Source organism: Betta splendens, chromosome 10 (genome assembly GCF_900634795.4).
Source record: "Betta splendens chromosome 10, fBetSpl5.4, whole genome shotgun sequence".
NCBI classification, from domain to species: Eukaryota; Metazoa; Chordata; class Actinopteri; order Anabantiformes; family Osphronemidae; genus Betta; species Betta splendens.
Window position 1 is genome coordinate 17,323,573 of NC_040890.2, and position 130,692 is coordinate 17,454,264.

General features: G+C 46.1%; 5 protein-coding genes and 3 long non-coding RNA genes across 27 annotated transcripts in view; 5 read left to right on the plus strand and 3 right to left on the minus strand.

Annotated features, from left to right (window-relative positions):
- Positions 1-15,702: 15,702 nt before the first annotated feature.
- On the plus strand, positions 15,703-25,436 carry aga (aspartylglucosaminidase). The gene is made up of 9 exons (XM_029165346.2): positions 15,703-15,989; positions 17,799-17,952; positions 19,075-19,187; positions 20,438-20,550; positions 21,949-22,051; positions 22,333-22,408; positions 22,825-22,932; positions 24,113-24,246; positions 25,291-25,436. Exons 1-9 carry the CDS (start codon positions 15,869-15,871, stop codon positions 25,389-25,391), a joined length of 1,023 nt encoding a protein of 340 aa, XP_029021179.1. The 5' UTR covers positions 15,703-15,868; the 3' UTR covers positions 25,392-25,436.
- On the plus strand, positions 22,939-23,597 carry LOC114864483 (uncharacterized). Its single transcript, XR_003787318.1, has 2 exons — positions 22,939-23,338; positions 23,452-23,597. It is a non-coding gene; the product is annotated as an uncharacterized LOC114864483 (long non-coding RNA).
- neil3 (nei-like DNA glycosylase 3) lies at positions 25,433-32,348 on the minus strand. Its single transcript, XM_029165345.3, has 10 exons — positions 32,112-32,348; positions 31,925-32,031; positions 31,308-31,442; positions 30,748-30,961; positions 29,922-29,996; positions 29,456-29,622; positions 28,007-28,170; positions 26,599-27,013; positions 26,113-26,293; positions 25,433-25,949 (listed from the first exon to the last, which is right to left on the minus strand). The coding sequence occupies exons 1-10, from the start codon at positions 32,214-32,216 to the stop codon at positions 25,767-25,769; spliced, it is 1,746 nt and encodes a 581-aa protein (XP_029021178.1). The 5' UTR covers positions 32,217-32,348; the 3' UTR covers positions 25,433-25,766.
- A 2,263-nt stretch (positions 32,349-34,611) lies between these two features.
- Positions 34,612-35,306, minus strand: LOC121202538 (uncharacterized). Its single transcript, XR_005898233.2, has 3 exons — positions 35,193-35,306; positions 35,017-35,081; positions 34,612-34,922 (listed from the first exon to the last, which is right to left on the minus strand). It is a non-coding gene; the product is annotated as an uncharacterized LOC121202538 (long non-coding RNA).
- Positions 35,307-46,746: 11,440 nt separating this feature from the next.
- On the minus strand, positions 46,747-82,073 carry pdgfc (platelet derived growth factor c). The gene is made up of 6 exons (XM_029165741.3): positions 81,260-82,073; positions 57,722-57,914; positions 54,233-54,413; positions 48,498-48,705; positions 48,190-48,407; positions 46,747-47,738 (listed from the first exon to the last, which is right to left on the minus strand). The coding sequence occupies exons 1-6, from the start codon at positions 81,369-81,371 to the stop codon at positions 47,625-47,627; spliced, it is 1,026 nt and encodes a 341-aa protein (XP_029021574.1). The 5' UTR covers positions 81,372-82,073; the 3' UTR covers positions 46,747-47,624.
- Positions 82,074-86,416: 4,343 nt separating this feature from the next.
- Positions 86,417-100,334, plus strand: glrbb (glycine receptor, beta b). Of its 5 annotated transcripts, none has more exons than XM_029165498.2 (10): positions 86,441-86,723; positions 88,750-88,891; positions 90,287-90,393; positions 91,400-91,467; positions 93,434-93,660; positions 93,887-93,969; positions 94,330-94,470; positions 95,814-95,966; positions 97,891-98,183; positions 99,313-100,334. In XM_029165498.2, exons 2-10 carry the CDS (start codon positions 88,770-88,772, stop codon positions 99,607-99,609), a joined length of 1,491 nt encoding a protein of 496 aa, XP_029021331.1. In that variant the 5' UTR covers positions 86,441-86,723; positions 88,750-88,769; the 3' UTR covers positions 99,610-100,334. The 5 variants fall into 5 exon arrangements, with proteins under 5 accessions (XP_029021334.2, XP_029021331.1, XP_029021332.1 ...); XM_029165499.2 differs by having other exon boundaries at positions 88,753-88,891; XM_029165497.2 differs by having other exon boundaries at positions 86,441-86,719.
- Positions 100,335-104,287: 3,953 nt separating this feature from the next.
- Positions 104,288-130,692, plus strand: part of gria2b (glutamate receptor, ionotropic, AMPA 2b) — a 49,842-nt gene continuing 23,437 nt past the window's right edge. For 7 of the 12 annotated variants that reach the window (XR_008695858.1, XM_055512329.1, XM_029164644.3 and 4 more), the window contains exons 1-13: positions 104,288-104,660; positions 104,785-104,925; positions 121,320-121,559; positions 125,332-125,528; positions 126,210-126,263; positions 126,383-126,541; positions 126,689-126,856; positions 128,020-128,124; positions 128,222-128,329; positions 128,524-128,730; positions 128,823-129,190; positions 129,815-130,013; positions 130,111-130,358. Coding sequence is in view for 10 of the 12 variants with exons in the window: in XM_055512329.1 (XP_055368304.1) it covers positions 104,576-104,660; positions 104,785-104,925; positions 121,320-121,559; positions 125,332-125,528; positions 126,210-126,263; positions 126,383-126,541; positions 126,689-126,856; positions 128,020-128,124; positions 128,222-128,329; positions 128,524-128,730; positions 128,823-129,190; positions 129,815-130,013; positions 130,111-130,358 (2,279 nt within the window). In the remaining 2 variants the exon portion in view is untranslated. Of the gene's footprint in view, positions 104,661-104,784; positions 104,926-120,073; positions 120,205-121,319; positions 121,560-125,331; positions 125,529-126,209; positions 126,264-126,382; positions 126,542-126,688; positions 126,857-128,019; positions 128,125-128,221; positions 128,330-128,523; positions 128,731-128,822; positions 129,191-129,814; positions 130,014-130,110; positions 130,359-130,692 lie in introns of those variants that run through there. The other 5 variants (XR_003787227.3, XM_029164650.3, XM_029164643.3 and 2 more) reach the window with 3 other exon arrangements.
- LOC114864044 (uncharacterized) lies at positions 114,832-117,021 on the plus strand. Of its 5 annotated transcripts, XR_003787231.3 has the most exons (7): positions 114,832-114,906; positions 115,362-115,425; positions 115,782-115,882; positions 115,967-116,064; positions 116,205-116,350; positions 116,479-116,569; positions 116,692-117,021. It is a non-coding gene; the product is annotated as an uncharacterized LOC114864044 (long non-coding RNA). The 5 variants fall into 5 exon arrangements; XR_003787233.3 differs by lacking the exon at positions 114,832-114,906 and having other exon boundaries at positions 115,062-115,425; positions 115,964-116,064; XR_008695859.1 differs by lacking the exon at positions 114,832-114,906 and having other exon boundaries at positions 115,063-115,425; positions 115,782-115,877; positions 115,964-116,064.

Genomic DNA, 130,692 nt, shown 5'->3' on the forward strand with positions numbered 1-130,692 from the left:
TAGGAGTAGAAAAAATATTCAGGGGTCTTTACCCACTCTCATTCAGGGCACCTGGCAATAATTAAAGAAACCTTTTGTTACCCAAAGGTCTTCCTCTAAAGAAAAAAAAAAAAAAGAACTGTGAACTTGAATGAGGACTATGGGAAACTTGATGATCGTGAGGTTCCCGCGTCACGGTCCTCAGAGCGTTAGACATTGATTTGTAAGTGATGAGTGCGAGGGTCCATCTACAGTATAGCTGGTCCGGCGCAACCCCCGGTACAACGGCCGCGCCGGAGCTCCGAGGCCGCGGCGCTTTGGGCCTGATACGAGACAGCTGGAAGGGTTGAATTATTGAGGAGCGCGGAGCAGCTCTGAAACAGGGCCGCGTCCTCCCAGCTGCTCCGTGCGCCGAAGCTGACACTTCAGCAGTCGTCAGGCGTGCGCAGTTAACGGAGTCCATCTGTTATTGAAGCGTAATGAACACAGTCAGAGACGCGGAGAAATGAATCACTGTCACTTTATTAGCGTACGACAATAACAATGATTGCGCCACGCGCACTGTCGCAATGGTAATAATTATGATATTTCTGATTGTGATGATGATTACGATGCAGCTGATGGAAGTGGAGACGATGGTGATGATAATGAAGGTGATGTATGTCCTCTACGGTGATGACGGTGCACAAAATGGAACCAAAAAAAGCTATGTTGTGACAACAGTCACATTTACGCTCATTATGCATTCATGAAACACAAAAATTATTTGCATATCTAGACCGGCTGGGAGGACCTGCAGGACAGGGCGAAACAGGCAGACGCTAAAATCACTGTAGCTGTAATTGTTGACAGGTTCGTGTAAACACCTGCCAAATTGAAAGCTCATCATTCTAATATGGAACAGGCCAGCGATGAAAGGAGTCTAACCTCCAAAATCAATACCCAGCCCGTCTTTCATTACATAAGTGAAATTTGTATTCATCTCAGAGATATATATTTATCCCACTTATATCTTTGGCTGAGGAGCAAATTCAATTAGTAATGATTACCTGACTCAGGTAAAACCAATTTCCATTCACTTGTTACCTGGAGTCGGTGACAAGGGCGCAGCCAGGGTCACTCTTCAGCAGGTTTTGGGTTGCAGGCGCACCATCAGCAGTTGATGTCATGTGTGTGTGAGACAGAGGGAGAGAGAGAGAGCTAGACGGAGAGGGAGAGGGCAGCCCACTCCTCTAAGGCCGTCAAAGTGGCTACTGTACACAGAGGAAGGAAGTGCATCTTGGTTTCAGTGCCATTGCTCGGTTTGAAAGCTGTCAGAGAGGCTGTGTGGGTGTTCAGTAGTCTCACTCCCCTCGAGAACCGCATTCAGATAAAAATAGTGTGAACCACTCATATGCTGAAGGGGTTGTGGTCTACATTCAATATGTTTCGACATGAAACTTGGAGAACTCTAGAAAAGTATCTTTTTTCTTAATAGTGCTTGATTTAAGAGCACTTGAACAGTCAGAAAGAGCTGAACGTATTTCTGTCAGCATGAATACCTTCAGCTCACGCTACCACTTGATATCATCTGAACAGGGTTTCTCCTTTTCTCTGCGATACCTGTCTATGAAGCATCTGAGTAACCAAGAGCTACCTTGTACATTTCAGTACAAGCTGACATATGCTGACTCCCGGCAAAAGCGCCCGCTTTCTATTTTTGCAAACATCAAACTAGTGATGCTGAGACACAATCAGCGCCACATCTTTTACATATGGACCTGTAACATGGCGAGCCGGCGCTTCCCATTAGCTCTGAGCGACGGCGCAGAGGATTTTTAGATTTGCATTTCGTCGCCACGTGTCCCGTGGATTATGAAACGTGCTTTTCTCTAAACAGCCTGTTCGGATCAGATGCCATTCAGTGTGACAGTTGCGAAGCAGAATACGACTCTAGAATAAAAGACATTAATCAACATACTGGCAACGTCGCCTGCTGAATAATGGAGGACTGCATGGCGCGATTTAAGTCTCAGAATCTGCAACACCTAATTAGAAATGTAACGCATGCAACCAAATGACCACACTGACACACATTAGCGAACAGACAACGCACCAGCAAATGGAAACAAAAGACAAAACCACTGCAAGGCTCGAAATTAGACTCTGACTATTATATCCTCATTTTATTCAAACATATTCTCAAGCTACTCAAACGCAGCTGAAATAGGCCGAAGGGAAAACACATTTTATTACAGATTCTGGGGTTTTAGTTTAACTAAGGAACTGATTTTATGATAGTGGAAAGTGTGCAGGGAGTAACTTTTCAGTCCTATTCAGCTCGAGCAGAAGTGAAAATATAAAAAAAAGGCTTAATGAAGTTTATTTAACTCCTCAGGCTTAGCGAGATAAAAACTGTTACCAGCTGCACCCCATGAGGCTACATTTGAAATTTCACAGATCATAAGGTTCGCTCGCAGTTTCATTTACACAGCTATTCAATTTGTTTCTCTCCCTTACAAACCGTGGAGATAACTATATCTGACGCCATCAGCTCTCATTTGGGCCGTCGTGAGACTGCATCTTTGTGATAGTAACACTCCTTTGCTCCACTATTCATGTAATTACCGTCTAAATGACTGTTGCATATGTGTCAGAATGAGGCATTCATAGGCAGTGAGGACACGCGAACGCTCATGTTACGTTCATGCACTGGAGGCAGACAGAGTCTACTCATTCCTCCTAAGCTAATTTACAGTAGCATCATATTTGTGATATCAATTTACCTCCATCAGGAGTTTTGTTGCCTAAACTTTGACACGTAAGTGATATTATTTGGGTAACATCAGCGGACGTTCCTTTAAGCGCATGCTGTTCTTGTATCTACTCAAAGCGGACACAATTTCCGCCTTTTTTTCCCAGCAACCACTTATTGCGATGGTATTGGTTCTCTCCAATCTTACCTCTTTCTCTAATTAGCTGCTGTGAGCATCTGACAAGAACAACAACATCTTTGTGGCTCTACGGGGGGTAAGCAGAGGGTCAAACAAGCTCCGAGCTGGGAGCGGCACAACGGCAACACACTCCAGATTAACTGCTATATTTAGCTTTACAGGAACCCGGAGGACTGCGGCTGCAAAGTGACACGCGGCACATGTGTGATAATCTAAAGGCGGACGCGTATGTCACAGTTAAAGGTAAAGCCGCCTGTCGTCATGTCACACGTGCACCTCACCTAACAAGGGTTTGTTATAAATAATGAACAGTTTGAGACAATTTGGGATATGGAACACTGCGGCGCATGAGGCACATTAGCCTTTGCTTTTGATTCCTGTCCTGCTTTAGGGAAAGATGTTCAAAGCTCCACCAAGGCAAAATGCCGCTCGCTTTGAAAGACCCCCTGCTGTGTGTGTCAGAGCTCCAGTTCTCTCTGTACTTTATAAGTATAAGTACTAATTAAAGTTATCCCAAATGTCTTGTGGCATAAATGGAGTCTTCACTCCTCTGCATGCATTAATTGGGCCTAGAACACAACCTCGTTATCCTCATAAACAGCGCTTTTTGTAACATTTTACTGCCCTTTCAAAGATATGTTAACTTTAGTTTATCTATAATGCAACGTGTGGAATCAGAGCAAATCGCCTGTTTATCAGTCTGCACTTAAAGCTACTGTACCAAATCGGTGTCTGTGCTACTGTGTATAATTGCCATTTTATTCCAAATTAACCTCAAACAGGTGGAATCCAAACACTTTCACGCAGATTCACTTCTAGTTATCTGTGGAGTTTCCAATAAGCAACTCCTATATGTACAATTACAAATGTCACCTGAGAATTTACATTATTGCATATTCCCACAATAGAAAGCCCAGAGGTGAACGCATTGATTACACTTTCCTGTCTTCTCTTGCCCTAATTAAAGATCTAAGGGATATCCCCTCGTGGGAGGACTAAGTCTGCCGTTTCATCCCAGCGCCACATTTCCTTTCACCTATGGACACACAGTATACTTAAGCTCATCTGTGTAGGTGAGTTATTGTGACTCCACTGTGACGAGAGTCTATATTTGGAAGGCTGATGTGAGCGCAGTCCCGCTGTGCATAAGTGAAAATAAGAAAGTGCACAGGGAGATTTAAAAACCCATGCTCTTCTCAGCACGACATTATCTATTACTGTATTTCACTGGCGATGGCGCCGTCCCACGGATTAAAACATGCACATCTGAGCTTCAGCAGCGACTCCCACAGAAGCGACAGAGGGGGGGAATTAGTGCGGCGTTTAAAAGCCCATCCTGCAAAACAGATGGCGGCCGGCGAACGCTGGGCGCTTCCATCGATCCGGCGACAGGTGCCAATCAAAGCGCCGGCGCCGACGGCTTTGATGATGACGGAGCGCAGAGTTAACATGCTCCATTATGCTTCCTCATTATCTGCGGCGACCAACACCGGTACGTTTCGACAAATGGACCTCTCACCTTCACAACGGCTTCATTTGAAGCCAGATCAATAATTCTCCTTCCAACCTGAAAGAAAACAAAGACCAAAACAGGGACTACAATACTCTCAGCACAGCAGCGGACCTTTTCATTTGCTTGGCAAGAAATTGGCCTTAAATTGAATTTGGAAATCAGCATCGCAAAAAAATCTTTACTAAGCAAATGAGTGTACATTGTCTTTTAGTATCTGAAGTCAGCAGGGAGAGGAGAGGTGTCCAACCCTGATTGGAAGCTCTGCTGCCAACAAAACAATTCAATTGCTGTGTACAGATTACTTGTTTGTCTCAATCGTCCCAATAATTCCTGCAACATTCTTTCTAATTACCTTCAATTGAACTACTTGTGTTCTAGAAGTGGTCAGTGCTCAAAAGGTACTAAGGCTCATTTGATTACTTTGCCCTAAATGATGTTACATTTTCCACCCACACACATTCAGACGTCCTTAGAAGTGACAAATGCCTTTGAAGCATAACATTTGAGCTGATTTTCAGATCTGCACATTAAAAAGAGCGAAGGGACATATTTTGTCACGGACAAGTGGCACCGACTTCAGGAACTGTTTTAAATCCAAGTTATTTTTTTATTAAAAGCGAATTCATAACAAAGGACAGAGCAAAGGCACGAAGCAGCAGCTCGCCTCCTCACACGGTGTAAATATAGTAAATAATGATAGACACTCAGTGTTTACAGTTCATCATCATCAATCAGCATTATCATCATAGCACAAAGAAACAGGTTTGAATAATTGTTTTTGATGAAGACTAACTTGTTTGTGTCTCTGTACTGGTCTCTGCCTGGTTACCAAAAAAGAATGAAGTGAATTAAGAGCTGATGAAATAATGTATTAACACACTTATTGTTCCAGCACTGGTACATTAATACGCTTCAACTGCATCCCACCTCCAAGCATCCGTGCTCCTACATGTCCATCACTCAGCATCACATTCACACAGCCGGCCCTTGAGGACAGATCTGAAATTTCTCCTTTAGCACCAAATCTCGACTCATTGCTCCCTGACTATGTTACAAACCCAGATTGACACTTCCATGTCATGGGACTTGACAAATTGCTTCTTAGCCAGCCAGTAAAAACCAGCTGTTGTCATAGATGTTCAGCCCCAGCATGAGAGCATCAGAGCTGTCCGCAGACACACTGCAGCTCAGTGTACCAGCAACCTTCCTGTCACATTATCGTCACTGGCTGTGCACTATTCTGGTCCCAGCTGTGCACACATTGTTCAGACCGTAACTTCACGTTCACTCTACAAAACAAATGTTTTCCTCTGTCTGACGTTAGATCAGAATCAACATTTCATGTCAAAATTATTTAAGTTAAACCTTCATATATTTTACTTTAACCCTAAAATTAATTTGATTATTTTCCTAAACATAAACTAAGAATAAAAATAAATGACTAAACTAAAGTAAGACATCTAGCAATTTGGTAAAAAGCCCAGTTATTAATGTCATGGCTTTGAACGCTTCTAATAACCTAATAGGAGAAACTAATAAGTTAATTATCAACAACGGAGTTGATTGAAGGATATTGGAAAGAAAATTGTGAAGTCTGGCTACGACTTCCAGATTCCTAACTGCTGGTTGTTTGTCTTCCTATACAGAGTATGTAAACATTCGGTTTCAATTGTTGATGAAATATAAATTGCAAATTTGCGTTTCAAATTCTAACTTACTTTTTCAAAGCATATTATACTGTTCTTTGCCACTTTTCAATGTGACACCAAGGTTCTTGGGAAAATAAGATGCTATCGCTGCACAGTGGAAAACGGCTGTGTATGAAAGCAAGTCATGTCAGAATGTAATTACTAAATATAATGATACAGCCCTTGTATTAGTGCAGCTATCTTTGCCCTTGTGTTTCCCAATATTTTGAGCAATTTCCATCCCCAAAAGATTAAAATGAATATTTCAGATACTTCCAAAATATTTCCCAACTGGTTTTCTCTGTTCCTGCTACACAGCTGAGTTGCATGCAGAAGGAACAGGGTCTACGGATGCATCGGCTGTAACGTTTCCTGGGAGTTCGCTGCATGTACACGCGCTACAATCGTGTTTAATGTAATGTTGAGCACTTATCTAGACTGCCATGCAGCGTGAATGTAAGCATACAATTAGAAGCCGTAATCAGGCACAAACATGAAAGAAAGGATTCTGTGAGGCTTACAATTTGTGGATTGACCAAGAAGTATTAGCGCCACGCGTTGAGCTGTAGACGACAAGGATTAGATGGTTTTACGTAGCCAGTCAAAGCATTGTTCCCGCTAATTAGCACATTTTGTAGTATAATTTCCTCTAAATAGGTTATTTACAAACCCATTGACGCTCATTACTTTACCAGCTAAATGAAGTGTAGCTCTTATGAGGCAGAAAGGTGATTGAAAGTGATTCACTAGCAATAACCTTTAGACCTTTTACCCATTATTAAGAGAGGAAGGTCAGCAAATCTTCGCTATGTGCTGGTAAAACAGTCAAGTAGAACGTTACAAGATAAAACTTGTGGCTCTCATCAAAAAACAGGTCAACTGCAGACACAATGTACCGATTTACTGCGTTTATTCCACCAACCAAAGTTCACACATGGTCAAACATTAAAGTTTGTCTGACTTCAAACGAACCTTAGGAACTAATCATTTTTAATATCTATGCTGCTGAGGGAGGCTTCACGCCATAGAACTATGTGATATCTACAGTAATGACCACTATGCGTCTGTGTGCTCTATATTTTCAACATTGTCCAAAGGTTAGACAGGTTTTCAGTTACTTGACCTGAACCTAAAACAACAGCGAAAGAACTAAAAGGACAACTTATGTTTCATTTATCTGTTTGTACAAGTTCAAGTAAGATATTTAAATTGGACGTACTTTTCCAATTATTTGATAGCAATCCCTTGACAAAATGTCTTTCGACAATTCAAAAAAATCCTTCAGGAATCAAATCAGAATTTATCTTATTTTGGAACAATCCATAAAGATTTATAGCTCAAAGAAGAATCTTTGGGCCACGTCCTCCCCTGTTCCAAATTCGTTTTTGCACTCCGAGGGTTCAACAGTAATTTTGAGATAATATTAATAAAAGACATGATGACATAAGACCTAAGAAGCAATTATTTACTCATTAAATGGGTTAGCAGGTTGGCCTAAAGCTGCAAAGGCTAATTAATAAGGTAGTTGGCTGAATCCCTAACGGAGGCACTATTCCCCCTGTGAACCAGGACTGAGGGCTTCTGAGTGTTACTTCTTTGGTCCAGAAACAACTGATACAAAGTCACTGACAAAGGCACTTGACCCCAAAGCCACCGAGCAGAACATTTTTAAACCCAAACAAAACCACTGCTCCGATTTAGTTGCTCGACCACAAAGCGCTTTCACAGAGGACCACAACCAGTTAGTGTGATATTGGAATATCGTGCTGGCAAACAATTCACATATGAAGCTGGTGGATAAACATCGCTTTCAAGGAGTTTTTACATCATTGTTGCCAAACAGAACATTACAGTGTCACACTGTTGTACTAACATTTAATGTTAAACCCTGAATGCACTTCAAACTAAAAATGCTAAAAAATTACAGTGTTCAACTGTATTATTAAATTACTGAGCCCTCAAAAATATAATGTATGTAATTGTGACTAATGGAAGCCAACGAGTGGTTTGAAATGGAAAACAGAAAGGATTAAGAAAAGGACGAACACATTAGGACTTTGTGTCTTTTCATACTGATGGATTTCTGGAGGAATTAAATTAAAAGCGTGTTTTTACAATTCTAAACTGTACTTTGACTTGGGAAACTGGCCAACTCATGTCACACTAGTCACATAATTCTCCATTGTGGAGAGCCCAACTTTTAAACCACTCACTAGGCTGGAAATGAGCAGGACACAAAAGAATAGTGACATTTAAGTCAAACATGAGAATGAACAGCTTTGATCTTCTGATCCCTTTATTGTATGTTCTGTATTATTGCTGCATTACCACACACGTTAAATCAATAATTTCCTGCAGACTTTCTGCAGCACAAGCATGCGCTGGGTATGGATTTGCCTCTGCATCCTGGAGAACGGCCGGCTGCCGCTGTGAGGGAAAATGACACGTCTGTCAGCGATGCGACCACAGGCATAATTTAATCCCGCATAGAGTGAATGGCAACGCCGTCACCGCTTCGCAGGCCGGCGAAGCACGGGGGGTTGAAAAAATCAGCCTCCATCAGACAATTTGAATCCCACCTCAGCGTGCGGAGGTTACTTCCCCCCCAGATCCTCGTGCATCTTATCGGCGCTTCTCAGGCAGCAGGGAACAGCAGTAGGAGAAGAAACACGGATGTGCCCCTGCAAACGCTGGAAAAATGCCCCCTGTTGCTCTCCTATGCGTGAAGAGGAACCTAAATCTCAAGAGTAATACCTGTGGTTTTGTGATACATTTACCCAGAGATATTTTTTCTCTAAAGACATCTCCAATCCCTCTTTAAAACATCCTTAAAGATGTTTTGGGATCAGGTTTTTTTTGCAGCATTTGGATCCAGTGTAATGAAAGAATTACAGAGCTTTCCATGTGGCAACACTGTATTTTCAAGAGAGACCAGGCCAACATCCACCTCATTTTCTCCTTGTATTACGCTTTCATAGTGGCTTTCCTATTATCCAAACAAGTCACACACATCAGTGCGCTGACAACTAGAGCTTAGCCACTTGGAAATCTGATTTAAGGTATCTAGTGGTCCTGATGTGAGCTGCAATTCAATTTACAATCAGCCTCGTCATGCGAGGAGTGACTGCAGCTTTATCATTAGACGTAGCGTGTCACAAACAGAATAACACAACAGCGCTGTGTGGTTAATGCTTCAGCCCCATCATCTGGATCAGAGGCACAATTACATTGTCATTGACTATGCTGGATCGCTACAGCTACTGATGAGCACGGTTCCGTCACTTCCCTGTGCCTAAACAGCATTCTCCACTCCCAGCGGAGGAACTTTAACAGACTCACGGTATGCGGAGTGCATCTAAATCCTTTACCAAGATGTTTGAATTTATCACTTGTGACATCAAAAAGAGCAGTGAAGAGCGATTTCAATAAACGGAAAGAGCAGCACTGAAATTCTCTTAATAGAATTAGGAAGCCTTGTCCCAGATGTAATGTTGCACGGCGGTTTTAATGCATTTTTTTAAGCTAATCCCCAAGTCCAATATTTTCGCATTGATGTGCTTGGGGGCCTTCTTTTGTTCAACTTCAAATTCAAATTGATTCCTGAGAGCTGAATCTCCTTTCAGTAAATGGAAAAATAAATAAGAGTAATGCTTAATTTCCTGTTGCCATTTTTCATATGCTCAGTAAACTAGCTACAACTTATTGTATCATTTATCATCAAACTACAGCAAACAGGAGAGTACATTAGACTTTACATTAAAAATATAACAGTGCAGTGTATAAAGGCTGCATGGGTGTGCAGCTTCAGACAGCACACTTTCATGTGTTGTGGTATGTTGGAGGAATTTAATATTCAGTTTTTATCAAAGTCAAAATAAAAAGCTGGACTGTACATATGTAGAATGTCTCTGAAGGACATTATTAGTAAAAACACATCTGGCTATTTTCTTTTTCCATTAAAGCCCACTGTATAATGAAAATACAAAATCATGGGATTCAAGGTTTGTAGCGAAGGAAATGAGAAAAGGAAAGCTTTTAAATATTTTGTGCTGCAATTATGTTCAATCAAACTTGAAAGCACATGCAACAGAGTACCCACTGTACACACAAAAAACTCTTTATTCTGCAAGAGCACCTGAATAGTTCTGGTGCAGAAGGAAGCGTGGTGTTGATTTATCCGCCCACCGACAGCGCCGACCTTTTTGTGATCCACGCTGTCTCCTTTGGAAAAGTTGTCTAATATCTCCCCGGAGCTGAAACACAGTGTGCATGACATCTAACTGGCCACTGTCTTTCCGCTATTAGAAGTCTGACTGTTAGAAGTCATGCATGGATTTCTCTTTAATCCGCCGTGTTTGACAGTCTGTTCGGCAAACGTCAACTAAATGAAAAAGCAAACATTGAGCGGGCTCCAGTCCTGGTTTGCGCGGGACTCAAACATTCAATCACAAATAATACAGCTGTATCTAAGCTGCTGAAGCCTCTGTAGATGGCTGAGTGACTATGCAGATTTGCCGGCATGATCTCAAGAGCTGACATGACATGTTTCATTTTCATGAAAAGGAAAATAAAAAAACACGGTCTTGTTATTAAACGACTGGCTTCTTCACATATTTGCATATTTGAAAGGAAATTCTGCATATTGTATCTGGTGGAGGGATTGTACATACAGTAAAATAGCATACAGGCGTTTTGAGCCGTGTGAAAAGGGCCAGCGGGTCGTTTTCTTTCTACTTGATCCGTTGGTGAAATAGTTAGTCAGTGCGACCAACATACAGACAGAGACTGAGTAAAATGACATTCAATGGTTTTTCATTTTCAAAGTTCCTTTAAAACTGCAACTTTGTGAATCAGATTAGGAATATGCAATACAAGAAAAACCTGTCCATAAAAACAAAGACAAATACTGATGTCAGTAGTAAATGTGTTTATTTCCGAAATAATCTTAAAGCTCACGGAAATAAAAACAATATACTTAATTCATAAAGATGAATTAAGTATAAGTTTGTAAATCCATGAAAACGGTAACGGTGAGCACACAACCTGCTCAACACACGTCTAGTAAAAAACAAACTTGGCCAGAAATCCTCAGAGAGAAGGTGAATAAAACATTAGCAATAGGTAATTGGAACTTCTTGGCTACGCTTTAGAGGGAGACGGATAATTACTCCTGCATATGTAGTTTTGGAACTTTTTCATAAACTTTTCTGCTGGGAATACTTTACAAACTGATGCTATTTGATAGATTTAGGCTGGGTTTCCTCTGAAGACAGATCTGTTCTGTGAGCTCGTCGTGTGCCAGCCATCGACTGGGCTCTTTTCCTTTATTGTGTCTGACAGTTGCTATTGCGGCAACTGTACCTAGCTGGCATTTTACCCCATCCGCCGCCTTCAGAAGTGCACTCGTCTTTCAACACACCGTTCATTGCTACCATCTGAACTTCTGCGGTTGCAAGTGTGTTACAAAGGCAGGTCTCTGGACAAACCTTCGCACCATCTGTGTTGGACGCCAGGGAACGACATAAAAAGAGCCAATTGACTGCGCCGGCAATTAAGATCATTACAAAGACTCTCGGCATCTGAATGAACTTTTTAAATGTTTCTCTTCATTAATGGCTGAGTGGATACAATGAAAATGTTGACTTGAGGAAACTCTGTTGTAGCAGTGAGGTGGTGGTCAGTGATTCACAAGCGTTCAATGCCAGAATTGAGTGGAGATGCTGGACGTCCATTCGAACCGCAAAATGCTGACATGGTGTCCAATTTGACAAAAATAACAGTTCAGCTGGTGACAAAAGGCTCGATTGCTTTATTTCAGCCCTCTCTGCTAAAACCAGCCACATCTAAAATCAGCTCAGTGGAGAAACCTGTAAAAGCCAACACGCTTCTTGTGTAACTAGATGGTTTTATGACACACATTTACCCAGTTTCTGAGTAAAGCACAGGAGCAAGAGGCAACAGGAAATATTGGTCAGCCCATGGATAGACTGCTAGGAACAGCAATTCACCAAGGTATGAATTAAAGCGTGTTCCACCAGTCATTTACCTGTCATCAACCTCCGTCACACGGCTCACATTCGCTACAGCCAAATAACACGCTTGCTGTTCACCTGCAGTTAAAATAAATGAATCAAAGTCAAAGTCAACACAAGTTAACCTCCGTGTTCAACCTGGAGGACAGAAAGACAACAGCACAGGCCTGATCCAAAATACATTAACGTCTGAATCAAATTTCAACAGAAGAGAAATCAAGATCTAGGTGTAAAGTGCAGGTTTGGTGACCTGCATTCAAACAAAGCAGCCATCAGCCTCTGTTGGACCTGGGATTTGCCCACATACGTGAATCCCCCGGCACAGCAAAACTTTTAATGTAGATGCACCAACATTAACAGGAGACTCTAAAATGCTCCATTTCTGCTTGATTAGTAAATTGTGCAGCTTGTTATTCAGGGCAATTTGATAATGACTAATACCTGAAGGGTTGTTCAGCATGATGGAGTGTAGCGGAGCGAGGAGATGGAGGACATAAATGCTGGAGCTTAAATAACAGATACATACAAATATAAAAGCCTTTGCTTGTGCATTTATTCATTTTTGTTACTTTTAGATGCAACAAAAAAAACTAAAATATTTATCTGCTTTTTAAAATAGCTGTATCTGTTGTATATATTTTGTCAGCAGCTGTTTGTCAGTACTTTACTTGCACTTTGGGTTTAGAGGTTGCATATCCATAAATCCATTTTAAGGTGTCATTTCTTTGACCCGTGTCTTTGTCAATGGCCCATGAGACTTTTAGGAAGGGCAATAAGAAACAGCTTTAAAGGGCATTGGTGATTGATGAAGTTATTATTAAAACGCTATTCTTTTAGCTGATGTTCTTTAATTTCGATCAATAACGCAGGTGAAAGTAATAATACTCTTCCTCTCTCATCCATTTCTCTCCATCAGACACCCCTGTCAAAATCACACTAGGACTTCCCATTGTTTAAGGAAAAACCAATGAATAAAATATAAGCGAAAATTGTATTTTTCATATGAATAATGTAAAAGAGGACACACTGTTGGTGTCCACATCTCAAGGTTAGATTATATTGTTAGCTTCGCCTGCGTGGCCCATGCTTTGTTCTTGTTTGGTACAAAATGAGAGGATCCAATTCTATCAAGTGTTGTTCCGAGGGACACTTTGCCTCTGTTGCCAGGATGTGTTATTCCAGGGACTTGAAGGAAAAACCCCAAGACCAGTGTCAAGGATGTGCCATATGTTAAGACTTGGAGGGAATGCCCAAACTTTACACCACAGCAACTGCTGGAGAACACGAGGACAAGAACTGATGGGACACTGGGATGAATTTATGTACTCACAGTAAAACGATAAAAGACGACACTTAACTGATGACTTCATGCCTAAACTGTCTTTTGAGGATATTTTAGTTTCATGGGTTTCATGTGTGTGAGCTATGATCAAAACTCAAACCATTAAATCTGGACATTTCCATTCATCATTGGTTTCATCCTCCCCCCTCTGAGCGGAAGGTACAGTCTGAGTGAATGGAGGTAGACGATGATGAAGCTACAGCAGGTAAAATAAGGAGTGGATCACGATGAACTGTCTGTGTATGATACATACACAGAGGACCAGTGAGCCAGTCTGACTTTTCTGGGCTTCCGTATCGATTGCTCGCTCTGTATTTATAGCATAAAGACAAATAAAGTAATCAATCATGATGCGTTTGGGCTACAGTACATTCCTGAAAAGGGGGCACGTTCTACTTCCTGCATTCCTTTAAAAAGGGAAACAAAACCTTTAACCATACAGAGCAATGGAGAAGATTATTTATGTCTGTCTGAGACTCTCTAAAACTTTACTGGTACTTTTATAGCAATGGTTTAACCAAAATGCCAGATGTCTTTTGTTGCTGTAGCAACTTGTTGCATTTTTCCCCAACGCGTCAAGGTGAAAATTCAATATTTCTGCAACGATGCTACGGCTACTCAGTCTGATCCATCTGAAATCAACTGTCAGATAATAAAACCACTTGGACTGTCTACATTCAGTTGTAATGTCTGTCTAGACCATCTTGTTTTTAGAAAGCTCCAGTTTGAGACTTGAGACAGATACGCGTGAACCTTGCTCTGCTTTCGTCAGTCGTTCCTGTGATTTGTTTAGATCTGTTGCGTTAGACATGCCAAAAAGCTGCCGCGCTCCTCTCCATCTTTAGATCTGGCTCACCAACATGCCGACTGCAGCGAAATCAGGCAAATATGTGCAAAATCAGCCCTCAGCTGTTTAGATGCTGCACGCGATGAGGAGTGAGTAATGAGTGAAAACAGCATATGTGGCGAGAGCAAAGAGAGACGCTGAGGCACCTAAACCAGTGGCCAGCGCTGCCAATAGCCACAAGATGCTCAGACGTGAGAATATGTCAAAGAGAAACCCAGCACCAGTACCGCAGGTGACCTGCAACAAGTGGCTCCAATCAGGTCTTTTAAAAACAACCACATACTGTACGGGAGCCGAGAGGCGCAGGCGGGAGGCGCGACGGCTGGACACAGATCTGCAGGACCAGCGCAGGCCGAACAAACAGCGACGCTGTGTGAGGTCCCCGGCAGCAACAAACCCAGCGGAAAAGCTGAAACCAGGCTGAGAAGCGTCCACGGGCAGCGCAGTTTAGTCAGCTTGCGGACAATTGTCAACATAAATAGCCTGGAAATCTTTAAAAGCACAAGTACTTACCTTGGTTTCCTGGCATTTCCACACTGAATGAACATGTTGATAAAAGTCACCATGGTCCAAAACTGCAAACAGCCCTGACAGCTTTCTGAGTTTGTCCTTAAGTGGTCAAGTCTGAGCACTCTGGTGTGAATAATGTGTGCAACCAGGGAAAACTGCCAGGTTATAAAGGCCACCGAGTACACCTGTATGAATGATTGAATGCTACCTCTCCGGTAAGTGCTATCCAGCCGACCCGGGCATTTTAGTTCTTGTTAAATCTTTAAATGGAAGAATGTTGAAAATAAAAACTCACCGGAGGGGGAGTGAACTTCTCAGCTACCTGCACACAAGAAAGAAGTCAATATCAGTCAGGTGGAGCCAAAGCTACTCTGATAAGGCAACAGTGATTTCCATTAAAGTCAACAGGGCTCTCAACCAGGAGGAGCACGTGTGGTCAGCGATAGCTTGGTTTCTACAGCTCTAATAGTAAACAGAAGAAAAATAATGCAGTACTCAATACTACTACCATAGGAATAGTAGTAACATGTAGACATCATCATTGGTGTATAACTCAGCCTGACTTACAGTAAAGAATGCAGCCTTTTGATAAAATTGGAATGATCCAACAGTTTCTATTCTACCATTGTTCAAAATACATGAACACAAAACTGCTGAAACGGTTTTTCTGATAAATTTATAGATGCTAAACTCCAACTTTAAAGTCACCTTATTTCTCAGAACTACAGCGTCTTTTTTTGGAGAATCAGTGACTAAATCTCAGAATTCTAACTTTGGTTGAGAAAACACACCAGGTCTGAGACGCTGGTGAAGCGCGCGCGCGCCCGTCTGCCCCTTTAACAACAACCCGCCCACTCGGCACGTGACACAACAAGGAAGAAAGGAAGTTTAAATGTTCACGTTCTTCCCACCGAAGGGCTGCGTCGTGTTTTATGAACTACTAGGTCCCGGCCCGGTTCTGGGTGCTGTAGCTCCGCACAGGAACCAGCAGCCGCGTGCGTGCGTGTCGTGAGATCCGCGGACCATGCGTCGCGTGAGGCTGCTGCCGCTTCACGTCCTCGTTCTGACCTCGCTGCTGCCGCTCGGGCGCGAGGCTCTACCTGTTGTCATCAATACGTGGCCGTTCCGGAACGCGTCCGCCGCAGGTGGGTCACGAGGCGCGACTGTTCCGTAGTCAGGCGACGGCGGCCCGTGTGACGGGACCCGAACCGAACCTGAAACGGCCCGGTTCGTTTGGCGCAAAAACTGGTGAGCGTGCGCAGGCATTTCTGCCTTTGATTGCGCCAACTAGTCTGGTTTTCAGTTTGAAAACTGTTCCTGTTACTGAGCGTCACGGTCCAACTAGTACATTGTACTAGGTTGTGTACCAAATATATATCACGTTAATCTATTTCATCTGCCCTCCTAGTTTATCATTCAAATATATTCAAATATATTTAAATAAAGTCACCTCTATATGTAACAATCATGTTAGTTGCATTAAATTAATTAGGTAATGAAATTAACAGCGCTTATCAGTGAATGGCTGGGTTGGCTTAAATTGGAGAACTTCATTTTACTCCTCCTTAACATTTATGAGTCTTCTACTTAATATGCTGGTAATTTCCTGCCTGAAGTGATTAAATTCTAATACAGTATTCAGAGCTGAAATTATTAGTCAGTTAATTAATTGGTTGATCAACAGGAAATTAATTTGCAATTACTTTGATGAAAACCTGTTCTTTAAAGCTGTCAGTCGTCCTCAGGTTTTAGCTTCTCGTAGACTACAATCGATCAAACCCACTTATGTCTTAATAAAAGAATTAACATTGTATTTGTGGCCCTGTTTTGGTTGCAGTTTAGTCCTCAGCAGGTTCCTTAGGCAGCGTTTTCAGGATTCCCCCTTACAGTACTACTGTACTGTTTTTTTGCACGACTCCCCTGCAGCTGAACCATAGATGAATGCAGGAGCACGGGAGGAGACGGGCGCAACCTGCCCGGGTTCATAACTGTCATTGCCAGCTCTCACTCTATTTGTTTTGCTTCAGGATGATACATTGGACATGTTGAAATTGAAACTGAAAATATTTCAATGTTACTCGTGATTTATCTGTCAAGTGGATTTCCAGCAGGTGAACATGGCAACATGGAAAGAAAAATGCTGGAAATCGTGTTTAAAATGTCCAAAAGCCGCAGATCAAACCTGTGGGTGATTAAAGTTAGCTTGAAAATCCTGCCATTTAATAGATGGATCGCCTTTAATTTCTCAGATGTACCATCAGTCCTTTCCCCAGACTCAGCTATGAAAGTGAAGAATGTGCCCGGCTCTCTGCTGTAGGTACATATTTAAAAGTCTAGTCTGTGAGCCATTAGTATTGATCCAACCATGCATATGTCTTTTTCTTTAAGGTATTACAGCAGCTGAGAAAAGCAGGACAATCTCTGAGTAAAATAACTATAATGATGAGTTTGATATAAATAAAAAAAACAATTACTCGAAATAGAGAAGCACTTACCGAAGATGGTGCAGAACAAAATTTACAGCTGAATGAGTCATAAATATTAAGAGGTAGAATCTGTGTTAGTTTCCCGCTGAACACAGAATAATGGTCTGTATATTTAATGGCAAGCTGGTGACAGCGGTACCAGTTGGCATGTTTGATCCCCCATGGGCACTTAGGGGATCAGTGACCAAATGCTTGTCAGCTCTGTGTTTAATAGGAATCCATCATACTGGTCATCGTTTGTACCGTCTGAACCTTTAGCTCCTCTGCCACAGATGAGAATTTGACAAATACATTTCATTATAATAATTACTTTACATATTGATGAAATCCAAATTACACAGCAACAATTTCTAACACAACATGATGTGACTTTGCTATCGTTCAGTATTTATTTGATGTAATTTATTTCGTAACCAAAATTTTGCCATTAATTTATCATGTATTCCAATGTGTTTTCCACAACTGCAGCTTGGAGCGTGCTGCAGTCTGGCGGCTCGGTGTTGGATGCGGTGGAGGAAGGCTGTGCCCGCTGTGAAATCGAGCAGTGTGATGGCAGCGTGGGCTACGGCGGGAGCCCAGATGAGACAGGGGAGACCACACTGGATGCCATGATCATGAATGGGTAAACCGCGCGCACGCGTCGCCGAAGTAAAAGTAGCTCATGAACATCGTAATTAAAATCTAAACACTGGCATAAATGCATCAAAATATTTGTAATGCCGTTTAACAGCGTGGCATCACCAAACGATCCTTTTTCTTGTAAATTAGCGCTAAATGGCTGTAACATTTGTATCCAGCTGCTATTTGCACAGCTGGGTGATACGTTGTAGCACTCGTGCTAAAAGCCTGAAAGCTGTTATCTAGAATCCTTAAAACTGAGAAAACAGAAACCAGAAATATTTAGAAATGACTGTTTGTGCTGCGTTCTTTGATCAGACGTGACCTGCGTTTAATTGAAAATAACCCGGCTCCTGACCACTTTAATTAGCTACTTGCAGGTGTCAACATGTTGTGCAGCTGTCGTTTAATTGGCTCTTGGTGATGTTTTTGAATCTCCAGCATTTACAGACTTAACTGGTTGACCTTTGCTGGAAGCTTTTCTGTAATAAAGCACTAATTAAAAGTCTCATTAGGACTTAAAAGGTTGCTAATTATAGGTGCCTAAATACAAACATTTACATACTCAGAAGTTATTATGGCTGGCAAATGTCAGCTCGTGACAAAAGATAAGCAGCAAGAGTTGTAGTTATTACCCTCTGGAATATTACTTCTTCCATTTTGCAGGAAAACTGCATTTTCTGGTCATAGCATAGTCATGAATACATTGCAGGAAGGAGTCTCCCACACACTATCCAATACAGTTGCATAAGAAATACAGTTGACAATCACCGGCAGATATATTGTACATTGATTGAGAGCGAGAATGGAAACGCATTTACAGTTTCCAATGCAATCCAGTGGCACAGCCTTAAAAACTTTGCTGAACAGTGTTAAATATTTTATCCACTATAAGGGAGGCGCTGGTTCAATTCTCTCGCAATTCTTCAGACTTTGCCATAAATATTAGAAACCCCCTTTTCAATACGCCGCAGTCCATGTCACCGCAAATATGAGGCAGCTTCACCGTGGAGCGGCAGGCGGTCAAAGGTGAGCGCGGTGCTGCTGCAGCGTTCCCAGATGCATGGATGAGGAGAGGAATCGGCTGCCGCCGTTTAATCCCTGCCGCCGCGTTCGCTCCCTGCAGGGACACGATGGAGGTGGGCGCCGTCGCAGACCTGAGGAGGATCAAGAACGCCATCGGAGTGGCGCGGGCCGTGATGGAGCGCACGGACCACACGCTGCTGGTGGGGGAATCGGGTACGTGGGCTCATGTTCCACAGGGCGAGGAGTAAATCATGGGTAACGTGTTTTAAACAATATGCAAATCAGCTACATTTACCAACAAAAGCCTTTGTGATGTAACAAAGTGCCAGCTGGTCTGCTCACTGTCGCCCATAATGACGAGTGGGGAAAAATGCAAATTAATTAAAAGTCTGCTTATTTACTAAGTATTCAAAGCCTAATTCAGTCTCCACAGGCTTTTCATTCTAATCTTCCTATCGGCTCCATCAGATTAAATGGGACGAGTCTGTGCATTAGGAACAGCCTCCAGGGTCTTTTCAGGCACTCGATCACGTCAGTGTGACGCCGTGGTCACGCTCTGGTTAACCAGTCTGTCCACTGTGTTGTAGGTTTACCTCAAAACTTTTTTTGGCTGCGTTTATCCTCTGTCTAGTTACTGTTTGTGGGACGGCCAGCTCGGGGACCAATCCCGACGCTTCCAGTGCATCATGCTCCCGGGATGACTGCAGGCCTTAGAAATGATTCTTTGCTGTTGTCATTATCTGTGCCTCACCACAACATCCTTTCCTGGAGCTCCACAGAGACTGCCTTGGACTTCATTGTTGGTTTCTGCCCTGACTTTCAGTGCGAATAGTTGGATGTGTACAGGTCTGGGACTTCTCTAATTCAATCATTCTGGTTTTCTACAGGTGGACGCCAGTAAATTTCTAGACCCCATCTAAAAAGTGGAAACGGGAATGTCTTTTTATGAGACACTCACTTTGTCATTATGGATCATTGTGAGCAGACTGTTGAGCTGAAATTTATTTTTTTATCCTTTCAAGCTAAGTAACAGAGTGAAAAGGCTGAATGCCGTCTGAGGCGAGTGTGTGTAAGAGCATTCTTTTAGCTTTTTCATGAAAGCAACAGACGAGTATCGAGGAGCTTTTTGAAGGCAGCCGTGAAACCTTTTATTTCCCGCTGATTAGTCTTATGAATCAAATAATTTGGGTTATGTATTAAAGAAAGGACAACTTTCACCAGATTCAGATAACTTGCCTTTATTCCTCTAAACCAACATTGTAATGGGAATGTGAAGTTCAGTGCTGCCTGTAACCGCAGCCATTTAAGGCTTCCTCACTCACAAGGTGAATCTACAAGCCTACAGTAAATGAGATGAGATTGCCTGTAGTCTCTTCTTTGTGTGTGACACTTTATTATAACACCAAGTCTGTGTAGACCAGAATGTGTAACTTGACCTGAAAGTATTACCTCTCTCTCTATAGCGTCTGTGTTTGCTGAAAACATGGGCTTCATCGCAGAAGACCTGACTACCAACAAATCTGTGAATATTTTCTCCCAGTGGCTGAAGGGCAACTGCCAACCTAATTATCACAAGGTGTGTGTGTAGGGGTGTGTGTGTGCGCTACAGGCGCGCTGCTTCAAAAAGATTGATATTAGGCCAGAAAATTGACAGGCATACTAAAGTAGTTCATAAAAAAAGCCTGCTTTTGTGTTAGAGGTGATGCCCTACAGCGCTGAGTTGTTGCTATTCTTTTAAACTCTCCTGTTCGCTCCCCCCGTTGCTTCCCCACAATCTCCAGACTAAGATTTCTTTTTGCCTTTTAAGTCGGCACTTATCATCCCAGAGGGTGTAGGCAGCGTCCTATTGATCAGATTTACACCGTTTACAGTTGCGCCGTAGAACGCAAGGACAGTCCTCTATTGACAGTCAGCGAGGAGCGTCACCGCCAAACTAAAAGCTGCTACTGTTCAGTCTGATCCCAAATAAGAACCAAGTGATAATAAAAGTATTGGCAGTGACAGTTCTATGCAAAACGTGTTGTTGGGTTCGAAACCTCAGTTTCTTAGCTTGAATCATGAAACCTGTATAATTTTCCCCTGTTCACTTTGTAAACACTTCTTCCTTTTCTGAAAATGTTCTTATTGTTGCTGAGGTCACTGGAGAACAGCTACACCTGCATTATTAATGACCACATTTTACTTTTTCAAGGGTTTAACCTTCACCTTTATAAAGCAAAACATAACAGACTTTGCGTCATGAATAATGTACAAACACCCTCATAAAACAGACTACTGTAGTTTACTAATGGCATGATAACAACATGGTGAAATAACACTGGTATAGATGCTCTCTATATGAAAACAACATCTGAGTTTACCTTTCATTTCTCCCCATCGGGTTTCAGAACAGCGGCCTGGACTCAAACGTTAGTCACTTCTAATCAGAATTCCACTAACCTGTAACATCAAAGCCACAGAAGACACTGGATGAACTTTTCACACGTCTCCGCGGGTCAAGCTGGTGCACTCCGTTATTCATAAGAGCAGAGTAGACAGCCTGAGGTGGAGACACAGAAAAGCCGTTTGTCAAACTACCCAACACTCTGAGAAATATTCAGATCCTGTTCCCCGGTCTGACACTAACCAGAGCTCAGAATGAAGGAGCAGGTACAGTAGCTCACTGCATCTCAATGCAGCATGTTTTCGACAGCTCAAGACATTTTAGTGGCACTGGGAAATTAAACTGGGGCGTTTTATTCACGTAATGGTCACCAGGCCATCGGGAACATGCTTTCTGAGGCTTGCAAATTGAACAAGACTTCAAATTGTGTATTACCGAGCACCAAACCACTTAGTGACAGCGGTGCTGATAGTAGAATCAAGATTCATGCCTGCGAATCGGCATCTCTGGCTGGTGTTCTATTACTGTAATTAGGTCCCATGATAATGGCAAAAAGCAAGCGGTGATGAAATGTTTTTCTTCTGTCAAAAGAATGTGTTTCCAGATCCTTCTAAGTCTTGTGGACCCTACAAGCCCAGGGTGACGCTGGAACAGAGGAGGCGGCAGGATAACATGCTCTCCCATGACACCATAGGTACATTTTATCAGTTAACGCCAAGTCTGAAGCCAGCTTTCCTCGGGCACTTCATAGTTCACTGCTGAATGACTTAATTTAAACCAGTGGGATGAAACTGTCAACTTTAGTTTCAACGTGCCAAAGAGGGGGAGCGGAGCCACTCGATGTTGAATGTCATCTGTGCTGAATGTGCTGTACTTCTGTGGTAGAATGAAAAGGGAAATGTAACAACACCGTTATTAATCTTCCCACACAACCTTGTGACGATAACTGATGCTACTTTTGTGGTTGTGCACCAGGGATGATTGCCATTGATCAAGACGGGCACGTAGCTGCTGGTACATCGACTAATGGACTCACTCACAAAATTCCAGGGTAGGTACTGTAGATCAGAGAGCTGCGCTGTCAGGTACCGGCAGCCGCGCTCCTGAGTGACAGCGAATGGAAATGTTATCTTTTCGCTTTACATGAGAAGCTGGATCAGCACAAGTGTTAGGGCCAAATGCATGGGACAAGTCATTCTGCACGTCCTACATACAGTAGGCTCATCACACTAGAGGCTCCTGTGACAGTCTAGCACCTGCATCTGCACCTATTAGACATAACAGTAACACAGGCTGGTGGTTGTTATTATTGTAGTGGATGAGGATTCGCTGTGGGTAAAGCTAAAGCTGGCCCGAAGCTGCTGAGTGTAGGATAAGTGTGTTTTTGAGCAAATAATGCATTAGTAACTTTGAATTAGGAAGTTCATTCGTGGCTTTTCAGTAAACAACTCTAATAATGTGTTGCAGCCGCGTTGGAGACTCTCCTATTGTTGGAGCCGGGGCTTATGCAGATAGCTCAGCTGGTGCTGCTGCTGCAACGGGAGATGGAGATGTCATGATGCGTTTCCTACCAAGGTACTTCATGTCCTTTCTATAACAAAATAATTCTCTTAGCTTTTCTCTGTATTGCTCTACCACATGGAATGAATTCATAGTTTGAATTGAGGAATTTAAAAGGGAAAAGTGATTCCAGGTAGGAGATCCTTACAACATTTTAAATGATAATAAAATCCACTTAACAGCTTGCTATTCAATCATAATGTGTATAAAAATAGACCCTGATAATAAACAGTAATCCATTCAGAGTTCAGCCAAGTGTTATATTGCATATTCCATGAGACATGTTAATCAAATTCCGGCTCCTTCATGCACCCTAACCAGGATTTAATTTCCATCTTTGAGTGTCAGGAGTCTTGCAGCACGTGGCCTTTTTCCTGACAGGAGAATTGTTTCAGAGAATACAGACATCCATGACATGCAGGTTTTTAAAACACCCAATTTCTGGTGTGAATTTATTACTTCAAGTGCAATGCTGTTATGAAGCGTGGAGGTGTGACTACACTGCCCTGAAACTGTCACTTGTATATTCCACAGAAGAGGCCTGGCTTTCACTGAAACTGATGTTTGTTTCCAGGCTGCGAGGATGTCAGTCCCACAAGGCGTTTTATGCTTTATGTATACTGGGTAGTTTGGAGAGCACACGTCCTGTTTGAAGCTTCACTCAGCTTTACATTTCTAGTCACACACAACCAAACACCTGAGGGGTGTTGATTTCAATCAGTTTCTGACTTACTTCCTGCAACTGTTGGGAGATTGGTTTTCAAGCCCTTGCTATGGGTGGACTTCAGTGTATTTATGATTTACTCTTCATGCTCGAATGTTTCGCAGCAGAATTGATATTGTACGGTATAAATGTGGTTACACACCTACCCACAGTCTAGAGTTTACTACCAGCCAGGAGAAAGGCACCGTTCCTACACAGACCCTTTAAAAGTAAAGTTATTCTGTATAAACCCCAGACGATGATGTATCAGCTATTATTATTATTATTATTATTATGATATAATGATGCTGAGCAGTTGTGAACCCAAACACCATGACCTGCATCCTAAAATGTTAAGTCACATTTAAGTAGTGTTTTTTGGATCTACATGAAATGTGTCTCGTGAGCACATCCCCGTCATTGTCCTGGTTAGTCGCCCTGACAGCACTTGTTAGATGGCCTCATGTTTCCTCCATGTAATCCCGCCAACAGCTACTTGGCTGTGGAGCTGATGAGGGCCGGGGCAGATCCCTCGGCAGCCTGCAAGGCGGCCATTTCTAGAATCAAGAGGCATCACTCGGAATTCTTTGGTGCCATCATCTGCGCAAACACAACAGGCCATTATGGTGAGTGATCGGGTTCACAAATACAACCTGCTCCCGCAGCGAATTCTAAGCATGTTCGTGTGTTCACAATGTTTTATTTTTCCATAACTGCATTTGATTAAAGTTTGTAAATATTATTGATGACTTTGCTACAGTAACAGCTAATTGAAAAAAATAAATTCTTTAGGATCTAACCCATTTGACTCAAGTAGATAAAATACTCATTTTAAACAGTTTGTCACATTTGATGGGAACTCTCTCAATTTATTTAATTTTGAAGATTATCTGCATATTTTGTATTTTATCTAGAAACCCATCTCCGAAAATATTGTCAAACAAACAGTTTGTAAATACAGAAACACGCTGTAACCACATTAACCACAATTAGATTCAATGACATGGGCCACAGAAAAACTGCCAAGTGAAGAACATACCAAGAATATCTTTGAGCAAAAACATAACTTAATCATTTTTCACTGACCGAGACCTTCATCTTCATGAGTCGCCACGGCAACAACAAGCACATACGCGCCTGTTTCTGTATTTGTTTTCTCACTTTGTTTGTTTCTAAATGCTGCACATCTTGCCAAACTCATGAATGTTTTCTTAATTTATTTGCATATTTCTTGAACAGTACAACTTGAATTAGTCAAGATTTTGAATACTTAATTTTAACGTGTTCGTTCCAGAGTTAAAAAAATACTCAAACCCTCTTCACCCTGGAACTTTAGGCTTTCCACCCACAAAAAGCTTTGTTATGACAACCTCTGAAATCAGAGTGGCAGCTAAACTGGCTCCACTCCTGTGGGAAAACCCAAAATGATAATCTTTAATCTGTAGCTACTGCTTCATCATTAAATGAGAACAATTCTGAAACAGCACTTTTTTTTGACAGCAGTAAAAGCTTAGGTTTTTCTTTGTTCATTCATCCTGATACTCAGCTGTTTTAAGATGCAATTTCCCCACTGTGGGTAATGAAGGTATTCTTATTCTTGTGTTACTAACTGTCACCATTTTGACAACAGTGTAAAGAGTTGTAATGGCTCTTTTTCTCTTCTGTCTCAGCTGCAGCCTGTAACAAAGCCCCTGGCTTGTCCCAGTTCCGCTACATGGTGTCAAACTCAGAGTCCAACACACCACTACTGAAAACTGTTGACTGCTTCTAAATCATCTTTGTTATATAATGAAATAAATTCAGACGTCATGCTGTATTTTGAGCTAATGAATTTAATTTAGAAATAAAATTGTATTACAAAAAGAAAACATTAATCACTTTCATTTTACTGTATGTTAGCTTTTTTCATCTTTATTAGAGCAGACTTTCCCCATAATTGATGAGTGTTACAGTTTAAACAAAGTGGCTGGAAATTATCTGAAAATTGTATATTTGAGTAATTATGTCTTGTCCCTTAAATGTTATAATGGACAAATCTGCACAGAGTCATAAAGATAATGAGTCATTCAACCTTCGTCCATTTATATGGCAGACAGAGGACATATGACTTCAGGTTTCATTTTGAAATAATGTATTTCTAAACACATTAACTGCCAGGAAGGGCAGACATGCCCGCTCTATTCTCTGCCCACTGAAAAAAGTCACACTGTTTACCCTTTTGAAAGCTGCAGGTGTAGAAATTCCGGCCATTGTTTGGTCCTAGTTTCAGCACAGTCCTCGTTAAACAGCGTTTCCCATGGTGACAACAAGGAAAGTGCAAGTCTGCCCACTGCAACACAAAATGACAATGGGTTAACTTAATTTAAAAGTTTTATTTCACTTATTTAGATTTGATGCAAACATGTTACAATGTTTGTGTATTGGCTAAAACTAAACACAAATTTGAATGTATTTAGTTTCCAGCCTACACATTGGCTGCTTTCCATTTTCACCTCAAAGAAGTTACACTTGGTCTCTCTGGGAAGTGAACAGGCGTAGAACTGTCGTCCCTTGTTCTCCCCCTCTTTGTGGACCACTCGGAGTACAGCTGGGCGACCGTGGGATGCACAACAAGGAGCAGTGGGACTGGAACAAACTGGTGGACTGTGGTTTGTCGCTGCTTGTTTGCATGAACTGACAGAAATGAAAAAACAGTCGTATTACAGAAACTGAATATAAAACATAAGAATGCCTGTCACATCACCCCTTTTAGTGAACAAACAAACTCCCTTCACCCAAGTGCAACGTGATGTGCTGGTAATAATTGTGTTTTCCTTTTATTTCACCACAGCTATTCATCAAGCTGAATGTTTTTTTTAACAATGTTGCATTTAAAATTCATAGTCCATTGCTTTTTTATCCCACTTATCTCCCTAAAGTTGCAAAGAACTTCTCTTATTATAAACTTATTCATGAATAGCCAAGCAAGATTCACTCACCCTGAGTTGGGGGTTCCATTTTGAGCATTGTTACTGGGAAAGAGACTGTGATCAATTCTCATTTTCTTGGATGGGTGACTGTAGGAGGCCAGTGATTCCCCATTGGAGAACTCAGCACTTTGCTTCTGCCAGCCACCAGAGGCATAATTGGGACTTGTTGTCCCTTGGCAGATGCTGTATTTATATAAACCTCGCTCTGCCGCCAAGGAATTCAAATGACTGCCGGCCGAGGAGAGGGGGGAGTTTACCGGCTTTGGCTTCTTGCTCAAGTCAGAGAAAACAAGGGTGGAAGTCCCAAATGCAGACCTCCAGTTGACTTTGAGCTCCTCTTGTGGCTTCCTGAAGGAAGTGCAGGGGTACTTAATCAAATCGCCGGTGAAGGGTGATGCCTCAGTGCTAATGACGTCTTTGTGGTCTGTGGAGATAGAAGCAGAGCGGGGAAACCCATTTTACGTTCAGCAGCTGATTGTGCACAGGCTGCGGCTGTAAAATACAGGTTGTTGTTAGCTGAAAGTGGTTTCCTTGGCATTAAATTTCCCAGTGAGCAGCACACTGCTGTGCTGTGTATTCAGAAACATTTCACTGTGTTGTGCTGATGGCACCTTTATGCTAAATTCTGTGAAATATGACCCCATACAATAAAAGTGTGAAAATAAAAACATATTTTCACTAATGGTGAACTACAGTGCCTGACAAAATCATTAGCAGGGAGCCATGAGTAAGTATCGCCAGCAAACTACCATTAATGTGCCCTTGAGCAAGGCACTTACCCACCCACTGTTTTTGCAAAGTCGCACAGTGGTGCACAAGTTGTAAAAATTTAACTGTACATATGCAAAACAGCATATTACTGGAAAAATATATTCAATCTCTGTAGAACTAAAACTAATTTATGGAATATGTTTAAGAGTTCGAAGCCACACTATTAAACTAAGGTGTGTTAAGCCCTTGAGAAAAGTACCAAAGCCCTTTTTAAAGGTTTCATGTTTTACTGGCTTAAAGATTGCAATGGATTTGGCAGCAATGGCAGAATGCACAGAAGAAAGAAAAACATAGCTGTGTGCTTCGCTGGTTGCAGCTGAGAGACGCCACAGTGACATTTAATCACTAGCTCGCTCTGGCCATAATTTATTCTCAGGATAATCAGAGAAAAACAACTAATTGACAGGCATTACTTGATGCAGGTTATTACTTTGAGTGTAAAACACACAGAAATGTCAGTGCTTGACTGCAGTGCCACATCATTACTTCAACATTTGGGCCATGCTTCAAAGTACTTAAGCTTAGCCAACTTTATATGTGATCATTGTGCTAATCTACAGCTACTGTTAGTTTTACCTCTTGCTAGCAAGGACATTGTGTCACTCCATTAAACTGTTTGACTGTGAAGCCAGAACATTTTCCTCACCCGCAGGCTTTGGAGTTAGGCAGGCGTCACAGGCTTTTGCTGTGGGTAGGTTGATGAGCGTGCAGAGTTGACAGGCCCAGTCCTCTTCCTCCTTCTTTGCCACATTATCGTTGACTCTTTCATTGTATATCCAGCCGATCAGACTGTTTCTAACTGGCAGCTTACTGGATACAGAAAAAACATGACCAACAGTGTCAATTGCAGTAATTATTCCTAAGCAGCGACAAAAATTAAAACATATTCAAAATATTCATAAAAAAAGCACTTTGCTGCACAAAGACTCTTTTTTAAGACTTATTTGGCCCAATATATAGTTTTTATCTCACAAATATCTCTCTGGTTTATTGCTTGAACATTCAATTGGTCATATTAAGCACACTTGTACAGTCTACACCAAATCTGGCAGTAATTCTACCTTTGCAAGGATCTGATTTCACACCTTTAATGTGGACAGAAAAGTAACAATTCTACTATTACTGAGGTCACCTTTCTGAAGGCATCAACATAATGGTGACAAATTATAGCCATTGTAAAAGCTGCTGTGGAACTGGGATGAACTGGACTGTTCAGGTGTACCTAATAAAGTGACGTGTCAGTTTATGTTGCAGTTCTTCGCTCACTTGTAAAATGTAAATAGTTATTTACCACATCAACCAAATTATAGAAACTACAAGCAAAGAGAGAACTAGACAAACATTCACAGCTAAGGCAGTGTGTTTCATGTAATTACTCCAAGCATACGTTAGCCCTATGACAAGAAGCTGACTGTGTTTAACAAGAAGACAAATCTGCAATGCCAACAGTCATGGAGAAGGAAAGTAGCTACAGCTTTCAGGAAACTTTCCTCACAGATTGCTTTATCAGCTGTGTAATGCGTTGTAAGGGCTTTACACTCTAACCCCTCTCAAAGCTTTGCTCAAACACAACCCAGAAGGTGTTGAGCCTGTGCCCTGTCTGGCAAACACAGCCTTCTATGCACATTAATTTCCCCCCATAACACTTCCCACTCCCTGCCAAGCCCATCTGCCTGCAAAGATGGCCTCTCTAAATTCTAACGTATTATCTAAAAGGCTTTAAAAGTTTCTCCAAACACCAGGTTTTGAAAAATGGCACCTAACTTTCCCATGTCGCGATTATGTACTTGAATTAGAAACAAAAAAAAGTGTATTAGGGATTCTAATAGACTTATTGGCACCACATATGATTTTTATTTTTTAAATATAGTAGCATAGTAGTTGTATCTTTGGAAAATAGTAATCATGTATATACTTATAATGCATAAATCCTAAACATAAAGTCAGTGAGAGTCAGATAATTAACAAGTCTGCTGAATATAGCGAATGAGAGCGTTTAAAAAAAATGCACCACCCAAACAAGTATTCAGTGAAACTGTCCTTACGTGAATGTGAAACAATCCCTTTTCAGTCAAAGGTCTATGAGGATTTCTACCTGATGTCAACTCCGCTGGGATCTGCTTTCTGACAGCGCTCGCAGAAGTAAGTCATCCTTCCATTGTCTCCAAGACGACAGACTGTGATGACATGAAAGCACTGGCTGCACTGGGGACGCTTGTAGACTTTGTAATGTTTGTAGAGAGGAGAGCCAGTTTTGCGACACTAATAGAGACAAGCAGGGCAGACGGGAGTGAATACCAAGATGAGGATAAAGAGAGCGAAAAAACATTCACTCTTCCTTACTTGTCCATCACACACACAGAGGAAAAAGAATATTTGTTTTATGTATTCTTCAGGCAATACAGGATTTAAAGGTAATGCATTACTGCAGATTAGTCTGAATGAAGTGTCAGCTATATATCAAGAAGTGTACATACATCTAATATGCAATACGCATAGAGATCATCAATGTGTAGATTAAATCAACAAAAAGTGTTTCTTCCAAAATGCATATGTCAAACCTTATAGAACAGTAAAGTAAAATCACGCGTCATCTTGACCAAGTGGTGGATCTGCTCATCTGTCAACTGGTGAACCTGAGATTAAAGAAGCAAAAAGATATTTACAGTTCATAAAGTGAATACATTTTATAGAGACAAATGTGCTTCACAGTCCACAAATCAATAATACAGTCATATAAACAATAAAAAATACCAGACTTCAGTGAAAACTGGATTTAAAATGATGCAACAACGGAAAATGACACAGAAGGCACTCCCAAAACAGCAGAGACCTGACTCGAGATCAGAAAGTGTAACAAAAGAAACCCCAACACTCTTTAGTAGTACCTTTGAGCTTGATAATGGAGAGAGAAGTTCATAAAGATTCATTCATTCAAGAAGGGGGCAAAAGTCTGAGATTAATGTTTTGGTCTGGTGTGCCATTTTGTTGTGCCCGATCCACTACTATTCAAGGAAGCAGAGCAGTGATACCTGAGGGACAGATACTGCAAATACGCTTTGACCTGCACTTCAAGCATTTGATCTTACAATTTTCAAATGGTAGAATAGTCAGATTGAGAAGATCTGAGTACTTTAAAATATGCCCTAAATTGTAGGGAAAAGCTATATACATTCATTGAAATAAAATAATGAAACACAACGCTATCCAAAATGCACTGAGGGAAAAAGTATATATGCTGCGATGTGCTTTCCCCCCCTTTTCCCTATTTTACCTTCCTCATTGCAATGCATCACCCTGTAATACAACTTTTCTCTGACAGTTGTCTTGCATTTTTACCCTTTTTTTTGTTCCAATGCTGAACTCAATCCATCATCTTTTCCATACCTTCACGGCTGGGTGGAGGCCTGAGTCAAACAGGGCTTCGTTTTTAATGATGTTGCCGACTCCTGGCATGACGGCCTGGTCTAGGAGAACGTCACAGAGCATCCTGCTTTTCTGGCTCTTCACTGCTTTCTCAGAGTGGGAGAAGCTGAACTTAAGGGAGCATACATCCAGAGTCTCCATCACCTTTACTCGTTCTTCACAGTCGTTTGTCAACCTGCAAACCCAGTTTTAAAATTCCGGGAAGATTTTCAAATATACATTGCAATATATTTGACACCATATTGCCTGTGTACTCATAATACTCATAATTTCTACTCAACAACTTCTAGTTTGTTTGTATGAATATTTAGGGGTTGAAAGAAACAAACAGGAAAACCTTGTAGTCAGTGGAAACAAATGTGTTTGGAACTACAGTCAATGAAGCTAATGTTTTTCATGCATCAACAGACACTGTCTTCAGACACAGGCTCCAGTACAACGTTCTCACTGAATGAGACTCAAACCCCAAGGTGAACCTATGTCACCTCAATCTGTCGAGGCTGGCTTTGTGTCCCTGTTACCTTATTTCTACAGTGCTGTCAAAGAAGCACACAATGTCATTAGTCAGGTGTATTTCCAGCACTGGTGCGAGGGCCACCCTCTCCTTCCTCTCAGCAGGATTAATACGGATTGATCCATTCATACCAAAGTGGATTCTAAAGTATGTGAGAAGGAAAGAAAAGACCAATTTACTTTAAAGTTAGCATGTTTCAATCGATATAAGGCTCGACAACAAAAGGACCGAAACGTGGGCTGGTGGCTGTAGACTCAATTGTGTTAGAAAAACATCAGGCGCCGTCTTAGAGGTGTGCATCAAGCGACAGGCTTCTAAACTAGTGCTTAAGTACAACAATATAAAGACAATGGTGAAGCTCTTTTGCATCAATTTAGCTACATAGACTGAGAAGAGTTTAATGTAAATTGACTGCTTATCATTTCAATGTACATGCTAATAAATTAACTGTGCATACAACAACCAGACTCTTTGTTTTTCAAGTGCTCTAATACTTTGTGTAGACTTGATTACAAACACTAATAAAAACTTTTGACCTGGCTGAATGACGAAACTTTGACTCCTAACCAGGTTTGAGAGGCATCTTCTAATGGAAACACCAGTTGCAGCCGTTCGTTCTATTACCTCAACGCTCTCGGACCAAAGTACATGAAGAGTTCCTTCCCCAGAGTCTCTACTCCAGTGTACTGACAGCCATGGAAGCTATGGAAGGCGCTTCCGCCGGTGTTTTCCTGTGGACACAGTTAGCCTAGTTAGCATTAAACACCAAGTCGCTAGCTTGCTAATCAACACATACAGTAACATCACATACCGCCGTTGTTGTCAACCTGCCTCTAATTTCCTTCAATTTCTGCCCTTTTTGGACCTTGGAGCGGATTTTCTCTCCGTTTAACGTGCAGCCCGGACCTTCAACCATTTCCGGGTGTGGATTTTGAAAACGTTTTAAATTGCTTTTCTATTAAGCCCGAGTTTCAGATGAAGTGTTAGTTTCGTCGTAGCTCCCCGCCACGAATTTTAATCTGGCGCCTGCGCGCTACGGTTTGTATCCGGAAATACTCGTTACATGAGCGGGATGCATTCAGGATTCACTCGTCTATTTAAAGTAACTCACATTAGTCATTTTTTCTTTTTGATGTGGTGCTTGACTTACAACGTACTTAGTTGTGTTTATTAGTTACACAATATAAGCATTAGCAAATAAGACATTTTAAAAGTTTATATTATTTAATGTATTTGGACCTTTGTGTATTACAATTGAAGTAGTCTAACTATAAGTAAATAAATAAACTATTGAAGTAGAAGCGGCGGTACTTACTTATAGGCTACTACCACTTCATATTCTTTACTAAACTGAACTACAGCACTCACCCATAAGTCTATAAAGGAGGCCTTCAAGTACAATAACAGTTATATACAAAGAAAATGATTTATCTAGATTGTTACAGATAAAAATGACATTTTATTATATTTGACCCTGGTTGTAGGATGAATGTAATAAAGTCCAAATGTGTTCAATATATCTCATAAATAAGGTTTTTGTAGAAAAATATAAAATGTTCAGACCTTGTAAACTTTAATCCATGAACAGATTCAAGTAGAGCACCATGTCAGGAACAGCCTTATTGCTAAGAATTTACTTTAAAAACCATCAACATCCACATTATTGCTTCTGCTCAGCAGCTGAAGCAATAAGTAACATTAAGACCAAATGCTGAGGGGATACAAATGGATGAAACTAAACCTTTTACAGAGAGGTTGTTTTTGTTCATCTTATTACATGTGTGCCGTAAAGTGCAGACACACGTTTAGAGATTTAAAAAAAAACACAGCAAAGGAAATGTTCTAATAACTATTAAAGAATTAAAATATATGGATGCCGGTTGTTACTCGTGGATGGATGAAAATCCTGAAGGGTGAGTGGGCAAAAATATTTTGTTGTGCCCCAATTGAACCCTAGACAGTGTCATTATTTCTTCAGTTACTGATACTGGTACACTAAAGCTAAAAAAGGATACAAAAAACAAATAATTCACTAATTTAGCTTCCAGAGAATGTCAAATGCTCATCAAGATTTAAAAAATATTCTTGAAATCTAAGAAAAATAATTGATCTCCACATAATGTCATACCACACTTTATTTAGTAAATACCACTTCATAAATTTATCGGTGATAGTAGTTTTAGTCAGTAACCACTTGATGGCGATGAAGCACTGCTTTTGAGTTTGTTGAGTAATCTGGTGTTATACTTCCAGCGTGATGGATGGATGGATGGACGGACGGACGGACGGACAGACATGGTGCGTTTAAGTTTGTCATAATTTCCTTTACATGTCTACCTCATCCATTGTACAATCTTATATTATTTTTAGATGCTAAATGTCAAGCTTATCATAAAGTCACATTGTTTTCTGTACCTTATGCATTATTGCTGAAAAGAAATCCTAGGACTTATAATTTGTATTATTGTAAAATGATTTTTGAATGGTTTGCCTGCATAATTGCAACAACTTGTTTGCTCTGCAGTTTTGCCGTCCAGAAACTTTTCTGTGGGACAAGATAAAAAGAGATAGGCTCCGTGTTCTCCAGGCATTGCCACAATGGTGCCCTCCTTCAGAAAAGGCAGCGCTCAGCAATAGTGTGTATTAAAATCTGAAACCGCTCTCTCATATTGGCTCCAAGCTGCACACTTAAAGCTGGGTCTCAGCCAAGGCATTATAATGTAATTCAACCCAAGCTGCTGAAAACAGGTCGTTCCTTCTTGCGGTCATCTGGCAGACAGCACTAACTTCTGCTGCTGGACCCACACCATCCTGGGATCAAAGACAAAAAATCACTCCTTTATAGCTGCATGTAGAGGTTTCTCACTCCACAGGATGAGTCAGAGTCAAGATTAAAGGGCAATAAGTTCATTCCATGGTCAAATACTGTACATTAAATCAAATTCAAGTTCTACAAAACAGGATAGAATGTTTAGAAGGTTAAATCAAAACACAGCGAATGGAAAAGTGCATGTTTGTCTTGTGCTTCAGGAGCCAAGAACAGACCGATGTGATGGTCATTGTGTGTAACCTCCCTCTGAATGCACCGTTCTAGTCTGTTGACTTTAACTGACCCACTCCTGTGTTTACCAAGTGCAAACATTACATGATGCCTAATTTGCTCGGTGATATTTTTACTCCGCTCTCAACTGCATGCCCTTCATTACCCTCAGACCGAGGGTATGTGCTTCTCTTTTGCTAATTTTGCTGCATGATCGACACAATGAGCAGGACGACAAGGTTGTTAAATGTACTTAAATGCATTTTCTCTCATAACATCATCCGCATTGTAAAGATGAATGCATGGCGTTCTGTGTGGCGCTTGTGTTTGTGCGTCTGTACCTTTACGCTGGTGTGTGAGTCCATCACGGGGCTGGAAATGGGCTGGTGCGTGTGTGTGTGTGTGTGTGTGCGTGCGTGTGTGTGTGTACTATGTGTGTGTGTGTGTGTGCGTGCGTGCGTGCATGCGTGTGTGTGTGTTTACTATGTGTGTGTGTTTACAGGACAGGTTGAGGACCACAAGACTCAGTTAATCCACTGTTCAGCAGCTCCAAGTGGATGTTTAATGGCGGCTTCATCAGAACTGAAGTGAAAGAGGATTTCATTCATTAAGTTATAATTGAGAGTCTGTTCAACTGCTGGGAAACGCAGCGTAAAGCGGTAGCCTGGTGACTTACAGTGTGTAACACGTAGGAGCGGTGAGGAAACTATGACTTCCTGTGTCTCTTTCTTCTCAAGGTTTCTGTACAAAAAAACATTATACAAGCGATTTGTCTTTCATTTGTGATGGTCTGAAGAGACCGTGTGGCTTTTAGGTGCTGGTGGTATTTAAACAGTTGCACGCATACAGTACCTGTACGTAACAGTATAAAGACTCTTAGGGCCGAAAGCTGTTGATGTTTTTTTCCCCCTGTGGATGTTTTATTGTATAAAACTGCCTGTAAAGCAAAAAATGACAGTTGTTTCTTTGCTGGAGAGAAGCTTAGCTGCAGATGGAGATGCGTTGCTATGCAACTGGGATTTCTAAAGTACTTGCAGTGCCAGGGTCACATTTCAGTGTCTGTCTCCACCGGCTTGGCAGGAACTGATGACTGCTAATAATGCTATTTTTAAAGCGCCTCATTTGCAAACCTGCAAATGGGAATATTCTATAGCAGATGCATCATAAGTCACTGCATAACATTAAAAAAACATGGCCTAGGTTATACATACATTGGTCTTCTGGAGCATATATTAATTCTCTAGATGCAGGTTTTTACATTGTTGGATCATTGGCTGCTGTTAATCTACAAAGTCAATGAGATCTTCCCAGAGTTGTGAATAAATGACACTTCAGGTTTCTGCTTCAGGTTTCGCATTGACCCGGTTTGTTCTCGGCCACCGGCCGGGTCGCGGCGTCGAACCGGCCTCTCAGACACGGAGCCGACTGGGACCAAGCGGCCGCGGCCCGTGAGCTCACGCGCTGAGTCAAGCGCAGCATTGCCAGGAAAACAGGAAACAACTCATGCCGTTGCCTTTCATGTGCAGCCAGTCGCCGCCACAGGGAACACGCACAGAGCGGTAACGACGCGCCGGCGGCACAGCGCTGTCACGGGCTGCCGCTGACGCCCAGTCACCCTGGGCTCCGTCAGCGGCAGCTCGCAGCAGCCAAGCAAATGTCTGGCTCTCAACACGTTGCTGATGATTTCATTCACAACAAAATGGCTGCAAGGGAAACCAGCATCTGGGTGTTAACACGGCCCGCCTCTAGGTGGCAGCGTTCCCTTCTCGGAGCCTGACGTCCTCATCCAGGAGGAAGTGGACCAAACCACTGGTTTGTCACTGGTCGAGAAGCAGAAGAAGTGCTCATCTGACGCTGGTGAGGGTGAATTCAAGGTGTGGATGGATGGAAGTGTGAGGATGATGTCAGCGCAGTGTGGGATGGGGAGAACGTGACCCAGGGCTCTGTTCAGCAGCCGACCTTGAGCTGAAAGACGCAAAACCATGGTTTGTTATTCAACATGAGGGTGAGCGGCCGCACAAGCATCAGATTAGCATCATTTCCTGTATCACATTTGACAATTTGTTATGGACGACGTTGAGCGCTCTCATCCATTATTTCAGGGTCTGCCTTTGGAGCAAAGCCTGCAAAACTCAGAACTTTATTTACCTCGCGTTCACATGGATTCAGTCAAATTCGCATTTATTGATTTATTGTATTTTGAGTGTCTGAGCTGTGGCGTCTCGTACAAACATGAGTCAGCGGCTCCGACGCCTCCGTCCAATGACGCCGGTACCTTTTCCAGGCTTCGTCTTGAGTCTGTGCTGCTGGAGGCAGAGACCAGTCAAATATAAGATGCACAATATGCCCTCATTGTAACATGAGGCCCTGCAGTACAGCTGCTCATTGTTGTCTGCGTGGTTCCCTCATTAGCATATTGACCTGTGTGAGCTGCCAGTTCGGCTGTAGACGCTCACCATTGTTTACTTAATGATAACTTTCCCGCATATGAGGTAATGATTAGTGTTATTTCAGGCTAATGCTTTTAGCGTGATCTTCTAAAGGGTCACTTGAACGTGAATTAGGGAAGGTTAATAATAAGCCCTCGGCCGTCCAGGCGTCGCTCAGCGCCGCCGCACGAGCGCCGCCGTCTGAGCACGTGCACGCCGCTCACGCATGGATGTCATCAAGCTGCCTCTCATTTAGCTGAATGATGAGCACTGCCTGGCGACGGCGGCGCGATCAAATCAGTCGTGACTCAATTAGCGTGACAGGTACACCTATCATTTGCTGTTTCCCACTCTCGCTCCCTCATTTACACACCTCGGAGATAATCAGGCGCCCACGCGCGTACATGCGCGCGCTCGCGCTCCGGGGCTGCGCTAGGTTTGCACTTTGCTCCATTTTCCACGGTTACTCCCGCGATCAGAGGCCTTGATTTGTGGGCGACGCGTCTGTCACGTGGTGCGATTCAGCTTCTGTCATTCATCGCCGCGTGCCACGCGGACGGGAAGGTGAAGACAGGACGAGACGACGCTCCTGTCGCGCTTTCATACGCTCACAATGCAACAGGGAGGGCTGTGTCACGTCAATAACGTTTCATATTATCGCACTTTGGATGAAATGAGATCTACGTAAAGTTTAGCCGCTGCTTCATCTACTGGGACTTCTTTTTTGGAACAGCTGACTCAGGGAAGACGGATGCGAGCCAGCTGTTCCTCCGTCAGAGATGCGCCGCTGCCTGCATGGCAGCTCCGTGGAATGTCCCCGTGTAATTAATCTTTATTTTAACGCTGCTTCTCATAATGCACACAGAGGGGGAACTTCGGCAACGCGATCCCTGCGCGCTGAATCTCCAGCCTCAGAAATTTAAGACACGCGCCATTTAGCTCCGCGGACGAGAAATTCGAGTCGGTGCGGCGTGATGCGTCCGTGGGCCGCGTCTCCTCCCGCGACCCGTGTGTCAGGTCGCAGCCACAATAGAAGCAGCTGCGCTTCGTCGTGGGAGCAGGGTGTAAAATGTGAAGACAAAGAGAAGTGGAAGCGAGAGGCGATGACATGGGAGAAAAAGGACGCTCCAGTTATCTCCTGGAAATGGGCTCGTAACGGCTCTATAATGGCTCCGCTTACACAGGTGCTTTCCCAGCACGACTGCAAATAGAGGGGCTTCATCTTCGTCTGCCCTAAGAGCCGTTTGCCGTTCGTTCCTTTTTATTTTGGGATTTTGCAGGACTGTGCCTCATTATGTTGCCGCATTGTCACGTTGTGGCTTATGGGAGGAAAAATAATGCCCCATCACAAACGTCTTATTCTAATGCATGGGTTTAACTTGAGACAAAGTATGAGATAAGCAGGAATTAACAATACAGCAGCATGTGAAGCAAGTGGAATCCCTGTTATTGCAGCATCAGTTCAGTTTCCTACTGGTGGCAGAGAAGCTGTGGGTGGAAGTCATCGTCTGACCCGACAGCAGGTCTTTACAGACGCCCGAGGATCCCCAGACGCTTCAATGACAGCATTAGCTCTCACCACGGACCCAGCGGCACAATATTGTATAATGCCAGAGCCAAGTCGAGCGGAACAAAACGAAAGCAAACATAAACTAGATCTGATGCGTGATGTCATCGCATCTCAGCTACGGCCTCATCAGGAGAGCAAGTACTTCATTAGCCGTCAAAGCAGCTGGGTCTTAGTAAAACTTCAAAATCGTTTGCATCATTTTCACACATTTATCTCCTTTTATCCGAGCATCCTGTCATTTTTAATACAGACGGTTTTAGGCAGGTTAAATAAAATATCTCACATTTGGACAGTTTCCTGCAGGAGGTTGAGCTAAAGACTTCGGTTGCAGGAGCTGGCAGTGCAGTTGCCTGGCAACCACTTGTAGAGGCTCAAACCGGAGCTGCAGCCTCAAAAAACATAAACAGGCTCCGTTTTAATTACCAAAGTGGGAGCATCCTCACGTCCATGCTGGAATTTGAGCGTCCCTGAAGCTGAGGTCTACTTTATTTGACTGGAAGGAAAACTGTAATTTGCTCAAAATCATCTGCGTGATTGTTGACAGCAACTTTAAACCGTCTTTTAGTTTCTTCATAGGACACAGTTTGTGCAGCCTCAGGTTTTATTTGTCCAAATCTCTTCCTAGTGTAATTACTCAGTGGGAGAACTTCCGGTTCCCACTGTCAGTAAACCTACCATGATGGCATCACAACCCTTTTCTCAACATCTACGCCCTGAGTCAGCGCTTTACGCTGACGTATGTGCTGCCCGAGGGAAATGTTTGCATACGGTGACTTTATACCAGCAGACTGTCCTGTGTGTGAGCCCTGATGCTATTGCCATAGCAACACTATCTCCAAGAAAAAGCAAGTGATGCTTTGAACAGACAGGCGGAGTATCGCATCCCTCCAGCTGCATGAAACGCTGCTTGCCTTATCAAAAAGACCCCGTTCTCCCTTTTCTAAGAAAGAATGATTTTGTCATTCATGCTAAACTTTCCACAGACGTCTTTAAATGTAAACTAATAATAGTTAATGTACAAGATTTCTCTTGTCAAGTGGCCAAAACACATGTAATTTTGTTAACATTCAACAAGTAAATTATTGTTAAAAAGGCCAGAAGAAATTAAGATTCACATATGTTTGTGGTCCATGTTCTGAGAGATAAAAACGAAGGAGATCATTCCTCAAATATGCAAAAATACTGCTTGATATTCTGTAAAGCTCACTTGAAGGAGTTAAATGGAATCAGCATGTGTGTGTGTGTGTGTGTGTGTGTGTGTGTGTGTGTGTGTGTGTGTGTGTGTGTGTGTGTGTGTGTGTGCACGTATGCGTGTGTGTGTGTGTGTGTGTGTGTGTGTGCGCGCGCGTGTGCATGTGTGTGTGTCCGTGTGTGTATGTGTGTGCCTGCCTGTGTGCTTGCGTGCGTGCATGCATACATGCATGTGTGTCTGTGTGTGTGTGTGTGTGTGTGTGTGTGTGTATGTGTGTGTGTCTGTGTGTGTGTGTGTGTGTGTGTGTGTGTGTGTGTGTGTGTGTGTGTGTGTGTGTGTGTGTGTGTGTGTGTGTGTGTGTGTGTGTTTGTGTGTGCATGAATGTGCGTGTGTATGTGTGTGTGTGTGTGTGTGTGTGTATTTGACACGGACATGCAGTGGTCAGGGCTGCAGCGGTCAGGGGTGTGCCCGACAGCATGAGGGAGTTTGTTTTAATATGTCCACTTGGAAAATCCTCTGGGGAAATATCATGGATTCTGCTGCAGATGTTTCGCTGTGTTTGCACGCCTGGAATCGGGGCTGGGCCCTTTGATCTAAATGAAAACGCACCACAGAGGTTTGCAGAGCGAGCGAGCTGAAGCTCTGCTCAGGGAACAAATCAGAGACCCTCCTCCGGGTTTTCCCAGGTGCCCCTGCAGAGTCCACCTCCTGTGACCAGAGACGTGGGAACACCACGGCCCGTCGCCTTCATCCGTCTCTCTCTTGGCTCAGCCTGCGACCATTTGGCATCTCCAGTGGAAACACTGGGAGTCGGTGCCAGCAGTGGCAGGCCACCAGTGCCTACGTGTTTCCTCTTTTATTTTCATATCAGCGCTTGTCTTTTACACCTTTAGAATGCAAAATAGGGAGCCAATAGAACAACAGAACATCTGAAACAGGCAAAGCTGAACCTGAAAAGAAACTTCACAGTTATCAGACAGTGCAGCTTTTTACACTTCTGTTAGGTATTTGACTGGCTATGATCATATTATATTGTCCTTTTTACATGTATTTCCCCAGTAGAACCAGGATCTCATGATATTCATATGTGTAGTGAGAATTCTAATCTTCAAACATAATTATTTCAGGAAAATCTGTTGTTCGGCATAAAGGTGTAGTTTAGTAGTTCCTCCCCTGGCCGCTAGGGGGCGAACATGCGCTGAGGAGGCTGCTGTCTTGACTGCATAAATCCAGCACACTTTCCAAAATCTAACTGAATATTGCTTCTCTAATCATCAGTTATTCGTTTCTTTCTCATGTTGCTGGACCATTTCCTTTTCTCTTCTTGTAAAGATGAGAAGGTCTGTTAGAATAATGTGTAGTTTTACACTAGTGAAAGTGACACTGACACTAAACCAGACAGTATTTGAAGCATCTGCCACCCGTTCTCACCTGCCACAGCGATAATGAGCACATAACATAACCTCATGCTTCATTAAGAGTTGTAAAAACCCCAAACACATGTGGAGGTGACGCTCTGATCAATTAGATGGAATGTAAATAATTGTTCTGTGGCTGCGATAATTACAAACCGCCTCACTCACTAGTGAGGCCCAACGCGGAGTCAGGACCTCACAAGCTATTTGAGACACTGCGGGCGATGCCTGCTCCAACGGAGCCCCCCACGAGCCCAGCGCTGAGGAGCCAATAAAAGCAGCCTCGTCTGAGGGCCACTTTCTTTGTACTCACTCTCAGATGCAAACAGCTGCTCCGCCCGTCAGGTCCGAGAGCTAAATGTGAATTAAAGTCAGCAGCGATTCTTCCGAGAGCGAAATCACAGGAGGCGCGAACACAAAGACAAGCATCTGTACGTAAATCTACTGTAGAGAAGATCCACCCTCGTAGAAATGGGAAATACAGAACCAACAGTCATAAAAACAACAAACATCCTTTGTTTGTCGTCTACATCACAAGCATTTCACTTATTAAACAGCCAGTTTGTTTATGTGGCCTTCATTAACCTCCAGCTCGTCAGACTTTTCCAAATCACACGGCCATTAACCGAGAAGCTCTCTTTGTTTGAGAAAAGGTTAATTGTGGCAGAGACGTGATTTCTGTCAGACGCAGCGCAGCCTCCTCCTCCTGCTTTAACCTGTTCCACCGACACCTGGGGACACGAGGAGGCTTTGATTCCTTTTCAGGCAGCGGATCGGTGGGCGTGTTTTTTAATGCCTTCTATTTTTGAACATTTTGCAATTTTTATATTAGAATGTTTGATCTTATCTGAGTCAGACTTCAAAGACATTTATATTAGAAAAACCACAGCCGTTATTATAGGATTAATACAAAAAAAGCCTCATGCAGAGCCCTTTGTACCAAGCACACGTTTAGATTAAAGCTCATTCTGTTACATCATGAGCTCCTTCGACAGGTTCTAACAGTTGTTTCCATGGAGGGCAGCGTTTACTGAAGTGATCAGAAACGTGATGCAACGGTTTCGGCGGCAGCGGCGCTTCCCTTCATCCACGTCTCAGCCTGTTCTGAAGCATGACGTGGAGCGAGTCCTGGTCATTTAATATGGAAGCGCGTCCGCCTGCACGCGCTCCAGCGCCGCCGCGTAACTTACCTCGAGCCGGTTCGATCTGGAGATTGCAGTAATCAGCCGTGCGGCCCCAGCGCTCAGTCGCCTGAGGACACGCGGCTGCTCCACATCTAATATCAGGGAGTGTTTGCAGACATCACATGGAACAATGGGAACTCTCTCCGAGGCCTCAGTTGCATTCGATGGAAAGAATGTACACTTAAACAATAGCCGAGTCCCAGAGCAGCGACGGGTCTGCAGAGTCGGCCCGGTCCGACAGAAGCAGTGAAGCCACAGCCCAGTGACCGGTGGCAGAAGGAGCTGAGACCCGGCGCTGACTGAGGACGTGTTTGAGGAATGAGGTCGGGCCCGCGCTCGCTCCAAACCATGCGCCATGCGGCTCCGTAACGTCCCTGCGCACGTCTCCCTCACCACTCGCTCAGATGGCGCTCAAAGCCAGCGCCCCCCCCCCCCCCCCCCCCCCAGGACCGGGCCGGGCCGGCACCGGCACCGGCGGATGAAATGCCACCACAGAACATAAAGTCAACAGGGAAAATGTACCGTCCGAGGGCACGGCACGGTTCACAGATTAGAAGGCAGACAAACGCTTGGCATCAGACGCGGCCGCGAGGGCGCTTCAAAGCGCACGCTGCCGCCTTTACGCTGCACGGACGAAGCGGCGGCTGCGCTCAAACGCCAGCCGTTCTTCCCTAAAAGGACACCAGTCGCTCTGTGTTTACAGCGTTGTGCGACGGGGGAGTTTATTTTAGCTCCACTCAGGACTTAATTTGAAATGCTTGTTCGTGGGAGAGAGACGCAGATACGCGGCCTCGCTCGGCCCCAGCTCAGCGCCGCTCATTGAATAAATCAGGCTATGTTTAATTCCCGGTCGGGACAGAGTGCTCGTCTGTTTCTAGCAGGACAAAGGTTTGCTTTAGATCAGCCCTCAGCAGTGAATGCTCCGATGCTGGGAGTTGCTGGGACCTTTCTTAATTAGGAGCAATGTTGTGTTGAGCTTGTCCAGAAGATCAATGACTCGGCGACTGCGGGAAAGCGGCCGGAGCGACTTCCTACTATAAATCCGTACACCTTCGGTCCCGGAGTGAAAACTGAGCCCATCCGCGGTGTTTTTTCCCAGCGACCACATCAGTGGAGGCCTCTTTTTTTGGGCCGGGCTCGGCAGCGCCTGCACATGAATGGGACATTTAGCGGGCGGCTGACTGGGACCTGTGTTGGGCCTCACATGTGGTCTGTGACCCTCAAAGAGCGGCAGCAAAAGAAAACAGGATGCGTAAACGCTTTGACTCGGCCCATTAGTGCGGCCGCGAGCGAGGCAGCGGGGCAAGTCCAGGCATGTCGGAAAGAAAACAAGTCACCGGCGGCCGCCTGCGCCCGCTGTGTTCGGACGAACGCAAGGAGAAGGCTCAACCACGCGAGGGAAGAAGTCAATGCTCTCCCTCTGTTTGCACAAGGACGCTTCAGCTTCTTTACATCTGTATTAAGCCTTTATTAAAGTCAGGAGTCGTCTGGTAGGATGTGGTACAAACAGCGCAGCACACGCACGGTAGGAAACACACCGAGGCGTTAGAACCCATCAATCTTTGTCGAGTGCACGACAAAGAAGCCGTGTTCAGCTCACGATGGGATCCTCATGGATCCTAAACACTGATCCTAAACACGGATCCTAAACACTGATTCTAAACATTGGTCCTAAACACTGATCCTAAACACTGATCCTAAACACTGATCCTAAACACTGATCCTAAACACTGATCCTAAACATGGAGCTTCAGGATCAGGTCCGGACTCGCTGCAGGAGGAGGACGAGAGCGGTCAGTGTGAAGCTGACGACGACAACGCTTCTCCTTTAATCTCGTTGACTTGAAGATACGTAGATTTGTCTCTGTGTGGGACGTCTGCTGGTGAAGGATTACCCACAAACCTCGGGTGATCACATGACCTCTGTCACCCAGGACCCCTTCTTCTTTCAGGCTTTTAAATTTATTATGTCCACTGACTGTTTGACTTTTTATTTGGTGCCTGTCTTTGAATCTAGGTCGTGTTTTGAATCATGCATCAAATTCCCTTCACGTCACTTTACAAAAGCACAGTGTTGAATAATTTAGCTCTTTATTAGCGCCGCATTGAGCAGCACTTTATTTTGACAAAAATTATTTTGGTAAAATCGGCCGTTCGACCTTGCTCTCCGCCTCGCCCGCGCCTCCCTCCCGGCCACTGGTGGAGTTTGACGTGTGTGAGTAACGGCGTCAGCTGCGAGAGGCCTGTCAGAGCTCATCAATCCCAGTGTGTGTGTGTGTGTGTGTGTGTGTGTGTGTGTGTGTGTGTGTGTGTGTGTGTGTGTGTGTGTGTGTGTGTGTGTGTGTGGATCGCAGGTGATGCGCTATGACGGACCTCACGCTATCAATGGTTTGCCTGCTGCAGGACCTGATGAATCCGAGACAGACGTGTGTGAATCGTATCGTTCACACCTGGTGACCTTTCTTCTTCCTATTATTGAATCTAACTGTAACTTGTGTAGAGCTTTCCAGCACTTTGAAGCGTATTCAGGTAACGTACGAGTGTGCGTGTACAGTAAAGAGCTTTCATCAGTGGCGTGGACTGGGTGAGACGTAAGGAGACGGCCCAATAAGACCAAGGCATAGACATCTGTCCAATGATTCAACCTACAGTCTATTGCCTCTGCTGTGATGCTTGGAAAATGATTTCCCGACCCATGATTAATACTCCACCAAACCTCAGGGCCTCACGCTGCAGATAACCGCTGCTGCAGCACCCTGTAATTATCAAAACATAACATGCGCCCGTCATTTTGGCCTTTCCATCCCTTTGCCATGAACCAATTAGGGAGGCAGGAGATTTAATCTGGATGTGCCGTCCATATTTCCCCCATCAGTCAGTTATCAGAGACCCGGTGCAGTTACAAACGACCTCGCGTTGCGATCGATTCCCATGCTGCAGTAGCAATTTACAGAAGATGGATGGTTTCAAATGCGAGGGCCATGCAGCAGATGATTAGTCCAAACAGATGCAGCCGTCGGACGGAAAACAGGACAGAGTCACTGGGTCTGTAGCATTTTTAAGCTGTTCTGGTTTTACTCTTTTCCTTTTATGGTGATGTGAGATTCATTTTAAAGGGTTTTTTTTTGTTTGGAAGAGTCAGCAGAGATAAGAGGAAACCTCCAGACCTCGCGTTGCTGCCACCGGCGAAAGCGTTGCTGGTTGAGATGTGAGACAGGACCGGAGGGCTGTTGGGCTCCTGGGACGAGACGAGTGTGACAGATGGAATGTGTTTTCAATATTCTGCAAAACAAGCAGAAAGGACAGCAAACAAGTTGGAGCCAGGACCGGGACCAGCTTCACATCTGTCCATCAACAGGAACCCAGCAAAGTTTACAGCATTTATAGCTGTGACAGCAAACGAGCTAAAACTAAGATTATAGAAATGTTTGGAATCACACACCTTCGACTGATGAGTCCAACTGTGAAGGAACCAGATATAAAGAACCAAAGCTGGACATGGTAACACACAGTCCTGTGTGTTTATGTGAAGGTGTATGTTCCTTCTCATGCAGACAGTCGACTGGAGGCTAATTCTGAGATTTCATGAGATGAGTTTGTAGGAGGTGATGCTGGAGCTGAGCGCGTTGTGCCTGTCGCAGGGATGACTCATGTGTGGAGGAGGCAGGAGGGAAACATCTGCGTCTGAGTCTTGATTGACTTTGCTGTTTTGGGGAGACACGCGCTGACGCTGCGGCGGCCGAGCTGAGGCACACGGGTGACGGGTGCGGGCGTCACGCACACACACACGCACACACACACACACACACACACACACACACACACACACTGGACCGTGTCACATCTTGTGCCAGTGCAGGGAGGTTTCCTCTGCACAGAGCGGCGGTCTGTTTAATATTATAGGAACCACACCGGGTTCCTGGCGGATTCGTGCAGTAGCATCTGGCGTCACCGCAGATGCCTGCCAGGCCGCACATTAGATCAGAATAATTGGCCCGGACAGCAGCGTGAGACGGACAAATGAGAGGCTCCTCCTGCGTGACCCGATGGCCGAGGGGCAGCGCGAGCAACACTCAGCGCCTGATGAGGCGCTGGTGGAATCAAGGAGGTGATTAGAATAAGCTTTTCATGTAATATATGAGGGGAAATACTCTGACTTGATGGACTCTTTATGGAAATTCAGCGAAGATCGACATCAGCATCACATTCTTCACATTCTTTTCTTACAAAGCTGCAGATTCTTTCACTGCGTTTGTTTTGGATGTGTTTGGCGCTCTGCCTTTATTAGCAGTGAATTCTGGAGAGGCAGACGGGAAACAAGAGGCCTGAACGTTCAACACACGCTCGCAGCTGCAGCCGGCGGCGATGTGGCACGCGCTGCAGCCGTGGGGCCACAGGGTGTTTCCATGATTCAGCTAATTAAGAGGAACTGTGCTGTGAGAGGACGGAGCAGCATCTTCTGCTGATGAGTCACTCCTCTGGACTGTGTTCCTCCCGTTCGGAGGCGGAGGGAGACATTCATGAGGAACCACCAAGACGTTCCTTCCACATCTTCCACAAAGTGAAACCTGCATGTTGTGTCGTGTGCCGCTGTTCATCATTCCCAATGCCGTGCCTCCAATTACAAACGGACGACTTTATTGTTGATGTTCATTGCAGAAAAATACAGTTGGTGCAAAAGTAAAGATAAATAACTTTGGCATAAAGAACAATGAGAAACATCCACGACACAATGAAAATGTTGGATTAGCGATGGACATGCAGGCTAACAGCTACTGCACAGTGTAACATTATGAAAGGACATCGTGGACCAAATTCATTAAAACAATAAATATCTCGCATGAACATTTAAAATGTAGTAATAAATGCATGAGGCCAGGCAGAGACGGGACAAAGGCAGAGACGTAAAGAAGCTGGATCTACATGTGCGTCCCTCGTCTCCTCCTGGGGAATCTTTGGTAAAATAGATGCATTAGCAGAGAAAAGAAATGAAACCTACACACAATACAGTCTCTTTAGTGATGTGGATCAGAGATACGCTGCTGCATTTCACCACAGATTAAATCTGCTGCAAAGCAAGAGGAGTTTCTTTTCTTTGGCGGTAATAATACAGGAGGAGAGGGAGCAGGGCAGCCGGAGCCAGCTCACATTTAGATATAAGAAAAGAATTGAACAAAGACGCTCCCGTGTTCCATCGCGCCATCAGCCCACACTGGCTGAACTTTAAAAGAGACCTCAAGAGCAGCTTATCTCTGAGGAGCGGAGGGAAAGAGTCTTCAGCGCACGTAGCTCCCGGTCCAGACCTCTCTACAACTGTGTCCACAGCATCATATCCATCCAGATGATTTATTAGAGTCCAGTCTGTTCTGCTTCATCCAATTAGGGGAGGACAACAGGATGAAGGGAGAATCTTGTTAGCTCCAAGCAGAGGGGACGACGCTCAGAACGCAGAGGTCCGTTTTCGTAGCGTCCCCAGTGATTCCAGTGTCTGAGGTCAGTCCCAGTCGTCTTTGCACACGCAGGAGCACTCCTCGTGGTGCTCCAAGGGCACATCCGTCATGGACTTCTGCAGGCCTCGGCCGCCGCTGCGATGCTTCAGCAGCAGAACCTGCGGAGACCAAGAGCACTCCAATTAGAGCGTGGAACCCAATTAAAGCGTGGAACCCGGCACGCAGCGTTCCCACTCAAGGCCCGGAAGAACGCGATCGATTCCTCTGCAGGGAACAAAAGTATCATCTGTGTCCAGGGGTCAGTGTTTGGATGTAACACCAGCCTAAGCTCATTAATGGAGGCCCCTGACACCTGAAAGCACCGCTTCCAGCAAAGGCTCCCACAATATGCAGTGAGTCACAGTAACTATACAAAAGGGGGAATTCTCGCATTTTGAACCGCCAGTATTGTTGCCCTGCAAAATATAACTTCTGGACGATGATGTGCTTTCATGCCATTGGTTCGTCGGCCTGTCATGTGATGTATGAGACCTGTTTCTGTAACTAGCAGACAGAAGCGGATGCTACTGTCACATCTGGTTTCGGTGCTGTGCCCAGACGGATCCTCACCTCGTGGTACTTCTTGGTGACCCTGGTGGGGACGCACTGGCAGTCGTAGCAGCGGTGGGAGCAGCAGGCGCAGTTGCCGCCGCAGCGCTTCACCAGCAGGCAGCCGGGCCAGAAGATGGCGTCCGTCCTCCTCAGCTCCTCGCGCAGCGACACGGAGAAGTTGCGCGGCGTGCAGCTGTACAGCTGGACCTCCTCCCTCAGCAGGTTGAGATCAGCGCCTCCACAGGGAAAGGGACGTTTGTCACATCATAGCGCATAGACACGAGACTTCTAACATAAACATAATATGTGAAACATCGCCATCCTACCTCTGGCTTTCTTGTTGTGAAGGAAGGACTTCCCCAGCACATGCCACGTAGGCTTGTACAGCTCCTCCATATCCAGCTGCCACCGCTCCGGCTCCAGGTACTTCATGACCTCCTCCATGGTGCTCAGTCCTGCCACAGCCTCCGACAGCTCCTCAATACCCGGCAGGGACGCAGGGAGCCCTGCAGGGGCCTCAGGCTCCGATGGGCTCTGCAGGAAAAGCAGCGGATGATGGAGAGGGGCACAGGAAGAGCATAGCATGAATTGCATGGAAAAACAGAAATATATATTAGATGGCAGGCTGAGCTTTGATTGGTTTCTGCTTTTGATGGAAGCACTGGAAAACACTGAAATCTCCACCCAAGCGCGGCCATAGAGACGCTACTGTACGTCTGCAGCCTCCACACCCAAAACCACTGGCTGGGACGCGGACGGTCACTTCCTCTGCCTCCTTCACCCCGAAGCAGAAAATGAGATGGAAAAAACAGCCTGGCCAGCGGTGATGAGCTGCAGCAGGAGAAAGAGGCTAAAAAGTGGCTTTAAATTGGGCTGAGCGTCATTAAACGCTACAGTGGTTAAACAGGGACCACGGTACTGTGGACCAGCTGGGACCCAAGTGTTGGACCCGGTAATGTGTGGAAGTGTGACCGGAGCCTCAGACGCTCCCAGACGGCTGCTTTGCATAAAGTCATTCCCACCCTGAGTGGAGCAGATTGCCTGAATTTGAAAGCTGATGGAAGAGCTGCTCCTCCGAACCCAAATTAATTTTTGAATCCTACATTCCACTCAAACCAGGGTGGAAACGCTGAGCGTCCCCGGCCTCTCCAAACTAAACAATGCTGTAAGTCATGTGCCCCCAGCAGCCACAGACATACCGGTGACCTTCGTCATCACGGCAGCAATGAAAACATGCATTCAGGCTCGTGGATTTCTTGCAAAGAGTAATAAGTTGCTGGCGCAAATGGCCTCTGGTTGTTTTTTCACAGAGATTTCATTATTATTCAAACTCCCATGAGCTGCATTATGCTACTGAATGTACTGTACCACTCGCTTGCGAGAGGCAAATGTGAATTCATGGCATCATTTTGTATGTTGTCAAATGCGATCACGTCGCTGTCACCTCCTCTGCCCACTTTGCATAACGGCGCCGGTCCCGGCAGCGGCAGCGGCGCCGGCGCCGGCGTTATTTGTTTTACGCTCCCGACCACCGCAGGCTGCAGCGCAGTCACAAAGAAGATTGATACCCGGGGTGCTGGTCTTCCCACGGGAGAAGGGGCTAATCTGTAAAAGCTTTCAGTGCTGTGATGCCGGGTTTGTCCAACATGTCAGATCACCGCTCTCTCTAATCTCGTGTGACTGACAGCTCGAAAGCAACATTGTGACACGTGCAGGAAATGCAGCTCGCGGCGCATTGGAAACATTTGGCTGCTGGAGTCGGGACTTTGTCGGAGAAGCAGAAATGCCTGGAATCTGTGGCTTCCCTTTCATGACTTCTAGGGATGAATTACAAAGGAATCCAGGGAGAAACGGGGGATAGAGAAGGAAGACGCTTCCAATGATTGACACAGCAAGAATTTGTGTTTAAATCCTTATTTGCTGCTTCCTCTAAGAATGTTGGGAGTCATGTGGCTGTGGAAGTGTTCACTTCACCAAAAGGCAGATAACAAAGGCTCACAGGCATGAATCACAATGAAGACAAATCACTGAATAAGAGGAAACACCCAGAGTCGTCAACACTATTCGATGCCAGAGGTTTGTTATGGCTGCACCACAGACACACAGCTGGGTCCCACAGCTCTGAGTTTGCCCTAATATCAGTTGGGGCACATTTCTGGGTTATTATAAGAAAAACCTGTAACTGTGAATGAAATACTGAGGGAGCAGCTCCTTCTCGGAGCAGAAGCTGCCGACGAACGGCCTCGGCGGCGGCTGCAAGTCATTAACAGCTTGTGAATGTGGGACGGTGCAACACTTCCTCAATTAGTGGCTCTGTGAGAGCTCAGCTTCACATTAGGAGGCGTCGTAACTCTTCAGAGACACATCCACGCGACGCGAATGAAGCTATGAGGATCGGATGAGAATTAAATGGAGCGGCGTTCATTTAAAGCGGCGTCTGTTCCCACAGATTTACGCTGAAGACACGTTGAAGCTGAAGAATAAGAGGAAGAATAAGCCCCAGCTCAGAGCCGCTGAACCACATACGAGCAGTCTCAGTAGCAAACGGTTCAAATCTGTTTGTAATCAGCATAACTCGCTCATGACGTCGTGTGTTTAGCTAAGACTCAACCAAACCTCGGAGCTGATTCAGAAACAGGAAGCTGATCTGACACAAAGGCAGAAGACAGATGCACCTTGGCCCACTGAGCCCGAGGTCGGCCCAGGTCCCGGAGCAGGTATTTTCATTGTCAGCTCGTCTGACAGTATGAAAACAAAGCCTCAGTCATCGCTGCACCAAACTACCTGTTGTCTGTCATTACAGCTCACAAAAATACAAGCACAACCTGTTTTCTCCAGACCTTGACTTTGGGTTTTAACCTTTGACCTTTTGTTTTCCTCCTGCTCTCAGCTTCGTATATTCTATTTAACTGGTGGTTTTGCAGGGTATTTCCGCTGCATGAACACCAGCCACATGTGGCGGCAGTGTCGCAAGCACTTGGTTTAGTTTTTACAGAAGGGCTTTAATTTAACACAACATAAAGTTTCAAATGTAATGTACCATATTTCGTCAGTGAGCTACTTTTACATACGGAGCGTCCCTCTCTTTATGAAGTCACGCTAACGTCCCGTTTTGGGACAACTGGAACGTGGCGACACCTCCGACGGCAGGTATTGAACCTAATTGCAGTTCTGGCTGCCTCACCTCACAACAGCCTCCTTTTAGTCACAGTGTATGTGAACCTTTTATTAAAAATAGCTGCGCCAACGGCCCGAGGCAGAAGATTATCTAAGAACCATGTTGCTCCATAACTCAGAGCTCTGTCCTCAGAGCGGCGTTGTCTGATGTTGTATATTGTGAATACGTACAGGACTTCAGACTTAAAATATATCACCGTCTGCCCTGAGAGGAGCACTTGCTTTCTGATGCATGATAACGGCAAATAATCCAAACAAACACCTGTTATCACACCAGATGTTATGAACCCCCTGCCCTCAACACAGAACCTGGTTTCAGGCTGCGTTTCCCTCTTTGTTCTCATGAAGTTCAGCCACAGCGTCTTATTCCTGGTATCTGAAATGACGGGTTCAGCTGGCGATTCTGAAATAGGCTCTTGAGAAAAGCCTGGGCAACAATACCTCCCCTTTCACATGCACTTGCAAACCACTTGCTTGCACAAGCCAGGTCTGCGAGCAACAAAGTCCGCTGTGCGTGAAAGCAGCGTTTCTCGCTCTCGCTCAACGCCAAACGCTGCAATTGAGGTTGGTGTAAAAACGGGCCTGTGTTCCGCGACGCCGGCAGTGAACCTCCAGCGCGGAACATGAACCTTCATGTGTGGCGCTCACGCTGTCATCCAGACAAACCTGACGGAGTCATTGGGTGGAGGAGCGACGGCAGCCGTGCAGCTTAATTTGGGATTAAGGCCTCAGCGAAACAATGGCACGCGTCCTGTTTGCTGGTTGAACTCCCATCAGGCCACAGCGCTCACGCTCCGTGTTTTAACAGCTTGTTTACCTCCACCCTTTCAGTTTTTCCTAAAGTCTCTTCCTGAATTACAGGCCGTGTCTTGTTTTTCCCCCCTTCCAGGCCATGGAAGTGGTGGGGAGGACTCATTGCTTGTTTAAATATAAACCAAAGCGCTGGCCCCTGCGTGGCGTGGGGCTCCAGTAGCTGCTGGTTCACCACAGAGGAAACAGAGCGCCGCTGTTCTAGCGCTCCTCCTCGTCGGGGGAAAGTTCAAAGGGAAGTCTGACTGAACGCACAGGGCAACGCTTCCTTTTCCCTCCTCAGGGTTTCCACACCTTCCATCGTTGGGCGACAAAACACAAACTCTGTCTCTTGCTCCATCAAGTTAGATTTTGGACTTTGAACTATGAATTCTAAGATGTGTGCCATCGATGGGATTCAATTAGACCGTGTTTAGTGATAAATGTCTGTAGAACTGTCCTAGGAACTGTAACTGGGATCCTTTTAAAAATAATATTATAGCACATCTGCGTCTTAAATAAAAACTGCCTGATCCCTGATCTTACTTTAGGGACGCCTGAGTCAGTCTCTGTGATCGTCCCTTATTGGACGAATCCATCTTTATTACAGTAGATGAGGCCAGGCCTTGTTTGTGTCTCGCTGCATTCTGTTGATGGAAAATATGGGCGAAAAACTATGGGACGCGCTGGCTCTTTATTTTGTCAAATCCAGTTCTGTGTGAGTCACCTGAGCCGCAGCCCCGCTCTCATAGCTGCTCATTAAAGCACTTTAAAGTTGACTAAGCAAAACAATAATGATGTTTATGAGGAATAAAAGAAGTAAAAGTTTTGAGTGTGATGTAAAAGTGGCAGAGAAAAGCCGGCGTGTCATCGGAGGCCTCGGTCGGCTACTGGAGCTGCAGGCTATTAGGGATTAATAAGGAGCAGGGCTGTTTACTTAAGCCAAGTGAACGGAGCTGAGACGTGACAGGTTAAAACACGGCGGCGTCTCTTCGGTTTATTTCGGGGACGAGTGGATCCTCTGTGTGTGGTCTTGGAGTCGAGGGAGGGGAAGAACGCGAGAAAGTGGGAGGAACCGGGACCAAGACATGCACACGGAACCTTCAGGAACCTTTCAACTCAGGAACCTTCATCAGTTACTGAAAAGGTAACGTTCCCTCATCTGCAATGAGCCCGGCACAAATGTACAATAAGATGAATACAGCAGAATTATAGAACGAAACAATGTGTCTGTCAGATAAGAAGCTGTAAAAGACACGACTCCCACTCAGATGAGCAGAAAACCAAGGAGACAAATAACAGTCTGGCAATTTTCCTCACAAAACGCACTTCTGTCTCTTGATTCCTCCTTTCATTTCAGCAGCTTGGATGAATCCCCCCGGGGGTCAGAGGAGCTCTCTGTGAATGTAAAGCCACTTATTTTTTCCTGTTTAGTGCCAAGCAACACCATCAGTGACACTGAGACCCCTCATCTGTCAAACTCGTCTGACTGGATCTGCGGCTACAGCTCGGGTTCAGAGGGGAGATGGTTCCACACCAACAATAACTGGCAGATGTATCAGTTATTTTGAGGAGGAAAACACACTAGACCCACAAAATGAGAAAAGCGACAGCGTTTGAAACCATTTGAAGGCACTTTTGATGTTTTCATTCTTCATTATTATGTATAAAGTGGTTGAAGGACGAGTCAGGCAACATTCTAGGTTCGGTTGCACCACAAGACGACAGATGACACACAGTCTTGAATGGCGTGTACCGTATCTCAGCAAAGCTCAATATTAACATGGTGCTTAAATATCATTTCTCTGTAAGGATGCTTAGGACAAAGTGGATGATTGCAAATTAAGAGGACATGTTATGCAACAAGCTAATTATCTAAATTGTGTTTACATGGAGAGACTCTGTCTGCTGCCATGTGACTCTGAGGCAGGAGGCTAACACTGATAAACCCTGATAATAATGTTTAGGATTTCAGCCCTCCTGTGCTTTTCTACTTTTTTCACACATATGTTAAAAAAGACACTCATAACTCGTGTTTTATCCCCCACCTGCTCACGATGCACAGATTTCAGCCCCCGATCGTCAGTGAACTCACCGCCGGCAGAAGGGAGTAACGGACGCGGAATCCCGGCTCCGAGGGGAAGTACTCGTCAGAGACGAAGCGGATCCGGACCTGGCTGCCTGTGGAAGTGTGACCAGCAGGCACCGACTGTGACCCGCACCAGCGTCCCACGACGGCCACGTCCTCCACGTCCTCCAGCTCCACGAAGTCGTACCTGATGAGATGAGGCGGAGAAAAAGTGGGAACAGATTAGTGCGGCCGCTCTGAGACACTGCTGCTGGTTTGGAGCTTCACATTTCACCACAACGTCTGTTACTGGTCAGGTTTCACCATTCATGGTACTGTAGTAGTTCATTAGATCTTTGCTTGTTAGTCCGTCAGCACCTTTGCTCCTGCGTTGGCCCTTTGAATTTTAATATGAGTAAATATCTGCAGGGAAATAAGTGAATATTTCATCTATGAGATTGGAGATTTCAGATTGTTAATTAGATTCAGGGATAAAAGCAGCGCACTGGCGACTATGCAGCATAAGCAGCTGTTCTCACTGTTCAGCCATTAGTGATGCATTCTTCTGTTTGGCCCATTACACTGATGCTGTGCAAGGAGACAATGAAATACAGGCTTCAATTAACTTTAATATGTAAATACTGGGAAAGCTGCAGCATCTTCTGTTATAACCAGTTGTTTTTACGTACTCATATGTCGACAGAGGTTCAGACTTACATGTTAACCACAGCTGTCGTCCATCTAACCCTCCGTATCTATATGTCTGTGGAATTATACCCTGAAAATATCACAATATCTGCTTGTCTTCTGTGTGAGCTTTGCTTTTTAATGCAAGATGGATCAGATTAATAGGTCTTGGTTCATTTCAGCCTCTAAATATACTGTAATTATCTCTGATAGTTCGGCAGTTAGTGGCTGATAATTAAACATTTGATAATTTTTTTTGTTTATTTGTGATTTATTTAATGTTTTATGCCATTTCTGTCACCCAGCATCTCTATGTGCAGCTCTGAAGGCCGTATAAAAGGAGCATTTAGCTCATTGGAGGGGTCAGGCTTAGCCACCCCTTCCATGACGGTCCCGCCCGCTCCGCTGGCCACCCTGCCAGCCCATAATGCCAGTAAACATTATGAAGTGCAGAAGCATCTGGCTGAGCTCCAGACTCCTTTGTGCCAAAGCCAACAACATTCAACCTCAGCACTTAAAAGACACGGTTCAGGAGTTCAAGCCTTGGTATTTCTACCTGTGTGTGTAACCAGTGGCTGCGCTGAAGTCAATACTGCCTTGTTCCACTGACTTTCACAGTCTGGGGTTAATCACTTTGCCATTTGCGTCAACAGGCAGCTAACCTCTCATTCAGCGCTGCCCGTTCGGATATTTGGATTTGGGGGACATTGTTTACATTTTGCACAGGCTTCACAGATTCTGTTCAAGCTGGTTTCAATAAAACAACACGCAGGGACATAAGCAGAAGTAGAAATGGACTTTTCTGTGATGTTAAATAAACTGAAGGAGGGGCGACGCATTCACTCACTGGTGACTTTGATGTGAAACATTACTGTATAGAGGAAGTTTGCATTTGCAAATACTGAAACGAATTATTCAGGGTTTTAACACACAAATGTTAGAATGTTAGACAACAGCAAAAACTGTATAAGACGCATTCTCATAAATCCAGAATGGCACGAAATGTTGCATGAAGAATAAAGTACCGGTAATGCTTCTTTTCGCTGTTTTGTGGAGGCTTTAAATCAGCATTCAGGCGGCTCCAGCGCCTCGACAGTTGGCTCATCAATAATGCAGCACAACCTGATCATTACACAGCGCCATGTGTTTCACAATCACCGTGTCCAACAGCAGTTTCCCAGGTTTACAGACGCGCTGACACACATACAAACTCCAAGCAGTTAGTGAACAACGGAGGAGCCGCTGTCTGGGGTCGACGTCGTGTGACCTGCAAGGAGACTGCGTCCACGCAAACGTCCCCTAGATGCTGTAGCTCATCTGACACGGCGATGACACCGATTAGCAACACAACCACGATATCTGTCATCTCCGCTCCGACTGCAGCAGCGAGCGCTTCTCCGCGTCCAGTCTGTGAGCTGGAAGCACGACTTCGCTGCCATGCCAACCGGCAGCAAGACCCCCCCCCATACGCCTCTCCTCCAGTGGATTTGGTAAGAATGCTTTTCATCGAGCCACGGACAAACAGAATAGCAGATGAGCATCAACTCCACAGCCTCCCTCTCATCTTAGCGAAGACTCCTCGCCCCCGGCGTTCCACCGGAGCCCAGCACGTCTCGCGCTGCTGCTTGTTTCATCTCCGGCCGCGGCTGCGACTTACTGGACAGGACGCCAGCGCCATATCTGCGTCACATTGTGCAGTGGCACGAGGGCACGATGTGTTTTGTGCGTTTGTGAATCTTTAAACACACGTAAAAGTCAAAGCAGAGATGCAGACTGGGCCAGAGGCGCCTCGGCGGTGTGTGAGTGTGTGTTCGGCAGCGAAGGTGAAGAGAAGCGTGAGAGAGGAGGAAAACGGAGAGACCTGTGGACGTGCGTCTGTTTCTGCTTGTGATTGCATGCTGCATTCATTTGTCTGCCAGCGCTGCCAAGAGAGCGTATCTTGGGATGCGATCAAAACCTGTTGGGCCTCGGCAGGGAGGGCGGCACAGAATGAGAAATGGGGAAGTCAGAGTGCTTGACGTGGCGACGACTCGCTTGACCCTGGAAAAGGATGTTGTTGTTGTCTCTCGCCCCTCTCTCTCCCCGAGGACACTGACGAGTGCAGTCTTGTAAAGGCCGGACGCCACAAACCAAGCGCTGTTAGTCCTCATCCTGCCCCGCTGGAACCTTCCCTCGTTCTTCAATGGGGATTTGGCCCAAACACAGATGTGCCGGCGCCTCAAATTACCACACTTTAAACAGCTGCTACAGAAAATGAAATGGGCAACGAAAACACGAACCTTGCACCCGCCAACACAATGTCCAGGAAGCGCTGTTGGAAAAGAAGCACGCTGATTTATGCACGTGTTTCTGAAAGGTCCCAGTGTGGTACGCGCCTGAGACCTGAGACTCACGTTTAAATGGTGCCAAGTTCAGCGTCTACGCTTTGCCAGATCTGTGGAGAACACATGCTGCTGTTCGCCTTGCGTCCATTAGGGGGCTCTCCAGGAGAGACTAGCAGCGCCACCCTCCCCCAGTTCTCCCCACCTTCCACCCACTGGGGTCCTCTGCTAACCAGCAGGCTGTGACATATTGACAGCCGGGCACCGGGCGAAATGCACAGAGGGAAATTGATCTTTGGTGCCTGGAATCCCCATTTAAATGGAAAGTAGGCTCCCCAGCAAAGAGCATATGTTTTATACATGTTTGCGTGTCTGTGGGTGTTCAGTGGCCGCCTTTCGAAAACTTGCGTGTGTGAATCTTTAAAGATAAAGACGACAAGCATGCAGTCAGGACTCATTTTCGGATCTTAGTGAGATCCTGGTTTTAGTGTAGTATCAGTGTCCTTACTTGCATATGCCATCCTCAGGATCCTCCAGACCAAACCTCTCGTCAAACGTCAGCTGAATCCTCATGTTGCTGGGAGCCACCAGTCTCCAGACTACCGCAGTATTCCTAGGATAAGTATGGGGGAAGTCTGGACTCTGGACCATTCCGTCTCCAGACACTGTTATGACCTTCTCCTGATGAGACTCTTGCACTCCTGCAACACAAAAACAGAGACTGAGTTTGTTTTGATTTGATCTTATAGTAACAAACCTTTAGGCAACATTAAATTGATTGAGTAATATACCATATATACAGACATGAAAATAAAAAAGCAGATGACTAATAATAAAGAAAATGTAATTAAACTATTACTAATGATTGCATATTGGAATTGCTGAGCAGGCATTGCAAACCCTGACGACCTGCACTGCAGCAGAGTCACTTCGGGCTCTAATCATCTCATGAGGTTGAGGATTAGATGAGGTTGCGAGATGAGAGGAAAGGAAGGAGCAGTCAGCTCAGAGATTCACCAGGCAGCATTGGGAACATGAATAGCAAAGTAATAAGGATCTAGGTTTGAATGTGGACTCCATGGACCTCCATTAAAACATTAGGACAATGCGGGGCACTTCCAGCGGGACGCTGATGGATTTCCCCTGGGCCCCCTCACAAAGCCACGAGCACCTACTGGGATGAGCAGCTGCAGGAATTTAATCACCACGACAAAGATTGTCAGTCAGACCCTCCAGGCTCCATCAGGCCCTGTCACCTTCAAGAGAGGAATGGCCCAGATACTTCCACCTGAGCCCCCAAGAGCCTTTCTAATTGACAAAACCAGAGCAATAGTCATTTCATAGAACAGCATTTATCATGATACACATGATTATATACTATCACCATTTAAATATAATTTCACATCTAATACACATGTCAGCACAGCAATAAGCGAATATTAACACTAGGTATTTTTTAGGTTAGTATCCGGGTGCTGTGTTGACATTTTCTAGCTCACTTTCTCAGATATTGCTCTGCGTTTATTCCCCTCCAAGCCTGTCGAGTTAAGCTGTACTTAGCTGTGTACCACTGATCATCATGCAGTATTCATAAACCGATCCAATACGTCCAGCCATCGGAGGAACCAGTAGGGCTTTAATGTGCTCTGGGGATGGAGTGTGTGAGAAACAACTCTGTCAGTGCATTAACCGGATGAGGAACAATTTCCACAGTGCAGCTTGTACAGACACATTTATATCTGAAACCCATTTTGAGGTTGATTACTCTTTATTCTGCCATAGATTTCATTTAAGGGCCTGATTCAAAGCCAGCGGCCTAATTCATTTTCAGCTTATTTGCTTGTGACCGAAGCAAAAACACAGGCAGGTGAAGATGACGCTGTGTAGAGTCAAGCGACAGCTCCTGCGCAGCTCCACGTTCCTCCTGATGGTTCCAAGTACAACAAATCTACCTGAAGGAGTCGTCACTGGAAACGAGTGAAGGAAACATACTGCGCTGGAAACCCTGATGTCTATAATTTAATCATTTAATATTTATTTAATATGTTCACCCACTCTGAGCCTGGTTCTGCTTTTACCTTCAGTTAAAGGCAGGTTTTCAGCTCCGTTGTAACCCAGTGCTGCTCAAATGGGTTTGTAAATAAGTCTACCGTATTAAATTGGTAGAAATTGCTTGAATTGGTGATAAATTGAACTGAGGCCCCTGACGTACGATGAAAACCAAAGACCAAATACACCGGTTCATGTTAGGCTGCAAATAAACTGTAGAATGAACTAAACTGACTGAAGTCAGTAGGGAGACATTAGTTTTGAAAATATTTATGGAAAATTCTTACCGATCGATTTTGTTTCTTTTTTTATTTTTTGCAGGAAGGTTTTCACTGACTGAATGAAAACTGGACTTTGTATCAAGATACAGGTTGAAGACATTCAGACTGGCATCACAGCTCATCCCGCCTCATCACGAAGAGCCAGTAAATAAAACAATGGCACAAAATCATTACTTCCACTTGTTGCGAGCCAGGTGGAAACAGGTTGAATGACATTAAGAGGTAAAACAGGCCCAGCTATGACTCAATGCACAGACGCCTTTATAACCACTGTTTGAGTTGTCTTGTTAAATTAGTGCATCTTCTACTGGCCAGGAGGATTTCATGTAAACCATCCAGCACCAGCACTTCTTGCAGCCTGAAATTGAACGTTTCATCTTCAGCATCTATTTTCTCTGATCTATACTATATATTGTTGATGAATTTAATGAAATGAGTGACTGATTGCTTTTTTAATCTGTGGTGCGAGAACCTGCAACGTGCAATGTTTGATTGATGACTTTTTTATCATACGCTTTCTGTCAGGGACTCGAAGCAGGCAGACGGCGAACCCACATGCACAGCACGGAGGCGATATTATAATCAACAAAAGGGTTTATTCTCAAAGGCACGGTCAGACGGTCCAGGTCATACACAGAAAAGGCTCGGCGAAAGTACAGGCAGGGAACAGGCAAAAACTCACGGTCAGTAGATAATCCAGTGTCGGGCAGGATACACGGTGCGAACAGGAATAAGACACGAGAACACGAACACTCAGGGAACTCAGGAAACTAGGGACGCTCAACACATTCTCAACTCAACAATCTGGCAAATGACTACGGGAACAGGAGGTGACTAAATACACGGGTGAGTGATTAACTGATTCAGTGCAGGTGAGGATAACGATCAGGTGGAGCAGGAAGCAGCTGTGACAAAAACCCGGAAGTAAAACTAAAGCAGGAACAGAAACCAGGAGACTATCAAAATAAAACAGGAAGTAGTGTTACACAGGACATGGCGTGAAACATGGCAAGCAGGACATGACGTGAAACAGGGAACAACTAGAAACAAAGACACAGATCATGACAGTACCCCCCCCCCTATGGCGCCTTCCACGGCGCCCACGGAAGCCCCCCCCCCCCAAACCAGGGCGGGCGGAGGGAGGTCCCAGGCGGAGGGACCGAATCCCTACCCCTCAAGGTACATGAGCAGGGTGGGTGGAGGGAGGACCGGGGGAGGGCCAAAACAAGAGTCCACATAACAAAGTCCACGAACAGGGAAGACATGAAGTTCAGGGATTCCCTCACGGAGGGTGATGGCGTGGCGAGACCCTGCCCAGCAGCCGCTGAGCCAGGGTGGCACTCTTAGTGCCCTTGGGCTGGACCGATGTCTCCGGGGGCCACCCCGAATGGCAACGTCCTCCAGGCGGACGCTGATCCGATGGGCTGAGGAGTCGAGGCGGGCGTCGCCGCAGGAGGCAGCGCCATCCGGGCAGCAGGAGGCGCCGAGGGCGAGGCCACCCGTCCGGCGGCCGGGACAAGGACGAGGCAGGGGCCAGCGGCGTCCTCCTTGGGCCACCGCGACGAGAAACAGGAACCGATGCAGGTGCGGCCGGAGCCGGGCCGCCAGGAACCGATGCAGGTGCGGCCGGAGCCGGGCCGCCAGGAACCGATGCAGGTGCGGCCGGAGCCGGGCCGCCAGGAACCGATGCTGGTGCGGCCGGAGCCGGACCGCCAGGAACCGATGCTGGTGCGGCCGGAGCCGGGCCGCCAGGAACCGATGCTGGTGCGGCCGGAGCCGGGACGGGAGCGACCCCCTCCTGGAGGTCGGCAGGAACTACGACGGGAGCGACCCCCTCCTGGAGGTCGGCAGGAACTACGACGGGAGCGACCCCCTCCTGGAGGTCGGCAGGAACTACGACGGGAGCGACCCCCTCCTGGAGGTCGGCAGGAACTACGACGGGAGCGACCCCCTCCTGGAGGTCGGCAGGAACTACGACGGGAGCGACCCCTCCTGGAGGTCGGCAGGAACTACGACGGGAGCGACCCCCTCCTGGAGGTCGGCAGGAACTACGACGGGAGCGACCCCCTCCTGGAGGTCGGCAGGAACTACGACGGGAGCGACCCCCTCCTGGAGGTCGGCAGGAACTACGACGGGGCGACCCCCTCCTGGGGGTCGACAGGAACTACGACGGGCACGACCTCCTCCTGGGGGTCGACAGGGACTGCGGCGGGGCGCGACCCCCTCCTGAGAGGGTCCGCCGGGACTAGCGCGGGCGCGACCCCCTCCTTGTATGTCCTCTCGTGACTGCTTGCTGGCTCTACCCACCCATCCTGATTGTCCGCCTTACTAGCGGCGGGCGCGACCCCCTCCTGGGAGTCCGCCGGGACTGCGGCGGGCGCGACCCCCTCCTGGGAGTCCGCCGGGACTGCGGCGGGCGCGACCTCCTCCTGGAGGTGCGCAGGAACTGCGGCTGGCGCGACCTCCTCCTGGAGGTGCGCAGGAACTGCGGCTGGCGCGACCTCCTCCTGGAGGTGCGCAGGAAACTGCGGCTGGCGCGACCTCCTCCTGGAGGTGCGCAGGAAACTGCGGCTGGCGCGACCTCCTCCTGGAGGTGCGCAGGAACTGCGGCTGGCGCGACCTCCTCCTGGAGGTGCGCAGGAACTGCGGCTGGCGCGACCTCCTCCTGGAGGTGCGCAGGAACTGCGGCTGGCGCGACCTCCTCCTGGAGGTGCGCAGGAACTGCGGCTGGCGCGACCTCCTCCTGGAGGTGCGCAGGAACTGCGGCTGGCGCGACCTCCTCCTGGAGGTGCGCAGGAACTGCGGCTGGCGCGACCTCCTCCTGGAGGTGCGCAGGAACTGCGGCTGGCGCGACCTCCTCCTGGAGGTGCGCAGGAACTGCGGCTGGCGCGACCTCCTCCTGGAGGTGCGCAGGAACTGCAACTGGCGCGACCTCCTCCTGGAGGTGCGCAGGAACTGCAACTGGCGCGACCTCCTCCTGGAGGTGCGCAGGAACTGCAGCAGGCGCGACCTCCTCCTGGAGGTGCGCAGGAACTGCAGCAGGCGCGGCCTCCTCCTGGAGGTGCGCAGGAACTGCAGCAGGCGCGACCTCCTCCTGGAGGTGCGCAGGAACTGCAGCAGGCGCGGCCTCCTCCTGGAGGTGCGCAGGAACTGCAGCAGGCGCGACCTCCTCCTGGAGGTGCGCAGGAACTGCAGCAGGCGCGACCTCCTCCTGGAGGTGCGCAGGAACTGCAGCAGGCGCGGCCTCCTCCTGGAGGTGCGCAGGAACTGCAGCAGGCGCGACCTCCTCCTGGAGGTGCGCAGGAACTGCAGCAGGCGCGACCTCCTCCTGGAGGTGCGCAGGAACTGCAGCAGGCGCTGCCTCCTCCTGGAGGCCGGCGGGCGCTGCGGCTCCGGGGGTGAGAGGGACTGGAACGACCTCTCTCGGGCCGACAGGAACGGGGACTGGAACGACCGCTACAGGGCCGACAGGAACGGGGTCTGGGACGACCTCTACTTGGTCGACGGGAACGGAACCAGAGACAGGAACGCCCTCTACTTGGCCGACGGGAACGGGACCAGAGACAGGGGCGACCTCTACTTGGCCGACGGGAACGCCCTCAACTTGGCCGACGGGAACGCCCTCAACTTGGCCTACGGGAACGCCCTCAACTTGGCCTACGGGAACGCCCTCAACTTGGCCTACGGGAACGCCCTCAACTTGGCCTACGGGAACGCCCTCAACTTGGCCTACGGGAACGCCCTCAACTTGGCCGACAGGGACAGGAACTGGAACGACCTCAACTGGGCCGACAGGGACAGGAACGGGAACGACCTCAACTTGGCCGACAGGGACAGGAACTGGAACGACCTTAACTTGGTCGACAGAGACAGGAACTGGAACGACCTCAACTTGGCCGACAGAGACAGGAACTGGAACGACCTCAACTGGGCCGACAGAGACAGGAACTGGAACGACCTCAACTGGGCCGACAGAGACAGGAACTGGAACGACCTCAACTGGGCCGACAGGGACAGGAACTGGAACGGCCTCAACATGGCCGACAGGGACTGGAACGGCCTCAACATGGCCGACAGGGACTGGAACGGCCTCAACATGGCCGACAGGGACTGGAACGGCCTCAACATGGCCGACAGGGACTGGAACGGCCGCAACATGGCCGACAGGGACTGGAACGGCCGCAACATGGCCGACAAGGACTGGAACGGCCGCAACATGGCCGACAAGGACTGGTACGGCCGCAACATGGCCGACAAGGACTGGAACGGCCGCAACATGGCCGACAAGGACTGGAACGGCCGCAACATGGCCGACAGGGACTGGAACGACGTCCTTACTGGAGCCGACGGGGACAGGAACGACCCCTAACGGATCGACAGGAACTGGAACGGCGTCAACATGGCCGACAGGAACAGGAACAGGGACTGGAACGGCGTCAACTCCGGAGCTGGCATGACAGCTTACAGCTGCCGAGCTCGACGGGGAAGACGTCGGGCCTGATTGGGTAGGACTAACAGTCGTCAGACGGACGGTGCCCTCTGACTGGGACAAGGACTGAGCGTGATTGGGCTGAACTGGGATCTGGGCAACACACGGCTGATCTGGGGTCTGGGCAACACACGGCTGATCTGGGGTCTGGGCAACACACGGCTGATCTGGGGTCTGGGCAACACACGGCTGATCTGGGGTCTGGGCAACACACGGCTGATCTGGGGTCTGGGCAACACACGGCTGATCTGGGGTCTGGACTAGGTTCGACTGGGCTGGGGCCTGGAGACGACAGGGCTGCACCGGGGCATGAGTAACACACGGCTGAACTAGAAACTGAGCAGCGCGCGGCTGAACTGGAAACTGAGCAGCGCGCGGCTGAACTGGAAACTGAGCAGCGCGCGGCTGACTTGGAGGCTGAGCAGCGCGCGGCTGACTTGGAGGCTGAGCAGCGCGCGGCTGACTTGGAGGCTGAGCAGCGCGCGGCTGACTTGGAGGCTGAGCAGCGCGCGGCTGACTTGGAGGCTGAGCAGCGCGCGGCTGACTTGGAGGCTGAGCAGCGCGCGGCTGACTTGGAGGCTGAGCAGCGCGCGGCTGACTTGGAGGCTGAGCAGCGCGCGGCTGACTTGGAGGCTGAGCAGCGCGCGGCTGACTTGGAGGCTGAGCAGCGCGCGGCTGACTTGGAGGCTGAGCAGCGCGCGGCTGAACTGGAGACTGAGGGCCGCGTGAGAGCAGGAAATCCTCCCAGGGAAATAACCATGGAGCTGGGCAGGTTGGTGTAGGCACGACGATCCGACGGGGCGGGGAGGAGGAAACCGAAACCATAGGCGGTGCGACTGGCGCTGGCGTGGTACAGAGCGCGTCGCTTAACTCGTCAAACTTCGCGCACAGTCGCTCGTAGAGGCGATGAACGCTGGGGTGATCTAACGCGGTGTCATCGTCCTCCAGCGTCACTATTGCCACCTCTACGGCGCTGCGCTGATCCTCCGAGTTACTAGCCCGTCGGTAATCCTCCGCAAGGATCTTGAAATACTTATGTAGGTCGCTGGGTAGCTCGGCGCAGGTAAACTCCATACTTCCGCGGGAGAGTTATATTTGCCGTAAAAAAACAAGGGAAAAACAGTCACTGACCTGACCGGAGGCTAAGTGCTGGCTGGGTCCAAGTGTGGCCAGATTGTTCTGTCAGGGACTCGAAGCAGGCAGACGGCGAACCCACATGCACAGCACGGAGGCGATATTATAATCAACAAAAGGGTTTATTCTCAAAGGCACGGTCAGACGGTCCAGGTCATACACAGAAAAGGCTCGGCGAAAGTACAGGCAGGGAACAGGCAAAAACTCACGGTCAGTAGATAATCCAGTGTCGGGCAGGATACACGGTGCGAACAGGAATAAGACACGAGAACACGAACACTCAGGGAACTCAGGAAACTAGGGACGCTCAACACATTCTCAACTCAACAATCTGGCAAATGACTACGGGAACAGGAGGTGACTAAATACACGGGTGAGTGATTAACTGATTCAGTGCAGGTGAGGATAACGATCAGGTGGAGCAGGAAGCAGCTGTGACAAAAACCCGGAAGTAAAACTAAAGCAGGAACAGAAACCAGGAGACTATCAAAATAAAACAGGAAGTAGTGTTACACAGGACATGGCGTGAAACATGGCAAGCAGGACATGACGTGAAACAGGGAACAACTAGAAACAAAGACACAGATCATGACACTTTCATGCTGTTGAAGCTTGGCCCTCGATAATCAATATCAATATCAGGCTCATAAAACGCATCATGAATAATGTGACTTAACATGTGAATCCATAGATGCTGTATTGCACAAGTTGGACACAACTTGTACAAGCATATCAGACATTACAAATGTTAAGTCTCATTCTGCGGCTCATCTTTGGATTATAATTGATGGTGGAACTAAAAAGAAATTTTAGAGAGAGAAAGAGAACAGGTTAAAGGAATTTAAATAAAGGTACTGACATGAGAGCATTAGGTCCTGATAAGAACATATCCAGAGATCTGCATGGATGAAATCACGCCTAATCCCAAAAAATCTGCAAATATCCTTCTTAATCCGTATACACTCATCACAAGTAATAGCTGTAGGTGGGGGAAAACGTGGTTCTTTGCTTTAATTGTGCACAAAGCTCAAGAATTAACTATGCAAGTGATTCCTGGTGAGTACCTTTTGTTTGCTTCCATCTAAGCAGAAGCTCCTTAAGAGCTGAAAACATCCAAATCCCCTTTTTCATAAAAAACAATGCTGCCTTTTCATGCCTTCCCACTGACATCCACCTCCTCTGCATGATGCACTGACACGCCACCAGCCAGGCGGATTCTGGCTGTAACACTGCCTCGAAAGTGACCTCACTCGGGGTTAACCAATGTCATCTAATGATCAGAGGAGCAGACCCCTGGAGTGAATTACCTCAAACATGACTTTTCCTTGACCTACTTTTTTTTCCTCAGTGAGGAAAGTAGAGCCGACTATTAAGGGAGGAAGTGACTCTGAATAAATAGGAGCCTATACAGTGCAGCCTTTGTGCTTTGTTCACACGTTAGTGGGTGATCCATTTATGCTGTTAAACATTAACCTCTCCTCTGCCAAAACAACAGTGGAGCGAGTGAGCGAGCGGAGAGCCATTAGTGCATCAGACCTAAGCAGCTATTACACTACTACTAGTAGAACTGTGGAGATACTAACACACAGTACACACAGGCTCCGGGCGTAAAAGTGGCCATACAGCAATAATCCTTCCAAGACAGAGCACGAAGTAAAAGCACATTTACTCTGCAGCTCTCTCAATACATCCCAGTGTATCTGTGGAGTTTATCTGGGGGTCACGTTGCAGGACACACCAAACACATCGTGGGCTGTCTTCCAAAAAGGGGAACTTTCAGGTTACACTGCTATTCATTCCTGGTAAAGCAATAAATATATCTGGTTGCGCTTCATATTTGAGGTCAGACAAGGTTTCCTTTAAAGCGAGCCATTACTTTACCTTTCAATTTGTTGTAACCAAAGTTAAAACAAGAAATGAGTGTAAATTTCCCGTTGAACCCATAGCGGTGTGCATTACTCTGCCTCAGGGGACGCGTTTTCTCAGTTTGCTGGCCAAATTCTTATTTTCACATATTCTAGACTATAGACTGGTTTGATACACCGGCGGCCTCATGCCTCAAGCATAACCATTCATGACAGCTGCTTCCTTCCTGCTAATCGACAGCCGAAACAATGTGACACTAAATCCCAAATTCTTTTTAATTTCAGCCTTTTTGACTTCAGATCAAAATGAATGTAAGCCTCCAAGTAAAGGAATAAAAGCAGCTTTGGTCAAGTGAGGAAACTGTGCCCAACAAAGAATTCCCTTCTTTCGGCTCATGCATTTGATGTTGGATGCAGCCGCTCTAACATCTGTTGCCTATTAAGAGGGTGCAGTGGTTACTACAGGTGCAGTAAATTCCTGACGCTGCTTAGGATATTTATTGCTTTTGGGTTTACAGTCCATCAGGCAAAGGAGGGCGGGAGCAGGCCATGGGAATCTATCATACCATTAGAAAATAATTTGGTTGTGTGGGACCCTTCTGTAGTGATTTATATATCTGTGTGTTGGGACACAGCACACGCAATGTGCTTTAAGGGCTAAAGTATAAGAGATCGCACTGATTATGTAAATGTTGCCAGTGTCTTTACATTTATTACGGATTTTACATATATTATATACAGTAGGTTGATCTACTCTAGTATTTACTGTGGGTCAGTGTCAACTGATAAAACCCAGGACAACTTACTGACAAACTGATTAATTCTGGATAGTGTTGGAAGCTTATGATAGTGATCAATAAGTCAGTCAACAGTTGCAAATATTGTCAGATCTACTGTGATCTACTCATCTTCTGACACAACTTGACACAAATCACCAAACGTCTTTTCACTAACTCAGTGAATTGGTTTTCTTAGGTTGAAGCTTCAGGTGCATCTTTGGCTAAAATGACTAAATAACCATTTAAACATTTAGTTTGCTGTGTGTAAATGCCCACTTTTCAAACATCTTTAAAGTCAGACTCTGTCAGCCATAAATGAACTGTTACGACCTGCAAAAACACAGTAACGAGCTCTGAAAGGGTTAAAGCCATGGGTTTTACTGTCATCACATATTATCATATTTGATTTACTTCTGATTTTACTGTAATCGCTCATTTGGATACTGGAGCCAACATGAAGTGCTACTAATCACTTCATAGAATGCTGGTTTCTCTTTACTGTGGTGGGAGACTGACTGTCGGCAGGAGTGACATCTGTTAACACCTGCTGCAGAGGCGAACCCAAACATCTGCGGAGCGTATCAGATGATCCAAACTGAGACTTCCAGACACTACTAGTCTGCAAGTGTCAAATTCTATCTGCAGCTTTCTCACAGACCGGCTGTTTACATTTGCCTCAACCTGATTATTAATAAAGAAGCACCTCTGCGTCGCATCTAGAGAAAACAAAAAGACCTCAAGGAACTATTTCTTACTACTTCAAAATATAATTAGAGAATGTTTCGTCAGTTTAACCAGTTTGATTAATGATTCTAAAGCCTAACTAATAGTTGCTATACATATACAAACCGAGTAATAGTTAATTCTTCTATAAATAGTCTGTGATAATAAACATGAGAAGCTCAAACCCCTGATGGATTTAGGTCTTACTGCTATGAAACATATCCTAAGTGTTACTTGAGAAATGATTACAAATGGTGATAAGGTTTTGTGAAATCACAGCTGCGGGCTGTGAATGGTGGTAAATGTAAAGTAGTGTACAAGCCCTCGTGAAGCCGTGTGAAACAGACACACACACACAGCTTTTCCATTTCAGCCCCTGGGGCTTTGACCGTGTCCAGCACCACCGACTGAATCTTGTCACCGCACAACAGCTTCTCCTCAGGTTACAGCGGTTCCCCGCCCACGAGTGAGTTCTCAGAGCCTCTAATTAGTGCCCACACTTGTGTTTGGCATCGTGAAACAGTATCAGTTTATTCAGTCTATTTGTGCTACCTCTCTGCAGCTCAGCCTGAGTGAATTTAAATGTGTTCATCAGCAACAAAGTTAAATCTCAGTTTTTCTTATTTCTCTATTATTGTACAGTACAACAACAATACACAGCAATTGTTAGCAAACTTTCTACATGTTTAAGTATTAAAATGAAACCTAATGTGGGTTATACAAGAAGTCTCAACTTGCTTCAAATTAACAAAACACACTAACAGAGTAAATACAATCAAATCGAAAACCAAAAAAAACCTAGATAATGTGGATACGAATTAGGAAAAGAGGAGACAGCACAACGAAATGCAAAACATGTTGCAAAAAGCTGCACCGGTGCTTTCAACATAGCTCTAAATCTTATAATCGCAAATATATTTTATTTTTGTTTGACTCACATTACAAACTTGTACAGACCTGTAAGTCTGCTTCTTTATTCAAATGCCAAGAAAAGTCTGTGCCTTGATTTATACCATATGCCCAGATCAGCCTCAATTGCCTTGTCAGCTGTCAAACTCAGAATCAATATCAAAGTTAATTATTGTAAATGGATGGAATGATAGTTTAGCACTTAGTTAAAATGAAAAATAAAAAAATACGGTGCTGACATGTTTCTCACAATCACGAGGGGACGGGTTAACCTGTCGTCCTGGCAGGAAACCAGGCGTTGACAGATGAACCTCATCTTTTTTAAACTTCTCTCCACAGCTGTGGACGGCCGCTCCAGGCTGCTTTGTAGTCACATCTGTAGGCTGGGCAGCTGCTTGTTTGGAGAAAATTACAGTTTGATCTGCGGTGAGCCAAATTGTAAGACAGCTTAGCTGCTGGTACCACATCCAGACTTTGCTATTAACAATGATCAAAGATACAGGTTTTGCAACGAACATAGCTGATCACTATCCACTTTGTAGCTGCCTGGCTTTGATACAGGCTCAAATCTCCAGTGAAAAGCCTGGAAGGGGTCAATAATGTTTTCAATTAATGACTCCTAAATTAATGTGGGACCACAATCTGTGCTGGAATCTCAGTAAAGCTTAGGTTGCAACTTGGATAACAGCCACGTTCACACACAGGGAATGCATTTGTCTTCACACATCTCCCTCTGTTTTATCTCCAGTCATCATCCACTCATGATCATTTAGACCTCCCAGTGATCACTGCACAAAATGACCTGGTCCCTAAAAAAGCAATATAACCATGAAGTAATAGCCAATCTAAAAAGTAGAACACACAAATCAAATACCAACCATAACCCCTAAGCAGCCCTTTAAGCAAACCTGAGGAGAGCATCTAAAGTTCGTTCTGATGAGACTTTCAGCTGTGGGAAATTGAACCATTAATTAGACTCCGCAACAACTAAAACAAGATTTTAATTGTGTCCGTTTAAAAATAAAACGCCCCGGTCCTCACGTCTGCTTCCACATGCAGATCGATGCCTGGTTACCCAGATTCTCTAATTACTGCCACCACATGAAGCCGTTGTAACCTTTTGGCCCAGCTGTATAAAGAAGAGGAGCTGCAGTGCAGAACCCAGGGTAATGACAGTATCGTTCTTTCAGCCTCTATTTACCAAGGGAGGGCTTACTGCTCATTTCCTGTAACATCCAGCTCTACCTCACACAGACACAGGTCTTTTTGCTAAGTCTAATTACCACAGCTTTTCACTGACAAAGCCAGAATCAAAAGCAGGTCCTTAAATTAACAGACAGAAAAATCAACCCAGCGAAGCAGCACGCCGATGGGCTGGTTTTGGTAAATACAACCGGTTTGTACCGGGATGCTCAAAGTTGACACAAGTGGCAATTTGAGGATTAGAATATGGGAAAATGTATGTTTCTGAGGCAAAACATCTGTAAGTGAGAGCAGTGACTTGGAGTCTCCAGATTAATTTCCATAAGAAAACACAATTACTGCATAACTGCACTGTTGTTGCAGAGCAGATCTCTGTAGGCCTCCATACTCAGAGACTTCCAAAGCATTTGTTTTCCTTTCAGTATAGAGGGTGTACAGTCAAAGAAAGTCAGAAAACTAGTGAAGTCAGAAATGAATGAAAAACACTAATCTATCCAATGGTTAAAACCTCAGCTTTACAAGTAAACATATTTGTTTGATCAATGTGACAAACCCAAAGCGCTCATGGTCACCTCTGGGCAGTATTTACTTTAACTTATGCTAATTGGGTGGATTTGTCACATCCCAGTGATTTGCTTATGTGTAAATAATCTGAATACATCTCTGATTCCGAAAAGAAGTTGGATGGAAGGGATCAAAAGGCAGTGAAAGACTTTGGTGAAGGAGTCTGATAGGACAAACTAGTTGAATCTGTGGATTTGGTGACCTGTTATCTGTGAGGCCTGGTTAACAGTGTGTCTCGTTTGGCACCTTGCAGCTAAGTCAAATTTATTCATGACTTACAAACTCAGCTGCGTGCTTCTAATCCGCTGTTTCTGCAGCTTATTAAACAGTTATTTTGTCATTGCATCGGGTGAAAATGTATGTCTCCATACACGCACAAACTGGCAGCATGTCTCGTTTATCCTTAAGTAATATTTGCATATCCATAAACACACTTAACAAAACTAAATCTTGTGTCATTTTATGTGCGTGTTCCAGAATTGGTTTGAAAAATGACAAATAAATTGAAATACAAGCCACTTAGTATCCAGTTTCCTTTTTTAATAGCTATTCAGGTCGTTAAGCCTGTGAATGTCCACTGTTTGACAAACAACCTCACAGCATTTGTTTTTGACTGCTCATAAAAAAAAGCCTCTCAATCATCTGTGTTCACTCGCCTCTAAACGTGACGCCGTCCTAAACAAGCTATAGAAGTACACAGTCAGACACTAAGAGCCACATTTTATCTTTGGAAACAATGAATATTCAAGGAGCTGCGTTTAAAGAACAATAGCCATGCAATTACCTCCTAAGAAAAACAACCACAGAACAGTAGCTCTTTTCTCCAGTGTTTATAGAAAGTCCATCTGGGTAAATATGTTTTAAACTAGAACCTGACAGTTTCCTGAAACAAGCAGTCACTGACTAAAAGCAGACACCAGTTGTCACCACCAACCTCCGACTCACTGACAGGAGCTGGCGTCCGCGTTAACATGGCTAGCAAAATCTACAGGTTAGCCAGCTAGCTTGCTAAGAGCGTTTGTGTGATAGTTACTGTAGCATAATATATGTTAACATAAAAAGGCGAGCATTCTATTGAAATATGCATAAATAATATCTAGAAACTTCATATAAATAGAAACTATGGTATTTAATGTATTAATCATTTCCATGACTCACCTGGAGACTCAGCCCTCAACCATAGTTACGACAAAGTGCTGACTTTACAGCACGTGGCTTTCATGCCTCTGTAGCCACACTAAGACATTATAGGTAAATTGACGGCTGCATTATTATTGTCTGACTCTTAGAGGAATACTTGCATTAGCCAAGTGAAGACCTAACTCTACTAACAGTTTGTAATAGTTTTTTCCTGAGCAAATCCGTGTTGAAAACCGTGCCACAGACAAAACCGCGTGGTCGGTTCCGTGACGTCTGCGCGAAGGCCTGTCGACAGGTGGGACGAACACGAAGCGCCGAGCGAAGAAAATGAAAGATAGATTCTGACAAACGGACGTGTGCATGAAAGATCAGCCTTGTCAATAGCATCACATTAGCTGCTGCGCTTCTGGGGCATTTTAATGCTGTCATCTGTAAAAGCCCTAATTAGAGGCAGCTGAGCAGATGCAGGAGGTGGAGGGAGGAGGAGGCGGAGAAGACGGACGACGGGCTTTAGCACCTTTGCTACTAACTGGCTGATGACCCGTCACAGAGTCTTTACTGTCTGATATGAATAGTCTGTTTATTTATTTAGATGCTTCAAAGGGTTTCCTGTAAGAGGACTGGAACATCTGATCCTCACCTCTGTGTGTTATTAATGTAATGTGAACATGTTGACACTGCACTTCTTACAGGTTGTTGAGCCAACCCCCGCGGACAGTATTCTCAGTTCCTTGTTTTCTGTGTACACTGTGCACACCTTAATGGAATAGAGCCAATAGAGCCATGGAATAGATGCTTCTCTTGCTTCAACAAGTCCAAATGTCTTCTATGAATGTGATCCAAAAGAAACCCATGAGTTGTTTCTGAAAAGTGCTCAATTCATCCTATTAAACTATTACTGTGCATTTTGTTTAAACTTTGGCGTATGTCACATTGCTTCTGGTTATAGGCTTGTGGGACACTCTTCTAGTCCATTTGCCCCTACTTTTTAACCACAACCAGAATCAGTACTAATTCAAGTAATTAAATGCAGTTAGCTTACACAAGATCTGCACAGAGCATTCAGCTGCAGTTCTCACGGTGAACAGTACACAGTGCAGTGCTGTTGATGTTGCTAACTTCAGCTGTGAACTAGATGAACCAAACTGGAAGTAATACCTCTGAATGCCTTACTGGAATATTCTGTGTCAGAGCCGTACATACTTCCAGTAAGACACTCGGCGCTGCCAAGTTATTAATTACAACAACTCAGATGGCACCTAGTGTCGGCATCATCCAGAGGTTCTTCAGTGAACAACGTGGGAATGAATGCGACAAAGCTAGGCCAAGAAATGTGTCAGGATGTTACACACGCACACCAGTGTAAAACCCGCCCGGCAGCAGATATTACCAGGAAGGGGTTGTTGCAGGACAGAACTTTTGTCTTTGACGTGCATTTGACTTTGAGTAAGGCTGCAGAAGTCAACACTCCCACAGCATATCCCGTCTGCACCAAAACATGTTTGTGCTTTGGCAAAAGCCATACATTCTCAAAATAGCGCGTGTGATTGGGTCTCTCTCTATTTACGCCACTGGCCTAGTGTTGTATATCACATCCCGGCAAGCGGTAGGTGACATAATCCTGCCAGCATGGCATTATTACTGGGATGGGTGTGTCTGTTATTTCTCTCCAGTTGAATTAGAAGCAAAAGACCCATTTAAAAGCTGCTGGTTCTGTTGTCAGTCGCCTTAAATCGCACATAAAGAAGACACATTTCATTTTCATGGGCACGCATGACTGATGACTTTCTATTGTAAGTGTTTTACGTAATGAGAAATGTCTCCATATAAAGTTTGGAGAGATAAATCTGTGAGTGTTGTTGGAGCTTTGGGGTGTGCTGCATTCTACATAAGCAATGAGCAGCGCAGGCTGTGGATCACATGGAAATCTAGATGCACTGGTAACTCTCACTGCTTGCTAAAATTAGCACGCTTAATGATATTGCTGTAATTCCGTCTAGTAGCACAATTTCACACACGATGAAGCCTTCATATAATGAAGAGAAGTGGAAATAAAGTAAATAATATTAATTATTATTGAACCTAATTGACCCCAGTGTTAAGTGTTTGCGAGGTGTGTCAAGGACACACCTCGCGCCAGAAACAGGGATGAACCTGGGACCTTCTGTTTCGTCTGCAAATGCACGACCTACTGAGCTCCCAGGCCAAAGGAAACCACCTGAGTTTGCTCATTATGGCCTCAGAAGCAGTGAGGTATGTTGTATTTGTATGTGTTAACTACTGGCAATTAGTTTTAAATTAACACTACTTTGTTACCTTATTGGTCTTAAATGGTCCGCAACAGCGGCAGTTAAGTACTTTAATTTGAATGCAAGTACATTTCTGGCCCTGTGCTTTTATTTTGAAGTACAGCGACTGTTTCCTGTTGCACAGCGAGTTACTCACAGCGCCTTGACAGAGAACTTTACTAAGCAACTAACTGACAACAGAGTAGCCTCCAACACCAAATATGCTGAACTTTGTTTTACTTGGATTCCTGGCGGAGGAGGAATGCTCTCACAAAAACCAGGATGGCTCATAAACAGGAACAATTTACCCCCTAAAAGCAGAGTGATGGGAGGAAACTCTCTGTACACAGTCCGTGCCAGCCAACCTCGGCCCGAGAGCCACAGTCTCGCTTATTTCCCAAATGTCCTTCCCCAAACCACTGCTGATGACAGTACTGGGGTTAAAACCACCCTGGCTTTGAAGATACCACTCAAAGCTGTGCAAAGAAAGGCCAACATGGACGTCCGCACGCTCATAAGATACTTTAAGACCAAAACACCTATTAAAAGGTTGCTTTTAAAAAAATACCAAATCTGGTTTGAGTTTACTGGTACAAATTCAACTTACTACGATCTGTTTGCTCGTTGGGAAGCATTTAGTAATTTGGATGTGGAAAAACTATTGAATTGTTCAAGTAAAATATTCTATATGCAGCTGTGGGATTTTAACCGGCGGTCAGTCTCCCTGTCAGTCAACTGCAGAGCGATGTCCACAAAGCCCAGCAAATAGAGGAGTAGAGTCATTACAGGACACTTTGGAATACCTCTGTGATAGGAGGTGATGACATCTGCCAAGCTCTGCAGACATGCCCTCCAGAGACGGCAACCAAGGTCAAGTCATCTCGCTGCCAAGATTTTAAGTCCAGCTGGAATTCCAGTTACCATAAGACGAGCCGTCCTCACGGGACAACCGGGGCCTTTGTGAAAGTGGTGCCACGTTGGCAGCGTTTCAAACCCTCACAGCCTCAGGTTCATCCAAATGCTTTATCAATAGAAACCTCTGTTTTTGAGAGAATCGGTTTTGTAGCAACAAGAAAGGCTGTCATTCCTGCCAGCACTTCCAGTAGATCAAACAAGCTTTCAGTGCTCCTGCAACAAACTGAAGGACAGGAGATAAATGCGTTTTCTTGCCGTGACTTGCTCAGGGTTTTTGTGCAAACACATGTCGACTAACTGTGAAGCTCAAATCCCAATGCACCACTTGCACCATTGTAGAAGTGTTTGGTCCAGTTTCCCCCTCAATGAATAGAAATGACCTGACTCCTATGACTGCAGTTCGGTTTCTTGACCCTTAATTCCTGCAGAGCTGCTACAAGACATTACTCAGCTTCCTTCTTGGCCATGTTTTAACTCACAGCATTAATAGTATGTCAGGACAACAACCAGCCCTGAAGAAAGAGCAAAGGAAGTGAAGTTGCCTCAGTGAACAGCAGGTATTTGCTAAAACAAGTAGTCTTGACTTCAGGACATGCTCCACCCTTCATGTTTAGCCTGCACTCGGCAAACACTTTGCTCCGGCATCAGCACTGGGACTTTTTACAGATGGCTCTTTAAAATGATATATTTATTGTGACGTACATTATTATATAATGTACATTTGTGCTGTGGGAGTCCCCGAAGCGCAATCGCAGTCACAATGGTTCCATTTAGTGCTTTGTTTCATTGAGTCTTTCATAGCTGCTTGCTCGGTGCCAGCTGGTCACACTGCTGCTGCCTGAGTCACGGAGCAGAAGCAGCTGATAACGCTCACTAAGTCCTTCCGTAAGGAAACGCAATTGCTTTTTGATTGGTCTAATTCCATTTTGCAGATAAGGCAAAAACGTTATCTGCACATGTTTCACTTGTGAGGAAAAGTCATATAAAATCTAAACTATGACACGATGGCGCTTTTGCAATAAAACATTTACAGCTGAAATGATTTTGTCAAACTCATGGCGTAACCTGCTCACAAAGATTATCTGCAAACCGCCAAGGTTCCCACGGGGGGGTTCTTATTGGAGGGCGGCAGACAATAAGTCCACCGCAGACGCTGGAGCGATAAGAGACAGAAAGCACAATAACACAGAGCATCAAATCTAGTATTTGGAGACGTCATGTGTCCAGGCAGTATTTGCTGAGCATGAGTGTAATTTCTCAGCAACACCCTGATTTGGACTCAGATCCAGACACACCTGGGAGCTACAGGTACGTTCACACCCGCCTCTCCGTAGTTGGAGGTTAAAACTAGGATTGATTGACCTCAGTGGAAGCTATTAAATAAATAAGGCCAATAAAAACATTTGAATGGTTTAAATGCGGTGCTTGAAAAAAAACATGACAAATGATAGAGAAAGGGAACATGTCAGTGATTGTTTAGGAACAAATACACTGATTTTCTTTTGGATTAACAGCTTCCGAGATACGTCAATAGAAAAAACCTTCATCATCGGTTGCTGCAGGGCATAAACGATCATGCATTAACTTTCTATTTCTACCGCACCAGCACAGCTCTCCAGTGGGTCGCAGGGGTTTAACCTTTAAGTGTTGCATGGGTCGTTCAAGTCCACCTTTATCCAGCACAGACAGCGTATAATGTCTGCTGCCTCTATTTGGGCTTCCTCTGATTTCAACCATCCAAAGCATTGTCTGCAGTCAATACAAACCTCACCAGACTAAACCTGGTCTCGTGGGCCCTCAGCACAACTTCAACCTGCGACCCTGATCACTCATAATTCCCAGCAGTGGGGCCGATCGAGGAGTCGCTGCCCAAAATGACAACTAGCAGGCAGGCGGTGGCACGCTTTGCTCGCCAAATACAGCAGGCTGTGTTCAAACAGTGCTGAGAGGGAAAACATAGACACTCTTATCCAGGGTCCCCCACTCTGGAGGAAAAACCTCTCCCACCAGGAGACATAGACCTGCCTGTATTCAGACCGGGGGTTCTTCTGCTGCCATCATGGAAAACTGTGGATTTAGGGATTTTCTTTTTCTTAATACCTAAACTTAAAGTGAACATGAAGAATTATAGTGTATGTTTAGCGACTTTCAGAGTGAATAGGGCCCTGAAGCGGATTAAACATCCACGGCTCACGTGACAGACTGCACTGGCTGGACTGAGGAACCAGCCCCATCCTGACAAGCGTCTCGTTATTCGCTTCCATCTGACAACGGTGATATACTCAGGGTAAACGTTGCCCCTTTGCCTCCAGAGTTCCTGAAGAGTTTCGGCATCCGTTCTGTTTGATGGTTTTAATTTAGCCGAGCATACCGTCTGCTATTGCACTGGCCACCGCAATGATTAACTACACAGCGCTGCCTTCATTCATTCAAGCAAATCCATCAAAGTACAGCTTCTTCTAAGTGGAAGCAAGATTTCCCAGGAAGCGGGCTGGAGGAAAACATCTGACCTATATTAAAACATAAAGCCAGATTCCAAGACTGGCTGCTGAGTTTTACTGCTGGAATTTCAAAATAAAAATCGTCCCTTTTTTCGGTTATGCACCAAACCTGCAAACCTAGAGAACCTGGCAAAAAAATATGAAAAGAACTGAATGTTGCTTTTATTTCGGATTAAGTGAAGTAGCTCCTCTGTTCTCAGTCACATGCTGTGAGGCTGCGTGGATGAGATGCACTTTACATCACACCGAAAACAGTCATAACGCGTAATAGGGCCACCCACCCGCCTTCCTGTTTTCAAGTCCTCCACCTTAAACTGCTTATTTGTCTGCACTACAATCTAATGAATGCACAATGCAGCTCTGTACCTTCAGTGCATGTATGTAGCTGAAAACTGCACATGTTTACTCATGGGCCTGTGACCCTAATAACCCTGGTCCTCCCCCTAATCTCCTAATCTTCAGCGGAACAGCAGCCTCTGTGATCATTGGCAGCTTGAGAGTGCGGCATACCTTCCTCCAGTGGTGCTGGGGGGGGGGGGGGGGGTGCATGCGGGAATCTCTGCAGGTTAGACACATGTACAAGTATCTGTGGACAGATTTTTCTAATAAGACTTGGTCTGTGCTTATGGGTGGGCAGTGCCGGGATGAAACCCATGGCCTTGTATGGGAACGTGGAGCCAAACGCTTGACTGGGAGCAGCGATATGAGGCAGCGCCCACAGAGATGACCTGCGTGATGTGTAGTGTTATTTGACTTGTGTCTGTGTTAACAAATCACAGCCTAATAGAAAGAGGCACCGTGAAGGCTGTAGCACAAACACAGACCGTCTCAGGATAGTGAAAGCAGCTCATATGGGCCGGTCAAGATTTCTGTAGCTCAGACGAGAGGACAGCGCTGGCTGGAGATGAACCCTCGTTGTTCTGAGCTTATTCACAGCCTACTTCAATGCACTCGACAAATAAAAGGACTTTTAAAACAGCACAGACACCACGTTGGAGGTGATGAACCTTCCAAGCACTCGAGTGGCATTCCTGCTCCTGCATCCATGAATCCCAGCTGAACCCATCATTGCAAGGAGGAAGCCAGAGTTAAACTCTGTGCAGAAGCGCTGGCAGACACTCTGGACAGAACTCATGTCCGACAGTAGAACACTTTGTTTCCTCTTTGACACAGAGAATCACACGTCCTAATAATTTGTTCTTTCTTCTTGCTGAGGTAGAAATTCAAGCCTGTGAGCACTTCCTGCCAATGATTGTCCCGGTCCGGCTCGAGCCTGTGCTCTGTGTCCTACATCACTCAGCTCAGTGGTGAGAGAAAGATGTAGTTTGGGTTAAATATTAAAGGAGACTTTCTCAATATTTAACCCAGACCCAAACCCAAACCTGAGCGACAAAAACAAAGCTACAGAGGGTAATTACTACTTAGCTGCTGTTCACTCAGGCCCAGCACCTCGGTCCCACCTCCATCCTAGTCTCAGTCATCTGTTCTCCCACCATTGCCCTCTACTCCCATATGTCCCTCTTTAGTCGTAATTGGCTCAGGTGAAAAGCCACAGACTCTTATTGCCTTGGTGGTTGCAGTCGGTGGCTGCTTGCATTTTTCTCGAACTCTATCCGAAACCATATAATGTGTTTCTGTAGCGCGACTCCAGATGTCATTTTTAGTACTGTTTTCTCCTAATAGCCATGAACTCTTATAACCATGTGGCAGACATATGAAAATGGCGCGCAGCCCGTGTTTCTGTAATAACATCCGAGGGGGCGGAGGAAGGAAACGTTGGCGTTATTTATCACCACGACGCACAGAATGAACATTTCGGGCTGAGTCCTGCCCAGCGCTCGCCCTCCGTGGCAAACTGCCCCGTCTGAAATGTTATAGAGTCATCAGCGGCCACTTGCCAACTTTAATACGACTGGGGACCTCAACTCTCTAGGCAACTACTACTAAACATGCCAGACGTGTCTGGCTCCCTCTTCCCCTCAGATCGATATCAGATTGTGTCACAGGGCATCAACCAACCGGTGGCCACTCAGACGCTGCAGTCAAGGGTCACAGACTCGGCCACTTTCGGCCTCAGCCAACATGTGACTGCTGTTTTAAAGAGCTCTTTGACAGTTTAACATCTCTCAGCAACACTTTCTCCCTCCTCCGCCTCCCTCTTTCCCCCCCCCTGCCCTCTTTCCTCCCTGTTGTTTTCCTTTCTCAGCCGCCCTGATTAAACCTGGAAACCCCAGCGGGAGGCTCTGATTTCCCAGCACCCCGAGTGTTACTGTAGTGAAGTCTGCGCTGCATGTCTTCACACAAACCCAGTCGAACCCGGCGGCTTCAGAAGCGAGAGTAATGAATGAAGTTTGACCAGCGGAGCATCTACAGGAATGCTGATACCGTGAGCTCCTTGTGTACCGCCAATTCGATTAGCTTTTCCCGACTAATAGCTGCATTTGATACTCTGACTTCCTATCTGATGTCTTACTGCCCTTCAGGTTTGGTTAAATGCCACAGATGAAGTATTGAAAGCTGTTTTGGAGCCCTGCATTCGTAGCACCAACGGGCAGACCTTGGCAGAGCTCCTTCAGAATGCATAGTCTGAAAGCACTCAAGAATTACGAGGGTGGAAATGAAAAAGAAAATCTCCAGCTAAGCGGAGGAAAACAGTCAATATAACATTAGTGCATATGGTTTCACCGAGGTCTGAAATGAGGTCTGCAGAGTTCCCACCACATGTGTCCCTAATTGCCAAATTGCCCCTGATTGAAAGAAATCATTGGGGGGTAAGTGTTGACTTAACTTGTGTCCTGGATGCGACATTAAACATTGACAAAGCTGGATTTCTTCATCTGATAGTGCAGCTTAGAGCAGTTGAGAGGTTGAGCACGCTGCGTGGCCTGGAGCCACCACCGCTGTATGAATGAAGCCTTTTTTTATGATCACAGGGAAAAACTCTCCCGGGGGATCTGGAATTTCAGAGGGTCCCCCCTTAAACACACACGGTGCACTTTAAAGGTAAAAGGTAATTTTGCACTTCCTACCCTTCATAATGGCGATTGAAGTGAATGAAACGCGCTCATTCACAGCCGAACAAACTGGAGCAAGATGTGCATTTTTGAAATAAGAGCCTCAAACCAGGATGAGCACGCGTTCAGTGATGCTGCTGAGACATTAGTTGCACCTTGGAGCGTATGAAACGAGACGCGCAGGGAACTCACCGTTCTGCTCCTTTACGCTTGGCAGGTGGAACTTGCCGACGTGACTTGATTCAGCTTCCGAGCCATAATGTTGGAGAAGCGATGCGAGCAGGATAAATAGCGGACGGATCATTTGGATGCGTTGTAGGTGTCTATGACGAAGGGCTGCGGACGGGTCGCTTTGTATCACCACACGCGCGCGTCGTTTGCGGGGCACACGTGCTGTTCGGGGCACATTTGGAGAGGATAAACGCAGAGTAGAACCCACATAATCTTAATCATTAGTTCTTCTGTAGAACGTGGGATTTTAAATCCTTAAACCAGGACAAATCCTCCCCGGCGCTTCCAAACCGGCTGCTGCTGCGTAAAGCGAGTGCGCACCTGTTGGTTCTGAGGACTCGCGAACACTTGGACAAAGTTTGGTTTTAAGTAAATATAATCCTGGATTCGGTGGGAAACGCGTCCTCGCGCACGCACGTCATCCGTGGTGACTTGGCATCTGGCTCGAGCGCGCGTCCACGGCGCGTTCCTGACTCCGTCTGAGTAAATCCTCGCGGATCTTTACGCATTACAAGAACGGCTCACACACGGAGACAAGCGGCGGCTCCGGCAACCTGATACAGTCTGGACCGCTGGCAGCACCGAGGCGGGTTCTGTTGAAGGCGACGTCTCGAGTCGCTCAGATAAAATATCGCTGCGCTGCGGGGTCGGGTTTTTGGAGACCGCCAACTGACGGCACAACAGGTGCTGTGCGTAAAGTAGAACTTCTCAGCCCAGGAAACTCCCCATGATGTTAACTATTCCGCTGCCGCGGGACCAGTGAGGCGCGTCACCCGCTGCCACTGGTGAAACACTCCTTCCAGCACCGCCTCTGCACTTTGGCACCGCAGGAAAAGACAAGTCAGCACTCAGTGATACCGAGGAAGTTCGTTTTGCAAGTGATGTAACGATTTCAATTCCTGAAATAACTGAAATTGAGATACAAAAACAACCTGTGACACACAAACATCAGAGCAAGTGATCCGTTTGAGGGACAGCACAAAAACATGCACAATATGGAGTTTTCCTTCTGCTTTTTTGTTCCTCAGAACCACTTTGCGCAACTGCTGAAGCCAGTAAAACCCGACAGAAAAGGAGGAATTATGAATGGGTTTGTCACGAACAACGGAGGTGAAGGAAATCCTATTAACATCATTTTCATGATTTGTCCTTTTTCTGTTGGATGGTTGGTTAAATATGGGTCTTAAATCCTCTGTATATTGTACATTGTTCTATGATGATGCACACGTACACAATAAAAGCATCGTGTGATCCAAATGGAAAGTTTGCCTAATAAAATATGTGACGTACTGTAATTGTCTTTAAAGCAAAGTGCATCAAGGCCTGTTCTAAAGCGAGATAAGGGCCACATTTTCCCTTTTAACGCATAGTTCTGCCTAAATGTTTCTGTGAAGGGAACTGTTTCGGAGTTTTCCTCGCGCTTCTTAATTTGTCATATCAAAGCAAAGCGCTGCTTGGAACAATACTCCCTCCTGTTCCCAATTTCCTCTCTCCTCGGCACGCTGTTGCACCTCATCAACTGCGTTTCATGTGGTTCCTCCCATCCTATTGTTGGCAAAGTCCACCGGTGTATCCCCTCAGCGCACGGTGCGTCTGCTGCAGCACAGACACAACAGTCAGAGCCGGAGGAGCGCCGGAGACATATTGAACCCATTGAGCCAGACACATGATGCAATGCTGCAGCAATTTAGTCCTAGTCTCACACAGCTCAGACGCCACCACCTCAAAGAGAGCGCCGAGCAGCCATCACTCCGGCATCAAGGTAGAAAGGAAGCAGTTTGTGGTTTTAATCAGAGTTAATGGCTGGGAAAAGCAGCTATGGGGCACTGATGCATCCATTTCATACGTGTTTGCGCCGGCGGAGCGGTGCATATAGAGGTCTTCTTGTGTTGGCTGAAGGGCCAAGGCCCTTTGTGTAAAGGAAAGTATCACATTCCAGCCCTGCAAGGGCCTGCAGCAGATGTCAGCACTTCACGTTGTGGAATCCCTCTCTCTCCAGCACACACACACACGCACACACGCACGTACGCACGCACGCACGCACGCACGCACGCACGCACGCACGTACGCACGCACGCACGCACGCACGCACGCACACACACACACACACACACACAAACACATGCACACACACACACAAACACATGCACAAACACACACACACACGCACGCACGCACACACACACACACACACACACACACAAAAACACACACACGCACGCACGCACGCGCACTCACTCATTCTCTCCTTGAGGTTTTGTCTGTAAAAGCTGGGGTATTTTGTCGCGTCCACGTTTGATTGCTGCCTCCACGGTGGTCCGGCGAAACGTGAAGTCTTTGATACAACAGGAATATAATAAACACAGGAAATTAGCAACAAGGCAGCCCCTTTGGGTCACGGCTAACATGCCAGCCAGCAGGGATGACTGGAGATGGAAACGAATACAAGGGAGAATTCAGCTGGGTCCCACTGGACTCGGCTGCCTTTTCAGGGCGTGCGTTTCACCGATCATCTGTCACAGAGTCCGGGAGACTTCAGTCTGGTTCCAGGTGAAACGAAGTCAAACACGAGGGAGTGGACGTGTTTGCTAAATCCAGATTGCAGCTCATTACTGCACCTTGAAGGAAAAGGCCTTTGGGATGACTTCATTTGTGTGGCAACGGCTCCGCAGCACAAAGCAGCTGCACAGATGAGGCCGTCTGGGCTTTTCAAGAATTCAGACGCACATTTGGTGAAAGGAAGCGCGATGAAGACGTCTTACTCCCATTATCACGTCTGAGGAGCTGTTGCTATTCAAAGCACACATAAAGTTGTGCACAGTTTTACATGTGTCAGCGAGCCCCTACAGTAAAGCGTGTGTATTATAGCTGAGCCTGACAGTGTGGGGCACTGTGGCAGTTAATTGCCCCTGGCTGCGTTGGCTGTGAAACCAGAGCCCCCTGCTGGTGCCCCCGAGGACTGCAGCCAGATCTGCATCTACTGATGTCAGTGCTGTAGTTCTGCTCAATCAAACCTTTCACATTCACACGTCTGTGACTTTCACCTTCAAAAGCTAGCATGCAGACGTGTCCACTGCAGGAGCTAAATGATGTGCTGATAAAACAAGTGTCAGAAAGTACTGAAATAAATGAATCAATAAGTCATGTACCATAGACAGTCCTGCTCCTAAACATCTGCACTGTGTGCTGTGAAGTTCACTGGGCTCGGTCCAGTGATGCTGCTGCTCATCGACCTCCTGGCTCCATGCCGCCGTCATAATCGCGTCCGTTGTTGCACTTGCGAAACATCTGCTCGGTCTCCATTAGGACGAGCTGCTCCTTTAACGGCGCCAGCGTGGAATCTGCCAAACGCCGTCCATGCAGAGCCGGACCGGCGCCAGGAGCGTGCACGAGACCCGACCCGAGCACTTCTCTGTGGCACGTCCTGCTCCAGTGACCCGAACCCCACGCCGAAGGGAAACGTTACCGTTCATCGGCGTCCGACGCGGCCAAATGTTGTGTCAGTGCACGTTTGTGTGGAGCTGAAAGGAAAATCACATCTTTTATCAATCGTCAGGAGGGTCTCACTCTGACGGCGGCTTCGCTCTCACACATTTCATGGCCACTGATGTAAAGTTTGGTCCAAACCAGCCTCTCTGTGTCCAGATAGTGAAAAACAAGACATATGGATGCAAGCGCCACTCGTCTCCACCTCAGCCAGACGCTGTGTGGTGTTATTCTCTCAATAAGAGAGCTTTTAGCTCCTCCGAGCAGCCGTCAGAGCAGAGGAGCGTCCTCCGCGCCAGCTTTAGTGCCGCCGTGGGCTGCTTCGGTTGTACCTGACGTGTTTGTGGAGCAGCACCTCAGTTCATCACACGCGTGGCGGCTTCGCTCCCGAATGTGACACCAGCGCCGACACACAAATCATTAATTCCGCTGCATACGGGGCCGATTCATTTGCGTGTGCAGATGGAATGCGTTGTCCGTCAAAGCGCATCCCGTGGGGACCGCTGAGCGAAGGCCGCCCACGTCGCCTGACACCGCGTGATGAATGAGACGCGGCTCAAAACTGGGAATGGGAGCAGGTCGTTTAATAGGTTTAATTTTCCCCGAACGGACACGAGGGCAGGTTTCCCTTCAAGCCGTTCCGTGCGTTTGAGCCGAGCTCACGAGACGAATCGGAAACGAAACAAACACTCGTGACATGTAAACAGCAGGAATGGATGGCCTCCGCTGAATCCAGGCTGCGTTGTGCTTCATAGGAACAAATGCACGTCTGATGAAAAGAATTGGTGGCACGAAATGTGAAAAATGACTTTGATTATCGCCCCCATAATTCAACCTTTTTGCATCTATTTTGAAGTTTCCTATGAGTCAAATGGACGCAAGCCAACATTTTTGCTAACAAGAGGTTGAATAGCAGGAGGCTGATGAGCTCATAACGTTTTGTTCGTGTCCAAAAACATATTTGACGTTGAAGATAATGGATAAGTAACAGCTCTATAGTTCAGCTCTGTATCAAACTCAATAGTAGAATTCCAGCTTTTCACAGGGACAGTGATGCAGTCAAGCGCGGCCTCGGGGAAAAGCCCCGCGTCAGCATCAGCAAATGTGACAGAAGTGTGGAGCGCTGCCTGCGTCAGGAAGCTGCATGTGTGTTGGACGTGGTCTTCATTGATCGGTGCTGCTTCAGAGGCCAAGAGCTAAAAGCTTTGACAATTTCTCATCCAAGATATAAAAATGATTCCTTTGCATTATTTTCGTAAACATCCTCATGCATGTTGTTAAATTCAGCCTTTTCTTTACTGGGCCCTTCATATGTTGCCATACAAATAAAAATAAATAAATAAAATTAATTGATACAAATTTTAAAAAGCGCGCATCCATGAGCTATGAATACACCATTTCCGGTACTTTAATCCCACAAATGAGTCATAGCAGTTGATCACGTGCGTCAGGGATTTAACCTAATCCATACATTTCTCTGTGTAAACATCCGTCCCCGTCCACGACCCCGAGACGCCGCGTGTCCCACGGACGCAGGCGGATGTCCGCGCGCCCAGCGGCGGCCGAGGGGGCGGGGCCGTCCGCGGTGCTGATGGGAGGACTGACGCTCACAGGCTCCGTGCAGCCGCTACTGCGCATGTTGCATGACAGGTACACGCGAGCCTCCATCTTGGCTTTTCCCGAGCTGAGGCGAAAGGGCAGCAGCCATAAACACGCTGATTTCAAAATAACAACAAACAGACCGCGGAAATAAAAAAAAATTGGCAATTTGCCGAGATGTAACTTTTTTTTCCGCTGAAAACCATTCAACAAATTGCTTCGGTGGAGAGCGCGCGAACAGGATGGGGGAGAAAGACGGCGGCTGCTGTGGACGCCTCCGTTAACGGTGATTTTGCACTCAGCGTCGCCGGACCTGCTTTTGTGGGAACCCGAACGGTGGGTGAGTGCGGCCGTCACCGACCTTGGTCCTATTCGTGTCGCTGGCGCGCGCTCGTGTGATGTGGAATTCGCATGTTCGCCTTCGTGTGCGTCGGCATCCTCGTCCCGCATCCCCCCCTCCTCACCCCCTCCCCGTCATGGTGGTCGTGTTGTTCTGCCTGCAGCCCCTCTGCTCTGCTGATGCTCGGGCTCGGGGCGAGTGTCAGCATCGCTTACTTACTTTGCTCTTGTTACGGGCAGAGGCGATGCGACGCGCAGCCACAGGTTGCGAGCGCCTCGTCGTCCGCGTTTTGCCGCTGCTTCGCATTGGCCGCTCGTCGGCTCTTTGGACGAGCGCGGAACAGGCCTTTTGTCGCGCGCTTATTCAGTGTGATGTGATTGGCAACATTACAGAATTGTGTTGTTGTTTACAAAACTATTCCGCTCTCCTTTGAGGATTCGTGCTCCAGAATATTAAACTTGGCGCCTACAGATGTTCTGTCGGAACCGGGCAGCTGGACTTTGACCTTGGACCCACTGGGCAGCGCGCGTGAGGCTGCTTGAGTCACTGTCAACGGCTGACGATGCCGCCACGGTTCTAACATTGCCAGGAGTAAAAAGCCGGCAAGGACAATGTTCCAGTGGCACAAAGTTGAGTCAGCCGGCGCCAAGGTCGGCTCCGGACCCGCTCTCACCTGAACACACATTTCCCTGCACCATAGATTCAGCATGATGTCTAGTTGGTGACTACGCGGACGCTCACTGGCCACTTTATTAGGGACAGTCCAACACAGCAGCTTTGCGTTTGCTGTTCCCATTTCTTTGAAAAACAGTGAGGAGCTTCACCTTCTCACGACTCGACCTGTTCAGATCTGGAAATCTATGGGTACGATGCCAGCGCCGCTCGAGGACTGTCACGAAGACGAGGCTTCATCAGCGCTGCACGGATGATTCATCCTGAGATAAGTCACCGGCTATAGCACAAAAACAAAGCCTTGGTCCCAGTAAACGTGACTGGGGACTGCAACGAAGCCTCGTTTGGCTGACGAGGCTCATCCGTCAAAAGGATCGGGAGCTCGTGCCTTAATGAGCTGTATGTTCACGTACGGCAGATGAGGACTGTCCTTCCCTGGAGTCCAGGGTTGACATATACAGTATACAGTAGAGGAAAGCCAGCGGGAAGATGAAACATGACACTTTATAGGTCACATACAGCAAGAAGTGGTTTCTAAGAAATGTAGTTGGTTGCAGGTCAAAGGGTTCTCCTCCAGGACGGAACCACGGACCTACGGAACCACCGACCTGTCCTGTGACTGAGTTCGGGGCAGGCGCCGCACTAAACGGAGCGGAGATGAGTTCCGCTGGAGAACACGATGATCAATGCGCGGGAGCAGCCGACAGAGAGTTACTGGGCCAAGGCAGCGAGGGCGAGAGAGAGAGAGAGAGAGCGAGAGCGAGTGTCTCTGTCTAGACAATAAACTGCTCCAGTTAATATCAGGTCCTGCTGGCAGCGCGGGGAAGAATGAGCCTGTTAGCTTTGCTGTGGGTCTCAGTGTCCCCGTGCAGCAAAAGGGCAGCGCTTTCCTAGACGGGGACGATTCGCACAGGTTCTGTGGCTGCCAGCTGATTAATGGCCCCTACGAAGGAATGCAAAGGTGCTCAGTGTGGTGGTGGTGTTGTTAGAGCAGGTTTCAGGGCCCCGTTACGAAGCAGACTGGGAGTTATATTTTATTTCACCGATCCTTCAGAGGTCACATTCCCCTGACGGATCCTGAGCGATCATTGTTATTCAGGTGCTTTACTCCATTGATTGGATTTATGCTGGAACTTATTCTGCCCGATTAAACCTTGTCAGGATGAATCATTTACATTCTAGACGGTGGGCGCGTGTGACATGCATGCGCAGGAAGTGGGAAGGCTTCGTGTCCCGACGACGGGCAAAGTCGCCGTCGTCACATAATACAGTAGTTGAAATGAGCGAGATGTGCTGGAGACGCCGGCTTGCTCTGCACCGCGCCGCTAAACGTGGTGGATTGTCTTTGTTCCAGCAGGCTCAGCGCTCTCCAGGATGGGCATGAAGAAGGTCGCCGTCGTCCTGCTGGTCCTGTGTGTTTGCCTGGAGGGAGGATCTGCCAAAGAAAAAGGCAACAAGAAGGGCAAAAAGAAGGGGAAGCAGGTCTACTGTCCATCGTGAGTATGGAACCAACCAAGGGATGACTTGAAGCGTGGGTTGGGGTTAGCTAGCGGTAGCACTGATTGCGCTAGCAACTAATGGCAGCTTTGCATCAACACGTAAAGATACAGGAAGCGCACGGGAGGGTAAAGAGCGGCGGCGTGCGCTTCTAATACAACAACAATGTGCGTTAGTCTTTTGGCAGCAAAGATTTATGGTCTTAATTAGGTTCAAGCATCAGCAAACTGGACTAAAGTCTCCCCAAAGCCACCGAACACATTAATCAAGCGTGAACCATGGTACCGTCTGTACAGTAGTTAACTGTGAGCTGGGCCTCTGCTTCCAGGCTGGCTGACTGCAAACCTGTCACACTGTCAAACTAGAATGCGAGAGGTTGCGCATAAACATGGAGCAAACAGTCGAAGGGACTGAAAGTCAGTGCGTTGCCAGTGCAACCGCTAACTCCTTTAATGGCAGCAAATAGAAGTCCGTGAAATGGGAGGAGGGGGCTGTTTGATGTAGCCCCAGCGCCGGCGAGCGTAAGCTGCACCACATATTTCATGTACAGCGTGGCGGCGCCGATGCCTTTGTGGATCGAGGCAGCCACTTGGTTCCAGTTTAGCTGTTGTGCTGGAGGTTGTCAGGAAGGTCTGTTAAGAGAGGTTTAGCGGGTGGGATTTAAGAGTTTCACTTTGATCGGGCGAAGCGCGGAACAGGCGCGCACGCTAGCGAGCGAGCGCCCTGCGCGCGCGTGCGCTAGCTCATCCCTCCAGCAGATAAGGTTCATAATGACATGCAAAGTGCTCGGAGAGGGGGAATTCATGGGCGCCCACGACGAGGCTTTGTGTTTCTGCTCGACTGTCAGACGCAGCTCCCTCTGCGTCCTTTACACCCGATGGTCCAGAGTGCCTCTGAAAGATTTATTATCATGGTGGTAACTTTCAGCAGCCGTTATGAAAAGAGTTCAAAGGAACGAATCAAGTTTAGCACTCATAAAAAGAGTAAATACACAAAATGCCCCATTTACAAGTTGTTTACAGTCTTTTTAGCTTTTCAAACAAGGTGAATGAAGCACAGAGCGTTAGCACGCGTTCAGACTCTCTGTTCTTAGAGCTTTGGCACTGAATGATTTCATGCACTTGTGCTGATGTGTCATCAGCATTTCCCCCCAAAAAAATACAGTGTTTGGAAAACGTTCTCCATCGAGCAGCTTAATCGCGACCGCTTGCTCTCGTTTCCCAGAATCCTTCACTGTAACGCTTCCTGTGCGGTCCCGCGAGCCCGTTGGACCCGCGACCGGTAGCGCCCTCGGGTTGTAGCCTAATCAGGAAGCGTCCGAAGGGAGCGGGACACCTCGTGTGCCAGGAATCCGACCCGTCTGTGTGATTGTGTGTGTCTGTCTTCGTTTGCAGACAGCTGTCGTCCGAGGACCTGGCCAGAGTCCCTGCCAATTCAACCAGTAACATCTTGAACAGGTTACTGATCACCTACGATCCCAGAATAAGGCCCAACTTCAAAGGCGAGTCTCCTCCTCTCTGTCAGTGTTTACTTCCAGGTTCCTCTTGAGTTTGTTAAAATACATTTCCTTCAATTGCAAATCTAAATGGTACACTGTTGTTTTAAGATGATGGCTTTTAGCTCAAATATTGTTTCAGCTGAGTGTCAGTGAAAGATTGTAAAATACGAGTTTAACATCTGTATCATCATGATAATTCGTCCTTACAGAGAATGACTATAATTCTTTTTAGGTGTGTGGGATTAGTTGTAAGTGGTGAAACTCTACTGTACTGAGATTTCTATTCTTCGCCGGTCACCAAGCTTTACAGTGTGTTTAAAGTGCACTCAGTGTTGCAGCCTGGGGAGAACCGTGCTTCAGTTAACAGCCATTAAGCCATAAAAAAGTGTCCGGTGGCCTCCGGTTCTGACGGATGGCCCCGGCAGCCTTCAGGTGCATCCTGGGATTCTTTCCGGCCGTTGTAACTTGGCAGCAGGAGCTGTATCTGGGGCCGGTCCTCCCATGCGCTGAGCAGAGTGCTCCCTCCCTGACTGTCTGTCACTGGTCCAGCAGCCAAACATCTGCTCTTGATTTCAAAGTGGGCTGAGAGCTCCACTCGTCCATTAACATCTATGTCATAATTCCCCAAATTACATCCTAAAGTGTCTCTGTGATATGGGGCTGGATTTATAGGCAGCATAGCTTATAAATGTGTACTGTGAGCTACTGTCACCTCCATGTTTTGTTCGCAGGTGAAACCGTGAGGCTCCAGAGCCTTAACTAAACACTTCAAAGGAAATCGTGCATTCAAAGCAATGTGCTCAGTCTGAATCCATCAAGGCTTTTATTAGTCTATGCAGAGAGGCTGAGCGGAGAAAGATGCCAGTGTAAATGTTTAGAGCTTTAACTTAGCAGCAGGACACAACGACCTTTAGGGAATTTTAGAATTACAGCATTTGTCTGCAGGTTCTTTGTGGAAATGACAGTGAACTCAGTATCAACGTCTCCTTTTCCCTATTTTGAAATGCAGGAATTCCCGTGGAGGACAGGGTGAACATCTTCATCAACAGCTTTGGCTCAATACAAGAAACGACCATGGTGAGATTTCCCTTCAGTCCTATTTATAATCGATGCGTCTGAGAAGCCGGGGATCAGAGCTGAGCGCCTTTGTCCCATAAGAACAGTGAATTTGGAAGATGTGACCATATTTTGCAGACAGTAAGAGCATTAGGCAGGCGGCTGAAGTCTGGCGTCTTCGCACCTCATTTATTCGATGGCTTAATTGCTGATAAAGATGTGTGTGAATGCTAATGAACAGTTTAAACCCAAGGACGGCGCCGGGTCGACTCTCGATCACTTAGGAAACAGTAAAAAGCACTGTCGCTGAAGGGTCCTAATAGGCCCGACCCACTGGGGCTTTAATTTAAAGCTGCTGGGAGGAGCAACAGCTTTAACAGTGTGTTTGACAAGGAAATTGAAATTAATGCAGGAAGAAGTGAGAGAACTCAGTCTGTCATGACTTCATTTTGTCTATTTGATGTGATCTCATTGTGCAAGAAGAAACAACTGAAGCAAATCAAGGAACCAAGCAGTTAGAGACCGGTGAGAATGAACGAAACTATTAAACACGCATGAGGATATTTAGCAGGAGAAATAGAGATAGATCCAAAAGAAGACGGGAGAGGGAGGAAAAGTCCGAGAGGGATGTGCAGTAACAGGAAAGCAGCAGGGAGAAGGAAAGCGCTAGAATAAAGACAGAGCACGGAGCCAGACAGGGACCGTGTGTCTTCCCTCGTCCCTCTGGACGCCTGAGGAACCAACGCAAGCCAGGTTCCACACAAATGTGGGAGGAGGAAGCGCAGACAGCTGGTCACCCCTCTCCCCTCAATTTATCACTCTGTGGGGTGTCTGATCTCAGGGAGGCCTGTCCCATCATTTACACCTCCCTCGATGAAACACGGCCGCGCGCCCCCCGTAGTTAACGCATATATTTCCACTTTACGATTGTGTTCTTCAGGAAAGAATGACAAATGTAAAAAAATAGTGGCTGCGTGTGTGTTTACGGCTCCTCAGCTTGAGTTTTCCTTGTTGATTACAGCGAGCCCTTGTGCTAAATCTCCGTGGAATCGAATGTCGCTCTGGCAGCTTGATTGCGAGCCAGAGGGGAGATATATTTTCTTGTCTAGTTTTCAGAGAGGCGAAGGTGTGGGCTTTGGCCTGTGTGTCCGACAGAGAGGAGCCGCTTGGAGCTGTTTGTTCTGCTGCTTCTGGTTTTCAAAATAGACTTCAGCCGATTGCAGGATTTTCCTCTGGTTTCCACTAATGACTTTAAACATCTTCATATTTGTTAATTCACTTCAATTATCAGCAACATTAGAGACAATAATGGGCCTTTTATTGTGATTTATATTATTTTGCACTTGAGTGATGGTTAATATGATGCACAATTTATCATCTTGCACGAAGCACCAATGACGAATGTCGGTGCATCAGCCTTTAAACGCGTTACTGCGGCAAATTTATTTAAAAACAACTTTAAAAAATGGCACCGATGAAGGGAGGGGAGCTGGAAGTTAATTTGTTTCCCAGGAATCCACACACCTGCTCGCACACAGCTGGTATTTTGGTGGATTTATTTGACATGTCATCCGTCTTCGCATTCAGCGTTAATAGAGTTTCCCAACACCTGGTCCCACAACAGCTAGAGGCGCACCATCAAAGCCGCACAGAACCCGTCCCAGAGTCTCAGTGCGCGATGCTTTCCCACCATCGCCAGCGCGGAAACGCGCTAATGAGGCTCGCTAATGAGGGATTCGCGCCGTCACGTGTTCCTGTATTGATAACATTTGACCCTTTGGACGCGTTCACCAGCAAAATGTCAAAACGAGGTGGAAGCGGCCATTTTCCCTTCTGCCGCGTCCCTTCCAGTGTCTGTTCATTAAAAAGTCAAGCATTTTAGATTCCATTACATTCAAGCAGCCTCCCCTTCCAGAACACCAATCTGCTTGAAAGCATGCGGCAGCGCTGGCGTGAGCGGACAGTAACCGGCCTGTGCTGATAACAGGATTACAGAGTCAACATCTTCCTGCGGCAGCGCTGGAACGACCCGCGGCTGAAGCTGCCCGACGACTTCAAGTCCGACTCGCTCACCGTCGACCCCAAGATGTTCAAGTGTCTCTGGAAGCCCGACCTGTTCTTCGCCAACGAGAAGAGCGCCAACTTCCACGACGTCACCCAGGAAAACATCCTCCTGTTCATCTTCCGGAACGGAGACGTGTTGATCAGTATGAGGTGAATACAGGGTTTGCTTTTGTTATTTATTTGTTCCTGTTTGACGGTAGCTGCGGGAGTGAAGGCTCAGAAGAAGAAGAACCCTGCTGGTTTGGCCTCCTGTTCCCCTGCTTTTATTGTTATGCAATTTTTACACATTTCATATTTAAATTGACATGGAGATGTGATGCTTAGATCCTCTGTGTCCAGTAAGGCTGTTTTGCTTTCCTCCCGCCTCCTGCTCCAGGTTGTCCATCACCCTCTCCTGTCCGCTGGACCTCACGCTCTTCCCCATGGACACGCAGAGATGCAAAATGCAACTTGAAAGCTGTGAGTTATCCGGAAATCGTCTCACCTCAGTTCAGGGAAACCAGAGCTCTGTGCCTCTGCTTAGACGCCAATTTTATAGTGAGCACTTAGAGAAGTGGAATAAATCACCATGTTTTAAGGCTGCTGTGAAAATCTAGCCACTAATTGAACTCGTCTGTTTTTGTTGCATCTTGTTTACAAAGTAGCGTCTCTCTAATGCCAAAGATGCCTGCTAAGAGTTATTGCTTTCTGCATTCATGTTTACTTAAACGTTACATTTTTATACTTATTTATGTTTCTGAGTGCACTTAGGGAGAGTCTGTGTACTTTATGTGCATCTCATCTACTTTATTGTGTTTTGCTTGTGTTTGGTCCACGCAGTCGGCTACACCACAGACGACCTTCAGTTCATGTGGCAGACAGAGGACCCGGTGCAGATGGACGCCATCGCTCTGCCACAGTTTGATATCAAACAAGAAGATATTGATTATGGAAACTGCACTAAATTTTACTCAGGGACAGGTACAGTCCATGTTGTCGTCATGTTCTTAAAACATGAGTGAAACATATTCTAAGGGGACAATCATCCAAAGCCCATATTGAATAGTTTTCCATGAAGCATTAGGGGAGGATGATGGCTCTTTTATTAAAGGATGAGTAGTTGGGTGCTGTTGATTGAAAAGCAGATCAGATAGTAGCCTGGCAGACTTTATGTCTTCTTATCCCACCAAGGCTCAAGTCTGGCTTATGTCTTCTATTTATTAAAAACTGGAAGGATATGTCATCTCTATCATCTTTTCTCTCCTAAAGAAAATAAAAGTTTAGCATTACAATATTGTGGAGAACAACTCTGTATCTTTTCTGCACAGAGAGAAGTATTCCCATTTTTTAATTATCAAAATTCAAATTGAAAATATATTGTGTCCACTATGATTAATGTACCAAACAAGAACAAGCAGGAAAACTACAGTAAGACATGAATCCTGCTGCACAGATGCCTCTCGTGTCTGTTGTTGTTAAAGAAATTCTAGTCAATAACTCAAGAGGCAACGCACCTTTCAGTCGGTCTTTACATAGAAAATCAAATTTCCTTCATAAAATGAGGAGTGTGGCTTTACTGCTGGGTGGAGGCAGCTATAGGACTGACTGTAACGCACACACAGTAATGAGCAGCACACAGGAGAAGAAACATTACGATACCGGTCCTGGTCCGGAGCCACGCGTGCATTCAGAGCACACATGAAATGAAATGAAATGAAATGAAATGGAAAAGCTCAACATGACCTCATTGCTCTCGCACTTGGGAGGCACACCGCTGGCAGTGACTCAGCCTTCTGACGGGTTGTCATGGTAACCCGGCCGGACACAAAGATCACCTTTGTGCGACTGGTTGGAGTCTGTTCTGCTGCACAGGCAACTCACCCCCGGATCCCCACTTACAGCCCAGTCAGGCTGCCACCCCAGCGGGGTCTGAGCCCAGCTGACGACGCCCATGGTGCCCCCCAACCCCCCACCCCCCCTGGGGGACTAATTGGATAAGTCATTTGTGCATAGAAAGAAACTTAACAGAAAAAAAAACAGCTTAGAGATGTAGAATGTGAACAGTAGAAAACCAACAGCACCCTCCAAGGTTATCAGTGGGCGTACAGATTCCATCTTAGGAGGACACAGTGTTTTCTTACGGCTCGGTGTGGACTTGAATGCAGCATGAATCACGCGTCCTTTTGCAGTTAGGTCACCTTGGTTCGTCCTCCTCTGACTTCATGTCCTCTGTGCCTCTCTCTCATTTTTTTACGAGACAAACTGTGTGTTTTGCTGACGTTTTGGCATTGACTTGTCGCATTGATGACGGCCTCTGCCCACAGGCTACTACACATGCGTGGAGGTCATCTTCACCCTTAGACGACAGGTGGGCTTCTACATGATGGGCGTCTACGCCCCCACGCTGCTGATCGTGGTCCTGTCCTGGCTGTCCTTCTGGATCAACCCCGATGCCAGCGCTGCCAGGGTTCCTTTGGGTACGCATCACTTGAGGTCCATTGATCAGATCCTTGCGGGTCTGTGGGTAAAGATGCACACAGTATGTTTATCTGTCAGTCAACGCGCTGCAACTAGGCGAGACGAAAGCCAACGATTCATCAAGCGTCTGGGCTCTGTTTGCTATCGGCATCGTCTTTATTTGTCAGCTCCGTTCTCTCTAATAAATAATCCGTGTCTGCAACAGTAGTTAATGAGGAGAGAGAACCAGGACACACACCTGACCCCTGTTAACCCCATTGATGCAGAGGAGCATGAGGAGCAGTGCTGCTTTCAGTTTCTAGCAACAAACTTTAAATGTAATTATATCGAAATGAATTTAATGCTGTGTTTGAGTTTGTTTTTCCCTGAAACAGCACATTTTAATCACTAACGATGGAAATAATTCCCAAACATAATCACGCTATTTTAATGACGTTACCTGTGAGTCTGAATTAGCTTCTGTTTGTCCGCATGGACACTGCTCGTGGTGGAATCGCTTTGTGTTTGCTGGAGGAATGTCCGTTCCACTTCTTCCTCTTCCCTCCACTCCATAAATCACCCTGTGTGTAATATGTCAGCGTCGCCCACATGCTGAATCACACGGGCACCTCTGTGCACGCAGGCCTGCATGGGTAAGATAATCCATTGTTATGCCTCTCCCGTCGTCCGTCCCTCCCATCGCCTCATCCTGCCTCCAGTTGTTTGTCGCCACTTTCATCCCGTCATCGGTCCAACTCCTCACGGACGCCTCCGCTGACTTCTCTCTAAATGAGATTAGTGCAGGTCAGTCAACAGGCTCATTCTGTGTGTGTGTGTGTGTGTGTGTGTGTGTGTGTGTGTGTGTGTGTGTGTGTGTGTGTGTGTGTGTGTGTGTGTGTGTGTGTGTGTGTGTGTGTGTGTGTGTGTGTGTGTCTTAACATTAACATTGTATTTGTGTGTTTCCATATTTCTGTGTCATTAGTAACAAACATTCTGTTCCCGTCTCACCTTTTATCATCGTGCGCTTGTAGGATGATGGCGCCCCCTTTAAGTTCACTATGGGGAGAATCAGCTTGATTAGAAATTCTGAACCCTGCATGAACCTCCCCTTGATGAGAGAACGTAATGAGGCCTGGAGGCAGAACCCAGTGGTCATTTCAACAAACTTCATATATTCTGAAGAAGCATCGCTGTAAGATTAACGGGAGCAGAGCCCTTCACTTGTGGTTAGAATAAAATCTTAAGGGCGGCTGTAATTATTTTTGCTGTAGGTTGAATGAAGTGCCTTAGTGCAGGGGGAATCTCTAACCTGTAATCCTGTTAGCTATCAGAGATAAAACAATTTAAAATTAGTGTGTCATTAGAGGCAGCCTGAGCACTTGGAGCTGTCCTAATGAAAGAGGCAAAGGAACAGTCATGAATCCTAATTACAGTCGCGCTCTCAGAATCCTTTTCTGTAGATGTGTTTCATTATAGCTTCTGTGCAGATTGAGAGATTGCACAAAATGCAGAAGCAGAATCGGTTTCTTCCTTGTAGGTGTATTATTTAGCTCATTGAAGTCGCCAGGGAAAAACAGCTGAAATGCCCGACACAAGATCTGTAAAAAGATCTAATGAAAGAATTATACAAGATGAAGGTGCAGCCGATTCCGGTGGGTGCAGTGAGTGACGGTGCCAGGCTTTCATAGAGCGGAGGTGATGTTGTATCTGGGTCAGATGGGAGACGAAGGTTCTGGAGGTAACGTGGTGCCAAACGAGGTTTTACAGTCCTGATAGTCAGGTCCAAATAAACCAGAGTGAAAATGACCGCTCTGGGTTCACGTTCACCACCACCAAATCGGATCACATGGAAAGGTTTAAAAAAGAGGTAAAATCAAGAATCCAGGTGATTAGTAGACAGTGAGGAGTGCGTCCAGTCACTGACAGGCCTCCTGTCTCCACCAGGAATCCTCTCGGTGCTCTCCCTGTCCTCCGAGTGCACCTCGCTGTCCTCCGAGCTGCCCAAGGTGTCCTACGTCAAGGCCATCGACATCTGGCTCATCGCCTGCCTGCTGTTCGGCTTCGCCTCGCTGGTGGAGTACGCCGTGGTCCAGGTCATGCTCAACAGTCCCAAGCGCATCGAGGCCGAGAAGGCCAAGATGGCGTCCAAGGAGAAGGCGACGGGGAAGAGCCCGGCGGCGAGGAACAACACGGTGAACGGCACCGGAGGGACGCCGCTGCACGTCAGCACGCTGCACGTGAGTGGACGCCGTGACACGTTCGCTCCTCCACACGCACGCGCAGACCCAGGACGCCCGCCTCCGCCCACACGCGCCCGGACCAGTCAGCGAGCCCGCGCCCAGCCGCATCGGCCGGGTCTTCCGGTCGTGCGCCTAATTGAAAGTAATTTACCCCCGTCAGTCTGGACCACGTTTGATTTGAAGGGATTACATCATTTCATTCAGGTTTAATGGGTTTTCTTGTCAAAACCGAATCAAAATAATGAAGCTTTAATGAGCTTAATGACTTCAGTGAATAAGCATCCATAGTGTGATTAGGTCCTGTTCACCCTGCAGGCCTTCGGAGGAGCTGATGAAAGGAATGCTTCGGTGACATGAAACCACATCCTTGGCAGGAGGCTGTGTTTTATGAGCACGGCTTGTTAGGTGTTCGGGCCCCACATGAGAGGCCATTCATATCAGGCAGCAAAGCACAGAGCGCTTCTAATTCTGCCTGCAATGAGGCTTCATTGTCTTAAAATAACAACGGCTGTACTTTATCACTGCGTTCTGTCCTGGCTTCAGCATCAAACGACTCCTTTGGAGAATCTGTTTCAGGCGAGTCCCACAAAGCCTCGTCTGAACATCCTCTGGCTCTGACGAAACCACTCGCAGCGTGCGTTTGCCATGTTTTACGCGAGTGAAAGACAGCATAGTAGCAGAGTTGGGACTATTTTACCTTATCATTAATGATGATTTGTGTAATTGGGCCCACTAAAACTGGATTGTAGCAAATAGACAGATGGATGAGAGTCAGTGTGTGTCTGAGCCATCTGTGCATGCAGTTCACTGTACTGTATGTTGATGGATCCCTACATGTCTGGTGCTGCGTTCGCAGAGTTCACAGAGTAGATAAGTTCATACACCTGTGAGGGAGATGGAGCAGCAGACGAGTAGAAGCTGCTGCTGGGCTCTAATGGTGAAGCATTGCTCCATCGGCCGCCTTTAAACCTCCTCAGACCAGTTACGCGGCCTCGGGCTCTGCCAGTAGCGCTCGCACACTTTTATTCTAATTGCATCTCGGCTCCGGTGGTTCTCGCGGGTAGGCGGGTTTTTGGAATGAAATGATGCTGGATTTCATTTGCACTTCCCTTTCCTGTGGCGCCAGGTGGCCGAGACCCGCTGCAAGAAGGTGTGCACCTCCAAGTCGGACCTGCGCACCAACGACTTCAGCATCGTGGGCTCGCTCCCGCGGGACTTTGAGCTGTCTAACTTTGACTGCTACGGGAAGCCCATCGACACCGGCAGCGCCCTCGAAAAATCCCAGGCCAAGAACAACAAGAAACCTCCTCCCCCCAAACCCGTCATCCCGTCTGCTGCCAAACGAGTCGACTTGTACGCGCGCGCTCTCTTCCCCTTCTCCTTCCTATTCTTTAATGTGATTTACTGGTCCATATACTTGTGATTACATTTAAATTGCCTTGTGTTATTGACCCCCACTTCACTCCCATTAGTCCTTTATTGATCAGATTTCATTCAGAGTTTTATTAAGTGCACATTGAGACCCATACAAATGACAGAACTCTGAAGCTACTATTATTACATTTACACGTCTAAAAAAATCATAATTTGTGTATTAAATGATTATAACTAAATCTTTCTTTAACAAATATAAATATAGCATCTTGTACTGAAATACTTTATTTATCGATAACTGTACTTGAGAGAATACTAGAGCACTGCAGATGCAGCTGTTGATGAATAGTGTTTGTACAGATCCACAAAGATCGATGGCGCAGCGGCTGCGCAGACGGTGCACAGATCTATAGACGAGCATTTGTAAATTGCTGTTTGATTTAATTGCCCTCGCTGAGTGCAGTATGAGTCCTACCTGAGGTTTACGGGGGTCAGTGCGGACCCGTAGTATAATTATGTTGCATGTTTGAAAATGCATGTGTATGAAGACAAAGCGCATTTATTCCATTTTATTCCTCGTCTGCTTTGCTCTGGAGGCGATTGGTGGATTTGTGAGACACTCCTGTTCCTGCCCAGGTGCTCCTTTGACACTGCCTCTTCTCCAGCACGGTGTAACGTTCTACCTGTAGCGTGTGCAAGCGGGTCACTAGTGTGCCGTGACCGCGTGTCTGTGAAGTTTACAGGATAAATAAATGATCAAATGTCTTTCCACCACTCCATGCAATGAAGGCTTTTTATGCTGCTCTGTAGCAGCCGTCTACAGCCACACATTCAATTATTTCCAGCCTCCTCACTTTGCCCTGATCACACAACAACACAGCTGCCGGTCCCACAGAGGCACAGGTTCATCTAATGGGCCGAGCCAGGCATCTATTATTCATACTGGAAAAGGACCCCTGACTATCATTGCAGGACTTCCCATATAAAATCTGTCTTCTGCCTAATGAAACAAGATTGATGTTGACCTTATGTCACAACAACGGGGTCACAATAATTAGGTTTCAGGCCAGTTGGCTCCGAGTCGCACATTTGTCAGCGCGGGGATTATTTTTTAAATTCTCTTTAGTTCGTGCAATGTCTGTGGCTGCCATGGTTACAGACAGATTTTTTTAAGTATGGTTGAAAAGAGAGGGGGTGGGACTGGAGCCACACTTGTATGGAGTCCGCCTCTAAAAGCCCACATGCAGCATAAAAGACCACCAGAAACACGCGTTTATCTTCAAATGGTTGAAGCTGAAGTTAATAGTCGTGGCATCAGCGCTGAATCTCCAGTGAGGAGGATTCTGCCTCGCACTGCCCTCCGATGGCCGGATCCGTACTTGTTCCACGTAATGAGGAGATAAATTGCTCTCCAGGGAGAAAAGCAGATGTAATGCCAGGTTGTGTGCAAAGCAAAAGGATGACACTGCCAGAAAGAGGAGGCCGATGGACGGCAGGCTAAAAATACAGGTCCGCTGCACCGAAGGCTTCTCTGCTCGCTAATAATGGCACCGCTTCAAGTCTGGGCCTCTGCATAGTGTTAGCATTAAACGAGCTCCTTGTGTCTGACACCGTTTAACATTTCTAGGTTTAATGTGAGAATTGTTTTCAGCGCAGAACTTCTTCAGACTAAACTGCTGATGAAGGAAACCATTTATTAAGTGGAGCTGGGCTCACTGTGACTCATGCGCTCCACCCCCACTCCCCAGCACCTCCCACCAGCACAGTGCAGTAACCTATATCACACAGGCTGCCTTTAATCCAACACGACCTCTCGCCGGGCGGCACCGAGAGCCGCCCTGCGAGCGTGGGCCGGTGATTAGAGGAGGAGCAGCAGGGGGTGAGAGCCCCGGGGGTTATTATGGGATAGGCTTCCACACGTTTGTGACGAGCTTCACAGCAGCGAGTGAACGCACAGCGAGCGCTGATGCTGCTCACGTGCAGGAGGACTCTGCTGCCACTCACGGCTGCATCAAGACCAGGGGCAAGACGTGCCTTCCTCTGTTTATTTGCACTGTGACAGGTCTGTTCGGTGGCGGCACAGTTTGGAGGGTGGGGGTCTCGAAGGCGTGGCCGAGTCATTTCCTGTCAGGGGTCGAGGCGGTATCAATCTGTGAAGCAGCCGTCATTATAGTTCTGTTCAAACCGAGGGAGACGGTGATGAACCAGAGCAGGTCAAAGCAGAGAAATGGAAGATTTAACCGAGGACCCAAATAAAATGTCTTATTTAAACGTGCTAAACTTTCAGTAACTTTTTTCCCCTTTCACTTTTCTAATGTCTACTTTTAGAAGCTGATCTTTTGAAGCGTGCATCACCATGGGGTCAGAAAGCGAGTCCTGTGCTAGTAGCACAGCTGGAAGCTCAAAAACATCAAACAGCGAGGGGTGCGGAGGGAGGCGTCATTAGCAACGAGCTGAAACACAGGCGGAGGTTCGTCTGCAGAGCGTCTCTGATCCGGAGCCGCGGCAGCGTTTTACTGGTCAAACCTGGTGCACGCGGAGAAGCAGCAGTGCTCCTGACCCTGGGCCTGCGTGGTCCCGTGGGGGCAGCTTCTCTTCATCCAAAGGCTTTTTGTGGATTCACGTCACAGCTTCGCTGAAGGTTCAGGCGGCCCCTAAGTCACCGTCAGCAGCCACACAGAGCCTGCTGAGGTTCCTGATCGACTGGCATGACATGAAAAGCCCAGTCAGGAGACGGAGGAATCCTGTTTAGTTTGGCCCCGACAGGAACTGTCGCCGGGCGGATTAAAGACCGACTTCAACGGAACAGAAAAACACCTGCACATGAAATCCTGTTGCAACATCTTGGCCTCTGGTTTCTCCCATATTTACCCACACGGACTGTTATTTTCAGCTTATTTTCGATCTAAGATGTAGGGTAGCGGCCTCTCGGGATTCTCCACAAACCCATTTCTGAATGTCAACCCAGACGCAGAAGATCGTTTCAAAGAATAAGACAATAGAGAAACGAGGAAAGTGAGTTGGAGAACGGGCTTTGTCTTGGACTCCCAGAGGAGCGGGCTGAGGACTAATGACAGCTGCCACACGCATCCTCAGAGGGAAACATCCCATGTCTGACCCTCCCTCGCGCCAGATAGCATTTGTCCATCAAGCAGCATCTTGAAGCAATGCACCTAAGTAAGACATAAAAATGCCTCTTACAGTAAATCACCCTTTCTAGGAGACCCTACTTTTACAGGTTGCTGTTTTACTACAGTTTTCCATAATAATGTTATGTAACAATACACATAACAAAACAAACTCAGAAAGGTCTTAATATTCCAACAACATCAAATATTGCAGTTCTCCAATGGGTTATTGAGTTACTGAGGCCCAGAGGCCGGTGCCATTTACTGCATACAGTAGTTGCTGCCGGTCACAGCTGTCTGTTTTTGCTCAAATTCAAACCTTTCAACATGGCGTCATTTCTTTACGTGCACATCATCATACTGAGGAAAGAAACAAACGCTGCACAGAAACGCTTCAGTTGACACATTCAAACCCGACGAGGATTCAGTAATTAGAATTAGAACCGGTTTCCAGCCCAAAGGTCTCTCTGGTCTCAGCTACAGTACATGTGATGTGCTGTCCATGGTGCTGAAACACTCAACATGTGACTTCTAACCGCCGCCCTCCACTCTCCCCTATGAGATTGTTTCCAGGCTGTCGCACCCCTGTGATTAACATATATATCTGCCTGGTGGACTGAGATGTGCATATTGTGATACCAGGGGGCTGTAATGTCATTTATTACTTGTTGGCCAAGAGGCATCTCACCCCTATTTAACCCTGTTCAAATAGCATCCACGCCGTCCATAGGTCCTGCACTGAATTTGTATGCGGGGGTGGATCAGAGTGGGAGGCGAGCTTTATTTGACGGTGATTCCTGGAGGGCAGCGGTGATATGTCGCCAGCTGATGCTCTTGATGAGTTCTCACCGTGAGAAAACGTTTCGCCCCCAACGTGATTCAGAAGCTTCGTTTCCAAGCGACAGATAAGGATTTGAGGCTGTCCACAAACAGAGGGCGCGTTGTCTGTTCTAATCAGACATGATCATCTTTCATATCGGAGGCCATTAGGACCGAAAGCGTCCCTGCTTCCAGGTGCCTCCGCCTTCAGCAATGAAACAAACTCATCTTCAAAGTAATGAAGGCTGTATTTTGGCTGTTGATCTGCAGTATTAAATATCAAATGCTCAAAGCGGAGGTTTGCTTCTATGTGTGATGTACGGATGTGCTCCTGCTGCTGCTGCTGCTGTTCTGCTCACACAGCAGCAGGCTGCTTGAGGACACCTTCCCTCTATTTTGGGCTTATGGGGTGAAGAACTCAATATGGACGCCTGCCAGATCCGTATTGGGTTCACAATTCATTTGCCCTCCTGAGGTGATCTTGGCCCAGTTGTCTCACTATTAAACTCTATTGATAGTCCGCTTTGCTTTTATTGCTTCTGTCATTATAATGAAAACAGTTTTTGAACGTTTAGTGGTAAAGGTTACGATCGAAAATGCAAAGTGGCGTTCAGTAAATCAGGGTAAAGCGACGCCGCCGTTCCTTGGGACCAGGTCTGAAGATGAAGCGCGAGCCCGTCGTCGCCGAGCGGCCGCCGCTCGGCTCTTTCCGCCGCCGTTCGCCTCCTCATCAACATTCCCCACTTGTGGGTGTGATGCTGAACGGCTCTCCGGCGCGCGGAGCGGAGGCGCGCAGTGTCCCTGTGCGTTCAGAGGAGGTGTCAGCTGCCGGAGGAGGGGAGCGACGAGGAGGAGCGGAAGACGAGACAGCAGGCGACCATTCCTTCACTACTGGTGCCGTCTCCTTTGGTGCCCGTAGAACAAAACGGCCTTTTGATACTGATTGTTGCGTTTTTCCCATCTTCTCCCAAAGGCTGAAGCTCTCCAGTATGTGTCGGATCTAACGTCTCCATACAGAACTAGGAATATCCGAGTCCGCCCGTGGATGTGGACATCTAAACTGTGGACATGGAAAAGATAGTGAATTTATCCATTTCAGTTCTGCTGGTTTTATGGGGATGCGCGCACGGAGGCTCGCCCAGTGTTCAGATCGGTAGGTGTCCAATAGTTTTATAACGATTTCTATGAAAGGCAGCGACTTTGCACTTGAAACGAGCTGCTGTGCGGTGGAACAATGTGCAGGTTTCGCTCACACACTCGCTGTTTTTCGCTTTCAGGGGGACTCTTTCCAAGAGGCGCGGATCAAGAATACAGCGCGTTTCGGATAGGAATGGTTCAGTTTGGCACCTCGGAATTCAGGTTGACGCCTCACATTGACAATCTGGAAGTGGCGAACAGTTTTGCTGTTACCAATTGCTGTAAGTGTCAAACATATTCCTCCCCTTTAAACGGAACGAGCAGCGCTTTCCTACAAGTGTGCAAGTCATCCATGATGTATTAATGCCCACTTCTCGCGCCTTTGCACCGTGGGTTCGGAATAAACCTGCCGCACATAGACTGGGCGTTATTGGAGTTGTCTAATCTATATTCTGCCAGCAAACATATCGCTGATGTGAGCTGGGTATCTGACGATGAGCGAGTAGGCGACGAGCAGGAGAAAGTTGGTTTCCACAGCAACGCTCTGTCACATCCGTCCAAATCCCATTCCTTCAGATTCAGAGATCAAACAAGACGCCGCTGTAAAACTATCGACGCGGTTCTGATGTGACATCAGTCTTTAAAACTGAACCACCGCTTCTGAAGTGACGGGAAATGAAGTGGGGGTGGGAAAATCCCAGATGATCCGGTAACGTCAACCTGTTCGCCGAACATAATTACTGTCATTATTTTCTTACTATAGATTGAATCACACGAACTGTTTCTCTAGGTTATCCTTTTTTCTTTTATGTTTCGAGAAGAAAATGGGACGGGACTTTGCTGAGATGGACGTTTTTCGCGGTGCGCAGCGCACTGGTGTCGCGTCAGCTCCAAAGGAGCGGCGTTCGGTCCATTGTTGGCTCCTAAGACATCGACGTGTCTGAAATATGACGAGCAAAAAGCCAGGACCCAGAATCACGGGCGGGGGTTAAGAGCTTCGAGCCATTTTCAATCACGACTCTCCTTCGATCAAGCAGGAGACTTTCCGGTGCGACCCCGTCTAATTGCTGGTTGCCTTTTGTAAAAGCACCGAGATGCCGGCGTGCTTTTTTCCAAATGGCCGCAACGAGAGGCGGCTCGCAGTCTAGATGTTAAGGTCGCTATTTTTAATGGCCCCTACATTTCATTAGGCCGTTGCCAGGCGACTACTCCTCTCAACAGTCCTTTAAACCTAAATCAAACGTTTCTGATTGGTGCGCGCGCCGGGCCAATGGATTTCATTACCATATAAAAGCTTCCGGCTTGGAGAGGCTCCGCGCGCCCGACTCGTCACAGCGAGCGGCGGTGCTCTACGTGCACACATTGTCCCCGGTTCGTCACGAAGGCGAGACGTCAGCGGCGTCTCCGCCGCGACCCGAGCAAGAAGTTGGCGGAGATTTAAGCACGTGATCGACATGAAGCGACCTCTGCCTTAAAATCTCAGGATCGGACACAGTCGCACAGTTCAACGGGTTTTCTGGCTTCCTCCAGTGTGTTGCGTGCCTGTGCTGTTACATAAACACTAATGCGATGATTAGAGTAAACAATAAGCAAATAAATGTCATCAATATCTATAATGAACTAATGTGGTTGTGACAATCAATTATAAAGCAGTTTAGAGTGACCCTAACTTCATTATCTCGTTGTGCTGCAGAGTTCACTCATATTTAATTACAGCCTGGTTTGGTCTGAACCGGATTCGTTTCCTTTTGTCTTCTTAAACGCTGCCTCATCAGAAATTCACTTTACAAAACAAACCATGCGAAGTCGAAGCTCTGGTGAAGTCAGTTCCTGCAAGCGTTTGCTCTGCGTTCGCTGTGCTGTTTGACTGCGTGCTTCCATAGTTAGAGACGAACCGGCTTCGGTTCTGTTCGGCCCAGCGTTTCCACAGCTCCGCGCACCCGTGACACTGGATGGGTTGGAGCGAGCGGGTGGTTCCGAGCGGCAAATGTGCTGCAGAAAAGGGCTGTTGCGCGAAGCATCGGGGGTTCTGGTGCGTGGAACGCTGACAAACGGATACTGTACAGGGGGTGTTTGCAGAATGTGCGCGTGGAGCCCGTGTGCATCCTCTCATCAGCTACTTGAGTGGGAGTTGGGAGCAGGAGGGGGTGAGGAGGGGCGGCGGGGGGGAGGGGAGCTGTTTTTAGCCCATAGACGGCAGCCCGCTTCGCGATCCTGCTCCGTCTGTAATTACGGCGCAGCAACACCACCAGCACCACTCAGGCTTTTGTTAAAATCCACTTTGTGGGACGCGACTCGGTGGAGGAGCGAAGGGGGGAAACATCGGAGCTGACGTCGCGCTTGGAAAGCTAAAACGTCCTCGTGAGCGCCAGAGCCGCGCGGGCTCCATTGACGGAAACGCCGCTCCTGTGGAGCAGTATTGGTGTGAAGTTCAGGGTCCAGTGGACGGAGGCTGGTTTGGGAAAGAGGCGGAACCTTAAAGCAGCTGTCAAATCAAAATATGTTTTTATAACAAAAACATAATAACATATCAGATGTTTTTTTTGGTAAAGTCTAAATACAGTATGAGTTAATTGCATTGGACAGTTTTTGGGCAAACCACGCGCTGCAGCGTTAAACCACAGGGACGCGGATCCCGGAGACGCGCGTGCAGCAGCGCACTTCATCAGTGCAGCGACAGTGGGAGGGAGGATGATGCATTCCTCCATCAATAACAGTTCATCTGGACCCGCGTGCGTCTGCTGCCAAGACCTGGGGAGTCGTTGGGACTGTGTGTGTGTGTGTGTGTGTGTGTGCCTTCCACCCAAAGCAATAAATTTCCTGAACCTTGTTCAAACTTCCAGGAAAACAAGCACTTCAGAGACCCCACAAACGAGCAGCGCTGTCAGCCAGAACAGTGGCTTCCTGTCCAGAGCACCTAGTCAGTGGCTCATGTCAGCATGAGACGTAGTTTATATGAGCTCAATTACAACCCATTAAAAAGTATTAGATATGTCTTACAGGACTAAAGGGCCACTCCGCCAATTTTACACGAAGAACAACAACCAATTATTGCTGGGAAACAAATCACTACCACTGATGAACCTGCACCTGCTCAACTGAATTCTTTGAATTAACACCAACATGGACGTCAATTAACGGCTTTAGGACGTTAGATTGTAAATCTGACCGCGTGCCCCCCCCCCCCCCCCCCCCCCCCCCCACACACACACACACACAGTTCTATTCCTGACACCTACCCCCTTCAAAGAAACCCGCTCGTCCTCTGAGGGCGACCACGCAGCTGAGGTCGCTGACAGCTGGCCGGCGATTTAACACTTCAAAGTTCTAGTTTGTCACGGTTCAATCTGTCATTCTGTAATTTCATGCGTCCACATGCACACGGCATCTCACGACACACACATTCAGAGACCGGATGATCAAAAGTTGACACCGGTCGTATTGCTTCGAGCCAATTTATTGTTCACACTTAATTAGGGGCATTCTCCTCCGTTTCACAGGGAGCTGTGAAATATTAAAGAGGCCTGGGAGCTGGACGGTCAGAAAATGAGGCTGAGGAAGCCTCTGCGGAGCCCAGCCTGCCCTCGATGCAGCCCCATCGAGCCCTTAGCGCCGTCCTCCAAGCAGGAGGCTGATCCAGCGTCAGCTCCCAGAGCCCACGCGCTCCGTCTCATGTGCAGTGACTCAGTCGTCCCTCCAAGGCCGGAGGCTAAGACGCATCTGTGACAATGGCAGAGCGAGCTGATATCAGCGTTACAGCCTCACTCACTCATTCCTGGCAGCGTCGGACCCTCTCTGCCTCCTGTTACACACAATTACAGTAGCTGCAGTTTTACTTTTAGTAGAAAGGTAAAACTTAGAGCAGAACAGGGAAATTAAAACCTCCCTTTGAGCAGTAATTAAGAAAATTTGCCGTGGTTTAGAGTCCTAGCTGATGTCCCCCTTTGGACCACACCTAGAATTATAAGGGATGGATGATGCAACATTAAGGCATCTAAGAGGCTTTTATTGCCAGAGGCAGAGTCCTAAACTTTAGCCGAGGAAGCTGATAAAACTTATCCTGTTTCCCTGTCACTGCCGGATTGTGTGTTTATTAATCTCTGTCTAAGGTTTTCTTTAGCTTCCAAATGGTCTCGTCAGAGCTCAGATCCGTATCTTAGAGCGATGTGAGCGAGGCTTCGTCCCCTCCCGTATCTCTGGTGTGAAAAAATCAAGCCTCACTCCTTGTTCCGTAGCTTCTTTTAACCTTGCGCCAATGAGTCAAGTTTCGGAGCGGAGCTGTCGCCGTGAGAGAAGTGAAGTCTGTCATCGCGGTCGGCCGTCGTCGTGGCGATGCAGCATCCGCAGAAGGGTTATGGCTCCGCTGTCATCTGGAGTCTGTGGCTGATATGATCAACAGCATCGTTTCACTGCTTCTGTATGAATGGCTGCTGCTGAGGGTCACGCGCCTCTGGCCCCATTCTGCATATGGGCCACTTTATTAGGTACACCTGCACAGGCTGCAGCCTTTAGGTGGAGGAGGCCAGTGGGCGGTGGAGCCAAGCAAGGAGCAACCCTGTGCTTCCTGCTTCACACTACATTTAATAGGTTTTAAGTTATAAATAGATTGAAGTTTCTCAAGACTCATAATTTTATTACAGAGAAAATAATTCTCTGCTAAAGAAAAGATGGTGATTTGTTCAGAGGTGAATCTGTCCTCCTCATCACCGTGGTGATTAGGATTTGATTCGGTTGCCTTGTCAGGTCTTAGAGTTCTTTAGTGTGTGTGTGTGTGTGTGTGTGTGTGTGTGTGTGTGTGTGTGTGTCCTGTAAAACATGCATGTTGGATGTATTGTGCGTTCGCCCTTTCTCTACACACACAAAAGCCGTCGCTGTCTGAGTCTAACGCCGACTCGCTAATTGTTTTTCACCTGCTCCGGTCCAAACCTTTTGTTAGAGGAAGCCCCTCGGTGTCACCGCTCGGAGCGGCTCGGTAAATCAATGTGGAGCGCTGAGGAATACGTTGCCTCCAAGGTCCTGCTCTTTTTACTCAGCCTGTCTCCAAACCTGAGCTGGGTTTGTCATCTTCATTCAGGGCGCTGATGGACTGGAACCCTTCTTTAATTGTCAGCAGCGATGTTCCGTTCTGTCTGTGTGCAGACGGGGCCATTGTGCCCTCGTGAGAAACAAAAGGTCTGGTCTGGGCCGTGGCCAGCGCGTCTCAGCAGCTGCTGGCATTTTTCTGCCTCTCAAATAATAAAGAGAAAGAAACAGCTCCAGTGCGAATGACTCTCAGGATTCTACAGTCTATTAGGCTGATCACTCACTCCTTTGTCACTTGTATAAACTGCAGTAGATTGAAAGTTTAGCACTGAATGCGTTAGTGCCAGCTATTAGTTAGAGCTCATTAAACCCACCATGAACAGAAGCTAATGAGTTGTCAACGACATATGATGCAATAAGTTTGGAGAAGACAAGTCCAAAAACAACAATCTGGGATGTGATTGTGTTCAGCACGGCTGCAGTTTAAAATATGTCGCCCTGAAACCTAAACTTCGTTCATCCAGCGGCTGAATTAAACCTGTAAATTCTTCGTTTGTGGACATCTACTCACTGGCGAAAGCGGTTGACGGAAGATTGAATTGCCTCATTGTCTATAACAGCAAATTAAAACTCACAAAACATCAAATAGCGAAATGAGAAACGTCATAAGTGAATGTTCCTCACTCAGCAGCGGTGCACAATTGGATAAGCAAAGGTCAAACTGCAACAGTGAAACCACTTCACAGTGATTGACTCCAAGCAGGAAATAAGTGCCAGACAAAAGCATGAAAGGACAATGACACGGACAATTACAGGCCGATACGGAAGCAAATAAGAGGAACAGAGACAGCATCCGGTCCAACTCCGCGTTCCTCAGCATCACTGTGTGACAGGTGTCTGCGACCCAGAGGCACACACACACGCACGCACGCACGCACGCACGCACGCACGCACGCACGCACGCACGCACGCACGCACGCACGCACGCACGCACGCACGCACACACACGCACACAGCCAACTCTGGCCTTTAATTTACTCGGCCTCATGAACACATGAACAGAAGGTACGAAATGACCGTCGTGTTTATGCAACAGAACTGTGTGCGTGAGGAAGGCGCGTCACAAACGGGGGGAATTGCATGAAAATCCTTGTCACTGAGGGAAACGTCCACTCCCATGATTGGGGCAGAGCTGCAACCGCGGCCTCACTGTTTAATGCTCATTTCACCGTCGATAACAGGAAGGTCACGGCGCGCGCCGCCGCCTTCTGGAGCGGCGTTGTGTGATCTCACTCCTTTGACTTGCACCATTTCACCACGTACAGAATAAGCTGCGACAAAGACAATGGTAAAATGGCACCGCATACAAAAAATGAAGGATGATTAGGTTTTAAGTGTAGAATATACTTAAGATTCGTTTAAGCATGCAGTTAGGTTTGCTGCGAAGCATGTTATTATTCCAGCTGAGTTGTGGAGCAACATTATTTCTAGGCGACAGGGCTGGAAAGACGTAATGTTGTTTAATGGCCCATGAGAATATTTGATTTTCATACATATGAAGATATCTATTAGTTCAACTTAGTGGTGCTGATGATAACGTTCACTTCAACTGCTGTTAACTGAACGTATCACCATCCCCATCAAACCATGATAATTGATGCTGGACCTTGAGGGGGTGAGTCATTGACCTGACGACAGGCCTCAGGCCAGATGTGTGACCCTGGGAGCTCACAGGCTTCACTCCTCACGCAGCTCTTTGAGCAAATAAGAAACTAGCAGCACCTGAATTGGGAATTTGAACAAAATGCCGTTTGAACATCCTCCTTCGTGGCTCCACCTCTCTAACTGTGTGGTTGCTATGGCAGCTCCTCCGTCAGGTGCTGGATCAGGCCGTGTTCTAATGGATGTAGCTAATTTTCCTCTGGCAGATTCAAAGATCATTATAACACAAACCACAGATCCCAAGTCCGCGTTGGTATTTCCCTAAAGGTCAGCGGACGTACAGTATGTTTTATTGTAGGAGGCAGAGCCGCGCACCGAGCAGCTGCGTGTGATGTATGGCCCGGCTTCCCTCGATCAATATGGCCGAAGGATTGAATGTGTGCTTCGTGCGATGGATCGGTGGTGCTGGCGAACAGCAACACAGCGCTGCTCCTCTTTGTCAGATGTTGTTTCAATTTAAAAAATTCCATAGTGATCGTGTGTATGAAGTTGGTGCATGACTTCATAAGGTTAGGCATTACTGATATTTGAATAGCTCATGCTGAGCTAATATTTAGTTTTGAACAGGCCTGTTAAAAGCTCCAATCTTTAACCTTTACGTGGTGAAACCGAAGCAGTGGGAGCTGCTGCCTTTATTAGAGCGTCTGTTACTGTACCATAAACTATACGACCACTGCATTAATAGAGATGATTTATTGGACCCCCAGAGGAAGATTTATATGGATGAGGTGTTCCAATATGTTCAGTGAGCTGCCTTGGCATTGCATGTACTGATCTTGAACGTCACGCGTGTTGTGATGTAACGTCTGCTTACAAAGATTTATTAACTATTCAGTGATAAATCAGACAAGTCTTTACAGGGTTTGCTTTAAGATGACAGAAGCTAACGCAACAGTTTTCACTTCCACGACCTTTTAACTGACTTTGATGGAAGCAGTTGGTAAAGTTTCTCCTGCACACAGTTAGAGGTGAGCAGATGCTCATTCGCTGCGATGGCTCCTCTCACATCCCTCGACCTGAAGAAGTCAGATGTGCAGCACAGCAAACACGCTGGGACATCGGGGGCACGACACACGGCCACAAGCTGGGCTTTTAGCCTGAGCGGCATTCATCAGACTGTGTTGTGGTGAACCCACCCCCCGTCCTCCATCCATGTCCATCAGAAAGCCTCCAGGAAACAGGTCAATGAACAAAGGGAGCGAGGGAGACTGGGAGAAATAGCATGGGCGGCTGGAGGAGGGGCATCAGAAGTTGATAAGAACTGAGCGCCACTGTTCTTCTAGAGAGCAGCTGCCGGAAGAGCTGCTCAAAGACAGACAAAAACACTTCCCAGCGCGCTCGCTGGCCCCCAGTGACACCTCCCAGAAGTCTGCCTATCGGCCACTCCAGAGCGTTACTGGGAGCCGTCGCCCCGGCAACAGCCTGCGGCGCTGCATCGCATGTAGGCCTCCTCCGCTAACGAGAGGATGTCATACTCGCGCGCTTTTAACTCGTTGGATTATTGAGTTTTTCGTGCGCTATTTGTCATCTGTCAAAATGACGTCTCGGCGCCAAGTCTCAGTTGCTGTCAGCCGTCACGACATCCGTTGCCATGGCGTTCGCATCACAATACACAACATTCTTTGCAGAGGTGAATATTTTCTGAGACACAAATAAAAGGAAAATAAGGTTGAAACGTGTTGCCGTGGCAACCGTCGACAGAGGGAATGGAACCGGATCCTGCCATTACGGGTGCAGACGAAGCTCAAAGTCATAAAACATCGCCCACGCTCCATAAATTTAACACGTCCCGGGTAAATATTTAGCTTCTCCTCGGTGTTGTGGGTTCCAGCTTGGTGAATTATACGGGCTTTTATAATAATTTAACCAAATTAAACCCGGTAAATCCTGTTTATATGAGTTCAGCTGTGGTCTGAACAAAGTTTTAATTGAGCCAGGAGGAAAAGATAAACGTCTCAAAACTCCCGTGTCTCAGGTCAGAAAAGTTTCTGTCCAGGTGTAATGATGAGAAAGCAGATCCTTAATAAGGAGAAGACAAGGTGTTCCTGTCAGAACCTACACCCACAGTGGCAGACAGACGGGACGGGAGGACCCTTACAATCACCAAGAAGTGCCAAAGATGAAGGAAGGTGTCAGAAGTTTCAGTGTGTGTTTTTAAAACGTCCACCGGCATCTTAATGTATCAGTAATTAAGACTAGAAGGAGCTGAAGCAGCAGCTTCTTTGAGTCTCTGCTGGTTGTCTGGAAACGGTCCCAGTCACAAAAACTGTTCAGTGTTTACTGAGCTAAGCAGCAACAAAGCTGGAAAAAACTGGATGCCGCTCTATGATGTGTCACATTTAAGGATGAAGGAAATTCAGATTAGGCGCCGTTGTCTAATCCAAAGATTAGGAGGAGACGTCCGGGTCTTTTCAGGTCAGTTCTTTGGCCATCGCCTGCTCTTTCAGCTGCTCCATCAGTGATGAGGCCGCTAACGGGTAATGTGCTGCCTTCAGGCTGCCTCGTTAACAGGTGACAGATCGGTTTTGCATAAAAGCCCCAAAGTCCCACGGCTTTTTTCTCTGTGGTGAAAACAGTGTTGGAGAGGGTGAGATTTCCAACAGTCATATTCGTTAGCTGTGACTGGACTGTTGATGATCATCACCACAGTCGAGAGGTGTCTGTGTTGGACTGATTCATCTCAGTTCTCTATTAAAAGTGAGACATTCGCTTCACTGACGATTAAACAGACACAGAAATGTTTATAGAAAGAAACAGACTAATGACCAGTTTGTGTCATTGTTTGTAGAGGTTTCACATGGATGCAAGGATCAAATGTCGGCTTATTAACTGCAGCGTTCAGTCTTTGATCAGAGGAAACGTAAACAGTGGTGTAAAAGGCGTCAATGCCACAGTGGTGAGAATGAGGTCAGCTAATTGGGCCGGCTAAATATATTTCACAGGGTGCGTCGTCTCCTTGGAAGGTGAAACACAGTGCTGTAACACATTTAATGTGATAATGAGGAGGTTTGGACCTTGTGACAGACACAGGAACCTCCAGAAGCTGCAGCAGCAGCCTCGCCGTCGTAACTATGAGAACGTCCTGGTTGAGTCCTTAGTGCTATGAGGCGTTTACTGTCACGCAGTGTCACGGTAAAAAGTAAAGTCTGACAGTTTCAGGTAAAGTAACGATATTTTCAAATAGAACTCACTTAAGACTCACTTAACTGAGTTACACACTGCACTCAAAAAACCTGGATTGGGTGCATGCTACATTAACATAATTTTAACATGCAACTTCAACAATATAAATTCTTGTTTTGTGTCTGAACATAATAAAATTACGTAAATGTAACAACTTCAACAGGTTACATCAATATTTTATGTTAACTCAACGTAATAAAAATAGGTTTAGACAACAACATATCCAAAGCTGAAGGTGGCAGTAATGAGCAAATTCACAACTTAGACTACGGCCCTGCCGCTTCTTCAGGATCCTGACGTAAAGGAAAACACCTGTTCATGATGTGTGCAAGAAGGTAAGTTTAACGTCCATTGAATAAAAAACCGCATGGGTGCAGAAATGTTGTTAGTAGCTATATATAGTGCCTTTTAGCATTTTGGACGTTTAATTAGCTAGAGTACGTATCCGTGTTATGTGACTGCGCCTGTGCTCACAAGCTAACCTAGCTAGCTTCCGTACAACACTGAGAACGTGCTAGTTTTAAATAAGCTTATCTGCAATAAAATATATATATATTGTAATTTTTTATATTATTTTATAGCCGTTAAACGGCGATCTTTGCTCAGTTAGGAGTGAGACTTTTACGTATTTCCAATGCGAGTTCATCGCGCGAGCGCGGGATTTTCAAATTTCAAATAACCGACATCAGCGTTGCCCCTCGGTCGGTTTGGATGCGACGAGGATTTTACGAGTCAGCGGCATTTGTTCAGGTTGGTGCAATATTTTCTGACATATACTCTCCGTCCGCAGGTGTTAGAGCAGAGAACTACTGGAAACGGAAAACAGAAGTACAGAGACTTGCCCTAATGGAAAGGTAACCCATGAGCATTAAATAGAAATGTGCTGTCATGCTATGCATTTCCTGAGGTAATTTACACGAACCTACCAAAATGGTGTTTGAGTTATTTCACTCTACATATTGTTTGCATTGTATATCGTATTATCATAAATCTATTTGTTTCACACGGTAAAGGAAAATAATCAAATTACTTACACAAGTATTTATTTAATTAAGCTTTAACATTTGTACCTTTTTTATAAGATTGTGTACTCATTTCACAGCACATAATTGGTTTCCTAATTTATTACAGCTATTTTGACTTGAAACCTGTTCTTTATCATCTAAAATGTGTCTCTTGGTGTTTACCTCCAATGGCCATTCTGTGAAAGTGTCCCATTCTAGAGCTGAGAAGAGACAGCAGGACAGGGAATCATCTGCTAGTGTCGCGTCAGATGTCTACATGTCCACAAGTTGTTTAAGAAAAAGTAAGGTAAGAGGGAATGAAAAGAAATAAGATAAATAGACTCTAAGGTATTTGGAGATGCAAGGAGTGCAGCGTGACTTTTTCTAGTAGATACGACTATTGCAAACACAAGGCAAGAAGTTATCAGAGATGAACCCTTCATCACCGAGTTCAAAACCAGATGGCCTGCTCTCTTCTGTGTTTCTGAGGTTGGTCAATAAATATGTCTATATATATATACAATGTGATTCTGATCAGACAAACAAAATATATTAAAATGTATCAAAGTATTGTTTACACATTTGCCATTCAGTGCATTGATAACTTGTGTACTTTTTTTCTTTTTAAGAATAAATTTAAGAGGACTACAACAGTTTGCTGCAACAGTTCTTCTCCATGCTGGATGGTTATTCTTCAGACCTGAAAACGGTGTTTGGCAAGGAAGGCGGCATTCAAGGACAAAAGATTAAGAGCATCATGGTTCCCATAACCCAGGTATGATGATGGGAAAAAAATCTATGTCGTAATATGTTAGTGACAGCTACTCACTTGAATAAAAATTGTTCCCTAAAATAGATTAAAATTGTTTTGTTTTTTGTGTGATTACTTTGTTTGTCCTAAAGACTAACTCCATTGATGTCAGAAGAGTACATCCTTTAAGCCCAGTGTGTGTTCCTCAATGAAGATCCTGGCAACCTTGTGAAAGAATGGATGGTAAGAATGTTTTTTTATTTTTTTTTATTTCATGTAAGTTTAAAATTTCAAAGTGATTTATATATGCTTTAAAAGTTGAAGTGTTATATAACATCATCCGCTTTTTTAATTTTACATTTCAGATCGTGGACGCCTTGAAGAAGCCATGATAGAGACAATTCTTGAAGTTTTTGTCATTCACAAAGATGCAGAGGCAGATGATGACCCTGAAGATGTAGTCATCGTTTCAAGTCTTGGATGAGTTGGGTAGTGTCCCACTTGCTGTGTTGTTGTTGTTTGCTCTTGTTATATGCTCTCAACCTCAGCTACCCTCCACTAAAAGTTGTTTGAAATATTGGCCCAATGCTGTATGTACAATACTGGATGTTAGTGACATTTTGTAGCTGCCTTTGACATTTGAAAGCTGTTTTATCGTTTTTATGAAGCTTATAAAGTATTCTAACCAGTCTAAATCCAATGTGCTTTGTGTCTTCTCCAACCTACACACCAGCTGGGGATATATGTTAGTTTGCATAATAGAAATACTGTTTCAAAGATTACTTTATTTGTATGTAACTTTGAAAAGCTAATGTTGGCACAAAACATTTGATAACTTTACATTGGTTGTGTTAGTATAGCATAATTTATTAATTAATTTAAATTAACTTGTTACTACCCTATAAAATTAAGTAACAAGTATTAATATTATACATGATCAAATAACCCAAGAAAATTATGTTCAATCAACCCTAAAAACATTAGTGGGACTGACCCATGGTCATTAGGTAACATTAACATGAATATATCATGTTGCTTCACCCTGTTTACATTTGGTTCACTGAGCGAAATAGCTTCTTGCTATCTTAACGCATTTTAATTAGATGGAAATACTTTCCATAATTTTATTATGTTCATCCAACAAGTTTTTTTTTTGAGTGTGCAGGATCTACTCTACAGACTATTATGCAGCTCAGTTCACGTCAGTTTTCATTTCTATTTATTTATTTGTGAATCTTGTTTACAAAATAAGTAATTTTCATAAATGTAAAATATAACCTGCTGATCCAGCTTTGCTTTGGGACGTTTCCTCTACGCTTGAACGCTGAGCATAATCTACCAAATGTTAGATTTTTCTTTCTTAGGAACACATTTGTTGCTAATTTTTTGGGTGAAATGACAGTGAAGGGATTCAGTAAATTGCGGGCTCACAAAGCGGAGCGAGCCGTGCGGCATATGTTCGCGGCGCTGTGTGTAAGTGCATTGTTGGGATTACAACTCTCCAATTTGACATTGTGTTTATCTCGCTGTAACATTCCCCAGATTGAGGGAGAATTGCATTTAACGCTGCGGAGAGAAAGTTGGAGAGGAAACAGCGGAGCTTTACAAAGCCAGCAGTGAGCAATAATGACATTTTGCTATTGGTGCCTAATTAGAGTGACCTTGTCAGCGCTGGAAAAACAAAGATTTACGCAGTCATTTCGTTTTCTTTCTGTGTTCAGAGGGGTTTCTGCGAGGTTTCATTGAAAAGCAGTCAGATGTGACAGGATTAATGGCTTTTCCCACAATCCTCGCTGTTTCTGCGAGGCTACTTCTTGCGCCTGGCTTTTCTGTTTTAATTAAACATTTATTTTAATGTTTTCCACAAAACCCTTTCTTTGTCTTTATTTACTTTCCCCGCTGCGTGGGACGTGTTGGAGCACAGCTCCTGGATGTGATTTACCCTGTTTGCTAATAAAGTAACATGCTATCAAACTGCTTCCTCCCGTATAAGCTGCAGTCATGGGGATATCCAGTTTATGAGCGTGAGCTTTGAGAATTTTAATCCTGGGCAAATTCTCGCCAGTGAGAGTGTGTCAGCAAAGCACGCCTTAGAAACATGAAAATGGATGAGCAAGAACGAGGCTCCTGCGTTTCGCTGGCTTCAGGGCGTGGCAGCGAGGAGCGCTACAATACACTTATTATGGCCTGCGATGATGAGATAGGAAGTTTGTTTATCTTCTGAGGGACTCGAGCTTTGCTACACTGGGTTTTCATGCCTTGCAACACACAGTGCGGCCTGGACTGGCTGAGCCATGACATGTTTTCAGCAGCCACTTAAAGATAATCTGAAGTAATGAAGAGGATGTTGGGCTGTAACACTAATAAATGGTGATGAAGGCTCCGATATGAAACAAAGCAGCATCAGTATGTTAACCTCTTACCTTCTCAGAAAATTATGTCTCGAAAGGATTGTTTACTACGATGGATGTTGCTTTTTGCAGCAGGAAAAATAAAACTGTACACTGCACCAGGTTGTGGCAGCACTTTCCAGTTTGAAGTTAATAGATGAGCGTTGTAGATGGATGAACACTGTAACATTTTGCTTGGGAAACATAAAATCTTTATTGCAATTTGATCCAGTGCATTTCTAACGCCTCCTGCTCTGGATTAGCTGATGAAATGTACTCCAACCGTTGGTTTCTCACCTACTCCCACACACAAACCCCCTCTCACGACACGTAAAAGCACTATTCCTTCCTGAGCTTTCTATTCAGCGAACTCAGCGAGATCGGGCCTCCCGCTGCACAGACGGTGCAAATTAGATTCTTAAAAACTATAATAGCCTCAGTGTGTCAGCTTTTTCCTTAAACATGTTTAAAATTGCCCCAAGTAAGATGACTTTGTGTATTTTCACTGTACTGTCATAGAAAGAAGAAAGAGACCTAGAAGCCTTTAAATAAGTCTGTATTAATAATTATTGAATTCTCAAATCAGACCAATTGTTTCAAATCAAGTAGTTTCATGAAAACTTTTACTGTTACTTGTTGAACATCTAACGTTATCTCGCCTCTTCACTGAATTGTACCAAATTGTTTCATTAGACTGTGAAAATGAACAGACAACAGGCTAACAATCGTCCGCTTTTAGCTCCCAGTGAGAATAAGAGTGAAACGACATTAACGAGGTCTGAACACTGGCCACTGTCATTTTCAGAAAAGATTAGGGAGGGTGTCACGAACTGATGGAAGTGATCAGACAGCTGTTAGCGCTTCGTCTCGGTGGCTGTGATCAACATTTTATTGCTTGAGTCGACAGTTTGTAAGCGCGAGCGTTCTGGCAGGAGAAGAAAGTCCGTCCCGGCCTCATTTGCCATTCTCGAACAAACTCTGTATGTTTCGCGGGGGTGTGAGGTTTGAAGCGGCCTCAAGGATGGAGACGCTGGCTTTTTGATGTGGTGACTGGTTTGAAGACTGACATGGGTCGTAGCCAGAGGGACGGCCCAGGGAAGCGGCGTCTGCCCTAAAATGTGATTGGCCACCGCGATGTCTCTCCTGTTATGTCCATGGGGACAGTAACTCCCCAATGTCCTCTAAATTTTAGTAACATTTGCCTGAAGCATTCAAAAAATGATGTGTAGCTGATAAAACTGAAGCTACTCCAAAGTATAGTCAGTAGATATTTTATTGACTGATTTTACCAGTTTCCAGGCTTAGTTTATTTAATAGGTAATCGTGCTTAAAGATTACATTTCCTAACAGAAGGGCTACGTGCGCGTTATACTTTTAATGTGAAGGAGCCTCAACAGGAAGTTAGTGGCTACGGTTGCCAATTCTAGTGTTGTCAGGATGGCCGGAGGATAAACACGTGTTTTCACGTGTTCAACACACCTGTGCCAGGTACGAGCTCAGGCTGTGTTTTCAATCTAACACCAGGTTGAAGAGGCGCCAGCGTGGCAGAAACTCACACTGTCGGGTAATATGTAATATCGACTAGTAGTGATGCCTGCGTTGCCATGGTAACGTCGTACGTTTTGAGCGTTTTGGTTTAGCGCAGAAGAATTATGGTCGGTCTTCCCGCTTGCTGTCATGACGCAGACGTCTACTCGGCGTGGCAGCAGAGCTTCCGCTCTGTCATTCTGTTGATTACGTCGCGGCCGCTCTTGGCTGCCGAGCGTGTTTCCAGCCGACGTGGCAACACGCCGAGCGTCCTCGCGCCGGGCTCACCAATATGTGACGTATGGGCTCCTATTCCCTTTGTCAGCAAGTCGTTGCGGTGATATTGTCGAAGAGAAGATGACTCATTCGGTTAATTAGCTTGAAGGACACACTCGCCCGGTCAATAAACCTGATTAACTTATACGTATGTGATGAATATAGAAGCAACATGCAGATTTGCTGGCCACGGTACAGAATAGCTCAAACAGCAAGCTGTCATAGGATGTGTCCTTTAGTTTGTGTCTACAGAACCGTTGGAGTCCAGCTAATGGACTGGTTGTCCTTACTGGTTGTGTTGAAAGTCGTAATTATTTCACGATGGCTTTAAAACAACCCCACAGTGACCAGTCTGTCCTTGTTCCCCGTAGTGTCACAGTAAAACACCTTGAATGATTAGAAACCAAAGGGACGTGGTCATTCCATCCAATCCCATATGAAAAATGTATGGCTTGATTCACACTCAACATCAGTCTTTCCCAGTCTATCAAAAAGTCATAAGGTGACTCATAAAGGTTTGAACTGTGGTACAGCAGATCGTTTACTGTCCGATCCAATCACTCTCCTGGCAGAGCTCAGGTAAAGCTGTCCATTAATCAGCTGTAAGGGAAACCAAGAGAGGTGCCTTTTAATAGTTGTGTGGCCCTAATGTACTAAAGGTTTGTACTAAAGGTCTCAGCTATGTGGTAGGTAAGTAAAAACGGGTTTGTATGTGATTGACCTGATGTCCCAACTCAATAACCACCAAAACAAGAAGCTTCGGCCATTGTGTTCTCACCGACCTCCCTCCTCTGCTCCAGTCTGTTCACAGTTCTCAAGAGGGGTCTACGCCATCTTCGGGTTCTACGACAAGAAGTCGGTGAACACCATCACGTCGTTTTGCGGCACGCTGCACGTCTCCTTCATAACGCCGAGCTTCCCCCTGGACGGGAACCAGCAGTTCATCATCCAGATGAGGCCCGACATCAAGGGGCCCCTCCTCAGCCTCATCGAGTACTACAAGTGGGACAAGTTTGCCTACCTGTACGACAGCGATAGAGGTGAGACGAGATGCTGGCGCCCCAGACGTTGTCACCATTGTTGGAGTTGCGGTTCTGCACATTTAAAACCCTCCATATCTGCTACTTGAAGCATTTGTTCTGTTGCCCTTCGATGATGGATTCAAGCAGCGAGGCGATCTACTGTATGAATAGCTCTCAGCCTTACTGTATCACCTCCATCCATTCATGCAGCAGTGGCTGGTATCAAATGGTTTGTTGCCCAACTAAGCTGTGGCCATGTTAAAAATGTCTGGTGGTGCAGGTAGTTCTGGGTAAAGGACATTTTGGTTCGTGACAAACTGCTTGTCACAAGCGATCAACTATAGCACCTTTTGTGTACGAGTCCGTTTTTTTGTCATATGAAGGGGAGGGGAGGCAGTTGGGAGTCATCTCTGACACACAGAGGAGGTGATGTGCCCTGTAGATGTTGTCGTCCACTCTCTACTCTGAGCACGGAATAAACACACCAGCTGGATGAGACCTGCCCCTCTCAGACTGCCATTAAGCTGAATGAGTCATTCCCGTTCAGATATGTCTGACTCCCTATATCGCGCAGTAAACAAATCAACAAATTTACTTGTAGGACCCCTCAGACACCAAAATGACTCCTGCCAAAAAGTTTCTCCTGAAACCTCGAAACTTTTATAGCACGGTTGAAGATTCCTTTTCTGAATATGTATTAAAAGCATTTGATTTGTCTCCTGGAGCACATAAGTGAGTGTGAACCAACCGGCTGCAAAATCCCTAAACATGTAGACACCAGGAGGCACTGACACGAATTAGAATATAAAAATGTTGGATGCGAGTTCCTGGTTTATTGCCCTGTAATGAAATGGTACTTTCGCAGTTTTCCCTCATCACAGAATGTCTCCATTCTATTTAAAGAGTTGCCTAATAAAATCCTTGGGCTCCCAAAAGGCCAGGGTTGGGACCGCGAGGGATGCTCTCTTATACTGTAATAAAAATCTAAAGTAAAGATACAGATAAATTAGTCACAACAATGATTTCAACTTTGATTCAAATATTCCCACGTCATCATGGGATGTTTCTGTGTCCAGTCAGGCGACGTTTTCATTGTTCACACACAAATGATAAGAGCGAGAAGGTTAAAGGTCGCACTTCGTCTGCTGTGTCACGTTGCTCACATTCTGGAGAACAAAGCAAACGATAATCACTCATTGTTTTTGCTTTAATTTCAACAGCTGTGGCTTCAAAAATTAGACTGTAGGTGCCTTTTGCAGGACTTTTAAATAATACACGGGCTTAAAGCAACGCTGAAGCAAGTGAGGCTGCTCTCGATACGATGTTTAACACAAGGATGAGGGGATTTAGTGCTTTTCTGCTTTGTAGGGCCTTTAACTCTCTATCATTTCACATCGCTACACTCTCGTCTCCCCTCACACGCTTACTGTGCTTTTTAACGGTCAGCGCTACTCCCCGCGTGCTCCTCTCTCTCCTCCGTCCCCGTACTCGGCCTGGCTCTGTACAGTACTGTACGTACGACTCCTCAGCAAAACCAGGGCAGCTCTCGACCAGCTGCTTCACATCGTCCTCCTGCTAGTGCTAACGTTGACCTGCCGTCCCCGTCGTACCGCCGTTAGGACATCAACAGTCTGCCGTGCATATTTCATCACTGCATGGCTGTCTAATTAGGTCAGTATGATCCTCTCATTCCCATGGCAACCAAACTGTGGAGACAGACTAAAGGAGAGAAAGAGGACTGTAAGTGACTGAGTGGTAAATGATGCTGGGTGTGTGTGGGAGTACATCAGGGAGGAGGTGATGGAGTCGCCACTGGTTACGATGAACGTTCCGGCTAATGGATGAACCAATACCACCACTGTCAGCGCTTCTTAGTACGCCGTTATGAGATGAACTGGTGATGTGGGTGGATGGCTCCAAGCGGGACCACTGTCGGCCGCTCTCTGTGTTTTAGCGCCTAGCCTGTGCTCGGTTCTGCCATTCACTCCGAGCTCACAGCCAAAGTCGGACTTCACAGCCCAGCTGGTGAACGTCGGCGCGTCTGGTTCGCTCTCATTTCAAGAGACTGTGAAGGAAATGTTTGACTGGGCTAATGTGGACAGGTTAGTTTCAACCTGGGGACCTTCTCCTCCATGTTCTCGCAAAAGCAGATTCTATATGTGAACTCAGCACAATGTTCTGGTCAATGTGCATTAAATTAAGCTTGTAGAGTCGTGGCTGCATGTGATATCACAAGAATCTGTCTCTTTCGCGGCACTCTGCTTGTTTACGCCTCCTTATTCACGTCTTACAGCCTGAGCTCTGTGGCCACTTGAATCTTTGTGTCTTTGAGTCACAAAGATCTTTGAGTCTTTGTGTTGGTTTGATTTTAAACAGGAATCTGATTTTTATGTCTGCCTATTTTCTGTTTTTTCATAGACAGCTTTTAGTCATACTGAGAATCTTGCTATAAAAGTTGAAGCTAATTACACAGTTATCGTTGCCTTTAATTATTTCCCTGTCAAAGGCAGATCGGGGGAAAAAGCCTCAGTGGTTTGATTTATATTTCAAGTCATCATTTAAATGAGCTGAACTGACACTGACATGTCTGTGAGCTGTTTTGCACAATAGGACGTGTCAGCTCTGTTGGTTCGTCTTTTACTGCTAGACCCGTCCTGATCGTCAACTACATGGGACCCAAAGATGTGTGAATAGCTGGTAGGAGCTCCTACTGTACACGTCCACGCCAGGAAGCAACGTCCTCCTAGAATCTGAATCTTGGGAAGGTGCAGATGGCGTTTGGGAACGTTCCACGTTCTCCGCATGTGAATGGCCGACATATGGCCACTTGGCAGAGAAACATACACTATTCACTTGTGTTCATTTTTGCCGACAAACCTTTCTTTTAATGGAAACTGTGCTTTCACTTTCACACATCTACAAGTATTAAAATTTGTAGAATAATGATTTAGAGTTATAATTTAACTTACTGCAGGATTTGCATTTTCATTGTCCTCGTGTTATCTTTACGGTAAATCACTGAATTCCAATTATCTCATTTATTATGCATTGATAAAATGCTCACGTTTAACTACACTATAATGGCCTTACTGTAATTATGATGTATGGTCCATTTAAGTAAAACTGCAAGCCTCCATTTTCCTCCTCAACATCATAAAACCACACAAAATTGATTACATCTGTAATTCACCTCACCGGAGCAACGCCGACTGAAACGCTCAACCCTTTTTATCAAAGCTCGCTCCTGCTGCCCTCTGCAAACCGGGGATCAATACCAGCAGCTGCACATCTGTGGAAGCAGATACAGTGAGCGCCAGGAATGTAAGTTCAAATGGAAACTGTAGTTTTGTCTTTAACTGACCGATGGACAACTGCTAGGTATCATTAAATGACTTCGATGTGAAGCTGTTGGTGTTTCTTGCTGGATCTTTGGTCTATATTGGCAATGAGCCTTGCAGGACCTGCCACTTTAAACCTATAGGGACGCTGTCATCAAGCAGCAACAGCAGACTTGTGTCGCAGACAAGGGTTTTGTCAGAGCCACTTTCCTCCCACGTTAGGCCGAATAATGCCATCACCTGTGATTCATTTTGATGAGCTTTTATATAATGCACTGAGTCACTGGAAAAGCCTCCAGAGCTGAGGTGAATGGTGGTCAAATAACACAAGACCTGTGTTCATCAATAATTTGAAATGCTCCCGTTTGTCTTCCGAGCATTTGAGGAAGTTCAATAAAACAAAGTCAGAGAAAGTGAATAATGCTTTATGTCTGTTGTAATTTCATCCACAGGCCTGACGACGTTGCAGGTTGTTCTGGACACAGCAGCAGAGAAGAAGTGGCAGGTGACAGCCATCAATGTGGGAAACCTGAAGGACGAGCGGAAGGACGAGGCCTATCGCTCGCTCTTCCAGGACCTGGAGAACAAGAAGGAGAGGAGGGTGATCCTGGATTGTGAACAGGACAAAGTTAAAGACATCATGGAGCAGGTACACTGTGCACCTCTTTAATCAGGGACATGATAATAGCCCATTTATAATGAAAACTCAGGCTTATTATACTGCATGAACCTGAATGAACAAAGGGACTGGGCTGTTGCGTCCAGTCTTCTTTTAAATCTGGCTAATATTTTTATTTAAAATCAGCTGAGGAAAAAGGAAAACACAAAGTACCTCATTATGTGTGAGTAGCTTTAGGAGGTGTAAATAACACTTTAAAATGATTTGCATTAATTCTAAAAAAATGCTAACTGAACTGCTTCATTGTCCTTTAATTATTACTGTAGGACAACAGTCAAATTCAAATTCGCGTGGACCCAGCAGATGTACAAAGGCACCGTAACAATTATGCTAATTGCTAATTTAGCCCGTAAACAAAACTGCAATTAAAGGCAAAAGCGATTCACATAAACAGGTTGTTTCACTCTACCTTTTACTCAAGAGAGCGCTGTATCGATTAGCTTTTAAGGCTTGCGTCTGTTTAGCCGGATGCTGCGTGCAATCAGTGTCTACAGCTGCTGGGCCCGTTTATCGGGGAAAACCAGGAGCTGCTCGTTGGAAGCTTCTCGCGGCATATCACAGTGTTCACGTAGGAGATACAGCGCTGCTGTTATCAAGTAGCCGTAGTGGCAATTGTGACAGTAAAGTGGTGTGTATCTCATGACCCTGCAGGTCATCACCATCGGCAGACACGTCAAAGGCTACCACTACATCATAGCCAATCTGGTGAGTTGGAAGGACTCCTACTTTTATAGTGCATGAGGATTTTGCTGACCTTAAATGTTCTACTGTGATGTAGTGATTCTAATGAATCAACCCATGACTGTCTGCTCCGATGCTTTCAGGGGTTCATTGATGGAGATCTATCTAAAATCCAGTACGGCGGTGCCAACGTGTCAGGCTTTCAGATTGTTGACTTTGAAGATCCCCTGGTGTCTAAGTTCGACCAGCGATGGGACGCCCTGGAGGAAAAGGAGTATCCTGGAGCAGACAGTAAGATAAGGGTGAGTTGTCGTACAAAAGTGCAGCCATGATGAAAACACGTTCCCACCCATGTCCTATTGAAGATCATGACTAAACATAAATCTCAAATCACATTTCCTTCCTGCTAACTGAGATCCTATTCATAAGAGATATAATCTGTGTCCCAGTACACGTCCGCGTTGACCTACGACGCCGTGCAGGTGATGACCGAAGCATTCCGCTACCTGCACAAGCAGCGCATCGACTTCACCAGGAGGGCCAACAACGGCGACTGCCTGGCCAACCCGGCCGTGCCCTGGGCGCAGGGAGTGGAGATCGAGCGGGCGCTGAAGCAGGTACGGTCCCGCCGCAGCCTGTTGCCGTGGTGACAGCGGAGCAGACACCCACCCAGGCAGAGCGTGCCTCAGAGTCTGATTAAAAGACGGACGTTTCCCCACGCACCGGCGCAAACAGAGAAGCACCGGCAGCTCTTCTTCAGGAGAGAAACGGAGGTCTGCCCACAGAACGTCCTCCGAGCTTTGATGCACGGCGAGATAAGCGTCACTCCTGCTGGGAAATGAAGCTTGACAGCCAAAGTGGATTTTTTTTCTCTTTGCATGAGGTTGTCAAGGTTATAGAAACAGGAGCTTGTCAAAATTGCAGTTATTCTGTTTTTTAAACTAAGCACAACCACAATAGAATTGATCTCAGGGCATTTGTATCCAAAAACATCAGTCTGACATGAAATACGGGCTGCTTCATTCAGGAATCTGAGGATATGAACTAAAACAGAGACACATCAAATACACCATGTGCCCCCAGCTGTGTGGAATCTACTGTAAGAGGTGCTTTAGGCTTCATATTTTGCCAGCTTTGTCTTGAGGGCAGCCTCAGACGGCTCCTGTCATTCCTTCATCTCATCTGTGCCTTTTGAGAGCTACAGAGCAGCGTAAGAACATGAGGAAAATACTGATGTCTGGTGAGATTTCGCTTAACGTTGAACTCGTCCGATGATTTTCAAGGAGTTTGCTTTCTACAAACAAGCAAATCCAATCAAAGCTGGCTGGACAGTTTGGCTTTATCAGGGTGGATGCTAGACTGCAAAAGTAATGTATAAAAATAAACTTCCTTCTGATATCACCCCCTCTCCATAGCCACAGAGTGCAAGCTGGAGGTAGATGCTGTTTGCTGTTTGCTGACACCATGAATATGAGTTATGGTTAGGCATCACACATGAAAGATCACAGATCTTTTTTGATGAAGAAAAAGGGTTAAAAAATACAACTTGGCCTAAACAAGTTTATCCTCTGACTTTAAATGTACAGTAAAGAAACAAAGCTGTGAGGAACCACTGAACAACTCTACGTTTAAAGATTTAGTTTGATTTCTTCTGTTTCCTATTTAATTATTTATTGTAGCTCCTAGATTATAGTTTAATTAGTTAAACATTTGATTTCCTAATTAAATGGCTTCATTTGGTTCTTCACACGATGGTGTAACTGTAAGTTCTGCTTGGAAGGTGCACGTGCAAGGACTGTCAGGAAACATTCAGTTTGACCAACACGGCAAACGAGTCAACTACTCTGTGAATGTGATGGAATTAAAGAGCAACGGTCCTGTAAAGGTGAGCCCGTGGAAGGTTCTGATAGCTACAAAGTTGAATACATAGATTATTATTAGCTATTAATCATTTTTAATGTTTATATTTTCCAACCTGACAGATCGGATACTGGAATGAGGTGGACAAAATGGCCGTGACCAAATCTGATATCCTGTCTAATGAAACGACTGGCATGGAAAACAAAACTGTCATAGTCACCACCATCTTGGTAAATATCATGATACAATAATAACTTTTGTGTGTGTGAAGGCTTTTCTTCCTTAGGACAAACGCTCTTTGTTTTCAAGGTGAACTCTGGTGTGAAACCATTTTCGTAGCATTTTTTTTCCTTTTAACTTTAAACCTTTTGAACCTTTTGTTCTGAAAAGCGTTTCCCTGTTTGTTTTGCCCTCTGTCCTTCAGGAAGCACCTTACGTGATGCTGAAAAAGAGCCTTGGACAATGCATGGACAATGAATGCTACGAGGGTTATTGTGTAGATCTGGCTGCAGAGATAGCGAAGCACTGCGGCTTCAAATACCAGCTCAAAATAGTCGGGGATGGGAAATACGGAGCCAGAGATTCAGAGACCAAAATCTGGAACGGGATGGTTGGAGAGTTAGTGTACGGGGTGAGTTAAAGGCAGAGAGAGAGAGAGAGAGAGAGAATCTGCATCATTTCTGTCCACTTGATGTGGGACATATGTGTCCTTTGGTTTCACAGAAAGCAGACATCGCAGTGGCTCCGCTGACCATCACTTTGGTGCGAGAGGAGGTGATCGACTTCTCCAAACCTTTCATGTCTCTGGGAATCTCCATCATGATTAAGAAGCCTCAGAAATCCAAACCGGGCGTCTTCTCCTTCCTGGACCCGCTGGCCTACGAGATCTGGATGTGCATCGTGTTCGCCTACATCGGCGTCAGCGTGGTGCTGTTCCTCGTCAGCCGCTTCAGCCCGTATGAGTGGCACACCGAGGAGTACGAGGACGGGCAGATCCAGACCAATGAGTCGACAAATGAATTTGGCATATTCAACAGCCTGTGGTTCTCCCTCGGAGCCTTTATGCGACAAGGCTGTGACATATCACCTAGGTAGGTTTGAAAATCAACAACAATTTCCCCACAATATCTACAGTAGTAAGTTTATACAGCCATAATGTGAATAATATATTTTAGTTTGTTTGTGTGGGGTAACATGTAATTCAAGCATATCATATCAAATCTTTATCAATTTATTTAAGTCTATCTTTCTGCTACACTCGTCATTTGAATATGTTTTATTTGATATAATAATCTGTTCAACACTCCCTCTGGCATTTGTTTATCAGTCATCATTGACCATTGTGGACTCACTAGCTACTGCACAGGCTAATCTTATAGGTAAATCATTAGAATATATTATATAATAAATTGTTTAGCATCGTATTGGTGAACGTTCCCAAATCACTTTGCACCTTATTTTTGTTTAAGCAGTTAATACAAGCATTTTAGACTTTAACTCTGAATAAATTATTGTTATGTAGGCGTTGATTATTTTATCTTTAAACATGTGCTCAGCAGTTCTGGGTCGTGCTCTCCATAGACCGTAATCAGTGGCGAGACCTGTGTTCTGCACCTAATCCAGATGACGCGTATTATGACGTTAGTTATTCAAACCACAGTTGAACTTGCATCCTGTTAAAAGACTGACAGCAGAATGCTGAATGTGCTTGACAGATCTCTGTCTGGGCGTATTGTTGGTGGCGTGTGGTGGTTCTTCACCCTGATCATCATCTCGTCCTACACGGCCAACCTGGCTGCCTTTCTGACTGTGGAGAGGATGGTTTCTCCCATTGAAAGCGCAGAGGACCTGGCTAAACAGACAGAGATCGCATACGGAACTCTGGACTCTGGCTCCACGAAGGAGTTTTTTAGGGTGAGGCCACATCTTCCTCATAAATGTCATCTCTTCATGACGTCACACCACCAGTGGCGTAACGTCGCCTTTCGTCTATTGTCTTCTCCCAATGCAGCGCTCCAAAATCGCCCTGTTTGACAAAATGTGGACGTACATGCGCAGCGCAGAGCCGTCTGTGTTTGTGAGAACCACAGCTGAGGGGGTCCTGAGGGTGCGCAAGTCCAAGGGGAAGTATGCCTACCTGCTCGAGTCCACCATGAACGAGTACATCGAGCAGCGGAAGCCTTGCGACACCATGAAGGTGGGAGGCAACCTGGACTCCAAGGGCTACGGGATCGCCACGCCGAAAGGATCCTCATTAAGGTGGGTGGAATAGTATAACAATGTGTCCAATGTTGTTATAGTATCCCACCTACCCTGATGTAGCTTTGCTTATGTGTCTCTGGTTTGTATGAGGAGATGAGGTAATGCCTCTCATACCTTACCGATTCTTTTAAAAAGCATTGCAATTTATTGTAAGTCGATAAATTGCAAAACAAAGTGTTTAGTAACTTCTCAACTTTACGAGTAACTGGCAAAACTCTTTAAGAGTTTCTCAATTCACTACTACTGTTAATACATCGCACTATATAGAGACTTGTTTCTCTTCAGAGAAAATACTTGAAATTATTCTTCTGATTCGTCAGATTTTGAATCT

Excerpts from the sequence above, each read along its gene's own strand:
- aga (XM_029165346.2), top strand. The coding sequence starts at position 15,869 with ATGCGTCGCGTGAGGCTGCTGCCGCTTCACGTCCTCGTTCTGACCTCG. Across the intron at positions 20,551-21,948 it reads GCCAACCTAATTATCACAAG|AATGTGTTTCCAGATCCTTC; the intron begins GTGTGTGTGTAG and ends TTCTGTCAAAAG. Across the intron at positions 22,052-22,332 it reads GCTCTCCCATGACACCATAG|GGATGATTGCCATTGATCAA; the intron begins GTACATTTTATC and ends GTTGTGCACCAG.
- neil3 (XM_029165345.3), bottom strand. The coding sequence starts at position 32,216 with ATGGTTGAAGGTCCGGGCTGCACGTTAAACGGAGAGAAAATCCGCTCC. Across the intron at positions 29,997-30,747 it reads GCCTCCACCCAGCCGTGAAG|GTTCACCAGTTGACAGATGA; the intron begins GTATGGAAAAGA and ends CTTTAATCTCAG. Across the intron at positions 29,623-29,921 it reads TTACTTTACTGTTCTATAAG|TGTCGCAAAACTGGCTCTCC; the intron begins GTTTGACATATG and ends TGTCTCTATTAG.
- glrbb (XM_029165498.2), top strand. The coding sequence starts at position 88,770 with ATGGGCATGAAGAAGGTCGCCGTCGTCCTGCTGGTCCTGTGTGTTTGC. Across the intron at positions 93,970-94,329 it reads CAAAATGCAACTTGAAAGCT|TCGGCTACACCACAGACGAC; the intron begins GTGAGTTATCCG and ends TGGTCCACGCAG. Across the intron at positions 95,967-97,890 it reads CGCTGCCAGGGTTCCTTTGG|GAATCCTCTCGGTGCTCTCC; the intron begins GTACGCATCACT and ends TGTCTCCACCAG.
- pdgfc (XM_029165741.3), bottom strand. The coding sequence starts at position 81,371 with ATGATCCGTCCGCTATTTATCCTGCTCGCATCGCTTCTCCAACATTAT. Across the intron at positions 57,915-81,259 it reads AAGCGTAAAGGAGCAGAACG|GAGTGCAAGAGTCTCATCAG; the intron begins GTGAGTTCCCTG and ends TTTGTGTTGCAG. Across the intron at positions 47,739-48,189 it reads TCACCAAGAAGTACCACGAG|GTTCTGCTGCTGAAGCATCG; the intron begins GTGAGGATCCGT and ends TGGTCTCCGCAG.